Below are 134,529 nucleotides of genomic sequence, written 5' to 3'. Positions count from 1 at the left end.
CCGCCAGTGTAGATGGCGTAGAAATTCGTGCAGAAGGTCGACTGACTGGAGTTTCTGCCTATTTGTGTGGCTTATCATGAAGTAATACTTATGCCTTTGTGCCGTGTGGTAGGTGTTATGAGCTTGCAGGAGAATAGGCGATTTTGTGATTTTAACCGTCATTTGTTATCATTTGCACCAAGTGTTGATCGCTTTCTATTCTGTTGAAAGTTACGCGTAGCTGCAAGGATTCGAGCGTTTGTTGCCGATCCTGAGATTGTAATTATATTTGATTTAATTTATTGTCGTTCGACTCGTAAATGTGTGTATCTACCGTGAATTTACATGTGGACCAAACAGTGTCGTGTTATTTATGTCCTAATTTTATTTCGATTTGAATAAGAAGATAATAAAAAAGGAGCAGATCAGTAAAATTCTTTCCATCCTGTCTCTTCCAATTATTGTCATCGTCATCCACCATCTCGGGGGGGGCATTTCATGAAAAATTTTGTCAGATATTTTTTTTTTTCTGACAAATTGTTATATACTACTGAAATTCTTGCATCTGATTGGCTAAGAGCAAATTTGTCTGACAAATTTGTCTGACAAAACGCTTCATGAAATGCCCACAGAAGAATTCACGTCAAAGGGGTGGGGCTGTTGTTGTGACGTCACGTCAATCTGCAAATAGCAAACATATAGCAGTTTCTTGAGGTAGCTAATTAGCACTTGCTAACAAGAACATATCCCTATAGCTCTATCCTACTCCTCTCCGCATCCTATTACCCAGAAACAATTCACCTGCAATACCACAATCGTCACAAACACCATCAAAAGTACAGTTCTGTATTGACTGCATGCATCGTCACTAACAGTCACCATCGCCACCATAGTAAGCACAAGAAATAAATTATTCATCACAAGCTATGAACATTACCATCGACACCAGCTGCATTCACAACGCTTGTAGTATCATTTTCTAGCAGATGAAATGTACAACATATAAAAATATACCAACACATCCGCCACCAATAAGACTACCACGCCATGAACTGTGGCATCAACACCACAAGAGAAGACTTAAAGGGGAAATTCAGTCCACATATAAGTTAGTCTGATAAGAAAGAGTAAAATATTACGATTTCAACGGTATGATTTTGATCGAAATCGGATGAAAAATAAAGAAGGTAGGACATTTCGAGTTTCGCTATTTTTTTTTTAGGAAACAATTCTTGAACAGTCAATATGAATATATGCAAATGGCAAAGTGAGCATGTCATCCCCTCAAAACTTACCATATAGTTTGTACATGAAATTTTGACATTTCTAGTTTTTCATTCAAACGCAATTATGCCCGAGTCTCAAATCCTCGTAGGCCTATATCTAACTGATCACTATTCTGAAGACTTCAATGACAGAAACACTGAGTTTTCGTCATTTTTTTTTTGTACAAGATCAATGGAAATTGTTAAGGTATGACATGGTTAGCTCATTCATTTGCATATTCATATCCACTGCACAAGAACTGTTTTGCGGAAATTAGCAAAACTTCAAAATATCGTACCTTCAATATTTTACATCCGATTTCAGTCAAATTTTTACTGTTGAACGCGTAAGGTTTTAATCTCTTTTATCACACTAACTTATATTTGGACTGAATTTCCCCTTTATGTGAAATACGTTCTTGCAACCATGCTCGTCACATTACATCACAATTCACGTATTAGCACAGAAAAAGCATATACGACCTTACGCGAACAGAACACAGGTCATGGCAACGTACAATCAGAGGATTGCTACTATATATACACCCATCCGTGGGATACACCAGTGTAGTACTCTGAACATGACACATAACGCCAATTAATACCTCGAATGTATAAATCATCCATAAGTTAATGATAATATAACAATAAGTTCACACAACAATGGCGTCATGTTACGCCCACCCATGGGCAAAAGCAACACCGCAACCACAAAACCACGCCAACATCACTGTAACCACAAAACTACAAAACCACGCCACCAATTAACCATCATCAATGATGCCCATGCCATTTCGAACATGAAAATTTCGAGAAAGACGCCATACAAAAGTCTATCATGATCATTCCTAACTAGATTACGACCTCATACAAACCATCATAACCATAATGACACACAAAACCATGAGACAATATCCATTTTAACTCTTCACAACCTCCAAACGGACTGCGCCCTCACAATCACACTGTTAATATGACAACCAAACCCCAAGATGGATGCCCGCGCACCACCAAACGACCATCGCCATTGCACCACCATCACCACAAAAAAAAAAAAAAAAAAAAAAAAAAAAAAAAAATGTCAAAATCAAAGCGTCATCAAGACACCCACTATGAATACATCCGTTAATTCTATCATATACACTAACCATGACTGCATTAATACGAACCATCGGACCAGCACTATATGAACCACAACTTCACGAATACCATCAAACGACACCATCGTCCACTATTTGCTTAATTACCCAAACAACGCCATGGTATCAGCATAATACAACCCACAGACTTCACGCGCACCACCAAACCATCATCACGACCAACCGAACTCCTATTACTGCACCAGCACCATCATAGTATCAACACCAAGACCCACATATCCATGGTTATTGGTTACACTCGAGGAGGTGAAGGTGCATCCTTTGGCACCACTTAACTGTTACACCACCATAACTCTACAACACCTACGACTGTGTACAATCAAAACAGCACTATGCGTTTAATGTGCGTATATATTTGAACCACCAAACGCTATCATGACCTTCAATATCCACCCTTCACAAAATCAACACCACCAAACTACCACATAATCCATCACTTACATGTCTACCTAAAAAAACCGGAAAACCATTCTGACCACAACACACTTCATTAATAACCTCACCATTACCGTAATCAAACCTTCAACTATTGCCTATAACCACATCCATGATTTCGCACAAGCTTGAAACTTATGACTCATCATAGCCATAATTACTCCTTCACCAGACTATTACCATATCCACCACAAACATCAGAGTACCAGCACCGTCAATTAACTTAGCTCTGAGACTACCAACCCCGAAATTACTCTTATCATAAAGTGACTAATACACCTGCAATGACTGCACCACAAAATAATGTCAAACCATACCATGGCTCATCAAATCAATGGCTCATTTACCCATACTACCAAAACTACACCACCCCCACCATTATACCCTATCATGGCTAATTATGTCCATAAATACCACTACACCATAATACCATCAAGATGACTCCACCATAATCATGACTATAACACCACTAGTCTACACCAAACCATCACCATGACTCATTGACAAATGCATAATTATACACTACATCAAATCTACACCAGAAGACCATCATCACTGTTCATCATACCCATGATTACCACCGCCATACCTCACCATGCCCATAATTATACACCATCAATCTACACCAGTAAAACTTCACCATGTCTTACCATATCCACAACTACAACACCGTCAAGTTACACCATGGAACCAGCACGACTCCCCATGCCCACAATTATACACCATCAATTTACCCCCTAGAACCATCAACATGACTCACCATACTCACAATTATACACCATTAACCTGCACCAGCAGACCATCACTGTCAGATTCAAGTTGTACTGTGCTCAATTAGTTCAGTCAATTGACTTTGTACTTCATTTATGTATGAAAAAGAAATTCAGAAATCTAATCAAATCAATCACCATGACTTACTGGTACTGTATCCACCACTACAACACCATCAATTTACACCATGGAACCAGCATAATGACACACCATATCAACATTTTACACCATCAATCTATACCATCATACCATCTCCATAACACACAATATCAAAATAATATATACACCATTAATCTGCACCATGAAAACATCAGCAAGATCCCCCAAACCCACTACTGCACCCCAACCACCCATCCTACACCACCACCACCACCACAACCCCCAAAAGGCAGCAATAACCCTACCCACACCACCAAACCACAACACCATGACTGTATGACTGATCTCGTGTCTTCATATTAAACCTTCACCACATTCAATCCCAGCTTTTTTTTTTGTATAGCTTTAAGTACTTCAACAGTTATCCATGATGAAAATAGCTAGGAGAAGTCCCTAAAACGGCGCCATTGTTTCCTTCTTAATGAGAAAATGAGGTCACTTTTCTCACTTTCATCATTACCTCCGACCTCATATCCTAATAATTTCTATCCCTCTGTAGTTGCTTCACAATCATCAGTCAGCTCACATTATTTACACACAAACACACAGGGGCGGATCCAGGAATTTCGTAAAAGAGGGGCGCCTTTACAAAATTAAAGGGGGGGGGGGCACATGCGCCGCCCCTCATTTTAGCTTTTTATTTCTTTTATTTTAACAAATATTAAAGGGGGGCATGCGCCTGGTACGCCCCTGCCTGGATCTGCCACTGCAACATACAAATCAAGGCTACTGCCAACACATCAATGCCTGCAGGAAATTATTTTATACACATAAACGAGGGAGTGATTTTTTAAGTGTGAATGGTTCATGACCTGTTTGTTTGTGACTGCGTGTTAAACCGTTGGGCATATGGTTCTAGTATCCTTTTACAGCAAAATATTTTTCCTCATAATTTTTTCTGCTGGCAGAGGCTTGCTGCCACATGTCACTCTACAACTGATGGATCTTGATTCACAAAACATGAATTTGTTCATGGGCATAAGTGTACTTCTGCATTGTTTATTCATACATCTCACAACATTTGACAGAGAATGTGATGCAACATACATATCCACACATTAAAAAAAAAAAGAATCCCTCCAGTACAACTTCTCATCAAGTTATACAATGAATTATCCATAATAATTATGCACATACTCTGACATAACATGATTTCATTTCCAATGTTCTGACATACACAAAATGTACAGAGGTAAATGTACTAGCTACCTCAATACATGAAACCCCCCCCCCAAAAAAAAAAGAGAAACGAATAAAATACTTATTTGTCTAAGTTCCTTGCTTCTTCAAAGGACATGAAATTACAAGCATAAAAACTCTCATAGCATTTGATACAATAATTTCTTCAGTGTCCATAACATTCAAAGTTTGTGACTGTGATGTAATATCACACCAGTGAAAAATTTGCCGACATAACACGCAAGATTCAGGCACGGGCATGTTCACACATGAACACACACTTGTGCAATTGCATTGATTTAATGGTTAGCTCTCAGTCTCACCCAGAATATTGTGCTTACTTTAAAGGGACCGTACACTTTTGGTCGAGACCTAACTTCAGGTTTCTGTCATTTTTCGGTGAGATGATGAGAAATCACTTATAAAATATGAAAGAGCATGTAATTGCAAGAGGAATGGAATGTCTATTTGATGAAAATTGGTTTTGAAATGGCTAAAATATCCAAAAAGAACAATTCTAATAAAAGGTGGGACCCATCTTTTATTACAATAGATTTGTTATACTTTGTTTTTTGGATGTTTCAGCCATTCCAAAACCGATTCCAAACAAATAAACTTTGAAGTCCTCTTAGAATGGTACGTTCTATACTATTTTGTAAGTGGTTTCTTGGTGTCTCACAAAGGGTTAAAGGCCAGATCCTCATCTCCACCATTACTGTACCATCCCTTTAACAACACAGAACTACGATTGGCACGCGATGCGAAAGAGAAAGGAGAGATAGAGAGCAACAGAGAGAGAGAGAGAGGATGATAGATGGATGGATAGATAAGCAGGCAAAGAAGGAGGGCAGAAAAGCGATGTTTAAAAAGGAACATTTACACTTGGTAAACATAGATAAACACACACACACACACACGCAAATATTCTCATGCACCACAACTCCTCTTTCACTGTCTGAAGTGTAAAAACGGGTAACACCTATCCACATTTTAGCATCGAGTCTCTTTAAATGTGGCACAAAAAAAAAAAAAGATACGTATTTCAGAAAAATGTGCCCATAATTGGGAAGATACAAGACCAGGTAACACATTCACACCGAGAAACCATGATGATTTTCATGTCGTGCATTTAAAAACAAATAATTAATTCTACCATTATTACGAGATGATCAATCAATTAGAAGTAACCAGGGCCTTGATGTCCCACCCAGCCCCTCCCCCCTTTGACATAAATCTATCATTCTTCAACACCATTAGCGTCGTCCTCCAACCTTCCTCTACAAATTTAGCACAGATTGACGTATGAAGTGCATTTTTTTTTTTTTGAAGTGTAGAGAGGCTCACGTTCTAGGCACAGATTTTGATAGGAGAAATTGGTGATGGCCTTCTTTTGAGACACTATCACTGCAGCAGTGTAACAACAGTGATCTTGACAATGATGCCTGGTGTTTTCAGCCACTCTAAAATGACAGGGCACTCTCTCTGAGAAAGAAAGGAATAATGGGTTGAAACAAAACAAGAGAAAACATTGTATGAATAAGAATATCAGAATATGTTTGTTTAGAATCTGGCTAATTTGGACGTAGATTTGATTCCAATGTTCAGATTTAGGCTTTGCTTTTTATGCATACTCTCTGAGTGTCTATTACTTTCACACAATCTATTTTCACAGTTCACGTAATAATTACAAGATGCAGTTTCGATTGGAAACTACAATTGTAGGTCAAATACCCTAGATATCAATGTAATTAAAAAAAATGTAATCGGTATTCCCACACATAACACAATATCTCTTTCTATCAGCAAATTCATCTGCCACAAAATGACACGCTATTGATTTGACAAGAACATTTGACACTGCTTGTCATTATACATGTCATACATCTCTGTACATTCATTAAAAAACATAATCTAGAGCATTCAGAATATGTGGTATATACAGTTGGTCACAGATTTGTCTCTATCATCGTGGCTATTAACAAATACAATGTGCTGTACACACTTTGACAGCATTTCACTATGTGAAAACAAGTGCACTGTGGTTGGTAACACACCCTGAAATTCCCTAGGTAGAGTTTTGGATTGTTTTTGCATCATCACTGGTTGCACGAAATGTGTAAGAGTGTTGTGAGCAGACTGCGTGTGTCTGGATTTTCAAATGTGAAATGTCAATGCGTTGTTTTTTTTCCCCCTGTGCGACTCGTGCGGCGCCTCACTCCACTGGGAACAGGTTTCTTCAGATCTCTAGACACACTAGATCGTAACATGGGAGATCAAAGTAAAATTATAACTGTGAGTTGCATCTCACAGAAAGAGTAAGCATGATAGTACATAACAAGTGGAAAATAAAACCCTTGCGCGGCATTATATGACTTGCTCACACTTTTTGACTGCACAGTCCAGAACTTTCACCCGAGGATTGCAATAGAACTACATGTACTCTATATATTCACAAAAAGGTGCTCATGGGAAAGCCCTGATCGGTATGCTTATTAATACATGAATTATTTTTGATACTACCACAGGTATCATCTCCCTACGCAAAACATCCCCACTGCTTGAAACAGAAATCACTACAAGGAGAATTTCAAAGTTATTCTTCATGAGCGAGTGGAAAGGGGAAAGGGAAGGGAAGGTGAAAGTATTGGTGGACTCTGTACATTCAAGCATGCCTGCAATAATTCTGAATGTTCTTCACACATCGTAGCAGAGTTCATGACACAGAAACGGTACCCTCTCAGGAGTTGAGATATCTCACAAGCAGGCAATACACAGGGTCTGATGCACGGGGACGTTCAGTAACATCACATGACAGCAAACTGTTCTCTTTCTTACAAAAATTGCTATATCCAGCATTAGGCAGCTAACCAGGGAGGTGTTTCATCAATGTTTGTCAGCGCTGACAATTTCAGCAAAATCCTTTGTTTTGATTGGATGAGATGCTCTGGTCACTGACTGTTACTATGGTGATTGTCAGCGCTGTCAACATTGATGAAACACCCCCCAGCACTCATTACTATAGCTAAAGACATGGTTTTGGTAGTTTTGGTCACTTTTTCAATGATCTCTAGCCATTTTTTTCCCCATATCGACGTACCAACAAATCTTTCATATTTGATACTGACTTACTGCAAAATATTGAGCCAGCACAAATGTACATGTATGGGGTGGCAACAAAGGTCATCAAGTTGGAATAAACTCTGATGTAGTTATACTGAAATAAATTGAAGACAAAACGTTAACCGAAGGAGAATGAAGAAAAGGATTTGAAAAAAAAAAAAAAATATATATATATATATTGATATTGGGACACCAGCAACGTAAAAGTCACATAAAATGCCATTGTATAGTTACAAGAGTTGTTGAAGGAGCAACGCAGAATATGTGCGTGTACAGCGAAGCAATATTATCACACTGTGGAGGTGATGATTAATGAAAGGACCCGCCAAATCAAATTAATACGCAGACACGTAATTTGCAATAGCTAGTCTTGCACAAAGGAGACAAGCACAGGTACATGATACTAGTTAAGAGCTTTCATGAAACTGCTTCAATTCTCTTAACATCTAAGCCCTAACTTGCGTATCGTCAGAAGTTTGAGGAAAAGTGGGAGTGGTTGTCGTATAGAGGGTCTCTCCTTTTTTTTAGCATAGAATAAGAAGTACAAGAACAGCAATGAATCTTCTCTGTGTGTGTGCCTCAAGTACATGTACATTCTTGTGTGTGTTTGATTGGGAGGTGGGAAGGGGATATACCCACTGGTGCATAAGCATACAATAAACAGGAAAAGACTTTTATGCACCATCACAAAGCAACATACACACAATGAGCTTACCTCCTGAGAAAAGACATGCACAAAGATTTCTTCAAGATACTCTTACATTGACATAAAAACTTAATCCTGCATACTAGGTAGTAATCCTCCCGAGAACCAGTGCATAAATTGAAAATCTCTTCCCTCCCCACCATCCCCCCCACATCCAAAAAAGGAAAGATACTAGGTAATTGAATGATATTGGAGGATTGTTTGCAAACAGTCATATTACCATTTACACTGACACTTTTCCACAGCAATGAACTCACAGAGACGTTGGTACACAAGAGAAAGACAAGGACACTTTTCTTGAGTTGGCAACGATGACGCTGAAGAACGTAGCAAAATGACAACTGAAAACCCCGCCCAAACAGCTGATGGAACTTGAGACCAGGGCACAAGACAAGGTACCGCCCACCATCCAACTTGGGGAAAAGTTAGTTGGGAGGCGGGTGCATGACAAAAATGACGTGCAAAACTCATCGCATTTCATAAAGGAAGACAAGGAATTCAAAGTGCACACAAATTGCGCGGAGGTGACGTCATATTCTGCTCTAGACTGACATAAACAAAAGCTCACTCTTGGAAATATTCATAATACCATCTTTCCAAGTGGAAATCCATACTGTCTACTGTCTCTCCCTCCCCCCCCCCTGCCAATTTTATGTTGCATTTAAGTGCTTGAAGCCCCCTTTCCCCAGTCATTATGTAAGGAATATTCAAATCTACCGGATGCTTGAACAGGTGGCTTTTAACAGACAGACTGCCTGCATGCCCTACTGGTAACACTTGACAGTATGTTGGATATACCTCAGTGCCACAACACATAAGGATCTCTAGACTAGCATGGGAACCGTCTCTTCATGATGCAGCTATGTACAAAAGACAGAAAAGACTGCTGACACAAGAAACTGCCCCCTTCCCTCCTCTCCCTCTCCCCCCCCCCCCCCCACCCCCCACCCCCACAACCATCCCTGGTCACACTGCATCATGGAGTATGCTACCAGCAAAATTACTACAAGCAGCTTTCTCGCCACAATGTACATTTGAAAGTGCAGTCAACCACAAGACCGAGGATTAGGTAATGTTTATTATGGTCAATTATGTAAGCCAGTGTGTGTGTGTGTGTGTGTGTGTGTGTGTGAACATGCACACGTGAGTGTATGTAGACATGTATTTGTGGATTTGGGCATGTGGTGTGTGTCTATCGCATGCATCAACAGAGAATACACACAAAAAAGAACAGAGACTTTGCATGTTACATCATAGTGCATCATTCCCAAAATAGATCTTCCCCAGTGCTATCTGCAAAGGGGACAGCCCCACATTCCTTCCAAGTTTCTCCATACCACCAAATGACATCAACATCACACCCACTGACATTACCAAGAGCGAGCGTGAAAAGATAGACTCAATGAAAAGGTCAAACTATGAAGGATGCACAGTGGATCCTGACCGGTGAGACCAGTTCTTCATCACCTTTCAGAAAAGATCCTAAGAACAAATTGCAGATCCTCATAAGATCATGATAATCTTGATTAAATAGGTGTGCAGATACAATATTACAGGTGATGACTGTAAGACAGACGAATAATGATAATAATAATAATTAAAAAAAATTGGTTCCCTCAATACTGACATACGCTCACAATGTTCAGGTCATCTGCTAGCACACAAGACACATGCAAACCCTGAACTAGTAATAGTCATGAAATAGAGCAGCAACAACTTCATAGACTTTGTACACTGTGAACACCATCTCTGCTTCACCGCCGATATTTCATCTCATCGCAACAAACCCCTTAAGTATTCTCCAGCATTTGTGCATGATCTCGGCGACAAATGCCACGGTATACCGTATTCGCCAGTGATACGGCCGCAACGCCGGATAAGCGGCATCCTGACTTTGGTGATGAAAATCAGAAGAAAAAAAAAATCAGAGGGATTTTGTTCAGATCAAAACTTAATTACATTTTGATGTTATTTTTCTTTTTGTAAGAAACTTTGTTATTTCTATGTGTTTCCACATGTTTCCTAACAATAACAATAACAATCGGCACATTGCATAATCCCATACATGATTATGTGTGTCAGTTAGGAAGGTGATTCTCTGGGTTGGAAAGACAATGCAGTAATTTGCTTGTGCTGGCGTATAGGCCTCACCCCGACTTTACTGCTTAATTTTTGCTAAAAAATAATGCGGCCATTTCTCTGGCGAATACGGTAGAGGATAAAGAACCACAGTCAGGAACAGACGGAACAAGAAGCAAACTTCCACAACCCACATCCAGAGAGAGAGAGAGAGAGTGTGTGTGTGTGCCTTTTGGCCGACATTCACCATTTGGGCACAACTTGTTGATTGATTTGTGACCACCATATGTTCTTTGCAGTTGTTACTGAAATTTAAAGTTGTTACTCTGTTTATCAGAATATCAAGAGCACTTGCTTGTCATGTTATCATGATGCCGTAATGCACTACACTGTCATGTAAATGCAGTGTTTACATTTACGTAAATATTACATCCATGCAAACCATGTGCAGCAATCTTTCACTTGATTGTGATACAATTTGTTGAATAAGAACCATCATTGAACACTGCACTGAATTTTGACTTCAGTTTTGAGTACAACCGTAATATTAAAAGACAATGGTTGGGAGATTTATCATTTCCAGTGCCCTGATAAGACAGGGTATTTTATGTTTTCATTTCAGAAGATTCATAGACAGGACTGAAATTAGAAATCTGGAGGTGGCTAAAGGAAGTATTCACTAGCCGCAAGAACACAGCAAAGTGTGCCTGGGAACAAATCACAGCACTGGGTACATGTAGCCTCACTTCCACCTGAATCAAGAACAAAATTGACTAAATCTCTTGTCATCAACTTGCAAGTTGGTCTCTTTTCGTAAGTAAAAGATCTTAAGTGGACAGATTTGCGCACATATTTTGTTTTCCATTCTACATTCTGTACATGCACATACGGATCCCGAGAACCTTTCCAAGGAAAAGATTGTGATAGTCTACATGCTGCAAAGACTGCATCAAACTCATTTTCACAAGAATAATGCTACACATGGACACAAATAACCTTCTTAGCATCCCCTCCCCACAACCCCTTTTTTCTGTTCCTCTACACTGATGTCTACAAGACTGACTAGTACTATAGACTCAACAGTTGTTTGGTTGCTTCAGATCTTTGGTGCATAAAACATAATCACACAAACATCACAAGAGGTACTCTTCAAACAACGCCAACAAGTGCCACACCTCTGCAGCAATGCCCCTCAAATACCCAGGCTGTGTGCCTCTCACATGGACCAAACGGCTCTCAATATTTCTTGTGCTCCATTAGTATTAGGATTCCACGGCACATGCAGTGCCCAAATTACTGATTTGTCATTGAGAGAGAAGCGTGGGTCTCATTTTCCACATTAAAAAAAAGAAAGATGGATTGTGTGTTATCATAATAACCAACCATATTTTACATAATTGATGAAAAATATAATCATTATGAATAGATAAAAAAAGAAAAAATTAAGCACCACTAAAAAAAGGTAATAATTCAAGTTCACTCATTTATTAATGATGATGTCCATAGAGAATGCACAATCCATAACGATTTAACTTTACACCCAACTCTTTGAGGCACACCTTAAAGGACAAGTCCACCTTCATATACACGTGGATTGAGTGAAGGCAACAATATTAGTAGAGCACATCAGTGAAAGTTTGGGGAAAATCAGACAATCCGTTCAAAAGTTGTGAATTTTTACAGTATCTGCGCAGTCACTGCTGGATGAGAAGACTACTATACGATGTCAGATGCATACAACGATATAAGGAAAATAAAAAGAGAATTTCACAAAACTTTACTTTTTTAATAAAGTGCACATTTCTTCAGCTTTGTCACTGATGTACATGGTATGTTATGCTATGGGTAATATCATTCCCCCTGCCTTCTGAAAGAGATAAGTCAAGTGTTCTTTTGTTATGCAAGAAAAGTGGAAATATATTGAATTTTCTTTATTCTTTCTTTATATTGTTGTACACATGTGACATCACAAGCTATAGTAGTCTTCTCATCCAGCTGTGACTGAGCAGAAACTTCAGAAATTCATAACTTTTGAACGGATTGTCCGATTTTCCTCAAGCTCTCACTGATGTAGCTACATTCACTCAATCCACATGTCTACGAAGGTGAGCTTGTCCTCTAATGGTAGTGCCTCTAAAATTCGCAAGTAATGTGCATGGAAAATCTGGACTGGGCAAACTGCTTGAAACCTTCCCAACTAGGCTCTGTACAGACTGACTACCCTTTCTTTTTTCTTCTTCTTCCTCTTCAAAAGAAAAAAAAAACTTAGCATAGATACAAGGCTACATCAAATTTCGCTGACTCTCCACCCTTAGTGTCCATTCCAGCCAAGTTTTAGAGAGTACAAGGTCTAGCACAAGGTCTTGGCACACTGCGTGCCACGTGTGTGAGTGTGAAGAATGGATGACTCAACTCTCCCAAACCCACAGTCTTCCCTGATGAATTAGGCACTAGTCTCGTAGAAGGACACTGACACTAACCTCTCTCCTTTTGTGCAAACGCTAATGAACGCTGCCACCAAGGGTACTCTCTCTGTTGGAATGGCCTTATATGTACATTACCAACGGCAATGATCCATTATACATGCGATGCACACATCAGACAGAAGCAGCGAAATCTTTGCTCATGGATAACTGGTGCAATGCAACCCTGGCTTGTCCACGCGTTGACTCGAGAATGGCATCACATATGATAGCCTCTGACAAGACAAAGTTGCTAGGAAACTGAAGTCAATGCACTCTTAATTCCTTTTTTGCCTTTGAATCAAGTCAATGCCATCTGAGACAAAGTTCTATTTGTGTCAAATGATGCAACCAAGGTAGTGATGATGCACTTACACGCAACATTGGGATGCCATTTTTTTTTTTTTTTTTTTGTTGGGGGGGGGGGGGGGGTTCTGCTTTGTTTTTCATCAATATAGGGAATCTCTACACTATGCCACCAATACTAATCAACAGCTTCTCGATACATGCACACACCACAAAACTTTTTTGCATAAGCATAGAAGCAGTAGGGCACAATGCATTGATTTTTTTTTTTTGGGGGGGGGCACAAATTTTTTCTGTCAGTATTCAGTCAGAAAATGTATCATCACTTCTCACAAGCACCAAGGTTGATGATTCTTACCCACTTCACACATTTAAAAGTAATCCCCTGAAACTGTCTATATCAGACTGTTCATGCAATATGAAATGCCCCAAGATATGTCCTGACTGCAAGTGAACCCCTCATCTCACCATGTGGAACATACCCTGCCTGATACTTGGCACCCTTCCTGGAAATGAGCCTCCACCTCATGAATGGCATTGATATGTGAACCTGAACCAATTTACTTTATGTGTTTTTATCTGGAGTATATAATCACTCAAAGAAAAAAAAAATCATACTTATGACGTGGTGGGGTAGCGTCTCGATTTCCTGCCTTTTGTTATGAAGCCATTAAAAGCCGAAGAATCCATCAGTGTGTGTGTGTGCAAAGCTGGAAATTGAAATCCCTATGTAAAATGGTGGTGAGGACAATGGGTACTTTGCCATGAACATTAGCATGGAATAATACCTAAACATTCACTGAATAGCCAGAAACACACGTACTGACTTCTTTAATAGTCTATTGACTCAACACAACACAACATGCATTGTGCCAGTGGGGCCTTTCAGATTACATGGATGTTGACCCTACTCTTATCAATCAACCAGGGATGCGTTCACATTGTGAAAACATTTGCTAAATTTCAATCTATATTACACATGACAACTAGTGCACGTTGATGATATTATGACGACATACACAAGGTATCCAGGGGACTACCGTGAGAAGACAGTGCCCAGTGGCACTGGGATGGCTGCAAAATCCTGGGTCGAGATGCTCCCAGGTCCGCATCATGGACGAGGGAGACAGCCCAAATGCATTCACATCCGCTGCGATCGGGATGCAGCTCACCACGCCGGCATGACAATCAAGAAGTCCACAAGACAGGATCTCTCAAATAAATTCCTTGGGGGAATGTAGATTACATTTTCCTCACATATTCACACAGCCGCATCATCTAGTGCCCTGTAAGTCTGCACCTGTCGTGATGGCGATGCCATAAATACACACATAGAGGGAATATCTGCTAATCTTTATGGTCCATGTACCAATCAATGTCTATGGCAAGTCTTGAAATACACATCGAACGACCGGCTTCCGCACAAAGCAGGACATCTACTGAACTTTGGCATTTAAAGCAAAAGATAAAACAATAAAAGAGCGCAAGCAGGAGCAGAGCACCAAATCCTTGCTTGTACAGCTCCCTCGCACAGCGAGATGGATCACAAACTGGGGGGTGACTCCATAACTGCCGTGGGTCTCCCATCCCGACATCTTTTGGCGGCTTCAGGGGTTGGCCGGGTCCACTTTCGACGGCTCGATGCCGATGCTGTCCTCGTCCTCCAGGAGCGGGACGGAGAGGTCGTCGCTGGGCAACTGGAGGTTGACGAGCTGGACCGAGGGGGACTGAGGCAGGGCCGTGGCGTGCTCCTGGATGTTTGGCAGGAAGTAGGCGACGAGGAGCGAGATGATGACGAGGAACGAGCCGAACACGAAGGGCGGACCAGGCATAATGCTCTGAGATAGTGAAAATACACAATACATGTATCATGAATGTACATCAAGTTGGAGAATGCATTGTGCAATATGAGTATAAAAAAAAACAAACAAACACATATCACAATCAAACACAAATAACTATGCAACTATCTAGCAAAAGACAAATATTCAAAGAATCAAAACAAGACACAAATTCCTTAACAAAAGAGAAAAACAAGACATCAGTCATCATTTCCAATATCACTTGAAACTTAGACCACTAAAACAAACAAACAAACAAACATGCACACAAACAAACAAATGAAAACATGCGGAAGTTATGTTCTCATGATTGTCATTCACAAACATTCTTGCTGGTATGACTAACAGGATGACAACCAGATGCTGATATTCACATCTGTGCGTATCAGTTCCTGTTTATCAAAACAAAATTTGATGTCAAGTGTGATGCACAAAATTGTCTTTAGTGAATGCATACAGGTGCATAAATGCTTACATAGTGTGAGCTTGCTTTGTTTGTTGTTGTTGTTGGGTTTTTTAGTGTGTGCGCACTTTTCAGTACAGTATGATATGAAGTTGGCAAGCAGCTGTCGACTGAGTCGGGCATTAAACATGGCACACACAAAATCTAAAAATCCGGCAGCATGGGAATTCGTGCAGGGGGAAGGCTGACCAGATTCATATATATATTTCCATTTGAGAGTCTCAATAATGAAATGTGTGTAGCATTGACACTGATCTCCACCTAAAGTACACACATGGCAAAAAGAGTCTCAACTGAAGTTGAATGTTACCAATGAGCTTACACTTCGATGCTCATATTTGTTGATGGCGACAGTCTTGGTTTTCGAATGTACCGCGGTGGGTAGCAAATGAAGAGCTATTCAATCGGGCCACCCTACTTGGTCTTTGAAGGGATAGTATGGTATTGGGTGAGGTGAGGATTCATCTTTTAACTGTTTGCAAGATACTTTTAGAAACCACTTTATGGAATCTTAAAGAGCATATTATTCTAAGAGGAATTTTAAAAAAATCATTTGATGAAAAATAGTTTTGAAATGGCTGAGATATCCAAAAGCAAAGTAAAACAAAGCGATCCTAATAAAAGGTGGGTCCCATCTTTGATTAGGATTACTTTGTTTTGGACATCTCAGCCCTTTCATATCCAATTTTCATCAAATAAACTTTGAACTCCTCTCAGAATTATATGCTTTTTCAGATTTCATGAGAGGTTTCTCATTATCTTTAAAAAGAAAAATCATCATCAAAAAACATTGAAAACCTTAAGTCCCATCTCAACCGAAACGGTACCATTCCTTTATAGGGGAAATCCAGTCCATATATAAGTTAGTCTGATAAAAAAAAGTAAAATATTACAAGTTCAACGGTATAAATTTGATCAAAATGGATGAAAAATGAGGAAGCTATGATATTTTGAAGTTTCGCTGTTTTGGGAGGAAACAGTTCTTGAACAGTCAATATGAATATGCAAGTAGAAAAGTGAGAATGTCATTCCCTCACAACTTACCATATACGTGTAGTTTGTACATAAGATTTTGAAATTTCCTGTTTTTCATTCAAATGCAATTACGCCCGAGGCTCAAATCCTCATATATCTAACTGATCACTATTCTAAAGTTATTCAATCAGGTATAACGTCATGCTTCAGACTTCAATGACAGAAACATTGAATTTTCAGTTTTTTTTTTTTTTTAACACGATCAATGCAAAATTGTGAGGGTATGACATGGCAAGCTCACTCATTTGCATATTCATATCCACTGTACAAGAACTTTTTTGCAGAAATTATCAAAACTTCAAAATTTCATAACTTCCTTATTTTTCATCTGATTTCAGTCAAATTTTTAACATTGAACTCATGGAATTCTACTCTTTCTTATCAGACAAACTTATATTTGGACTGGCATTCCTCTTTAAGCAGCAGCAATTAAAGGTATAGATCACACAGTCTTTGCTGTATCTTACCTCTGCCATTGGATTCTCCATCACATCCTTCTCTGGTTTCTCCTCCAAATTGGCACTGTCCAGGTCCACGTCAAAGAAGTAGAAGATAACACCGTACAGGGCCGGACCGAGTCCCGTACACAAGCTGCGTATACCCGTTACCATTCCCTGCACAACGCCTGCATGGAGAACATATTTTTTTTTTTTTTTTGGGGGGGGGGGGGAGGGGGATAGGGAAATACAGGAATAAAGATTGGATTCAACTCTTTTCTGTTTTCTTCTCTTCTTTTATTTTACTAATGTTCCATTAATATCAGTAAGTTCTCTTTCCCCTCTTTTGGGGCGCAATTGCACAACATCAGTGAGCGGTAGTGTGCATGCATGTATAAAGAAAGAGCTACTTCAGAGGGGCATTTCATGAAGCACTTTGGCCGGATATTTTTCCGACGAACTGTTACAGGCTACTGAAATCCTTGCATCTGGGGGGTGTTTCATCAACGTTTGTCGGCGCCGACAACTTGAATCACCACAGTAACAGTCAGTGACCAGAGCATCTCAGCCAATCAAAACCAAGGATTCTGCTGAAATTGGTCAGCGCCGACAGTTGTCGGTGCTGACAAGCATTGATGAAACACTCCCCTGATTGGCTAAGAGCAAATTTGTCCGACAACTTTGTCGGACAAAATGTTTCATGAAATGCCCCCCTAGAACAGAGTGAAATGGTGTGTCATCCGTTTGTCTGAGGAGCTGCAAAGCATCAATCACAAAACAGCAAGACAGGCCAAACTGGGGCCAGGGATGCCAACTTGTAGACAGCATTGCAGTATTCTCAGGGCTGAAAAAGTATATCTTTCTTAGGGGGTGGGGGGGGGGGTGGGGGAACAGTACTCTTAGCTCTCCTGAAATAGACATATGTAGTACTACAATGTGAGAAAAACAGTACTGCCAAAGTGGAAATTTTCATGGTGTAGAAAATTTCATGTATTTCGCGGAAAGTGCAACTGACACAAAACACTGAAGCATGCAATAACATTTGCTTCCTATATAGGTAATACATGTACATTACTAATTCATATTCTGATTCCGTGGAATTAAAAACATGCAAAATTCACCTTATCCTGCGAAGCACAAAAAATTACTCACACCAAACTTTCCACTTGTACAGTATTTTCCATGAAACCTGCAGCATCCTTTCTTTTTCTTTTTTTTTTCTTTTTGGGAGGGGGGGGGGGTGGGGGAAAACAAAATCGTCGGCCTTATGCCAAAAGGGCCTTAACACCATAGACTTTGTACACTATCAGTGCCCTTTTGGCATGAGGCCGACGAAATACTGGAAAAAAAAGTTACAGTTGGCATCTCTGTGGGACCCTCACCTTGCTTGTCGGGGTCGGCACTGTGCGACACCATGGCGCTGATGGCGGGGAAGTTGATGCTGCAGACGCTGGCGATGACCCCCGCCGCCCACATCATCCACTGCTGAGAGGCGAAGCCATACCACATCAACTCCAGCATCTCACACGTTAGCCCCACCATGATGGTGTGCTTGTGACCCAGGTTGCGTATTAAGAAGCCTAATAGTAACGTCTGGGGGACATGCAACAAGCAAATGGGTTGAGGACACTGTCTTTGACATTGTGGTGGCCTCATTTCATACATTGTCACACACTACAGATGGAACACTCCAGCATGCAAAAGTTATGAGAATAAGACCCCGTTTACAGTGCGGGGCTGGGCCGAGCCGCGGCCGAGCCCAGCCTCAATTGCGGGTCAGAGCCCCGCAATTTTGTCCATTTACACTGCTGGGCTCGGCCGCGCTTTTAATTCAAACCTTTCAATATTTTGTTGTAGTGGCGCTCTGCTTGTAAACAAACGCGATTTGGTATAGTCTGGTTTTTAGACCCTTTGCCAACTGGATTCCATTGTCGATGTTCGGGCAAAGGCCTTTGCTGAAGGAAAAATCCATTGCAGGACAAAACCATCTTAAACTATACTAGTTTTCGACGTTGAGGGGGTTAATATCCTGAATAACGAAATAGTGCGGGCAGAGGGTTTGGAAGCCAGATTAAAATTGGCCACGCATTTTGCCCAGTTTGCCTTCACACTGAGAAAAGGCCGGGCTCGGCCGCGGCTCGGCGAGACCACCTCCAGAGCGTGGCCAAATGCGCGGCCAATTTTGGCCCCACATTTGGCTTTTTGCCCGTTTACACTGAAATGAAGGCGGGCTCGGCCGCGGCCGAGCCTCACACTGTAAACGGGGTCTTATACTGCCACTATTAGAGATACTTAGTATACAAGAGATCTATGGACAAATATTACAATTTACCAATACAAATGTTATCATCAATACAACCATTAATCTTAAAGGGACTGTACAGTACTGGTTGAGATGAGGATTCAGGTTTATAGCGTTTTTCGGTAAGATAATGAGAAACCTCTTATGAAATATGAAAGAACATGTAATTTCAAGAAGGATTCAACGTTTATTTGATGAAAATTGGTCTTGAAATGGCTGAGATATCCAACACAGCAATCCTAATAAAATTGACAGGCCACAACTTTTATTAGGATCTCTTTGTTTTACTTTGTTTTTAGAATCTCTTAGTCACTTCAAAAGCGACTTTCATCAAATAAAATTTTGATTCCCCTTAGAATTGTATGCTCTTTAACATTTCGTAGAGTGGTTTCTAAATATCTTGCAAAATGTTACAAGCTGAATCCTCACCTCAACCAGTACTGTACAGTTCCTTTTAGGTTAGAGGGAAAATTTCTACTCAGCAAAGTTCCTAGGGTGAATAATCATCTGCCATATATATGAATGTCAAAACTGAGAAACCAGCTTACTGATCTATAACTTTAATTGATGACATGAAATTCACTTGGGAGATCTGATACACTTTTACCTTTACACTTAATTGGTCTATATTTTGTAAGATATATAAGAGATCTATGGGACAAGTAATACCATTTACCAATACCAATACAATCACCAACACAACCATTTATCTTTAGGTTAGGGAAAAAATTTCTACTCAGCAAAGTTCCTAGGGTGAATAATCATCTGCCATATATACGAATGTCAAAACTGAGAAACTTGCTGCCTAATCTATAGCTTTAATTCATGATGTGAAATTCACTAGGGCGAACAGATACCTTAAACTAAATGGCCTTTTTTTAATGTTTCCAATGTGGTAAGTGTGTCTGCCTGTTCTTCAACCTATATGTATGTATACTGCTAAACTGATAATAAACATCTGGTCATTTCACACCTTAGTACAACTGTTAGCGACAGATAGCTGCAAATTGACAGGCAAACAGAAAATGAGATACCATCATACTCACTTGAGCAAATACAGATAATACTCCAACTAAAGCTATATATGCTGGCACCTCCGCAGGGGAGAATTTACCAACCTGAACAAAGCATCAGGGAAGAGAAAGAGAGAGAAAGATAACGGATGAATGGAATTTTATCATGTAGCTTACATAATTTCAAGACCTCTGATTTTGTTACATAACATACATTGTCAAGACCAAATTTAGAAAAGACAGATCCCAGATGGCTACAGCTTTACAAAGCTACATTTACACTGTTCGAGTATTTAACCCGTTGAGGATGGGCTGATTTTGCTACAACACCCATTTCCCATAGACGCTTGCCTGAGTATACTTGGGATTCGTCCTCAATGGATTAAGAGTGGCGAGGTAGCTAAGTCGGTAGCATATCTACCTTTCAGTCGACTGGCTTGGATTTGGGCTTAGGTTAGAATTCAAATGAGACTTACTGAGCAATGTTGTGTGTTATCATGCTGTTCCATCTACTAGTAGTAGCAGAGGCAAAACACTCAGTCCTCGAATAGGACATAAAATGGAGGTCCCGCGTGTGAAAGAGTCACAACCACCGCAGGTAAAAGATCCCGCTTCATTTATTCATCACAATGAGTAGGGTGCATAACCTGGTGAAGTGGTCTCCCCTAACTCCATGTAAGACCAGCTAGTGTAGCTGAATATGGACTATCCAACCATAATGTCTCATGGAAAATGAAAACAAACAAATGATATTGCACTGAAGCACACATCTGGTATGATACTGTTTCAACATTCAGTCCAACCTCAGTTATCCGGCCATGTCGGAACCGGGGTACGTGATATGGCCGGACATTAAGTGAGATATGTTCCAGCACAGCGTTTTCAAGCAAGTTGCGTTGAGGATATTATGTAAAGCATTGTTAATTTACTACTCAATACAGTGGACTCCCTTTATGATGAAGTCCTTGGGACCGGCAGTTTTCTTTTGCTATAGCAAAATTTCGTTATAACCGAATAAATAATAAAAAACATAGAGAGGATAATGTTACAGGGTGAATTCTTATTTCATTGTAACCGAAATTTCATTATAACCTTGTTCGTTATAACGGGAGTGCACTGTACAATGATTTACAGACAATGTCTTTCCCACTCTCAGAATATAGGCCCTTGCGGCATGAATCTGTGCTTGATAGTCAAATATATACAAGCATTGAAGAGATGAATGAGATACGGACTGATGACTACTGTAAAACGAGGAATGTTCGCATGCATTTTAATTTCACGAAATTCGTGAGAGCCAAGATTCGCACGATTAAAATGCACACGAAAGTTCTCGTCTACACTATAAGCATTGAATGCAAGTGGCAATTCGCAAAAGTCTCATGCCGCGAATATATCATGTTTTACAGTACTCTGCAGTCAATACACATAATACTCACCATTCTAAGATACAGGAACATGCATGAATATTGACCGGCCTCAGGCAGGTACGACAAGAACACAGCTATACACAGCATTAATACTGTGTAGTCTTTGCCGACTTTGCGAAGAGACTGCATGGTGGGTAACAATGAAAAGACAAGTTACGTGTGAAGGTGGGGGAAAAAAACGAAAGGGGATCTCTGACATGTAATATCTAACTGCATCATTACTTTCCATGCAGAAGATCAGTGTTAAGATGTAGTTGTAGCCTAATAATGCATAGAAATGGCTAAATCTAGCATGACCAAGTTCAGCTGTTTGGAATTAATAAAACAAGAAAAAAAAAACACTTTCATAAGATCTTAGCATTTCTTCATACCTCTCTTTGCCTTTTAAAGTCATTATCAGGGAAAACAAAACTGGTTCATAAATAGCTCTCTCGCTCACAAAAAAATAAAAAATGATAATAATTCAGTTCTAATATTCTATATTATCTTTTCCAGCCTATTTTGAGATAAGTTCCACAAGAAAGACAATGACAAAAAAACTCTGAAAATTGATCTTGCTAGCACTTACTGCAAAGGGATCTGCCTGCTCCCATGATATCGAGGCGCCCCACGACGCCCTGCGCACTTTCTCTGGCAGCGACTCCGGTACTGCCACCAGGATAAATAGGACGTCACACAGGGCGATCGCCGTGGCAAGAAACACTACAAAACTATCCCCATATATCTGCCCCAGGTAGGTGCCCAGGGCGGGGCTGGTGATGAGACTAGCTGCAAAGGTGGCTGACACCTGTTCAAGCGAAACAGACAAATCAAAGAAATGGAGATAGCATTCTTCATGTCTACATGCACAACAGTTGTCAAGAATAAGACACCATACAAATGTATTACAATCATTGAAAAACAAAACGTTTCAATTTTTTTTATTACAAAGTACCAATCTGCACATATACAGACTTTCCTGGCATTTGAAATGGATCCATCACATCAGGAAATAGACATATCATAATTTAATTTGATGTTAAGTAATTTGATTGCTGTTTTTCCATGGCGAGGGGTGTTTTACGGAAGTTTGAAATCAAATGCCATTTGTAGGAAACTCTGTTCATACAGCCTATGGTACATGTACTAGATAAATAGATGGTTTTAATCTTTCTGTATTGTACACTATCATTATTTGTATAGGATGTTTTAGGGGCGCATTAAAATCACATATTCTTGTCTGCTTGCTTTCACTGTGCAATACAAGAGTGTATTGAACAGAAACACACAGGCCGATGTACTAATTCCCCAAAGGTTGCCATTGTTAGTGGCTGTGCAATAATACACCGTAGGCAGTCTCAAATATCTTGCTACATACACAAGTGCGAGTCACTCCTTACGCAGTGGAGAGTCGATTTTAATAGCAAAGTCTAGTAGAAGTACAGTACCTTCTTTAATACATGCTTCTCCTGATAATGATTATGGCTAATTTTGATTAGAATGGATGGCTTAATTCATGGAATACCAGGGAATATTGCACTTGTTATGACCAATATTGCACTCATCTTCAATTTGTGCAATATTTATATTATATTTGATGGCTATGTATGAGATACCAGGGAATATTGCACGAGTTAGGGTAGTAGTAGCAAGTGTTTGCACACTCAGCAAGCGCTCACGCAACAGACGAGACAGGTACGGTGTATTCTTGAACGGCCAGTAACAACGGTAGTCTATGGGGAATTAATACGTTGGCCTATGCGTTTCGTTCAATATGCTCTCATATTGAACGATAAAAATTGAGCGGACAACAATACGCATTTTTAATGCGCAGCTAAAATGACCTATGTAGATGATGATCCCTGATATCCCATTCATAGCCATCCAATATGATATGAACTTATATTGCAGTTCTGAATGGAAGACTCTATGTCTGATCAATCACACCATTCACATCTATCATCTAACACTTTACATCTTTATGCTGGAATCACAGTTTAGATAATTTTGCATGAAATAATATGAAGCTACTACACTGTACCAGAAAAAGATTAAACAGTTCCTGTATCAGTCAGACTTTTGCATGGGTGGCTCCTGCTGTCTGTATGGATATCGTTAATTTACAAACGGTTCATGATTTATCACCTATCAATCACAGCACTACACTATATGTACTCTGAGTAATCACTGCGAACAGTTCAATGACCTGTTACTTTACACGTCACTGGTACCCTCCCCCCCCCCCCCCCCCTTGTATATCACTTTTATGCTTTTACTTTCAAACTGTTTATTAAGATATATCCTAGATGCTATGAAGATGTATTGCAGAATGATTTTCTGGCAAAGTTAAATTCTTTTTTGATATATCCTTTCTATATCTCTTTTTGTTCACTTTTCTGCAATTTTTACAGTTGATCCATACTTGTGAGACCAGCATTAAATAGGATTTATATATTCCAGAGATGGCACACAATATCACCACTCTACATGCACTAAATATCAATGAAGGCAATGGATCTACAACACAATGCTCGCTGAGCCCGAGACACCCTCAGATATACTGGGGGATTTCTCTGTAAACAGTTATTATTCATCTAATCTGCATTAGTCAGAGCCAAATCTCTGTGCACTGCTCTGCACCTGCTGTGGCACTCAACACAGCTTGCCCTTACCCAAAGAAGTCAGCCATTGAGGAAAAAACAAAGACAAAATCCCATTGAAGTAATTAAGAGCTTCTCAATGGGACAGGGTTGCGAAGAAAGGGGGGTGGACGACTGAAGCTAATAACACGAGTCTATCTCTACTGCGGTTCTACTAAAATGTCAGCAGGTCAGATCAAGTTCATGGAGTGGGATTAAGACAAAGGAAGCAGAAGCACTTCTATCACATTTTTCCCCCTTTGTGTAGTCCTCCAGATATCTTTCAGGCAAGCAAAAAGAAGTTTCCCATGTTCACAAGGGTGGTTCCTTGAGTTTTTAACTACATGTATGAAAGACATGATACGAAGATTATCCATATACACATTGTACATATGTGTACATGCAAACTTTATGAATTTAAAAATCAGTATGTGGTGTTTGACAATATTCACTACAAAAATAAATTATAGGAAACTGTTGCCACTCAAAAAGGCAAGTCAATCTCCCAGCATACATCATGGCATACAAAGTACAAAGGGAAAACTTTCTTAAATACAACTGTAAACTGCTACAAAATGTAACTGTAAATTCATAGCCATTCTGAGCAACTAATCTAAGGGCACATACTTGTATTTTGCTTCTGCTTTCATTAGATTGTTAACCCCTCCCTTGTTCAATTGTGTGTGTGTTTCAAAATATTTTCAGATATTTATCTATTTATATGTTTATTTTTCATGGGGGATGGGGAGGAGGGTGGTGCTTAGTTCAACTTTAGAGAAGCACTCTGAGAGCACAGAACTCCGCCAAGCATGCAGCTCATTTCCATCACTGATCTTGTTCTTCCATAGAGATTTCAGTGATTTCTACCCATACGTACTTATAGCATTGTGTGCTGAAAGTCGCCCGATTTCCCAATATAGAAGCCTTTGTTACGTCATAAACCCTCAGCTGCACGGCGCGCCTCGCCCTAGTAGAAACTAGAGCACGCACTTTAGTGCGCGCATGCAAACCTCAAATACGCGCAGCCTGAACTCCCAAGTTCATTGACCCAACTGCCAAAATATAAAAAATCCCTTATAAATTCCCCGAAAATTCTTGGGTCACTACCAAAATTTAATCATCTGTTACTTGTATCATTCTAAACCTTTCCTGCAAGTTTCATCCAAATCCGTTGACTACTTTTTGAGTTATTTTGCACAAGGCAAACAAACACACAAGCCAACGGTAACGAAAACATAACCTCTTCCCTTGGCGGAGGTAATTAAAACATACATGCAATTGCAGCAATATCATGGTGTCAGATCCAATTCGTTTCATTTGTTAAGGTCTCTCAAATCTACTCACCAGGCCATAGGCTGAACTGCGCTCAGATTCTTGCGTGATGTCGGCCACATACGCGAATATTAGCGAGAACGTTACCGAGAAGACACCCGATACCGAGAGCATGGCAAAGAACCACCTACGATGTGCGACACAATGGAATGGAAAACAAAACAAAGTTTTTATATCACAGACTCAACTGAATTTATTTCATCTCGTTAATCTGACCTGCATGACACCATATCAATCATGAGACTGGAGTGCAGTTTTCGGAAATTGCTACTAAGACAATGATGCAAATTCATCTTTACGGTGTGTATATCGTACATGTTGTAAATAGACTAAAGCCCTGCTAACAGCTGCAGGGAAGCACGCATTAATACAGCAAATACTAAGAGAAAAGCACTTACAGACAATTTTAGTGAATGAATTCCCACAGTTTATTTTTCACATAAACAAATAAAGCAGTAGTTGCAGTGCCACAATTCCAACAGCTTCACTTAACCCATATACCAATAATATTTTCCCATGACATATTTTGATCTTTACAAGAGTATTGTTTTTAATATCTTCATTTTTCATTAGTGTAATTTTACTTGAACCTGTTGAAGACTAGTCCCAAGTATACTTGGGCAGATGTCTATGGGAAATGCGTGTTATAGCAAAATCAGCTCGTCCTCAATGGGTTTAACTTTTGCAAAGTCATATTGTCTTTTATCCATGGAAATTTGCTGAACACATATATACTGGTATTCAGGACAAAATTTGGCTCATTTCTTCAATCTTTGACACTTCAACATACCTATGCATGTCTTGACTTGTATATCATGTCACCATTTCACATTGTAAACTTACAATGTAACGGATTGTAACAATATATTCAGTATGAACAAACTCATGGTGATGCAATAATTCGTTGACATTTTAAAGGTCCAGTTTACCTTTGGGAGTAGTGATGTAAAAAATAGTTATGAGTAGGTCTGTTGTATCACAAAACAACCTAACATATAAAATTTTTGCAATAGAGCCTACAATATGAGAAGATATCAGTATTTTTCTCAATAAACCATAACTGTAAGACGGTTTAGTCTGGAAACATTTTCATTATAACTATTGTTCACATTTTGTGTATTAAACAATACTTAACATCGATAATACAGATTCAAATTTTTAAAGTGGTTGTTTCTATCCCTAACTCACATTTTAGAACAATTTTAAAGCACTAATGCTGGGTTTTTGTTTCATCTGCAAACAGAAATTATGCCTTTAAACATACAGTATATCTAGACATTTCCTGACGAGTGTATGTTTAGTGAACATAGGGAGTGCCCACAGCAATGCATAACAGATGTCACGTAAGTTGTGCACATTTTGTTTCTGATGTCCATCATATTGATATATAAGTGTGTACTTACCAGGCGCTTATTTTCATGAGTGGAATGGGCATACACGTGAAGAACACGGTGAGCAGTAAGAAGGATTTTCTACCCCAGACATCTGACAACGCTCCCAGCATGGGTGCACTAAGAAAGGCCAGAAAGCCCTGTTCACATCGGAGAAATAAGACATTGCAAACACACATGAACAGGAATACACTGTACCACACATATTGTCAAGAATGATACTGAATAGTTTCATTCCCTTGTTTGGGAGTGGAGAATCAAGTGCTTCATGTAAACACTACCGCATCTGATACAGCCCATTCTAAGAAAAACATGATATTTGGAACTCTTTTCTTTGTTTCTTAGGATTGGTTCTGATCTTTCAAGTTTGCCTTGAGGATTACCGGTAGACTATTACAATATGTATCACCACACTTTTTCAAGATAGAGGATCACCCATTCTGAAGTAGCTGAGACAAACAAATGTATTCAAAGGTACTCAGCCCTTTCCTGATAAGTTTTAAGTATGTTTGCTCATTAAAAAACACACACATGGGGTCTACAATGTATATGAACGACACAGGTACACCATGCACACAAAACAACATGCACAATGCCAGTGTCATGTCACACAAACGATGGTAAAACAGTAATTTCTTAGAATCAGTCCCCTAATGACCTTAATGATGTTATCAACAGATTTGCAATTACGGCACGTTGCCACACGACCAATTCAAACGGATCATACAGATAGAGAACTAAGGTGATCTGGGGCAAAGTTGAATATCATAATTACACGTACATAAAAGCACTACAGTAGTACTGGCAAAGAGGAATGCATGGAAGGAATTGCTGGGTTAGAATGTTAACACACAAACCCAAACTCTTATTAACCCGACTGGTAAATTGTATGGATCACCAAAAAAAAACTTTGATCATAAGGTCTGAACAAAGCCATTTATGAAACAGATAAATGAATGACTATGGGTGTACCTGATCACTGAAACTACTTTAACTTTTATGGTACAAACTTTTGCACTTTGCCTTGGACAGGTCCAATGTCCTCTCAGGCATATGACACACAGTACAACTGCTTATTCATGCAGTGCTGATATTGTATTGCTCCACAATGCATGTGTACACATGTACATATTGCATGTGTTTTTCAATACAGTATAGATGGGGAAGCACATTGCCTGTCAACCGGAATGTGACCTACAATAATGTACAGGGTATACACTATACAGACTTCCCAACCTTTCTGATTGCAAAATATGATTGATTTGGCTCAAAAGTGGGAAAGAAAGACAGCAGTTCCCATAGGTGTGCAGTAAAATTATCAAGAAAAACACTAAACTAACTCCTATTGAAACAAGAGCTAGGAATGGACAAAATTCAGATTCTTTCCTCCATATTAAGAATGGTTGGGAGGACTGCAGTATACTGCATATTTATATGCTGTTATTTTCGTGAGGGTTTAATTTTCGTGAATTTTGCAAATCACAGTTGGATCGAGAGTTTAACAACACGTGAAAATGTCACCATGTGCTATGGGAATAGTGCATTTACCATAGCATTGGTGTCAATTCAAGAAAACATGTAATGAAAATGTCTGTGACCTCTTCATGCGCGAAAATATTTCCAGTTGTATCTCCATAGAAACATCTAGTATGTAGTAATGTGTTTACGGCATTACATACAACACACTATCACAGCATTTATAGCAAGGCATTCAATGGCTGGTGGCATCTACATTGCTAAAAACATATCGTAGTAAAGGTTTCATTTTAAACACAATGATTATATATGACCATCAAAACATTGGTAAAGTACAAAGGTCCATTATCTATAAACATTGCATACAAGAAAATGTGAGGAAATTGTGCTTTACAGGTACAATGCACATTGCCAGCCTCTACATTACTTACAACTTGAGTTTCATATAATTTATAATATACTGCCAGGGTTCACTTTAAGCCTAGATTGGGAAAAATAACAAACAGATTTAAAAAGAAGAAAAAAGTAACTTGCATACAATGCATTGCCTGTTTCAGCTAGTCATAATAATTCCCCAATTTGGATTAAAAAATCATTGTCCATAATGTCACAAGTTGCCCTTTAAAGTGCATGGCAAGAGTATCTAATGAATACCTGTATAACTGCCTCACCTCTATGAATTAATTATGGCATTAACCAGGCAGTATTTGTGATGCTATTACACATTACTCTTCAAGAGGCCTCAACTGCGTCACCTTGAGCACAGTATTCACAGTAATAAACATACATGTACATGCATGCCTGTCCTTGCAATACAATGGAAATCAGTTGTATCACTAGCCAGAGTACATGATTAGATAAGAGGCCAAGTCTGTTTTGCATAGCTACTGACAGACATCATACACTGTACTACACATTCACCACATTGAGTATGAAAATAGTAATTTACCACATAATACCACAATCTTCCCATAAAACTTTGGCAATGTATATCTATAGATAAACCCAACCCCCCCCCCCAAAAAAAAAAAAAAAATGCCTTATTTAACTTTTTGTTTAATTTGCTTGAGTTACTTCCTGCAAATTATCTATAGATCTTATCTACATGTATCACCACATATGCTCTTCCCTTTGCCTATTACAATGGGCTTAATTTCGTCCACATCCTGGATAAGTACAGCAAAATTTTTGGTCAGTATAGCGATGAATTACAGTAACACTTTAAATTCCTTCAGATACTTCTATCATACAAAAATCATGCACACTGTACAATGAAAAAAAAAAAAATGTTAATGACTATTCTATGTGAATTACAATATCACACTCTCTTTAATGGGATGGACAGGCCATGTAATTCAGAGTTCTACCCAAGCAGAAGCAGGTATATATCTAATCCCACAAAAGCATACCTCTCCAGCATGCAAATGCCATTAGCAGATTAAAAAAAAAATAACTGAAACAGAACTGGAACAGTACAACAAAGCTATAACACATGATAATCCCCTCTCAACTTCAAAACTCCAAGCTCAAACACCTATGGGCAGACCAACACAAGTGATATCAATCACAAGGCCAAGTAAAAAAAAAAAAATAAATAAATAAAAAATCTTTAGTTTCTTGTTCCCCGCCCGCATAATTATTATCATTTCTTTTAGTCGCAGCATCAGAGAAGTTTTATTTATTTTTTTTTAACTATGAAAGAAAAAAAAATTTCAAATGATTTTCGCTGCTTCCAGCTGTTGAACCTCGAACGAGTACAGCCTACATATCGTACTGTACTTGTAATGATTGGAAATTAGACTACCTGAACAGTACTGTAATGATTGGAAATTAGACTACCTGAACAGTGTTGTGCAGTGGATCTGCCATTAAACAGAAAAAAAAAAAAGTGCCCACATCCTCCTTTTTTTCAAAAAGTTAGGACGAGAAACTAAAACTATTTGTTTTACTTGTCCTAATCATTGATCCCTAGTATCAGTGTTACCTTCACACCAGAGTAATGTTTGTGTGATTGTGCAGGAATTGAGAAATGAACAAGAAATGATTGCACTTGGTTCAAGTCAGACATGAAAAGATGAGCACTGCCACTCATTTAAGATGGGTTAAATGTAGAGGATCAAAGTGCCAGGAATGTCTGAACATCTCCAAAAATACAACAATCTTAACTTTGCTCCCAGGCATAGATTTACAAAAGTGTGGGCAAGTGCTTGTGTAGCGGTTCCTTTCCATGGGCAACTATTGCATTGGCATCTACAATGTATAGGCACCTTAACTGTATGCGTTCCTTTCGAGATCTGGGCCCCATTTCATAAAAGATGTTAGGATGACAACTCTTGCTGGGATGACCACTTTCCACAGCAAACAGCCAATCAGGAAGCTGGATTCTTGTCGCTATCATGACAATAGTCATTCCAGCAAAGAGTTGTCATCAAATAAACTCTTTATGAAATGGGGCCCAGTTTTGTACTGCCTTCAAATGGAACATAATGCACGCATGTACATGTATAAAAGGAGCAACCTCTTGTACTGCTTACTACAACAAATGTGTGAGATGGACAGAACATTACACATAGACATTCACTCGACACATTGATGCATAATATGTTGACAGAATCTATAATTTCAACTTCAAGGCTGCAAAAGTGCAGTGCATCAATTACCTTGACACCCTGGACGAGTCCATTCATTAAAAATGTGTGTTCTGGGAACGTTTCACGTAGAACCTGCCACAAAGAAAGGCACAGGAAGGAAGAAAAAAAGAGAAAGGGGAAAAAAAAAAGAAGTTGGTTGCTGAACAAAGGAATGCCTAGAGTGTTCTACACATCAGGATGTTACACAAATTTTAAAAAAAAAAAATGTTAATGACCGGTCCCTTATCATCAAAGTGAAACTAACAATACAGGCAGAGCAGGTACAGTGACACTATGCATACATATGTACACATGATATACATGTATATGGGGCTAACTTTCAGTTTGGTTCAATGGAAACTTTCCAACATTATATCCCATACCATATTTATGCAAGAGGGAGCAGAGTCTATTCAAAGTGTCACAATCACACTGAGAGACTGAAAATACAGTTGTAGACATATATTTACATAAATTCAAAATTGAATAGTGTTACATGCCAAATATGGATCAAGGTGAGGTCTTTCTAACAATACTGAGAATCGTGAGAGGGTGCTGGGAAAGCCCCTGTCTATGATTGGCTAATGCATCTGAGGTTAAAAGAGGCTTTTTTTTTAAATCTGAGAGAACATCTACATTGACAGTTCTGAGAATATGTTTTATTAATTTATCATTTAAACACACATGTGTCTCAACTTTATCTACTCAGGGAAAAGTTTTCCGGTATTGCATCACAATTTGCTATGTATTCTTTATACCACTGCTTCACAAGCTATTTTTTGTGTTGCAGTTTTCTGGAGAGCATTTGAGATATCATTCATCAGCTAAAATTGTTGATCAAATTTGAGTTTGAAAATGATCCCCTGTATACTTATAAATTTATATCAAATGAATCAATATTTCTGGTAGATGATTTTCACAGTATGACTGTTCTACAGTTTCTTGATGGAAAGGGGCACACTATCAAAAGGAAACTGCGAGCTGGAAGCTACTGTCACAACAAAATAAATTAGTACTCACAGTGGTATTAAAGAGACATACTGCTAACTGCGATCCCCTGATTCATATCAATGAAAATGTCTATAATGAGAGCTATGCGTCATTTTTGTATGTCTGTGCTGGCATGTGATCACACACTGAAGACAAGATAAATATTGTTTTGGTTTCTGTATCTTGACTAAATGAGACTTCGTTTACATGCACAAACTCTTTTGGAGGAGTAACCACAGCCATTATTGATCATCTTCTTTTTTTTTTCCTTCTTTAAAAACAAAGATTCCTGTACACTGCAATGGATGTGTGGTACATGTATCACGCCATATGTGAACTTTGACATAATGGTGCTATTAGCAGGTACTTTGAAGCTTGCAAATGGTTCACTGTCATTAGGTGAATTGCCCAAAATCATATTGGCCCTTCCATTCCCAATATAAATGGTTCTCACAACTCTTGGAGTTGACTGTTCTTGCTTACCGATAACATGGGATTCGTAAGGAGACCCCAAGAGAAGAACTCCAGGAATATGACCACCAGAGCATGGTAGACACTAGGCTCCCCTATGCCCTGAAAGATACAAATAAACAAAAAACAAACAAACAAAGAGTTAAATGATTCTAAGATATTCTAGACACAACATGCAAAATGAAAGATGGCAAACGGTTTCATAAGCATCACATGAGCACAAGGGTGATTACATTGTACATTTCATTAACGTTAATGCAAATTAACGTTATGCAAAAACTGTCACAGAATTAAAGAGCTCTGTCAATTTGTTGAGTATTTTGTACACACATGGACCTGAATTCAATAAGGTAGATCAAAGTAATGATGTAAATTGAGTTCAATGACTAAAACAAGTGCAGAATAGGTGCACCTTGTACACACATGCATGTGATTATGCATTCAGTATTGAATGTCTGTTGACACATCAAATAAGTAGAGAGTAATTGAAATTTGCTTAATCCAAGGACTAGATTAAAGCTACAACATGTACCTTTTTGAATTCTGGGCATGGAGTACATCAGGAGACGGTTTCTTTTCATACATTGTAGTAGGCACTTTGGGTGCGTTCAAGCGCTCTAAAGCGATGAGTTATATTTAGAGAGGGTCGTGCATTTTGCAGCAAGAGGGTCATTCACCTACTGTGTAGCGTGCTTAAATCATTCACAGTTGTCCGGAACAAAGAGAATGAACTCTTTGCATTATAATGTATGCATGATACGAGCATTCTCAAATGTGAACTTTTGGTACGCTTTTGGTACCCTTTTGGAGCACATTGCGAAGTGGTCCACTTTTGGCTCGGTTTAGTACGCTACATGTATGGTACACTTGAGGATCGTTTGAGCACTCCCCTGGCGCGGGTACGGTAAGGTACAGTTTGCTTTAGGAGAGCGCTCGAACGCACCCTATGACTGCACCTAATCAAGGCTATAAGTTGGGTACATAGTGTAAGAGCAGACATTTCAACAGGAATGGTTCCTCTAAGATCTACTATTTAAATCAATGGTAAAATGGTTTAATTCCAATGGGCAAGCACACTGGTTATAAATCACAAAACGTGGCACATTCCTAACACCGTTATACTGTTTACTGGTACAACTGTACATTGTAGCTAATCAATGTCTAGGCTAAAGGCAATGACTTTTGTTCCATTTCTACTTTCACTGATTTCCGTAAAAGCTTACAAACATTCCCGTATGATGCCCTCTCAACAAAATATCATGCAAGTGACAATGTACACAAACTACCTCTAGAGGACTGAATCCTTCGGGTGCGATTATTAAATTTTCTTCTACACATGTGTTCACATTTACTGGCAGCTGACTGACAAGGTAATCGAGTGGTAGCATCCATCAATAATCTACAAGTAAACAGAACCTTCTAAAACACTTTACATAGTGCAGGCATCAGAAAGGCTTCATCATATTATAAGTGTTCTGTGTAATATAAATTCTCTGTAACAAAAGTTTGATTGCTCAGATGTCAGTCTTCTTATTGACTTTAGATTTTAATCTCCAGTATAGTATTCAGTCATGATCATTCATTATCATTTTGCATTTCATGCAGTGTTATAAAGCAAGATAAAACTGTCATTCTCCAAAAGTCTTGAGTAACAGATACACAGCTTAGATATTACAGTGAAAAGGGTCAAAGTGTACACATGTAAGCTTTCTTTTTTTGTAAAGAAAATAATAAACTTGAATTTGAAGGCACTTCTTAGAAATATAATGTAACATGGCATTTGCCTATGAAATACACCGTAGCATTCAATGAAGCTATTGTGATTACAGAGAACAAAGGGAAACAAAGAAAGGTGATTATTGGCTAGACCTGTACTACAAATATTATACACAAATGTACTGATAGACTATATTTGTACAAAAATACCTCATTTGCTCACACACAAGCACCCAAAGGACCCAACACATCACTGAAAATGCCTTATCTGTAAATGAACACTCACACAATAAATCAATATCTATGGGCACTGTGGCTATAGATAATAATTATTTGGTATATTGTGTGATCGAAAAAATTACTCAGGAGGTTGTGACATACAAAATTTTATGTGTGTAGGTAAGAGGCAAGTGCAGCAGCACAACTCTTTTTTTTTTTTTTTGGTTTCCTCTCTCGATTACATTCTTCTTTTTTGTCATTCTTTCTTGCTACAAAAAAATCCAGTCAAAGATTGTCGGCTTCTCAAAGCCTACTGAGTTTGAGACCTGGGAAACCTCCCAACAATGCATTCTCCATCTGCATTCTCCATCTGCTCTCCATTCATGCAATAAACACACAGGGCATCATCGCTAATGAAATAATGTCCACTGTTGAGGTCACTTACGGGCTGTACAATACAGGCATCTCATAAAATCCTAAGAGCCAGATACATACAATGTACATCCTGTACATCATGTACAATGTATGTTGTACTTGTTCTGTGGTTTAAATCCAAACTGTGCTTGACATTGATTATGTACAGAGTATGAGTTCAGTACAATACTGTAATTAACATACTACTGTAAAACCAGGAATGTTCGCGTGCATTTTAATTTCACGAATTTCGCGAGAGCCAAGATTCGCAAAGTTAAAATGCATATGAAAGTTCTTGTTTTAAACACTATATATATGCATTGAATGTTAAGAGGCAACTCACGAACGTTTCATGCCGCGAAAAAGGCCTTCGGCTCCAATTTACAAAAATTTCATGCCGCGAAAATATGTGTTTTATGCCAAATTCTGAATGAATAGTAAAGAGTCTACAAACAGTTCTCTTCAAAGTCCTGATTAATTTAAAAGATGAGACCTGTGAACATAAATTAGTGACTTACAATATTGTACAATATATTACACAGTATCTCTGTTTAAAAAAAAAACCCAAAACAATAATTTCGATCAAATAAACATTGTTAAAAATATTTACAGATGCCAGTGATATTCTTGTGAAGTGCCCTTTCAACCAAAACTGCACTGACCCCATGTGTTACATTCAGGATATGGTCTGGCATTTTCTCCAGATTTTCCTTCTTCTTCCCATAGAATCCTGGCAAATGTAGTAAGTGACTGCAGTCAACTACAAGGAAGTCTTGCTGACTATTATGTCACTTTTAATGGAGGTCTGTGTACAATGTATGTATGCAGCATACTGCAGTGATTTTTCTTGATATACGTGTACATTGTAGGTAAATCTCAGCCTGACTTCTTCAAAAACAGAAAGCGGACAGTGATAACCTCCAAACGGCTTTACCTCCAGTTGTACTTCTGTAGTACTCCATTTGTGAGCATTTTTATTGTAAGTCCTGAAGTCTTTAAGGCACAACAAATCCTAACCCCAACCCAAATCGTAATCCCAGGACTCGGGAGTATGCCTGTGCATGCAGGGAGTACGAAACTGTCAACTAGTCTAGTCTACATCAGAAAATGAATGTGGCACAGCATGTTAGAGCGAAGGCAGTGTACTGTAAAAGTGGTTTCTTTCGCGTACAGAAACTTTCGCGGTTTCCATCGGTGCCAACTTTTTCGCGTGTGTTTAAATTCGCGGTCGGTAATGATACAGTAGCATTGTAACAAGCGACGAGTTCAAAACATTTATTTTTCGCGTGATGTTAAATTCGCGGTTCAACCTCAAAGCGCGAAAAGCGTGAAAATAAAACCACCGCGAAAGAAACCACTTTTACAGTATACGGCCACCAGTGTGTGACTGTTGTACATATACTGTTTAGGGGTCGCACTTAACTTTTTTTTTAACTAGCCAGGCGGACTACTTAGAATCAATTTTGACACTGAAGCAATATTTTGGCTAGCCAGACGGACTAGTTACTTCAGAATTTTATGATTTTTAGCTAGTCCGACATGATTTTGGGTGGCCAATGGGCAGCGGACCATCGCCAATTTCGAACCCTGCTGGCGAAGTGGCGGGGACTGTATCAATAGCCTTTGGATTTGTGGCCGGCGAGATACAGCCACATGAACATATGAGGCTGTGTACATCATTGTTACGACTTAGTTTTCTGTCATTCTCGACAAATTTTTGTTTTCTTAATATAGATTCTACTTCATAAAAATAACATCGCCTTATCTCTTTGCTTTTTTGGTCTTGTCACAGACGTTTGTCTGTTTACTGCAAGTTCTTCCCCACAGACCCCTGGTTTGGTCCATTCTAAATTTCGTGATCGACATCTGGCCGGCTGGCTCAGCAGCAGCAGATGCCCCTACCCCAACGGCGGCAGCAGCCACACTGTATCTACAATGTATGCGCAATTTAACAGGAATGTATTGTATGCACATACACATTCATGCCTTAACGTGTTGTATGTGTACCGACAGCCGAAGTCCTAACAAAATTCCCCATGTAAAGACTCAACTCTGTTGTACTTACATGTACATTGTATTGCGATGATCCCTAGCAATTGCAAGCCCCGCTATCGATTACAACTTTGCTAGAAGTCTACTGATTTTAAATTCATAGTATACAACAGATGGTGAGAAAGGAGTGAAAAACATTGTAGGATAATGAATTTATCTACAACGCAAGAAAATTTGTCTTTTTTACTCTGCAAAGTGTGACAGACATTTTGTGATGTATCTGCACCCGTACAAAAATTTTACCTCCTGTGCCAAGGTTTGACCATACTGCAATTTAAGCAATGTAGCCTGTTTCTACATGTAGCTGGGGGTCAAAATTTGGACAGCGTTGTGGTCAAATTATGGCCGGCTTGTGTTTACACTGAGTGTTGTCCACTGCTGATGCAGACAGCAAAAATCTGTCTGTTCGGAGGAGGCCAAGTTTTGATCTTTTTTTTTTTGTTGCTTAATGCCAGTTCTCCCCTGAGAGGAATTCCATTAAGCCAGATCATGTAGCCTCCACAGAACATAAACAAATTGATCTTTGTGATTCTGTAAACTGTTCAGAGTCCGACCAGTAGACGGCATGTGAATGAAGCACAGTGTCTAATTGGGCTATGCAACTGCAAGATTCATTCATGTTTCAGAATTCTACAGACAGCTTGGCCTTGGGATTTTTTTTTTCTTCTTTAAAAAAAAAACAAAAAAAAACCTCCTAAACAAATGTTTCATCTGAAACCAATTTGTCCAAACGAGGAGGAAGGGGGAGTCGCAATATTGCTCTGTTAGTGTTAGTCCTTTGTAATAGCAAACTACATTGTAACGTTAGCTTGACTGGAGTCTTGGTTAGTTAAGCTGCATCTGTCAGTGTCATTGATAACTTTCATGTTTAACACACAACAGTCAAGTTGTGACAAAAACGTCTACGAGGTCTATGACAATGTATGGTAGACTCGTCCTACATGATGTATGGCACTGGGCAATAGTTTTGTATTCGGATATTCAGCATTTCATTCACTCAGAAAGAATGTCAATTTTAAAATGCGTTCTCCAGGCCATGTCCACATGATGACCAGTGATGACTGTCCTGTAACAGAGTGTACCCTGTTAAATATAGACCCTAGCTAGTCGATACCGGCATCCTGTCGTAGATTTACATTCCGTCATTAATCTAATTTTACTACAGTCAGTACAGAGTAATTTACAGCGTACAGCATTTAGGCCTACAATGTATGTAATGGTTAAACGGACAGTAAATTTAGACTACCGGGTACGTAAATTTACAACACAGCAGACAACTAGCTAAACTAGTCTATCTAACGTTACTCTAGTTCTAGTATCAAAATTCATGTGAATCGTGGGCGATCGTAACATGGATTTGTACAGTCTAACGTTAATTCATATGTTTTAGTCTTTTACTTTTAGTTAGACTCTGACTGATTTTTACACTGAATTCACTGTGTAAAATAGTGCGAGGTCTAACGTTAACGTTTAAATACAGTCGACACGAAACATACCGTTCTTCCTCCATCCTTTCTCTGCTTTGACGGCTGCCGAAGGGTGGTCAGCCTTTTCCGTTTCTTCGGCATTGCTGATTTTGTTTCTATCATTGAGACGGTATATTTCTTTCACTTCTTGAAAAGGAACTGCACAGGCCATAATCGGTCGTCATCTGGACGACATTGTCATCTTGTCGTCTGTTTCGTCACTCATGTAATAGTTAACACACGTTGATTTGATCCGATGTGTTGCGTTGAGTCAGCTTGGGATCCCGGACTGTACGATGTACGACTGAGCACTGTGTAATTTTCACTCGGGACGAGCTCACGCCATACATACAACACACAGTGCAATCACAGAAGAGTTCTGTGAGTGCAATCCGTGAGTGGTCCGTGTTGCAGACTTTGACCTTTGATACGCACTTACTTCCGGTTCCAGAGCAGTGCGCAAAAATGCTAGCCACACGTCATCTTGGACAACATGACAACTAGCATAAGGACAGAGAAATATCAAAATGCTACAAACGTAGCCCATAAAATGTATTTTCTTTTGATAAGTCCAAAATTATTTAAGTTAAACAGGTACTAACGATCAAATCACACTTATGCAGAGTCAGAGAGAACACAAATCTCCTTTAAATGAAGTTTAATTTTAGTTGATTGTGTATTGATATATTTTGTCTAATGTACGAATGGAGGAGAGAGGTCCGATGATGCATCTTATACCAAAAACAAAAAAATAGCAAGAAAAATAAACACTTACATTATGATAGATAACTGAAATGAGAAAACTCAAACTAAACTGATATGACATGCCTTGTTGGTCGTTGGAGAGATCCGGCCTGATGGTTCAAAACTTCTTTTGTTTTTACAAATATATAAATATTATATATTACTTATATGCATGTGCATATATATATATATATATATATATATATATATATATATATATATATATATATATATTTGTCTGATTTGTCCTCAGTCTTGATAAAGGGCAGAGCCCGAAAGGGGTTGGCAAGATAACATGTTCATATTAATCATGATAATCTCAGATTATGTAAAGATTATCTGTACACTAGAATTAAAGTTAATTTATGTGTATGTTGAATTTTGAAAGGAATAATGTACTGCTTTTACATCACCACCGCGGCTGCGTCTTCAGAGGAATTACTTCTGTATCAGTCGTGCCAAGTTTTTTTATGTATGCTTTATACTCATTGTCATTTCATTATGACGTAACATTGCACTGTTGCCAGGATGCACGCTGGGTGTTAGGATTCCTAGCATTGATGCGTTAAAGCGCACATCCTAGGTAACACGGTTGCAATATTGTTATGGCTTAATTTTGTTATTGTTCTTTCAGTATCAACACTTCAGAAAGGGCGGCAAGACGCTCGAAAATTTGTGTGCAGAAACAAACCGTTGGTGAAGACAGCATGAACTTTGTTCCAGTTTTGTTTCTTATATATATATATATATATATATATATATATATATATAGATATATATGTATTATTCGGAGGTAGTGTAGCTTTCTCTAGAAGAAACTTTAAAAACCTATAAACGAAATGTCATGTGATGTCAGCATCTGGTAGGAGAATGAGGCAAATTGTTTCGAAAATTATAATGTTTGATTGACCTCTCAACTTCCAGTTTGAGAATCAAATTCATATCTTCAATTTTCCTCTTCTTGAGGGGCTTTGAAATTTAGATAAATTACAAACATATCATCTTACCTTTTTTTGTTTGACAATTTTACAACTACTTTACCATAGCTAAAAAAAAAAAATTGCAACAGTTCCCTTACCCGGAGGGGGTAACCCCCCCCCCCCCCCACCTTCACACACTCACATCCTTCCCCTGCTTGCTTGCTGCACTTAGACATTAGATATCAAAATAATTTGATCTGTGAATGAAAGTATACATAATTTAGTTTGTTTGTTGTTTGCTTATTTTTTTTCTACAATTTCAATAGATAACCAACATTTCATTTTACTTTCTTAATTGCCAATGACAATTTCCATTCCACCAAAAGGGTGCTCCAAATTGTCAAATTTCACTTCTAAAAACCCAAAAGCTCCCCAACATATTCCCACTGCTCCATTGCTGCACTATGATATTAGATTTCCAAATGATTTGATCAATAAAACTAATATAATGAGAAAATCATGCAACAATTAAATTATTTTGAAGCATTTTCTTTTTAAAATCTAGATGCCTTACTTTTTTCAGATAAAAATATCTTAAATATTCCACTTAAAGTGTGCAAAAAAATCAGTGCATTTCAATAATAAAAATACAAAAGCTCCTTATATAATATGGGATCAGGGGAATACCACAACCCACACTCTCCTATTCCCTTCCCATGATTCTGCCTTGCTTAGTCGCTGGCTGCTCTCAGATATTAGATTTTCAAATAATTTGATAAGTAAATGACAAAATCAAGCAACAATGCAAGCATTTACTTTTTAAATAAAATCAAATAACCAACATATATTGTCAAAAAAAAAAATCCAAATATTCCACACAAAGTGTGCATGAGATTGTTTAATTACAATTCTAAAAGTGCAAAAGCTCTCTCTTGTGGGAGGGAGGCTACATTTCTCTTATACACCGGTCTCCCCCATTGATTTGCTATACACTCTTGCTTGCATGTTGGATCCCCCCCCCCCCGAAAAAAAAATCACAGGATGTGAAGAATCTACGAATGATATTCAAATTGATTGAAATTAATTGATTGAATTTGTTAGAAATATTTGTTTGAAGTGCAGTCTATTCCACAGTGCAGCCAAGCTATTTAATAAATCATCCCAAAATACTGGTGTCGTCTGCAATAGATTGTAAAAAAAATGTAGGGATATTTTATAAATTGCGATTTCTGTCAAGAAAGGTGTTGCTTCTTCTTTATAATACTCTCGTATTACCTCATTTAGACTACTGTGCAATAGCTTGGGCAAATTCAGGTATGACCAATGCCAGGAGATTGTTTTTATTGCAGAAAAAGCTGGTCCATATTATTCATCACTGTGATTTTCTTGCCCATACATCGCTTATATTTTTTAATCTGAAGATTTTAAAATCTAATGATATATTTTATTTTCAAAGTGCAATTTTTATGTACTTATGTTTTAGGAAGATGCTTCCAAAATGTTTGATTAACTATTCTCAAATGAGTGATAACAGAAGATATGATATGAGAATCAAAGATAAATTTACACTGCCTTTTGCCAGAACCATGCCATCATACAATTATATATTTTTTAATGGACCCAAAATTTGGAATGCTATTCCGGTTGAAATAAGACAGAGTTCATCGATGAATGTGTTTAAAAGCAAATTAAGATTGCATGTTTTAAATCAGTATGCTGAAATTGTGTGATAAATTGTTCTCTTATGAAATATGTCAGTGTGTGTGTGTGTGCGTATGTATGTGTGTATCTATTCATAAAGAAATGTATTCAATCAATATCTTGATATCTTATGAATGAAATAGTATGGGGACAGGACTTTTAAATAAGGCATAGCCTTTCTGTCTGTCTCCGAACACTTTCAAATGTACATTCGTAATGTCATAATGATGCATATTGTGATCATTCTTTTCTTTGTTATAATATGGTGTTGTCAATTTTCTGTATTTTTCCTGTTTTCACTGAAAGTGTTGAATAAATTGAAATCTGAAATCTGAAATCAAAATATTTGAATCATTAATAACTTAGGCTCTTTTAAGACAATCAAGAAAGGAAATTTCAAGATACTCTACAGTAATCTTTTCTTGCCACTCATTTGTGACACCTTTATTATATTATGTTTTTGTTTTGACAATAATTTTATTCACTCTAAATGACTTTACTTCTGTTGTCATCAAAATGTTCTCTTTGCTATTTCCACCTATTTTGTGCTTTGTATGTTTGTTCGAATGTTTACTTTTGCTCACTTGTATGTCATTTATGTCATGTTTAATCGGTTATGTTTCTTATCTTTGTTCTTGTTCTGTTGTTCATTCATGATTCAGTCTTGATAATTCTTATGCATGGCCTCACTGAAAAGCAGCTTTAGAGCTGATAGCAGGCTTTTTACAGTGTTGAAATGAATTAAAATAAAATTAGGTCAAATCAATTATTGCAAGTATTGTTAAATCAATTGATATCACACCTAAACACACAAATGCCTCTTGTCCCAGATCTCCCTCTCTCTCTCTCTCTGTAACACAGAACCACATGTAACATACAAAACTACATATTAAAGGGACAGTATTGTATTGGTTGAGAGGGAGCTTCAGAAGATGATTTTCTGTGACATAGTCTGAAACCACATATAAAATCTTAAAAAGGCTAATAATGTTAGATGCATACTTAGTTTATTTGATGAAGAAAGTGTTTTTGAAATGACTGAGATATCCACAGAACCATGTGACTGTAATATAAATATTTGATTGTAACAAATGTAAATGCACATACCATGGTGTAATATATGTATGTATATATATATATATATATATATATATATATATATATATATATATATATATATTCAATTTGATTAGCACCAGTGGACAGATATAGTTTCCTATCAGATATGGTACATGATCTGTCAGCACTACACCAGAGTTTAAGATCTAAAAGTGAATAATCGGCTCTCATACATTTCTTTTTCACTTTGGAAGTGGGCAACGGTATAATTGAAACTGCACTTGGGGTGATTATGGAGTAGTTGTGGATGCAACTTTATAGAAAGAAGCACTCCAGATCATGCACTACTGACTAGTGATACAATACAAGCAATGTGTGAATGTGTTTGCGTGTTTGTGTGCATGTTTTGCTCCCTTCAAAATTGCAGTACAAAGACAGCGAACACAACATTTTTGTAAATTTTCATAAATTTCATCCCCTTTAATCATTCAATACATGTTAATGACAAAAATAATAATTTTACATCATTACAGCTCTCATCTGCACTCGACATGAATTGTCACATTGCATAGTGACTGACCACAACATCTCAGCGATCATCATGTCATTTCTGTATTGGTGGCTTCACCTTAGATAACTCATGTAAACTTACACTACTTCCTATTTTTTTCGTTTCTAAATCAGTTGTGTTTGCGTGAGCATGGGATATAAAGTACAGTTCTGTGTAAAAGATAAGTGCATGTTGTGCTGCTACATAAAATTTGCATTTTTTTATCTTAAGCTTTGGGATGTCATACACAGTCTTATAAACTGCTCCCTGAAATAAAAGAGAAACTCCCTGAAAATACAGTTTATCCAATCACTTGATTACAAATTATCATCTAAAACTCCCCTGCAGAACTAATTTGACTTGTCCAGCATGAATGAAACAAGAACGCAATTGATTCTTGTTTGTTATTTCGCAAAACAGTTTCATGCATCATAATCTATCAATTTACTATAAAGTTTCTTTGATGTGATCACCTTGATGACAAAATAATAGGATGGTTAATATACATTGGGTGGAAGGAGTACACTTCTTCTTGATCACAAAGCTTGTACAGACATATATTCCTCATTGATGTATCACACATATGTGGGGCCTTGACTCATGTGCAGACGGGCGTTTTCAGCGCAAAAAAGACGTGCAAGCCCAAACATTTTGGAAGACATTCTGACGTGTGCTCATTCACAGGGTATCATGTACATGTACTTAAAAAGGCTCTTTGAAAGGATAGTACTTACATTGCTCAATAGTCAATAGCCTTCTGAAATGGGGGGTAACTTCACGAGATATATGGAGCAAGAGATTTTATGTACATGCCGTTTCAATGACGTGGGCTTCTTTAACGGAAGAGAGACTTCGTTTCAGTTCATATTTCAGTCTACAACATTGTGGCGACAACTGAACATCCTTGCAACACACGATTCAATAATACTTTCCCTGCTTTGGTATTTCCAAACTTCTGGATTCCATTCACAATAACTTTCAAATTGATAAAATATAACAACGTAAAACTACCTACAGAACAATCAAACACAATGATGTCGACAATATCAAAGGGATTACAGAACACTAGAATGTTCAGACATAGTACAAAATAAAATTGGAAGGTAGTATAGTATACTGAGATGAAACAATTGTAAAAATCAGAGAAACATAAAAAAACCAAATATGTTGCATATGCATTTCTTGCTGTTACTCTTTGATGAAATCATGATCGAGATCAAAATTTAGAAAGGAATAAAATCAAATACTGTATTTCCTACTAAAAAATGTCCCCTTCATACAAACCATGTCAAGGTTTGATGTGACAAAACGGACAGAATCATAATCGTTTCTAAGAATGAAAAAATTGAATGATATCAGGAGTAGCCATCACCCAATCCATTAAACCTCTTTTATGCCACTGTCAACAAAATGCTATTGATATTACAGAATAACAGGTTGCTGATGGTGATACCAGAGTTATGAGATAGTGGAGCAGGTTCAAACATACATTTGTCATAAGTGTATTGAAATAAAATTGAACACTTCTGCAATCCCTCCTTGACATATTTCATGTAAGGATAGTAGAATAATTACCATATTATCTACTCATATATATTATAATTATCAGTTTTGAAAATAAAATATCTATATCATACAAACAGAACTACAGAACAAAGGTTAAATTTGAATCTGTCATAAATTTACTGATATTGTAATCTCTAGCTTCAGGTAACCTTTAAACATAGATATGGTCTTAATTGGAAAAGTGTAGGTTTTATGTATTCACGAAGTAAAAGAATAGGAGTTAACAGTTTGTGCACAATAACTAGGATATTAAGGGGTAAGAAATATAAGTAATGTTTAGCTGCACAGCTACTAAAAAAAAATTGTACAGAGACATTAGCAAAAATCCTTTGTATCTGTTTGAAATATGTCTTACATGGACACTAAATTTATAATCTTGTACAAGTCTAAGCATCAACTATCCAATCCACTCAGTGTATTACACATTTTCAATGTGTATTAAACATTTAAGTAGAGTGTGCAAAGAAGGTTGGGCAACCATGGGTAGAGATGTTTAATATATGACTTTACCACAAGATTTGAGCCAGTGGCACAAAATTTGCACTACATACAGTAAAGTTCCGTGTACACAGTGCACATTTTTTCATTAAAAATAATAAAGATAGATTTAAAAATATCAAAAATTTGGAAATGCACCTCATAAATGTGTAAAAGAAAATCTTGGTTGTGGTAGCTGAGCCTTTTGTTATGTGAACCCCACCTTAGGAAGCCGATGCAATAATAGCGTCATATGTGCGAGTATGATTGCAAGAAAAGTGAAAGATATTGATGTATGGAGTTTGCTTACTTATGTCATGTGTGCAAACACACACAAGACTTCGGTGGAAATTGTATTATAATTTTTTTCACTACTAGCACAGTCAGGATGCACCATATAAACAAGTACGCTGTATACACGGAACTTTACAGTATCAGATTGGAATTGCGCATACTGAACTTTCAATATTCTGTGTTATGGAAGAAACCTGAAATGACTAAATATGAACATGATACCGTACATTTCAATTTTCCTGTTTGTGATTTTTACATTATTAGGTCAAGGCCTTCGCATTAGTTTCTTAGGATTCAAGTAAAAAAGATGCTTTGGTTTACATAACAGTGTACACATAACACAAATCTGCCTGATGCAGAAGAAAAATAAAAGAAAATGAGACTTAAAAGTTACTTACAACAAACCTGAAAGTACTTTCAACATACTTGTTTGGATCCTCGTAATGTTTGGTCATCAAAACATGCTGAAATCATCTGGAGATTCAAAACATTCACTCATTCTATTCAAAATATCTCTTTGCTGAATGATCATAGACTTTGCATGGAATTTGCATGGAATGACAACTTACTGTAATACTTCCTACACATATAAAGCACATACTTCATTATTCTTGTGCACTTTTTACATAACACAATATATCATTATGTGACTTCAACGTTACTAGTGACTTAAAAATGGAGTGATTACCAAACCGCATGATATTCCTGGAGCCACTGGAGACGAATGGCTTTAATCCTACAAACACAATAGTACTCTTAATGTGCTTACTAGTACTATCATAGTGATTTATAAATCCACGGGTATACAGAGATACATGAATGTGAACGTACAGACTTGAATGGAGTTACACTTAACGACAAAACTAGAGTCATTTCCACGACCCTCACACATTCGACATACCGGTACAAAAAAATAATCTCTGAAAAGTGTAACATACATTGTACTCCTCTGCACAGTATCTCATAGCATCTTGCATCAATCTTAGTACAGGTAAGAATGGTAAATTTTGTGATCCAAGCATGCCATATCCTTACTCCCACAATAATATTTCAAAACATGTACCATTATTTACATATTGTGGAGTTATCATAAGTTACATTATACATGTGTGTCATATAAAAAGAACGCACTCGGTACAAATAGTATACAGTGGTGCAATTACATATACATATAGAAAGAGTACATACATATTTATATAAAACAAAGAGCGAGGATGGAGTACTATAATATGCTGCATACATAATTCCAAATTCATTGTATAGTCACAAAATATTTCTGTGTGGAATTTTTTCCACACTGACATTCGTGCCATTTGTGGTGGAGGCTGCCTACAAGTATATGTATATCTACAGCCACCACAAGAAGGTATAACATTGCAATAGTGGAACACGAGGTGCATGAAATTGCTGTGATATCGACACACACTTGTCAACACAATACAACCACCAACCACACACACACACACACACACACACACACACACACACACACACACACACACACACACTCTCCATCTCTCTCTCTCTCTTTCTCTCTCACAGACACCCTTACACACATAATTTAGTGCAATGTACACTCCTACTTATCAATTCCTTTAGTCTTGCACATTGTATTCACCTCTTGATATAAATCAAAATATAGTTCTATCCAAAAACATTACTCATTAAATTTTGGTAACCTTCATAGGTAGTCCTACCAAAGTTAAAACTAAACAAAACACATCTCTCTGGTTGACAACAAGCATCTATGGAGGCATGTTCCAGAAAAAAGGTTTAGAATCACTAAAGTCATGAATATTTGGTTACCATGACAACTAATATGCTCTATTTAATTTGTTACTGCCTTGTTGCTGTCACAAGAACTGGTTGGAGCAACAAGACTTCAGGTTGGATGCTCTGGTTTAAAGGTTTCTATTCTATTCATGTAAGCAGGGCCTGAAACAGCACATATTGTGTGGCTTGTCGGTCTTGAAATTGGCCTGCGAGCAACAGCCTTCTGAAAGATTATTCTCGTACTTCCTTTTCTTTTTTTAAAAGTAAAACAGCTCAATTTTCTACTCTTGATGGATTGCAGTGACTGCAGTCAATGTTCACAATGTGACAATCAATCATACAAGCCTTCTGTTCCTCTTTGTAGTAAAATCCCGTTCTGCTTTTGATAGGGAGATCATCGTCATTAGCCCTAATTAGTCCTGCAACCAGTTTCATTCCAATCAGCACATCATCTGGTCTGTATCAGCACAATTACCCCCCCCCCCCCCCCCCCCCCCCCCCCCGGCTAAATACTGGTTAGTGACAAGGTTAGGGTTAGGTTTATGGTTAGGAGTTTAGGTTAGGGTTAGGAGGTAATTGCCCTAGACCCCATCTGGCCCTGCACTGCAGCCATCATAGCGTTATAATGATAATAATAATAATAATAATAATAATAATAATAATAATAATAATAACAATAATAATAATAATACATTGTAATACTGTTTCTTGCACAAACAAGATTTTGGTGACAAGCCATTCTATAGCTGGTGATGCTGTCTCAACGACAACAGATACATCTTGCCGGCAACGGAAATTGTGAGACTGCAGACCGGTATTACTCATAATGTGTTGTTTTCTGGCTCTTTGAACACTGGAAACATGGCTGTGTGCTATTAAAGCAGTTTGGAGTTCATCAACCAGAGAGAAGACTTTACCTCACATTTTGGTGGATTGATATAAACCTGAAGTGACCTTTAACCTTTGTAGATCATGATGTTTGTTTGAGTGCTGCACTGACCATACAGAAGGAGATGATTTACCAATATTTCTCTGATAATTATTATTATTATTTTTTGGGGGAACTCAGGGGATGAAGCCACAGACTCTAAATCTTGATGTTCTTGTGCGTGCTCTTTCTCAGTGGGGGGGTAACTACCCCTCGGCGAGGCACTTTATTCTCGTTGCTCATGACCTACAATCACCTTTCCTATGACTGATGGCTGAGAAGCACTTAACTGCCTCTTTTGTGGCCACATTGAATATGAATTCAAACTTAACCTAAAGACGTCGCAGCACAAGCTCATTTCCTCACTGTGAAATATCAATGGGTGAAGAAGCCTTTCACAACAAACAGGGACCTAAAGTAAGTTTCTTTATGTTCAAGAAAGGGAGGGTGTAACAATAACAATTCATCTTTGCATGATGCAAGCACTACATGTACAATGTATGTGCGTTTCCGAGGACTTCAAATCAAACTCCTTATAAAGCGAGAAACTGCAGGATTTTTTTACATGATCGATACGTAGATGTTCAGTTGTGGGCTTTGCAAATGAAAATTCTCAACCTATCATTACTTCCTTACAAGCTTTGATAGAATGGTCACACATTCAATCTAAAGCTTAAGCAACACATGCCATCAATCAAAGTTCAATGTTCAATTCCACGCTTACATGCTTCAGCAATATTTTTCATATTCCCATGGTACACTACTGGCATAGCACTGAGTTGTGAATTTTTCAGATACTTGATTATTGAGCATCCTGATTTTAATAAAGAAAGAAGAAAAAGAAATGAGTTTATAGAAACAATGCCAGATAGTACTTGTATCTTAAAGGGGCATTGGATTCAAATACTGAAAATCAAATTACAAAACAAAACACATAATTATACTCATTTAAATAAGAAATAATCTATCCATGTTCAATAAAATGCAGACTATGTCTGCCCATATCTCTTGTGCTGTTGCCGGAAAATATTATCAGCATTACACATACATGTGTAGAGTCACAGGAATATATATATACATATACACTTTTTTTGTGTGTTATGACAATGATTCTGATCAAACATGCAACTCTTATTTTTTCCTTTTTTTTTATTAAGTACAGTAAAATTCTTCATGTGAATTACAAAACTAAGGAATGCTCAAGACACTTGTCTCACTCCAGTCTGGTCGACAGGAGCAGGGAATGTTATTTTTCAATGGAAGATTTCTAATCAACAAAATTATCATTTTGACACTATTATGCAAAAAAAGAAACACACATACAAAAAACAACAACAACCTGACATTACCATTCTTGGGTAATTTAACGGCTTTAACCAGAAATTAAATTGCTGTAAAAGTGGTCAGAGTAATTGTTTTTTTTTTTTCCTTTAATAAGCTCCCCCTGCAGAGGTAATGCACAGATTTTGATGTTCCAAGGTCGGTAACGATAGTACTGAGTCCTTTAACAGTTTATCAAAAGCAACACCCTAGCCAGCATTTGACTGTAAACTCTTCACCTTCTGCGACAGAAGAAATAGATGAACTTATGATCCATAAAATATGACAGAAATTAACACTGAAGGAAGACAGGCATATTTCTTTCATTTAAAAAAAAATACTCATGCTGTATCATTCTATTTTTTGACATCTAAAATCTACAGGAGAAGTTCTCTCTTCTCACTTGACAAGAGGGGCAGGGATTTGGTGAAAAAAACACTTACAAGACCAGGGGATGTGAAACAAATTATTTGGCACATTATCGGCATATGCATTATTCTGGCCGAAGTCTGTCTGATCGTCAGTCACTTTCTTCGTGGAATTTGCTGTCATGCCCACTTTTCAAACAGCAATCATCGGCTTTTTCTTCTCCTGACACAATTCATTTAACCCATTAGAGACTAGTCCCCAGTATACTCAGGCAGGTGTCTATGGGAAATGTGTGTTATAGCAAACTAAGCTTGTCCTCAATGGGTTAATTTCTGTGAGCATTTCCTGATACTAAAGACTCTTGGTGATGGGGAAAAATAGAAAACTATTGTGTTTTACTTTGTACTCTACGATATCTACAGTACTATATGCGAATGTGTATCTTACGATAAATACATTTGATGTTTGTGTTACCATACTTTTCTCAATGTCATGACGTCAATGTTCAGTATGAGAAAATATACCTAGTGCTAAATATCGTACAAATGCAATGTTCATGTTGTTGGATGTTGCACCATTCATAAAGCTAATGTCATAACCTGTCATCAGCAGAAAAAATAAAAAAATATGTTCACTTTGTGACAATTATAAAAACAAAAATGTAATTCATATTTCCTGGTTGATCATGCCAAGTTCTAATAAATAAATTTGAGATCTTCACTAGCACTGTTTGATTACCGGTATACAGGTAGCTCCTTTGTGTGACATTTCAAGATGGCGGGCAAAACAGATCACATTTCTTGCACTGGCCATTTCACTTCTGATTTAAAACTCATGATTATACAGGAGAAGTGTGGCTGACCAAGACTGACATAGGACTTGAGTATTACACAAAAAAAAAAAAACTTGAATAAATACCTGTCTGACAAAATGTAGTTTCATTCATTTGGTCAAAATTTGATTAATCATGCCAGGTATTTACCGTTCCCTGTTGCACCATTTCAAACAATCAAGCGTGTCAGCATTAGGCTTGCACGATACAAGAAGACTATCAATCTTACAAAATCACCCAGTGTACAATGTACATGTATATTGTGATGATGATAGCTGCAAAGAAGATAAAAGTATAAATCCTCATTCTGTACACACACAAAAACAATATATCTTGATATAAAAGTGCTAATTTGTAACGGTTTGGATAAGAGAACAGAACTCATATCCATGAGCCTCTGTGGAGTCTCCATTCAAAGGGCACAAGATTGTCGCATCAAACTGGTACACCGCGAGGCATCTTGTTCCAAGATTACAGGGGTGATGACCGGGAAGGATCTAGGGGTACACGTCACACCTCTTGGGGTACACGTCACACCTCACGGGGTACAAAGTTTTGGTATTCGGTGCTCTGATCCTGGATGTACTCAGTGAGTGCAGAGTAGCAGAATTTGTACTGTGCCTGCATGGGGGGAATCAAAGAGGAAAAAGGGGGAAATAAAAGAAATGACATTAATGACAGTACAAGTATAAATACAAGTGAAGCATTTTGTTTTGTTAATATCACTTTACTCTATCAGTTTAAATTGCATGAAATACAGAAGTGCAGTACTCTACCTGATGACCATTCCCTATCTACACTTTGTATCTCTCTCTCTCTATCTCTCTCTATCTATCTATCTATCTATCTATCATAGAGATGTATACTAAGAACACTAGAGGGCGGACTCCGTAAAATCCCTGTGACCGATAGAAGGAGGCGTTCGCCATTTTGGTCCGGGCAAATTTCGACTAGCGACCGTACCGATAACGTGTAGCGCTAGCGGAGCATGCAGGGAGATCGACGACGGGATGCAACGGCAGTAGGCTAGCATCTATGCCAAGGTCTCCATCGGAGTTTGGAAATCGAAAAATGTTCTTAAATTCGCAAATTCTACTTAAAGTAGCATAGATCTATGTAGCAAAATGCCTGGTTCATGTGCTGCTTTTGGATGTAGAAACAGGAGAAAAGAAGGGGAGCGGAGTTTCCTTTCACAAGTAACTAAAATTACATTTATAGTGTGTGTTAAACAGATTGATTCAAGGCAAAAAAAAAGAAGGAAAAAGAAAAGAAAAGGTCTTGCAAAATTCGTCAGGGGCACTCCGCCCTCCCTCAGCTATTCTCGATCTATTGCTACTATAATATAGATAGCTAATACAGTACATAACTATATACAAGGTCGGCGGAACGGGGGAGGGGGCATTTGCCCCATTTCAAAAAACAAAAACAAAAACAAAAACAAAAACTCCCCTTTTTAAGTTAAAAAAGTGCTCATTTCTAAGTGCCCTATTTGGCCCTTGAGCCCCCCCCCCCCCCCTCAAAAAAAAAAAAAAAAATCATTCCTCCACCCTTTGCTATACCAGCAGTTAATTTCACTAAGATAGTGTGAGAAAAGCTCAGAATACGTAATATATGCCTGGTGACAGGACATATGCTCCGGCATTGATATCTTTCTGAAAATAGAATTACCATCATGGGTCTGATTGGGCTTTTGGTTCTTGTAAGAAAGGCAGGGTGAGGATTAGGATTAGGGTCACCGTGGGTGTTATGATTTGGGTTAGGGTTTATGTAAGCTTCAACATTAGCATTTCGAGCTTGAACATCAATATGTCATGTAACCAATATGCCTACACGTACTTATAAAAATGATTTATTTCATTTCCACCACCACCAGAAAAAATAAAAGAAATACAATGAAACACTCGTATACACAGATAGGACTATAGAATGCAGTCCCCTCATACAGAAAAAAAAAATATATAACTGCAAAAAAAAAAATACAAAAATTGACGCAGTATACTGTATCACAAGGGGCATCCGGCAGTCTAGAGACCAAGAGAACCCTTTGTATTGCATGGACCATGGTCGTGTTGGTCGGCTTGAAAGTATTACCTCGTTGAGAATAAAGTAAATTTTTTTTTATTTTCATTTTCTTTACCACTCATAATAAGAGATTGCTAGCAACTTAAATTTTTGAGTTGTTTCCTTCTCTCATCTCCGACCCCCTCATCTTTTTGCTGAAAGGCAATACGTGTTTGAGCGCTTGTTGTATACGTGTTCACGTGTCCACCACTACTGCGCTGCCCGGACGCGATGCTTGTTTTTGCCCGGACAAAGATGGCGCGCGGCCTCTTCATCTCGGCACACGAGCACTGCGTACGCGCCACACGCAGTCCGCGCTCTAGTATATTATTAGTATACATCTCTATGCTATCTATCTATCTATCTATCTATCTATCTATCTATCTATCTATCTATCTATCTATCTATCTATCTACAGTATCTATCTATCTATCCAGCTAGCTGAAGTTGTAGACAGCCATCTATTTTAATATCCATCCTATCTGAAATTGTACATGTATGTATCGTATATACATCTATCTGTATGAATATATATGAACATAAACATAAGTGATTTTTCTTCAGTGACAGTGAAATGCTACTCTACATAGTATATTTTGCAGTGTTTATTTATGCACATTTTTTTTTTAGTTGAATGATATTTGCAAAACCAACAACTTGCATATTGTCTCCTGTGACGAATGTGCTGTGTATCATAATGCACAAAGGGAAAATCACAAAGATTTCAATTCGCGAAATATTATACTCTGTCTCTTAGAACATGGCGTATGGATACAGTACTTCAGGACAGCGTCTTCGCTTTTGGGAGAGTAGGGGAGCCTACTCGTTCCAAGGTTCAGGAAAGCAGTACACAATAAATACTTCAGACACCGGTAGATGCATAAGAATGATGTCACATGTATGTATATGCAAAATCACATCCCTTTGTATCATGGACGAAATTAACTTCCCTCACCTCGCCAGTTGACACAAACTGTACTGTTTGTTTCAGGCTATGTTAAATGTACAATACCTATGGAAAAGGCTTGTCACTTAATATTTTTCCTCAGGTGGCCTGTCTTAGGCCACTAAAATCTTTATATGTGAAAATTTGGTGGCTCAAATAAAGAAGTGTATTGGCAAAAAAAAAAAAAAACCAACAACAACACATACATTGTACGAATCCATTTTGAATCTTTAATACAATTGTAGTTTTCCAATCGGGCCACCAAAAGATAATGTTTGTCTAAATGATGAGCCCTGCCAGAGCTTCTGTAGATTGAAATGGCAAACTTTTTCTTTGTTTAAATGGAGAGAGAATGTTCCTTCCGTGAGGATAAGTGCAGAGTGGGGAGAGCAAAAACCATTACTGCATAGGCCAAATATTTCACGAATTTTTATTTTCGTGAAATTCGCAAGTCAGGTTCTATTCCCGAATTTAAAAACATGCGAAAATATTAACTCTGACCCCGATATGAATGTGACGCGCATGCATTCATTTCGCCGTTCAACGCTGTACTCCACAATCACGAATTTAACCACTCGCTATTAAAATTGCTTGGAGGTCCCGATTTGCGAAAAATTAGACTCGGTGAATATATGGCATGTACAGTAATTTACACTCACCAGGTCCTGGACCATGTGAGGGCGCTGTTGCCTGAGGCTCCTGACGGTCTGGAAGACATCTACCATGGTCTCCTTCTCCATGCGCTCCATCAAGATGCTGAGGGCGAGGAACACGCCCGTCCGCCCCGCCCCTGCGCTGCAGTGCACCACGATGGGGTGGGGCCCGTGCTCGCTCTGGTGCAGGTGCGCCTTGTTCACCAGCTTGATCAGGTCCAGGCCCGACTCCGGCACCCCGACCTCGGGCCAGTCCCGATAGTGGAACTGCCGGATGTACCGCACATCCTTCGTCTGTAGGGACAGCGTCGGGGAGGGAGAGCACAATGCCCATGTAGGCAGTCAAAGAGTGAGGGGGAAAAAATGAATGACAATTTTAATGAGACAAAATTCATAATATTTTTCTTTGTCTTTAAAATGTAGCACATCTATGATATTTTTCAGGAAAATGATATTCAATTATTAGCTGAAAGACTGGAAAAAATGGATGACAATACAAAGGTATAAGACATATTTCATTTTGTGCAGTTTTTTTTTTTCAGCTAATAGTTCATAGTAAATAGTGTTAAAAAGCGGTTACATGTGGTGTCAAGTTTTACACAGATATAAACATATTTGTTCTTCAACTAGGTCATTATACGAGAATAACGAACACTGAATTTAAATCTCCTTCATAATATCGTCATCCTGGATGGTTTATTGTTCACTTGAATGCACTTGAATGCACTTGAACAGCCCTGTTAATATTCTTCTTGTATGCAACTCATGTGATAGCTCATACAGGTGTACATACATGTACAGGTATATCAATATTCCCCAATAGCCAGTTGCAATAACATGCACTGGAGTTTGATGCAAAGGAGGCAGAGAGACATATTTAGATAGATACATGTAGATAGATGAATAGATAGATAGACAGATAGATAGATAGATGAATAGATAGATAGATAGAAAGGTAGATAGATAGATAGATAGATAGATAGATAAATAGATAGATAGATAGATAAGATAGAGAGATAGATAAGATAGAGAGATAGATAGATAGATATAAATAGATAGATAGATAGATAGATAAATAGATAGATAGATAGATAGATAGATAGATAGATAGATAGATAGATAGATAGATGGATAGATAGATAGATAAATAGATAGATAGATAGATAGATAGATAAATAGATAGATAGATAGATATATAGGTAGATAGATAGATAGATAGATAGATGGATAGATAGATAGATAAATAGATAAATAGATAGATGGATAGATAGATAAAGAGAAAGAGAGATAAGAAAATGGAATATCAGTAATGGAAGGTCACACGAACATCAGCCCCACTGGTTTTGTCAAGGGCAGCACACCTCACCACTCAGAATCACTGCAAAGCATTTGAGATTGAAAAAGAGGGTATAGATTGCAGGTTGATATAAATGGAAGTCTGCCATAAAGATGCAGCACAAAAAAAGAGAAGAAATCCAGCCACACTTTACTATGCATGGGGATGGTACGCAATGATGTCAATGCTACACCAGCATCAGAGCAATCACAAACTGCCCCACAAGGCAAGAGAAGAAGGAAAGAGGAATCATTTTCTTTTCTTGCATGATGTCTTTAGTGGGGCAGATATGTGAAAAGAATGCTCATATCCGGCGGAAAGTATGAAATTTTGCACATAGGGGTATTTTGGGGTGCTGATTTCAAAAATTGCCGGATCCAAGAGATCTGGCCTCGGGGTCGGCCGCCATTTTGAATTCCAATATGGCCGCCGTCAAAGAGCCCTATCTTCAGTTCTGAATGACATGAGCCATTGGAATTTGATACGCAAAAGCATGGTGATACGGTAACTTCAATAACAGACTTATTTGACATGTATGACAAGCTGCACGGCAGCTAATTTGAATTTTCCTACATAGTTACCATGTTGGAATGCTGAAAATCTCTATCTTGGCTTTGTAAATTACGCTTTCTGATTGAGTGCGCGCTGCTGTTTTTACATTGTGATGTCAGTGAAAGGTGCATTATGCTTCATTTTTGCGGCACTTTTTGGCATGCCGGTGAATGTTAGTCGTGATGTTTGTCTTCGCAACCATACTGGAATTCAAAATAGCGGGCATTGCATTTGTCAGACACATCACATTAGTCAATTCTTAAACTCAGTATGTTGATATACTTATTTGCACCTAATTTCAGCGCCACTCACCACTTAGAACTCGAGATAATGATTTTGAACATTTCATCGAGGCGGCCATATTGGAATTCAAAATGGCGGCTATTCGATGTTTGTCAGACATTTCAAATTAATCTGTCATCAAATTCAATATGTCAAAACGCTCTTGTGTATCAAGTTTTGGTACCACAGGTCATTCAGAACTGAAGATATCTTCAAATTTGTTTTGTGATGGCGGCCATATTGGAATTCAAAATGGCGGCCGACCCCGTGGTCAGATCCCTTGGATCCGGCAATTTTTTAAATCAGCACCCCAAAATACCCGTATATGGCAAATTTCATACTTTCCGCCGGATGTGAGCATCTCGACCAATTTTTGTTACATATCTGCCCTAGTACATTTTTTATATGACAAAGGAAGAGAGGCAGTATACACTGACATTAACGTCTACACTACTTGCCAACACTTTACATTGACAGGTGAGAAGCAGGAAGCCACAAAGTCTTCATTCACCATCAAGGCCATTCAGATTTTTCAACTGATGATGTAAACTAAAGTGTAGCATAATCAGAGAATGATTTGTACATGTACATAGTTCTCGTCTGCAGCATGGAAATTTTCACTTGCTAAAAAGTGCACAGGCTGATGTTGCCAGTTAGAAAGGGGTCATCTTACAAGACCGACACCAACGAGTCGTACGGCCCACAAGTTCAACTTTCAAAAAAGGTCCATGAGTCATACTGCCCACGACACTAAGCTAATAAGGCTCATGAGTCCGACATTAGGCAAACAAGGCCTGCGAGTTCTACATTAGGCACACCAGGCTCACGAATTCAAGCCTAAGCAAAAAAGGCCCAAGAATTTGACACTGTGTAAAAATGACCCACATCCAGTGGCATGATTTGGACATTACATCACAGGGTTTTAATGATATGTCGGTCTTGTGGGCCTTGTTTGCTTAGTGTTGAATTCCTGGGCCTTGTTTGCCTTGTGTCGGACTCATGGGCCTTATTTGCTTTTTAATTGTGTAGAACTCATGGGCTGCACGACTCATGGGCTGTATGACTTGTGGGTGTCGAACTCGTCATGTGCACCTGTTAGAAAAATGGAGTGGGAGTGGGAAAGCACACAGGAGGAGCATCTGTCTCTCATAGAATATTAAAATCCTAGACCGTTCAATCAAAAGACATTCGGCCACTACTGGATCTGTAACAGTCAGCACGCTTCTGCGATCTATATTAAAGACCAATCGCATATGAATGCGTTTGTGAGTCCATGGTCCTTTCATTGATGGCTGTTTAGCACACAACTGTGGTGTTGTAGATTTTGCACACTGACTACATCTGTTCACAGCTATTGTAGGAGTTTATTTCTCAAATTCTGTGGGTGATTTGCTGGTAGATTTAGGGTTATCAAAATTCCAGCACCATACATTTTTCCAGAGTGGAATTGATTAATGTAGATGTGCAGATTAGTGGATGGGTAAGCAGATACCAATAGACAGAGATCTAAGCTGTACCTAGTAGCTAGCTAGCTACCAAAATAGATAGATAGATAGATAGATAGATAGATAGATAGATAGATAGATAGATAGATAGATAGATAGATAGATAGAAGATAGATACCCAGAGATTGATAGATAGATAGACTGATAGAGAGATAGATAAATAGATAGATAGATAGATAGATAGATAGATAGATAGATAATAGATAGATAGATAGATAGCTAGATAGATAGAAAAATAGATAGATACATGGATAGATAAATAGATAGAAAAATAGATAGATAGATGGATAGATAAATAGATAAATAGATAGAGAGATATATAGATAGATAGATAGATAGATAGATAGATAGATAGATAGATAGATAGATAGATAGATAGAAAGATAGACTGAGATTGATAGCTAGGCAGATGGAAGGAAAGATAGATGGATGGATGAATGAATTCATTGATCAACAGATGGATACACACACAAATATATGCTTTGTAAAATAGAGTTTCAGACAGAGGGAGAAAGAGAAATAGAAACAGATGAGAGGAGGGCTTTAAATTGAAGCACTGCAATTTTAGCCACGTAATCCACAGCACTAGTCATGTAATGCCTTGTTATTCACTGTTTTCTTTGAAATAGCAATGCTATGCAAAACCTGATAAATCACTATAAATTATCCTGATCCACACAGCAATGCCCCCCCCCCCCCAAAAAAAAAAAAAAAAAAATCAGTTTATCTTGATTTTTCTTGCCCAATGATCATGAAGAACACAAAACATGAAAAAAAATATATATTTGTTTTTAAACCCCATGATTCAACTTGCTGCACTAGGCTTTAAGTGTGGGAGCTTGGGGTCATGCTCTTTGCAGTTCAGAGATTTATAATATGATAGTTAAGGAATATCAATTCATTAAGTGTAAAATCTATCCACTTATGTTCTCCTGCACTGATATAAAGTGCTGTGCTTGCAGCTCAGTGGGTTTTGTTGGCCCAAGGTTGAACAATGGCAAGTAAAACTGATTTTTGCATTGTGATTCAAAAAAGGTGTGTGTGAAATGAGCCTAATGAAACCATGGCAACAGATTGCACTTGAGGAAAGGAACTCAAAACCCTGAATTGAAGAACCAGGGAAGGGGGGGGGGGGGTGTATCACTGCTCTGCATGAAGGACATACATAGAATCATTTTCACTGTAAAGCCTGTCCATTCAGCATCAACTGAAGACAGCTGTCAGATTTTGACATCACAGTTTTTTTAAAAAGGCAACTGATTCACTCATTCATGATGACCAAAATCTCTGCTTCATCTTGTATGTTCTGTTTACTGAAAGTTGAGCAAATTGCCCAATTATTACAAGGTACACGTAATTTCTACTCAGACAATATTTCATTGTGAGCAATGCTTTTTTGTGCAAAGCTTGATGACAAACATTACAATTTCAACAAGTCTCTAAATTCTTTTTTGGAAAAGTATTGCTCTACTTAAAAAAAAAGTATTTTGTGCCAAGTGGTGTAAATCATTGTGCATTATGGTTGCAGTTGAAGAGTTATTTATTTGTGAAAATGATGAATTTTGAGTGTTGGGAAAACAATGAATTTTTAATCTAAGACTTTATACTTTGCAAGAAAGAAAATGCAGTTGCTCTGTCCAGGTTCTTTTGAAACAAAAATAAATCATTATATAGATGTCTAGGACTCTCCAGCCGTTCACAGCACCAGAACTTTCTTGTTTAATATTCCCCCTCCCCCGACATGATTTCTTTCCAAATCTCATAGTTATCCCTAAAAGTTCATTAAAAATTCATAACATTAATTCATATGCTTGCTCGATGCATAGATAGGTAATGACACACAAATAACTCGCTCACCACTGTAACACCCTGTATGTACTTTGGTCTGGGGCTGTATGGGTTAAGGAAAGTAAACCTTCTTTGCAAAGCTGAAGGATTCTACTGTCTATATAAAAATGAGGGTCCATGTGTAGAACACATCATTAGCTTATGTTACAGCATGAAACCTGAGAGAGAAAAGGACTGTGTGGATATTTGGAGAAATGAAAGACTTTTCACAGAAACCCGTCAGCAAGTAAGGAGATTGAAAGTACCATTGCCAAATCAGGGATTCAATAATGGCCATTAGGAGAGATTAGAAGAAGTACAAAAATTGCTACTTTGGGTAGAATAATTCACTGGCACCCTCCCATTCACCACAGGGAATATCAATTAGTGGCCAACTTTAGCTCGTAACAATTTATGATTCTGATACGATAATGTGCATTTGGTGGCAGAAAATACTTTCGCATGATGCAGTTATAGATGACCGACGTGGAAGGAGCTGTGTTTTGCATGGTTTCATACAGAAGAATTTTCTCGCCAAGCACAAGCAGAACATGAACAAGAATATGCGACAGATGATGAACGTGACCGAGCAGTAGAAATCACTCGTGTTAGTCGGCGACACACTGCCGTGCTCGCTCACGACGTTTTTCTCTGGCTTACAGTGGTTTTCGGTACGTTCCCGTACAGCGCCTCAGTCTCTTCACTCTCCTCATTATCTACGTTGTCGTAGATTAACTGCGAAACCTAGGGTTGGTTAATAGTCAAACCGGTGGAAGAAAAGGCAGCGTCAAAAATGAACTAGCTACTACTCGCAACTGAGCAGGGTGTGTAACTCTACTGCTACAGCTATGATATGAAATAACGGTACAATGTACGTGTTATGCTTATTATTCTCGAGAATAAGTTTCTCAAACAGACAAAAAAAGTAGAACCAAAATGTCGTGCCAGCATTAACCTCTGACCTACTAGATTCTCAAGCAACTATCCATACTAAGTTTGCCAACATATTAAAACTTTGTGCATACCATTACAACAAAGCTTGTTCTTAGAAACAAGACAACTTCAACCTTCAAGCAAAACAAGACAACTTCAGGGAGGCTAACAGTACACTGTGCATGCAAAAAAGGGCTCCAAGAATCAAAATGTATGCAGCACAACCAATCCATTTACATTAATTGTGTTGATTGTAACTAAAAAAATAATAATCATAATGACATAACCATACATTTGCAGCTAAAAGCAAGCCAGTCTCTTCTGTAATCTACCATATTATGTGGAAGATCTAAGTTGCAAAGTTAAATACACATACAAAGCACCTGTAAAAAATTAGCTAACATGAACACAAACTATGCACAAGGTTTAAAGATTCAGAAGTATTAAAGGAAGTACAAATTTACAGTTCTACAAAATTTCCATGTGCTCTCACGCTTGCAAGGGTAGACAATGCATGCATAAATAGTGATATATTATTTCTCTATACCAAAATCAGCAAAATGATATTGGAACAAGAGAACACGGCCATTACTAGATGTGTTAGCACATATCAAAAGGATAATCTAAAGGAAAAAAAATATCCAGGCATTTCATCACTATTTCATAACAACACATACCACTTTGCTCATGCATGTACATGTGTACATCTAACAAAAACAAATGAATCACCTGCTAGAAAAAGCATACATGATCTATTTGCATGCAATGTTACAGCATTAAATGCTTTTTCTAGTCATGGAAAACAGTTTATTCAACAACATTTTAAAACGTATGCCTTTAATGTTGAAATCAGGGAAAAATACTGCAGTGCAATTGTGTACCTTATTCTACTATCAAGAGCAACATTGCATATCAACAGATAAAGACTCATACCATTAGCTAGATGTTGGTTTATAAATTCTGATCATTTTTCCTCCCTCCCCTCCCCCCCCCCAAAAAAAAAACAACAACAAAATAAACAAACCATACCTACAAAATACATTCATTTTGTCATTGTTGTTGTTGCTTTGAGAAGTCATTCTGTTGGATTACACTATTTTCTTTTAACGCATGACAGAATATGATAACATCGGAAGTATTGAATGGTCACCTGTTCTGGGTGGATATCCTCATGCAGGACATATACTACTATGTGTACATCAAGTGAGGGACATGGTCAGTGAGTTTGATAAATAACTGCTAAAAATACAAACAGGAGTGCGGGAGTTTGGTAAAAAATATATATGTCATGGGGAAAGTTGGGGAGGGGAGGGACGGCATAGCAGAGTAGAGGGGAAAATAGAGGAGTTGGTGGAGGAGGAGGAGGGGGAAGGGATGGGGGTTGGGGGTTGGGGGATGGGGGATGGGGATGGGGGATGGGGGATGGGGGATGGGGGATGGGGGATGGGGGATGGGGGATGGGGGATGGGGGATGGGGGATGGGGGATGGGGGTTGAGGATGGGGGATGGGCGATGGTGGATGGGCGATGGGAGATGGGAGATGGGGGATGGGAGATGGGAGATGGGGGATGGGGGATGGGCGATGGGGGATGGGGGATGGGGGATGGGGGATGGGGGATGGGGGTTGGGGGATGGGGGGGTGGGGATGGGAGATTGGGGATGGGGAATGGGGGATTGGGGATTGGGGATTGGGGATGGGGGATGGGGGTTGGGGGTTGGGGCCAAGGGCTCACCTGTGACTGCGAGATGGAGATATTCCTGATGGTGAATACATCCTCCTCCTCCTCCCCCTCCAGCTTGACGGCGATGTCACCATGCTGCACCTCCTCCCCATCTTCCACTGGCCAGTACTGGGCACACATCTCCTGCAAAAATCCAGGCCAAATGAACAAGGAAGAGTAAATATTACAATAAAGTACTAAAAATAGATATATAAAAACATAACATAGCATACCATTTAAAATGATACCACAATTAACTACATATACTATGCTGTATCACACCATACCATCACATGTGATAACAATACAACCATATCATACCATAATTTACTATACTATAGGCTGTACTACATTACAGCAAATGTGATCGTACCACACCATTCAAAGTGTATGATTACTTTCCCGCAGCATGTCATACAACACATAATATCACAGTGAAATCGTACCACACCATATGGTTACTTTGCTGCATCATATCTTACCATACCATGTACCATATCATACCATATAATACCTTTCTGCGCCAGGAGTGCCACTGTGTGACAGACATGGCGCATTACAAGACTCCATTATTATTATCATTATTATTATTATTATTTATTATTATTATTATTATGATTAAGATGATTATGATTATGGTGATTATGATTATGATTATAATTATGATGATTATGATTATAATTATGATGATTATTATTGTTATTGTTATTATTATTATTATTATTATTATTATTATTATTATTATTATTATTATAATTATATACAATACGTAATACATCATTTCATATCATACCAAAAAATTTCACATCTAGATTCGCATCAAATCATATCAGATAATTGTAAGGCACCCCCCACCAGCCCCCTGACTTGTATCTCTGTATGTATACCATACCAAACCACATATACCATACCACACCATACAATCACATACAGTTGTACAATATCATGCCATTACTTTACCATACTATACGATTCCATACCATACCATTACATAATATTGTGTCAACCATGCTTTCATTTTACCGTATCATACTATACCATACTATACCATTCCATACCATACCATCACATACATGTAATATTGTGTCAACCATACTTTCATTTTACTGTATCATGATACTATACCGTATCACACCATACCTTACCATAACATAACATGTCACGTCACGTCACATCACATCACATCACATCACATCATACCATACCATATCATATCATATCATAAATCATATCATGTCAGATCTAATTTTAAGTTAAATCAAATCAGCCACACTTGTCTGCCGCACCCACCTGCCCCCTTTGGCTGATCTCCGTGAGCATGACGATGGTGGACGTTTCGCTGGCCCACACCATGCGCCAGAAGTCCCCTATTGTGTTGGTCAGCGGGCCCTGCGTTGCTATGTACATTTCCTTCCTCTGGTACCCCTGCAGAGGCAGCGTATGAAAATACAAACAGATGTTTATACATGTATAAGGACAATAGCTTCATGTCAACACTGGTCCTTAAATTTCATTGCAAGACTGACGTGGGGCGCCATTCCACATGGGTCGTGAAGCAGCGGTGCACTAGCAAGCAATCGGCACATTTGTATCGAAGCCCATGGACACTGCACAGAAGCTATATCTGGGCAATTACCCCCGAGGGCAATTAAGCCGCGGCTAAATACTGGTTAGTGGTAAGGTTAGAGTAAAGATTAGGGTTAGGGTTAGGTTTAGGGTTTGGGTTAGGGTTAGGATTAGGTTCAGGATTAGGATTAGGGGCCAGGGTCAGGGGAAGGGTCCAGGGTAATTGCCCAGGGGGTAACTGCCCTAGACCCCACAGAAGCACGATGTGTTACGAATCCCCAGCAGAGAGTTGTAAAAGGATGGAACCAAGACAACGAAGACAAAAAGGTCTGCCCACCCATTATTTTCCCTTGCCTGTGCTCTCTCGGTGAAGGGCAGCCCTGTGGAGAAGAATGTAACATGTGTACATCTGTCGCAGCTGCTGGTGAGGATAGCCAACTGCACTATCTTTGTTTTACTGTTTATCGGTACTCCTAACATTTATTCAGAAGTCTTCATACAACGAATTTTAAAATCGTAAATCTTTACACATTGATAAGTATTGTTTGATACCATAAAATAGAAAGTATGGACAGAGAGTAACCTCATTTATAATGACAGTATATCTACTTGCAGACCTCTACAAGCTGTTCTATCTGCCCCTAATGTGAGAAACATTCACAGCAGTAGTAGCTGCCACGTATCAGCTCCACACCAAAACCGCCTAACGGGCAAATAAGTTTTAGACAGGACTGGTGCAAGACGTGACTGCATCCCCCGAGATTGAGACTGGGTGCCAGTATTCATACTGACAGCCGTTGGGCTGTCAAGTTGCACATCACGCAGTGTGCTCAATATGACTAAGGCATATATATAGGACTGAAGTTCATGGCAACAATAGAAGTAATAAGAATAAATACAAATTTAACAGTTGTGATTATGACAACAATAATGACAATAAGGTCCCATGTATCAAGGGAAACCAATTCAGTATTGACATTGCTCTACAAGAGAGCCCTGCATATGTTCTTGGGTATTAAAACCTGATATTTGCACAGTAATTTTGTTTCTACTGCACAGGCTGATGGCAAGATGTCATTACATGAAGCGAACTCATATGTCCAAGCTCTAGAATTTTTGTCCCTTATACAACTGTATACTAATACATAACCATTTTTTTTTTCTCATTTGGCCTGTAAAAGGACCTGTACCGTACAACAAGCATCCTTAACATTCTGATCTCTCATGTGGCAATGTCAAAAAACCAGTTTTCTTTTCGTCTATCATTTGGGGTGGTAAAGAGTTATAGGATCTTATAGCTAGTAGCTCAGAAGCCCTGCTTGTAAATACTCTTGAAGCTACCCAAGTATGCTAAAGTTGTCGAAATTGATTGTGTGGAACCGTCGCATGGAACCCTCTGCATGTACTTATATGGAAAAGTTTCGCGCATCTGCTCCGCACGCCCCGTGCGAACTCGTTTAACACGGGAAGTGGACATCGAAATTAGCGCTTTTTGATGAATTGACTGTAATTATGAGAAGCAAGTCACTTTTTTCGAAAACCTTCAGGCGGATTTTGAAACTTTAAAATGTTTTGAGTACAATGATGCCAGATTTGCAATTATTTGATGAGAGGAAAGGGTAGACTTTTTGGCATTTAAATATCCATGTTTTCATCTTCCCTATGGAGATTTTGCTAAATTTCCCGATTTTGAGGGCTCGGTGTACAATCGAAGGCTTGTCAAATTTTACTGGAGTGTGGTATAAATTTTCTTCGGGCGGATTCTGAAACTAGAAGATTTTAGCTTGAGATTCGTGTTACGATGGTTCCTACTCGTCAATGGGAAACGGTACACTTTTTTTGATCTTTCTAGACATAGTTTTATCACAAATTGCGGTTTGCTAAGATATTACAGTGCTGGGTCTTTACGTACTTTGCACCAAGTGCATATCTTCCTATCCCTGTTAACGCCGCAGCGCGCCAGTGCTCACAGTTCGCTGCATAGTTGTGTGCTGAGCGACAATCCACCGATTCCGCGAGAGGGAATTCAACGACAGGCCTACTGGAGGGAGCTCATCAAGTTAGATAGCTTGTGTAGTTGTTTCGTCAGTATGAGTAAGATAGACGTATGACTAACGAAATGATACTATAGTATCAAAATGTTCCGTGTTAGAGTACCTACTAATTATCAACAAAACGTGTTTTTCCAAGCAGTCATCACGTAGCCGTCTCGGCGTCTGCTGCGTTGCTACCATATATACTGTGTATGCTACTAGCTGTAGGCACATATAGCCGTCATAGCCCAGTCTAGTCGCTGCCGCCTGGCGTCTGGTAGGGCTAGCAGCTAGACGCGACGTACTCTAGGCGCTGCCTGTGTGTGTAGCGTATGGATGGATCGGGGAAAATGTATCATTTTGATCTGAGCACGCACGAACGCACTTAGCCTACGCGTAATACTTTCTGCGCGTTTTAGGGTGAAACTTTTTCATATGCAAGCGAACCACGTGAGGGCGCACTTACCGTGATGAAGGAAGCATTGATGTAATCTGAGTACTCCACACCGATCAGTCTCTCCAGTTTTACTACATTTTTGTCATCTGCAAATATATAGACGAGGATAAAAGAAATAATCAATGAATGCATGATCTTAAAGGGGAAGGCTAGTAACTGATCAGTGGGAATCAGTGGAAATGCTGGGAGATGATTGTTCCAATCCTTATGGGATTCATTCAAGAGTTCATTGTATATCTATTGTTGTGTGAAAATGATTTGCTTCAGAATGGTCTCATATTCAAGTAATGTGCAGATTAATGCTCCGTCACTGACCAGGGACGCTCACCTGGAAGCATTAAACTGCACATTACTTGAATATGAGACCATTCTGAAGCAAATCATTTTCACACAACAATAGATATACAATGAACTCTTGAATGAATCCCATAAGGATTGGAACAATCATCTCCCAGCATTTCCACTGATTCCCACTGATCAGTTACTAGCCTTCCCCTTTAACCCATTGAAGACGAGTCCCGAGTATACTCGAGCAAGTGTTTATGGGAAATGCGTGTTGTAGCAAAATTAAACCGTCCTCAGCACGCTAAGGTGATAGGATATAGAATTGGAGTATCAGAGACAATTGTTGCAGGGCAGGAAACAAAAAACATATTCATAAAACAAGCACACATTTGATGGCAGCTTTCTTTAAAAAGTCTCAAATGTTGAAACCAATGTTGAAAACAGACTAGAGTACCTGTGTTTGCGTAACATGAATCAGATGCCAATATTGGAGATGAAGCTGCTATCTTGAGAACTTGACAACAAAGTAAGTGCAAAGAGATACACTATTAGACCCTGAACATACATATGTGTACATGGAGTAAAGTGAAGCACATGTTACTCATACTCATATTCATACATGGAGTAAAGTGAAGCACATGTTACTCATACTCATATCTCAACGAAACAGCAACAACAAAAATTACTGTGCAACTGTGCAGAGAAAAATTCTGAGACACTCCATTTTCTACAGCTAATAACCCCTTTTATAGGTGGGCACTGATTATACAGAGGTACTAGACGGTACAACAATATTCTTCGGTCTACAGTCTGCGGGATGAAAGAGTGCTGTTCAACTCACATGGAAGAATATGTCCGATGCGGTTCTTTTCCTTGTTCGCCTCAACGTTGGCAAATTTCTGCTCGACCTTGTTGACAGGAAGTCGGGCTGCTCTCTGTGGACCAAAGCAGCAAGAAACTGCTGAAAAAAAATGTTGGACTGCGGCAGAAACCAGGTCGGAAAGACATGACATCATCTCAACAATGAGATATTACCCCTACCAGTTTCTGTGTTTGGTATTTCAATTCAATTTCTGCAGTGCCTGAATGAAACTAAAGATGAGTTGCTTGATTCATTTTATTTACACAGTTTGTATATTACAGAATTCATTTATGTATCTATCTATTTTTCTTTTTTTTGGGGGGGGGGAGGGTGGGGGAGGATTTAATTTGATAAATGTTACTTGATTTTGACTAGAATAGGTTACAGAGCATTGTGATGTATGCATACAAGATAAAATACATGTACGTGGTAATAAAAGTGACAGAGAGCAAGATAATAAGAGATAGACAGACAGCTAAATGGATGGATAAATACCTTGGGTAGATAGACAGATGACAAATAGACAGATATATAGACAGATATAGACAGATAAATAGATAGGCAGATAGATAGATAGATAGATAGATAGATAGATAGATAGATAGATAGATAGATAGATAGATAGATAGACAGACAGATAGATAGATAGATATTATATAGATAGATAGACAGAAAGAAAGATAGATAGATAGACAGAAAGATAGATAGACAGAAAGATAGATAGAAACATACATGCATACATACATACATACATAAATACACACAGGTGTAGATGTCATGTAACACTGAGCCCTCTTCTTTCACTCACCCTGAATTCCAGCTCTAGGTTGGAGAGATGCTCGTCCACCTGCGATGCCTTGCCGAGGTTTGCGTAGTACTCGGGGACAGCTTGGACACTGATGTCTGTGTGACCAAACATGTACTCCTCCAGCAGAGCCATATGGATGAAGAAGTACTGAATCTAGATTGGAGAATGGAAGGATGGTGGGAGGAGGGAAAGGAACATAGCAAAGGCTTATTAATACTCTACACACTACTAGTCCCTCACACAGAGTCCTTTTTTGTTTTTTTAGATGGTCTTTAACCCATTTTGATGGACTGATTTTGCTACAAGACACATTTCCCATAGACACCTGCCCGAGCATACTCGGGACTCGTCCTCAACGGGTTAAAGAATGACAATTCTTGCTGAAAGACATCTTCTAACATTGAAAATCACAGTTAGAAACCACAAAGAAACATTTTTCTATAAAAACCTCCTAATCTCTGGCATCAGAAACACGTTAAGCATTAAAAAGAAGAAAAATAGAAATATATATAGCATGCATTTTGCAGACAGAATTCAGAACTTGTACGATAGTTTAACACTAGTACTGGTTATTGGTACAAATCTATTTTGAGTTACTGGTACGCTGTAACAACATGTAGGTTGGCCAACATTTATGCATCAAAATGAGGGAGATTCTGCAAAGTAGAAAGGGAAAAAAGTTTTGTGTAACATGTATCTCAACAAGAAAAATTATTTCTACAATCCCTTCTGACTTGATAGTGCTGGTTATTGGGTTAATGCAACTGGACAAATCATTTCATGTAAGGGATAGAATTTATGCTCTTAAAAATTTCAGAGAAGGAAATTAAATGAAGTATTTTGTATCTGGTTCAGCTAAATGGGAGATTTGATAGTTGATAATATCATATTCACAGCTTACTATCTCTGACAAAACCCATATTATTGATTTGTGAAAATGAGATAAAATCTTTAAAATGCCATAACTTCTGTTTTCTTTGTTTGCCATTTCTCTGAATTTAGTTCATTCATCAAAGTCAACTGAGACATGATGTGGCATTGTCCTTCTGATGCTGTCCTATCCGAAAGCAGAGAGTTTTATCTCCAGACCAGAGGGGAGCCCTCACTGCAACTGAACGAGCCACCCATGAAAACTTACAAATGATTGGACGAGAGTGTTGCGCTGCTGCCTGATCTCGTAGATGAAGTTGTAGATGTCGACCTTTTTCTCCCGCTTCATCATGTCCATCATGGCGTCGATGACGATGTACGTGCCCGTGCGACCGACGCCGGCACTGAACATTGGAGGGAGGAGAGTGTTGAAGAGAGTTAATTCTTTCTCTTTGTGCTGGTGGATTGACTTGAATTCAGATTGGGCTTAACTTGATTCAGGTAGATAGGCGGGGAGTGATACTTTGACTTTTCATAATAACCCATTCCGTACGGGAACCTCGTGGCCTGCGTATTAAGTCTATGGGCATTTCAGAATTCAGTATGGAACAGGTTAATGCATCGTTGCATCAATTTTTGTTTTAATGCAACTGATTGACAAATTGTCCTTTATGACTACTCCAAACACACTGAAAACATCAGTGCTCATTTACATTCATTGAAGGGCAACTTTTTTAATCAGCTGTCGTAAAAAAAAATAGACTTTTCTTTCCCATCCCTTTGTATGCTACACCTTTTGACAGCAAATGCAATTCATATAGTCCCACGCATTAGAATTTGCGATGGCGATAAACATAGGGGAGGTTAACCAACCAATCCATACCTGCAATGTACGACAATGTTTGCGCGCTTGTTGATCTTGGATGTGAGGTGACGGACCCTCTTTATGAGACAGAGCATCGGGGAGGGGTAGTCTGGCTGGCCGTGGTCGGGCCAACCCAGGAAGTGGAACTGCGTGATGCTACGTTGATTGTCTTTCCCATCCTGAGGTGAAAGAAATCCAACAAGGACACAATAACAATTACTGCTAGTGTAAATATTGAAACCACTTTACGGATCTCTTTGCCGAGTACCTGTTCCTGTATCACAAAGGGCCATGGTATTTTTAATTAGCAGATCAATTACAATGTACAGTGTAATTCAGTTTGATTGGAAGCTTTAGAAGACTGTCAAGGGCTGAGGATTCTCTAACCTAAATACTTCATTCCAAATCCATAGTACAGTTTGGGGGGAAACTAATTTAAGAAAAAAATATAGAGGAAAAGTACTGAGATGTAAATTGCTTGCATACTTATTATTACTATATGATATGTGTGAAACGAATTGCCTACAACCAACACTGGTGCAAAGGCTGTTTTTACCCAACTTTCATTTCTGTGGAGGAATGTTGTGTGGCACATAAAAGGCTTTAAACTATTAAAGAGGAGCTCTTCATGTGTAAAGACATGACACAAACATTCAGTAATCCATTGAGGACAGGCTGATTTTGCTATAACATGCATCTTCCATAGATAGCTGTCCAAGTATACTCAGGACTAGCCTTCAAGGGAATAATACAAGGGGGAAAAATGTGTTTGTCTTTGACAACTTTAGCTTATAATGTCTCAAAAATAAACAGAGCACATACAGTAGCATCTTCATAGCGCGGGCCAAGACACCTTTTACCAATGCACAGAATAAGATCAGAATTGGTGTGTGTGTGCATGTACAGTGTACCTGCAAACAATTGTAAGACTAGCATGAATTTGTACTTCAGAATGCCTTTGCTGCTACACCAGGGAGCATTGCCAACTATCTGGACAGGTCAAAGGTCATGGCACTGGTGTGTGTCTATAGATAAGGTGAATATCTATACATTTGTGCTTCAGAACCACTATGGTGCTACACTAGTGAATGTTGCCAACCATCCCGAGGGGTCAAAGGTCAGGGCACTGCTTACCTCCTGCAGGACGAGCGACCTGATCACGTACTCGGCCGTTTGCTGGACGTTGTCCATCGTCACGAGCAATTTGCCGCACTTCATGGTCCCCTTGCTTGGCCAGTACTGGTAGCATTTGTCCTGCATCACCGACAATGAATCGATGAGTCAGATAGAAATTCCACAGAGCATATTTGTTTTTTCTTTTTTTTTTCTCTCCCAGACATACTCCAAAACAAAGAGATCGATAACACAGCAACAGATTATAGATATGCGCATATGAATTTCACTCACAGTGATTTACTGTTCCAGGGTCCTCTCTCATAGGATATTATTAATGAAGTCATACGGTAATTCTGATGATGGTGTAGAATATAGACGCCTGCGTATCTCCCCTATTCCTGACATGGTTTAGTCTGATAAGTACACAAGACTCCACTAGTTTACATCAAGACAGCAGGAAGCCCCACTGTACAAACGGGTAGGATGCTCTCACTCACTCTTCCATTCTTCACACCCCCATCCCCGACATGGTTCAGTCTCGTAAGTGCATACAACTCCACTAGTCTACATCAAGAGAGAGGAAGGTTCCATTACACAAAACGGGTAGGATTCTGCTACTCACCCTCCCATCCTCCACACACTTGGTCAGCATGACAATGGTGGAGCAGTTCTGCTCCCAAATCATCCTCCAGAAGTCATCCACAGTGTTCTCCTTTGGTCCTAAAAAGAAATAAAGAGAACAAAAACAAACAAAATCAAGAAAATTGTCAAAAATTTTACATCATTGCACCCAGATGTTTCTGCCGCTCACACACAAGTTAAAATACACCATTCAGTGGCATGACAGGGCTGTGCCTATGTATCATGAAGGGTATCAAAACATAAGAGATGTTAACGAAATACAATTTTCCAAATGTTAATAAACATAAACAAATGTTTATAAAAACAACAGCCCTGAGTCATTTCTATTTGGTGATCGTTGGAATATTTCAGGTCAGACAAGTTGCCCTTTAATGGAATCTGAAGAATCAATTTATGGTTTCATCCATTTCTCTACCATACAATGGTGATCCTCATGCTATCTGATGTCTACTCTTTGATTGTTCAGGAACTATAATTTTATGCATGGACAAATCAAAATGTCAATCTATGCTCTCGTTTTAGTCAGGTATAAGCCTGAAGCACACCTTGGCTTGTGTGTATAAGATTTTAATATCTCAATAATGATAATCATAATGATAAAGGACAATTACAATCTGTATATTGTGCAGCTACTATAATGATATCATGGTCTGCGTATCACAAAATAGTTGTCATGACATGATAAACTGGTCCACTGAAAGCAAAGTTGCTTATTTTTCTTTTCTTTCTTGCAAAAGTTCATTTCAAATACAAACCTTGTGCAGCGATGAATTTATCTGGAGATTCATAACCCTGTAAAGAGAAAATGATAATCATAAAAAATGTGGGATAAAAATGTGTAAGAGAACACTTGCATAAAGAGTAAAAAGTTGCAATATCATTCTGACTGACATTATGACCCTAGAACTCTTGTGACATTGTCTAGTAGAATTCAAGGCTTAAAAACAAGATTTGAAATAAAATAGACACCAATTATGCAAGGCATTTTTGTTGCAGGTAAGATTTGATAAAGGTATAACTATTTTTAGGGTTTTGTTTGAGCATTTTATTACGCACCAGAACTTAAAGTTACAAATAACAAAATCTGCACGAGAACATGCAATGTAGACAAAAGCTTGTTGTTTTGTTTTCCAGAAAATTTCACCCTATCTGCAAACTTTCCTAATGAATCAAGGTTTTTATTCAAAAAGTACAATCATCTTAACTTGGAAATCTTGGGGTCACTTTTTTACAGCAAACTCATACTCAAGGATTTTTTATCCACACAAAGACCAGAGGATGATGTAAAACATATTGCAATGAAATACAGCGCAATCCAGTTTATAACGAACACAGTTATGATGAAATTCCGGTTACAACAAAGTAAAAATTCAGGCCGCAACATCATCTGCTCCATTTTTGTTGTTGTTCATTTGTTGGGTTATAACGAAATTTTGATAAAACGAAAGAAAACTGCCGGTCCTGAGGACTTCGCTATAACGGGAGTCCACTGTAGAATCTTGATGGTATAATGGTACTCACGTTTACGTAGGAGGCGTTGATGTAGTCTGAACCTTCGATGCTGTCAATCGTCCTCAGTTTCACTCTCGTGTGATCATCTACAAGGAATAGTTTGCATTATATGTGAAACCAAAACAAATGAATCATAGACAGACTGTTTGGGGGGGATGGCTGCTTTACACATATATTCATATCACAAACTGCGATAGCTCCAAGAAGTTTTCTACTCTTGTCAGATATCTCTTGAACACACTCACACACACACTCTCTCTCTCTCCCCTTTTCCTCTTCAATCTCTAGAGAAATTTTATGAGCAAGCCAGCAAAGATGCATGACAATAGCAGATGCCAGATTAAGGCTTGAACTGCTGGAAGAATAAAGGAGTGACGGACAAGATAATCCTCTTTTATCTCCTTTCACAACATCTTGGCATGCTTTAGAATCGTCTCGTCACAAGTCACTTTAATTTCGCAAATGTCAGTCAACATTTCGCAAATTTTGCAAAATCAAAGCCCAGAGGTGTCCATTGACTCACAAGCTATGATGTTGATGTATCGGTTCTTCTCTTTGTTGGCTGGGTGGTTGCTAGCATGCACGGTTACCATAGCAGGGGTCTTGTTAGGTAATGCCTTTAAAAAGAAAAAAGGAGAAAAAAAAGATAAATGGGACAGAAACAGGATTAATCTCAACGTACATGTACATCAAATAACTCTCCTAAGCTGTCCAGAAACTTCTCATTCCTACTAGGAATAGTTGAGGATATTGTTTAAAAAATGTTGAATATACTAAAATGATAACAATCACATCAATTTGTAATACACTATCCAATATTTTCTGGAAAAGATATCAAGTTGAATTGATCTACCAACATCTGCGCTGCCCCTGTCCAGTAGGTCCCTACACAGGGGCATTGGACAGTACCCAAGAAGAAGAGACAGAAGAAGAGAAAGTCCATAGTACTGGATGAAAGCTAGCTAGTCTAAGAGAAAGGTTTAATGATGCTTGAATTCTTCTTGTGATATATCTTTCTCAAACTGATGGAAGTTTTCAGCATCACTGCAGATACTACAACTGTATCAAACTTTGTAGTCCCATAACAGAAGATCAGAATGCACCAACCTTGTACTCGGCCCAAAATATTTTCCTTTCTTCCTGGCTCTTGCGGCGAATCTCCTTCTCCAAGTTCTGCAGGGGGATGGGCTTGACGATCATTTCATCAACTGCACAGCGGGAGGACAGAGTAGAAACAGAATTGCGCAAAGCTCGTTGGCAGAAATGCTTAAAAAAAAGAGGCAGTGCAGATGCATATATCTCCGTGTTAACCTTTGTAAGGGTAATTTCTTGGTGCATTCTATGGATTGTCCTAATAAAATGCAATAAAAAATGTGTCATTACCCAGTGTATGGTCTCTGCTGAATGAAGCTTAAAACCACCAGTATGGGCCAACTTTTGCTCTGGAATATTTCTCTATTTTTAGTAGTCTCCTCATTGTCGATTCTATTTTTTCCTACATTTTTGTATCATTACTTTCATCCCCAAGGACACTGCCCCTGAAATTTACTTTCTTGCTCTTGTACATTTGAGTCACTATGCAACAGAAACATTTGTGACACAGTTTGTTACATAATGATATGTGCTTGTCTTATTCATTTGATGTGTGAATTTGTACCATGTTCATTTTTTTTTTTGCCTCTGACGAAGATTCTGCTAGGATCGAAAGCTCAGGCCCCTTTTGACTCCATTTTACTTCATTGGCTCGCCTTCATTGGATAAGCAGTTTTCAGCAGCTTTTTTTGCTACATTATGTTCATTTTTTACTAAAAAGATCAACAAATTTATCAAAACAATTATAAGGAAAGAAAACACATAAACACTATGAAAATAAACATTAAACTAATCAGTTGATAATGTGGGAGTCAATGCATATATTCATGTGACAGAGCAAGGGACACTTGCAAAATTAAATAAGGGAAGGATATCATGGTTTGCTTTTTCAAGATCAACTCTTAATATCCAACTTTCCAAATACTGTAATATGTTACAGCCTGCTCTGAAATTTTGACCAATTCTTTTTGATAATGGAAAACATACTTCAATCAACCCAACAAAGCATGACATGATATCAACAGAAAGAAAAAGTTTTTTGAAAGGATTAATCATGAAACAAAACAATAACAACAACATTACACAATAAAAGAATCAATAAACTTAAATGAACAAAAATACAAGTACTGCTACTGGAGATTGAATTCTACTACATGAACATGCAAGTGAATATAATCTGATATCTGACAAACCCAAATGTTAATGGAAGACCTGGTGATATGACACACACATAGTGATAACGAGTACATTGTCTTGCTACTTGTATTGTGGACACTTTGAACAGAAGTCACAGAGATGGCTACTGATGAGTGTGATAACGCAGGAAGTTGAGGTGGAGCATCCCCCCATAGCAAGAAGAGGGGTGCAGAAAGTGCACCCCTGTCATACCCCTGCCTTGTTAAACTGGTAGAAGTTATTCAAATTTGAGGGAGAGAGATTGGAATATTTTCGCATCTTTTGTCCAAAACCTTCAGTTCTCTCAAATCTTCATATCTTTTGGGTCTTGAAAAGCTGGGGGAGGGCAACAAATACAGAATCTGATCATCTACACTAATGATTTGAAACTTTCTTTGCAAACTTGTTGGTGTCTTCACCGAAAATACGATATCATGGATTACAAATTTCTAAAGAACTGTCATCTGGTCACCAGAGTAGTGGCTGCACTGAATTGTGTGGAGAGTTGAATGTGTTGATGATATTTGACAATGTCCAAGTGAAATGGCAAGAGACTCAATTCCTGAATAACAAGGGGAAAAAAAACAATAACTAAAAAACCTCCCCTGTAGTGCAAGTGTCATTCTCCATTGATGTATACAAATGAAATGATTATATGTGTATATGTGATTATATGTTCGATTTTACGCGTGCATTACTTTACTGTAGGTGAAATCTAACTCAACATTTCCTTTAATACTTTCTACGATCTCATATCAAAGTGTAAATGTGGCAAGAACTTTACAAAATACATTTAACGTTGCCTAAGTCAAATCTATTTGAACTGAAGAAATAGCTTTGATTTCGAGAAAATTTGACTTGTGAGGGGTCAAAAATAGAATATGAGAAGAGGGCTTGAAAAAACCTTCGACTTAAGCGATTATTCGACGTATGCAAGGTTGATGTAAGCACGGCTGACTGTACATGTAGATATTACCCTCATAAAGAACAAATTACTGGAGAAGTCTTAAAAATCTGTCACATTGCTGTATGTATGTGATGAGGGGACACAAAATTAAAGGGGTACTCCACTACCCAACTTTATACTCCTACATGATGTTCAGGATGACTTTAAAGCTTGTAACCATGACTACACCAATCTCCACTATCATCCCCCTGGGCTACACCAGTGCGCTAGACGGTACATTACGAGGGGGGAAAAAAACCCAACATGAACACCAAACAAAAAACCCCAGTGCCACACAAAGCCAACACTGCAATGGACGAATGTGGGTGAGGGTTACATTTACAGGGGGTGGATGAGATGCGAACCGGGTGGCGAGACTACTACACACGTCTATGTTCCGCCAGGAACCCACAATATCTAGTCTTACCCTCGTCAATACCTAGATTCACCATGGGCACGGAGCCGTTGGTCTGGTCCCGCCCGTTGGGCATCAACTGGCCGTGGCTCTCTGTCTCTGAGTCTCTCCTAGCAACCAAGAACACATCATTATGAATTTTATCATTATCATTACACTATAATTTTTTTCTTATTCTTATTATCATTATCACCATAACTATATTATTATCATCATCGTCATCATCATTATCATCATAATCATTATCATTACTTGCATTATCACCTTCACGACCATCATTATCACCATTTTTTTCCACAACATTCTCGTACACAGCAGCCTCTTGAAGAGGACACTACAATTGTCCAAATATAAGAGAACAAACTTCGAGAAAACGAGGTCCATAAACCAATGCATAGCATAAGGCTGCTTTATCATAAAAAAGAACGACTGTGATTTGAAGACCTTCGGCCATCATCAGATATTAAGACAAACTAATTCTGATTGCTCGTGCACAGGAAATAAGACGAATAGATACTCACTGCAACGAAAGCCAGATGGTTGGAAACAACTTTTAGATGTTATATCAGGAAGCATTTTATTTCCAAGACCAAAGAAAGGAATCATAAAAATGTTTTGTTTGCACAAAAGATAAAAATACTTAATTCATACCACTGCTTCCATAGCAATCTTGTATCAGTATCTATCTAACTACATGTGTATCTAGCAACCGGTATCTATCTATCCATCTTATCTATCTATCTATCTATCTATCTATCTATCTATCTATCTATCTATCTATCTATCTATCTATATACTATGTATCTATCTATCCATCTATCTATTTATCTATCTATCAATCAATCTACCAATCAATCTTTTCATGTATCTACCTATCTACAATGTATCTATTAAATATTTATCTATCTATCCATCCATCCATCGATCTATCCATCTAAGGATATATGTGCATATCTGTAAAACCGCTGATGCATGTTGTCCAACTATATGACAGACAACAAAACTCCACAATCTAGAACACTACTGATTACAAACATAAACCATGTTGTGTGTTCTACCTTTCTAACATCCTGTGGTGCATCAACTAGATTATGTGTGTACTTCAATGATTAGTTTGAGACTTCATACATTATACCCATCACTAAAGGCAGAAAAAAAAAACCCACAATAAAACTGTAGGCAATTGATGTGGGCTTGCTGGAATATCATTAGGGTTGTGTGGTAAAAATCTACAGCATGGGTCAATTGATTCATTATTAAGCACAACCAGAAGACACCATCTATGCCGTGCTGATGGAACAACTTCAGTTACCACCACTAATCTGGCCAATCTTCATTTGAACTCCTCTGCATATAGTATCAAGAAATATTGGAAAAAACCGGGACAGATGACGAAAACTTACTTTCTTAGGTACAGAAAAGCAACAGCGACCAAGGCGACGATGATGATTGCAGCGAAAATGCCGCCCACAATAGCCCCGACGTTTGGACCTGTATGATCATAAAGAACAAATATAGCAACAAAGATTTAATAGCAAATTCTTCCCTTATAGGAATATGAACCCCCCCCCCCCAGTTCTTTAAGGCAATGGATCACATTAAGAGTTCAAATTTGCTGCAGTGATTTTGTACCAGAATATTCACTGTGAAAAATTTGCACTTCATCTTTTTTTTTTCTTCTTCTTTTTTTTTACAATTGATTTTAATCACTTGTGACATCTAACACATCATTCAACACAAATCTTGTTTAAGAAATGCTGTCACAGGGAGGTAATACTTGTAAGTCCATTGCCTTCATCTCTGGACTCATTCCAAACCCTTTGCATGTCTCATGACCAATGCCTGCTATCATGTATATCCACGCTTATGAACCTTTTCAACTTGTTTTTTGGCTCCTTCAACTTGTTTTTAGGGCCAGTAAAACTGTATACATACATGTATCTCTTTTTATTTCATATTTGGCCGACATCGGGGTCCACCTGTGAGAGCATTGCACCCACTTGTGAGAAGTAGGGATCTATATAAATGATAAACCCAAACAGCCCCCCTCCCCTTAATTATAACCCCCATATCATTTGTCCTTTGCCAATTTGAATATATCTGGACTCATTTACTCACCTTCGGGGGCTGTTGGTGCCAAGAATAGTGACATCCGCAGTGGATTGGAAGAATTAGAGGAAAACAAGAATTGAATGTTAGACCATAATCAAAACTTGTATCCATATATAACTTTAATTATTAACGATATCTTGCAACTTGTGAAGCAATGGATATTTAGAAAATAAAAGATATTGTACCAACTACATACAATAAAAGATCTATGGAATAAAGAACTGAGTTTTTAAACAAATCAGCAAAAGAAATAAAGTCAAATGCTTTCTTTTCAGATGAGTATGGACTCATCATAATGTGCCTTGGAAAAAGATAACAGAGTGTGTCTTCATCATCTGTACTGTCATTAAAATTTTGCTCGTAAAAATGCACCAGATTTGTACAACTGATTGTTTACTTGTCGATGTACATTTAATCTTCAAATCCAGCCCCCCAAATCACTTTTTTTTTCACAAGTTCTCAGTAAAGACCGATATCAGTCACACCTACTTATATTTACTTATACATAATTAAAGTGATGATGTCAACCCCACACAAGTCTCCCATTGGTCAGCAGAGAAATCTCCAATAAACATGTATTCTTCCTTCCATTTTTTTAGAATATGAAATCATGAAGATAATGCAGTATCTTTTGCATCATGCTATTTTTGTGTTCTATCAATCCAGCAAATGATGACTTGTAAGGCAGAAAGGGGTTGCAACTACTAAATTATGGAACAAAAAAAAAAAGGTAAAATACTTATTAGAGTATCCACCAATGAGGAAGTTGTATGCTGATGACATCATCACCTCATCTAATTTGAATATGCGGTTGCCAATGACATATGTGTATATACAGTATATGGTGGTATTTATTCTATTTAGGTAGTCAAACATTCAAACTAAGCAAAGATACCTTATCAGAATGATAGCATAACTGCATCATGCATGAATATTACTCCACAATTCAAAAAAAAAATTGTGATATTCCTTGTATACTGTTTCCCTTTAATTTTCATCTTGTCACCATACTAGTACATAACATATTAATCTATTTATAAACGATCAGACAGATAGAAATACTACATAGACATTTGGAAAGATAGTTAGATATTAGATAGATAAATAGATAGAGAGAGAGATAGATATATAGATTGATAGATATATACTCTAGATGGATATATAGAAAGATAGAGAGAGAGATAGATAAAAATAGATGAATTAATAATCATCTGCAGGTAGAAAAGTAGGTAGGTAAAAGTTGTCGATAGACAGAAATATTTATACATTTTGCCTACTTTAAAAAAGAATTCACACCAAACGGATAGTATGTAGTATGTGTGGATTTGGTGAATACATGGTATTTAGTAGAAAACATGAGTGAAGTTTGAGGTAAAAGGGATAATCCACCAAAAGGTTATACATTTTCAGAGTTTTGAACCAAAACAAAACTTGAACAATTCATTTACGTTTGAATGCATTGTCCGATTCTTCTTTCACTTCACTAATGTGTTCTACTATTAAAAGAACTCTGCATTTATTGAGCCCACTTGCATTATTTGGGGTAAATTCCCCTTGAGAATGCACAATGATTAGGATTTAAATCTTAGTTTCTTACTTGTGCTCACAACAGGCGAGAAGGCACCAGTCTCGTAGTACACCAGCTGTGGGTAGATAATCCAGTAACAAAACATTTACTGAAATCAGAAGGTTGCCAGATCTTTGAAATTACTCAAACTACTTGTATTAGTCAGCATAACTATATAAACGGGACATACCTCAAGCTGGAGACAATAAAGCTGAAGAAAACCAATCTCCTGCTCTCCAGCAGGTATTATGCCACATCCCTTTATAAATATTTGTCAAAATTATATACACTCAGCAAAAAAATAAAAAAATAAATAAAATAAACACTTTTGAAAGTTTATACTTCTCATAGAATTTTTAGCTAAAAGTTAATGGATTATATACCACACGAAAGGCAATGCAATTCAATGTAGGTGAGGAAAACTTAACATATCAGTGAACACCTTCGTTTTTCTCCTCAAAGGCACAAAAGTGAAAAATTGCAAAAAAGAACAAGTTGTCATTCATGTGTGCACTTAATACATGCTCTGCCATGCAACAAAGAGAATGAAAGACAAATTTAACACAATAAAAAACATGAAATAAGTTGCAAAAATAAATCTATGATCTCTATAGCCCTTTTTACACTTGTGTTTCTTAACCTCGTACTTTCTCTGACCCAGGACTATCGTTAGTCCCGTACCAATTTTTAAAGCTTTTTACACTCACCAATAAATCCCGTACTAAGAAAACTGACCTTTTTACACTCATATTTCTTGGCCCCGTACTTTCCAAACCTCATGAATATTCATGATTAGGCTGTGCACTGTACAAGTACACGCACGCACCGGCAGCAGTTGATTACCTTGTTTCTGATTGGTCAGTGGGGGTCGGACTTCGTCTCCGTTGCTTAGCCCCGGATTATTTTTTCATTCTGTTTACACTCGCTTGCTTGGCACCGCAGGTTAGCACCGCAATTGCAGTGCTAACCCTGCTATTTTGCAGGGCCAGATAGTACGGGATTATCGGTGGGGCTAGCCCACTTTCGCAAAAACAAGTGTAAACAGAAAGTGGACTAAGGAAATCGGTCCCAACGGTGGGGCTAAGCCCCCCCCCCCCCCCCCCCCCCCCTTAGCCCTATCGGTGGTTTGGGACTAAGCAAGAGTAAAAAGCCCTTATAAAGTCTATGAAGCCCAAATAATCAATAGAGGCTAAAAAAATTGAGGAAAATGAAGAATCTTCAGTTAAATCCAAATTCAAATTAAATGAGAGAAGTAATATAAAAAAAATGGTAGGAATTTGAATTGCTTTCTCAAATTAAGAAAATTGTGAATAATATTTGTTTCTTGAATTTTTCTCATGAATTCTTAGATTACTAAATTAAATGAATTAAATAGAGATATTCTGTTCATTTAATCATCTTTGTGCCCTTACTCACTACATCATTTGAAGTTTGAGTTGACAGAAAATTCTTATTCCTCCCCCCCTTTTAGTTTCCCACTTTCATTTTTGAGGTTATAAAGAGATAAAGAGAACACAAACTTATTTTTGCTATTTTATTCATGTATCTCATTGTGTTAAACTGGTCTTTTGCTATCATTGCTATCTTGAAGGGCATTTCCAAATGAATGACAACATGCCAATTTTTGCAATTTTTACTTTTGTGCCTTACAGGACAAAAACGAATGAGTTCACTCATGCATAAAGTTTTCCTTCATATTGACTTACTGGTTTGATAGCTAATCAAATCACCTTTGACATGGCATATAATACTTTGTACATTGACTTTCATCAAAATCTTTCATGAAAAACATTAACTTAAAAAGTGTTTACTTTCTTTCTTTTTTTTTTTTGGTTGAGTGCATATACATACATGTATGTAGATAGATATACATACATATACAATTTAATCTTTATTTTCTGAAAATCAACAAAGGCACAAAAACTGCAACTTCCCAACTCTGCTACTGACAATCACAAATCTCTTTATCATATTTGAATATGCTTGTATTTGAAAGTTTGTCACAAAAGTCAAATCATCATCACCATTATCATCATCGTGGTCATCAAGATCAACAAGAAAAAAATCAATATAAACAGAAAATGTGAGGCTCCTGGTGAATGGCCAGCTGCTTTTCCTGAACAAAAGTTGTTTTGTTTTATGATTCACTTTCATACATTCATGAGAATCAGCTAATGCAAGCCTACCGATGGATTGGCAGAATCCGGTGAGTAAACTCTCACAAGTGTGGAGTAGTATGACCCTGCTCGCAGCGGACCGTTGACTGCAGTGAGGTCGTCAGCATTCGTGGTCGAACGCTTTCTTCTGGCCTGCGGACCGGGGTTTCGGCCAGTGTAACATCGTGTCTCTTTCTTCATCTGGTCACCGATTGTCACCATCCTATTTGGTGGAATTCTGACAGGCATACATGTGATGAACATGTTTTATTAATGCTCTATAAAACACTTCTTCACATAGCGCTTCAAATATCTTGAAAATGATTGTGACCTCTATGCTGCATACTTATTGTGTAGATTTTTATTTAAACGTACACTGTATGTATTGCTATACTGTGCATGATTTCCATGGAAAAAATGCAGAAATTGAATCAAACTGGCAGTGAAAATGATTTTCATTGCATAGCACATTTTGAGACCAGTGTGAACGCTTTGATGTACATAAACAAAGTCAGTCCGCATTGGGTAGTTTTAAGAAAGACAATTTTCTACGTCACAACTCAATCATATGGCAGCTCCATGCTAGTACATGTACCTTATTGTACGTGTGATGGATTGCGTGTATGCATACTTCTATGCCTAGCCTAAAGCACTGTAGTACTGTAAAAGTGGACATTTGCACAGAGTTGGAATTTTTGCGCATTTCGTGCAACCAAAATCTAGCACGAAAATAAAAGCATGCGAACATTTTTGCTTGCCATGTGTTCCAGTAGTTGATGTCTTGATTTCGTGGAATTAAAAACATGCGAAACTCTTCTCACCCTGCCAAGTGCAAAAAATTAGTTGCCCAGAAATATCCACTTTTACAGTAGTTGATTATGCAAACATGCTGTGGATGACGTCACTGCTTGTATGCACTGTCTCATCTGTCATTATGTGCTGGGGTCCCATTGGATGTGAGGCAGGACCACTTCAGGGGTTTGAACACCCTGCTTTTTATGATGAATAAAATAAAGCAAGATCTTCTCACACACGGGACCTCCATTTATGTCCTATCCGAGGGACAGAGTGTTTTGCCTCTTACTACAGGGGACAGTATGATTACAGACAACATCGCTCGGTCGGACTCTAAGATCGTACTGGGGTCCTTTAGATTGTGAAGCAGATGCGCTACCAACTGAGCTAACTCACCACACTTTTTATTTTTATGAGACAGCTTCGAGCATCACTTTAAAGGACTTCTAGTCGTTGTTACTCCATCTCTGTAGTAGCTCCATGACACACTCGAACTGTTACAATTTACTACTGGCTAGAGCACTGACTGTTCAGGAGTTAGTTTATATGAATGAACGACAAGAAAGCACATGGGCTGGGTAGAGCAAATTTTCTACAATATGAATTAGGGTTTTAAAGCTTTCATCAAAAAATTTACAATTGAGATGATACTACAGGACAAAATCAAAACTAAGGCTACTCCGAACTCAGACTAGTTCTACACGTACGTGATCTTCTGGGTTGGACAATGGGAATGAAGAGAGGATTGCTGCAGAATATAATCGGTGCTTCTGTCATGCACAAGGTCTACGGGGAAGACAAATTGTACTAGTAGCCCTACTTACTCTTCAAGCATCACAGCCCTGTATGGAATTCCTGGAGCAATGTTGTCACTGTAGTTTTCAGTGTCTTCTAGTGAGGGTGTAGGTAGTTTTGCTTCTGGGTCGGCAAGTTGAATGACGATCACCTCATAACAACTGTCCCCAGTCAGAACAAGAAACAAAAGAAACAAGAATCCTATGAATGTATGCACAGATGTCCAGAATGCTTGGTCTTATTCACAGACACATAACGCTGCATATTTTCATGAAATGCACCCTTCACTAGCCAGCTATCTGCTATAAACATTGTGCTTGCCAGTCATTTTGTTTTTGTTTTTCAGTAATCTTTATTTGATTTCTATTATTTCACATAACAAAAAAAAATCATCCTGAATGCATGAACACAATATACAATCAGCACGGTACAAATTACAAAAAAAAATAAATCGGTGTGTTACCCAAAATACATACAACTTACATTCAACACATAGACTGACACGTGGCTCCCCAACCACAAAAAAAAAGGAAAAAAAAAAGAGAAACCTACCTGCCCTCTAATTACCTGCCCTCTACTTAACCGCCCCATCCCCCATGCAGTACCACCCCCCTTCCATCATGCACACACACACACACACACACACACACACAAATATAACACAACCACACACACAAACAGACACATCAAAAGTACTTTTTACAGACCTATGAGCACGTGTCAAGGCATGTGAAGTGGCTTACAGCCTTTACGCTCTAGCCCCAGAGGCCCATGTCTTACATCAAGAGTCTGTCAATACTAACATACATGTATACAAATGTAGGTTCCTAACTTGTTACATGTATTCAAATTGAGGGGATGGAGCAATATTAGTACAAATCACTGTGAAGTTTGAGGGGGAAAAATGGATAATCCATTCAAAATTTAGGGATTCTTTAAGTTTTGTTGCACTCATTTTCTTTCACTGGATAGGGCGATGATCACTGAAATTTGAAATTTGAAGCGTTTTCATCTTCACTAGCATCATACCCCAATTTGACAATGGGTTCAGCAGAAGACACAACAACAACTAAAAAGTATGAATTATAAATAAAATAAGAATGAATAATAATAATAATAATGAAATAAAGCACACACAGAGGCCTTGTGTAACATCCTGGAAACTGGGATGAAAATTAAAAAGTGGAAATGAAATGACATCCATGTAGCTTCTATGCTTACCTGTGTGGACCGTTGCTCTCATCAAATTCAGGCATGGTGATGGCAAAGCTAATTTTTGTGATATCTTCAGGACTAGGTGTGGGCAGAGCAGGGGGTTCCACTGGCTCTGTTCAAGGAAGGCAAAGGTACCATAAACATCAAAAACAACAATACAACAACAACAACACCGACACCAACACCAACAACAACACCAACAACAACACCAACACCAACATCAACACCAACACCATCAACACCAACATCAACAACAAACCCAACCAACCAACCAGTCGAGTGATCAATCAATCAATCAATCAATCAATCAATCAATCAATCAATCAATCAATCAATCAATCAATTAATCAATCAATCAAACAATCAATCAACCAACCAATCAATCAAAAAGACCTGAAAAATGAGATTGTCAAAAATCTCTTGATTTGCACAAAAATCATTCTGTAAAGAAAAGCTACTTAACAGGAGCTGTAGCAGCTACTAGCAAAATGAGCAACAGCATTTCTGCACATAGCTTGTGGTAGCAGCATTGCAACTGGAGTCTAGCTTCAATCATCGTGACAAAAGGAATGTGGAAGACAAATTAGGATTTGCCAATTTGAAGAGCAAATTAGGGATTAATTCCAAACAATACTCATCAAGAATGCATCAACAGTTATCCATAGGCCTACGCATACTGTAAGTTTTTACCTACATTTCTACAGGTAATGAAAATACTTACACTTCAATGGTGCATACAAGCATCTACATCCCTAAGCCTACACCATATATGAAGGTAAAAAGTTTACAAATTTTCAGTATAAAGTAATTTTTCAAATTCATGAAATTCTTCCGCTGAGACGTTTTCATTGCAATTGTTTGACAAATTGCCCTACATCGATGTAAATAAGCACTGAATTGATCAGCGTATTAGTAGTAGCCATGATGAAAAAAAAAAATCACGGGCCAACATATATCATGGCTACTACTAAACCCCCTTTCAAACAAGAGAGTTCTCGTTTGGATTTACGACATATGGATATACGATGTATAGATATAGGATATTTCTATGTGTCTGAATGCTCTCATATTGAAACGTCATATCAATATACGTCGTATATCGAAACGATGGTTTGAGCACCATTCCAAATCATTATCCTATATCCATACGACGTATATTTGTGTTTGAATGCTCTCATATCCATACGTTGTATGAGTAGGCGGGGCTTATTTGCAGTGCGCGCCCAGCTCACTTATCTCTGGTGCGGACTTAAAATGGACAGATTGGTTTTGACGTAATATGAATCGTATGAATCATATGAATATACAATATCTTGGTGTGTCTGAAAGCACCATAAAACACTGATCAATTCAGTGCTTATTTATGTTGATATACAATTTGTCAATCGATTGTAATAAAGTAATTTATTGTTAAATAGGCTCTTCTTTACTCACCACCAACTTCAGTCTGGCAGGTTTCTTCGCTGGTGGCATTTTCGAGCCCCATCCCTACAGACGTCTTGGCTACCACAGCAAAGCGAAAATTTGAGTAATCGTGCAGTTGTGACTTCTGTCGCTCCCACTCATGAACAGTGCCTTCCTCATCAAAACGTTCTTCGATGTTCAGAACTCCACTGGATCTCCCGATGGCCTGGTAGTACAACTGAAATTGCAAAACGAACTTATGGATCACTTCTGCTCCGCAACATTCCAGGTATACTGAATACAGTAAGAGCAACATCCCTATTAACTATACTTGAAAGAGTGTGGGGCCAGTTGCCCAACATTACTACACTGCAAAATAATGCCATAACACTGTCAATGTTGTTATCTTCATGGAATTAACTTTTTGAATTGAGGGGCTTAAAAACATATTTGCGGGTTCTTGAATTGGCACAGTGCAACTGCTTACTACTTGTACATTTTCATCCAATTCACAAATGAGAGAATACATGCTTGTATGTTATTCATGAAAAATTGATGTACTAGTTCACACAAATGATCGATTTGGATGTATGGCCTGCACAGAAGGCTACAGCTTCAGTAGCATTAACACACACATGCTTTAATATGTTTACAAAACATACATACACACAGAGTTGTATTATCAGCTGACGCAGTGCACAGTTTAGCCCGCATCGAAAATCATGAAGGTAGTCATGCAGGCTTCAGAATTTGAGCTGTCTAAAAGGAGCATGAAATCTGTGAAAATTACAGTACCTCAAATATTTCAGCATTTACAGTACCAGCTGACACGATTTTAAACTATTATTGTATTATTTTGGGCAGTGTAACACCACCTTCAGTCTCAGTACCAACATCTGAAATTTGACATTTTTCACCAGCTGCAGAAAAGCTGGCTACCTTGGGTAGTCAGCTGGTCAAGTCAATCAAAAAATTCTAGACTGAACTAGAAAAACCCATCAGCTGCCAAACACAGGAAGACAAAAATGGTGAGAACATTCAATACCACTGATGTACTGTTACATGATACAGTGAAACATGTTGTACACGTTGTGAAAGTTTTCGTGACTGCAGCTTGATTTTAGCAACAGTTTGGGTCAATGGATAGGGCAACACGTGGATGGGAGCAAGTGGTAAAGGAACACATTGACACACACAAACACACAGACAAACAAGTTGTAGCCTGTATGTGGGATAGGATCAGACAGTTTTGGTATTAACGGGATCATATACTTGACTATGATTCCCAGAATAGTGGACAAAATTGTGACTAGACTGGATAGTAGTGATATTCCTGACAGTTAAATTCCGGGGGTAAAGTGTCCAATACATTAGGGGGTAAAAAAATCAAATCTAGAATTTTCGAATTAAGACTGTTACAGTGGTGTTGATACTCTCAAAATGCCATCTGCAGTTTTTTGCACCAAAGCCCGGCTTCAATTCCACCTACAAATATACATTGTACTCTCTTGGGCACAGTGTGACATATATCCCTGTCCATCTTGACCCCATGACCAGCACAATATATTTTCCTTACCTTTGCCGCTCAGGCTCTTTAATCACTCCCCAGGGAGTCTGGGCTAACCAGCTCTCTCTCTCTCTCTCTCCATCTCTTGACCAGACTTTCCACACTCACTACTGCTGAACACATGCACCACACAATTACAGGCATGCACTGCACTGTACACAACCATACGTGACCCGCTACAACAAAATGATCCTAAAGTCGGGTGAGGTCGATTATTTGAAAATTGCATGACATAATCCCCTAATCTTTCTGCTTTAAATTGATATATAACACATTTTATAAAAATAATCGGCTGCAGAGATATCGATGTTTAAAAGAGAGCATGTCGAGACGTCAGGAAAATCACTGTTTCGAGAAAAGCGCCCTAAAAGTCTTCCTTTCGACACAATCGCAATCAAGGGACACGCAAGTCAGTTTTCACCTCTGGACAATAGAAGGTAAGCCCTAGCAACCCCCGAAGAGTTCATTCAAGCACATCAGCGTCGGCGGTCTCCTCACCAACCAATCAGTGACCAGGATGTGAGAAGCGGCTGAGCATAGCGCACCCCGCCGGCACGCACCAGTCGACTTAGAAGTGTGCGAGCTTCACGCTTCGGTTAGCAGCATGCAGCAAACTGACCAATGAGATCACTCTGGTCGTTGTTAAGGGTGGAACCTATCTGTGGCGCTCAATCCAAATTTTCGAACCAGTCTCTGCTTCGTTGAAACGCCAAAAAACATGGCTCAGAAAAACGCTATTTTTCTATCTTTCCTTTGATCATTTTGCTTCAAAATTTCGACAGATGAAAGAAGACATGTTAGACTCCAGTAATATATCAAAATCAGAAAATCGTAAGTTTTGACCAATTTTAATGCTCTGACTTCAAACTCGATTTTCACGGCTTCGACCGTGCGCGACTTTAGGACCTTTTTGTTGCAGCAGGTCACATACAATCTGCAGTACACTATGTGACTGCCTCCCTAAACAAGCCTTGTGGTAGACATATATTGCATGTGAGGAATGCATGACAAAGCCCAATTCCATATAAACCTGACTCAAACTGGATTCAAAAAGTTGAGGGGACTATTGTGATTGGGCCCCAACACTGATTACGATGCCACTTGTGTGGATATCTCAACCTTCTTCAAACAAATTTTTCTCACATACACAGTTGTACAAAAATTCTGTTTTACATGTAGAATCATAAGGCTTTTCAAATTTTCATATGCGGTTTCTAACTATCTCCACAAAATCACAAATTTTTGAAGCACCCTGTACACTAGAGCTGCACTGTATCTTTTATCCAGCAAGACCTGAAAGACAAATAAAGGTTAGAAAATCAGACAACTTACTGTGTATCCTGTAATAACGCCATTCGGTTCCCTCGGAACTTCCCACCTGACAACACAGTTGTCAGGATTATCCACTATTTGGAGATTAAATGGTGGACCAGGCCCTAGCAAAGGAGACAAAATTGCATGAAAAACAGACTGCATCATTGCACCTTGCTTACCATCCCCAATGTTCAAGAATGAAATTAGACAAAAATTTGAACCCTTAGATTTCTGAACAGAGGTCTAGATTACACATATCAAACGTCAATCAAATAAAATGTGTCTGAAACATGAATTAAACACTTCTCAGGTCCAAGCTCCAGGCAAATATGGGTATCAAACACAAATCATGAGCATTTTATGCCCCCTTCTCCATTAGTGAGATGAATTTTCATGAATAACCACGCCTGAAAAAATTCTGAACTGATACAACTGTACATACATTGTATCTGTCATTTCAACTTTGCATGATCAAAAATCTGCATCTGTAAAAGGCTTTTCAGAGGGGTGTGAGAAGAGAGAGAGAGCATTGTCACAACTATATGGTGTTGTGTAGCGCCATCTTGTTTCCATTATCATATAGCTGTGCAATGTTGTCATGGTGACTATTTTCTCATCATCAGCGCTAGCATAAATCGATGCGGTGATAATGATCCCGATGCTGATTTTCCTTCCATGTCAACATGTATTCTAACCACAATGATAATAAAAATTTCACGAAGTAACTACTCAAGAATTTATTATCATTTTTTTTTTCACAATAGTGTTATTACACAATCATTAGATAACCAAGAACTTGCCCGGTTGCCATCTCACTCATTCTCATTAGTACATGTAGTTCCTGTAATGTAAGCAAAGTTGTACCTGTGCATGAATACCTGTCTGTGTGCTACTCGAGACAGTGAAGATTACAAGAGCATGAAAATGAGAAAAAAATATATATATTCTTTGCATGCATTGATTGCTGCAAAAATCACAAAGAAAACATTTTTATGCGTAATAATAATAAAAATCGTTTTTACACATTCTTTGGCAAAAAATGGTGAATTCTTATTTAGTACTCAAGGGTACCAAATATTGTATTGGTACATGCACAAGACAGGCCATACTTACTGGCATCGAGAGTTTTGATAGTCCCACTCGGCGGTGACTTAGCTCCCACTTCCACTCCATTGGTTCCTTCGATGTTGTAGGCTTGGACGACGATGATGTAAAGACTTCCTGGAGTTAGGCCCTCAAGGGTGTGGTTTAGGGCTCTTGAAGTAACTGAATATAGAACAGGTTTGGATCAAGAGCATCATTATTTATCCTTGGTGGTTAATTTTGTGCTAAATAATAATAATAATAATGATAAATATCATTTATAAAGCGCTTATTACAATGCTTCTAAGCGCTGAAGAAAAATTAGGAAAGATAGATTCAATTATGGAATATACATGCGTACAAATTGAGATACGATGAAACACAATACAAGATACAAAATACATAAAATAAACATTGTAAGTTATAACTTATAGAACAAACTTAACATATATACAGACTGCATACTAGTATGTACATGGCATGAGAGAACAGATGAGTTTTCAGTGATGATTTGAAGGAGTCTACTACTAAAGAACATAATATCAAGATTTGTCGGGGGATGGAAAGGGTGGTAGTCAGATACATGTAGAAAGAAATGGAGAAGCTCATCAACAAAAAGGTATACATTTAATCCTGTCGAAAATTTCCTGTAGTGCCCTTTTACAGTATACTGTTCGACCTCAATTAACTGGCCAGCTTGGGGCCAGCCAGCGTCCAGATAAGCGATTTGGCTGGATAAGAGAGATATTCTCAAATACAGCACTATATAGCATATCATACTAGGGGTAAACACATGCTATTGATTTATCACTCCCTTGATACTTTGTAGCATCTGTCCACATTTATGATAACACTGATCACAAAGGTGTCTCAAATACTGGTGGCACCTTTAAATCTCTGCTTTGAAAGCAAAGTGTTTTATGTCCATTTCCATAGGTCTATTTCACTCCCTGGTAGGTCTTAAAACACATGATCATCATTCTATTAAATCTTTCTGCAACAGCGTTGTAGCCAGATTAAGTTACAGTCCATTCCCATGACTGGAATATGACCTGCCATGTATTCACACGATAATGGTTGAATGTGTGTTTGCTTTGAGTGAGATTTGGTACTGAAAATACATGAAAACATTAAAATTGTCAGCCAGTAGACATCCGGATAAGAGAGAGATCCGGTTAATCAATGGCTGTATGATGAAGGCTTGACTGTATCATCTTCTGCTAGTAACAATGATTTCTAAAATATTTGCTTAAAATCTAATCATATACTGACCAAGAAAAGATGAAAACGTCAAAAATATTATCCTTTGTGCACCACATTACATGCACCATTTGATAATAATGCAAGTGTTCAATCTGGCTACCACTGCTGCTATCATGAGCAACATATATTCTTCCCATTAAAAGAGTCCCTCTCTCAACTTATACCCCTCAGGTAAACCTATCATGAGTCTTCCAAAAAAGATCAGGTGAAATTTTAGTTTGGACATTTGGGTCCACCCACCTTCCCTTATGAAGGTCACCTAAACCATTTGTACATAGATTTTAATTTGTGAAATGCCCCCTTTCCAAACTCTCAAGAAGGATACCTGTCGTTTTTAGCTCAAATCAGATTACTGATGTATGGAAGTATATAAAAAAAAATGCAGAGTGTTCACAGACGATGGGTGATAGACAACAGACAATGTACAACAAATGATGCACAATGCACAACACACAGAGGCAGTCACAAGAGCTGAGCTAAATATTGGAATCAGGAGCATTTAATTTTTATTTCATTCTTTTATTAAAACTAGAGCTTGAATTCAATCAAATGGTAATCCAGGCATCTTAAGTTCACTTTGTTGTAGCTGATTGAGATGAAGAAATCCTTATGCTTGCTTTCTTTGCTCTTATGGCTACTTAAGGAGAAATTTGGAAGTGCATGAGGTGGTAAGGAGATGGGGGGGGGGGCGCGGAGAAGGGGTTTAAGAAGAGGTTTTTACACACTCGTGCTGTGCCATGACAAAATCGGTGGCTGGAGTTGATAGTTGAAAGAATACAGTTTGAGATGATAGGGCTTTGCCTACCTGTATATATATGTCAAACTTGGAAGACGTTGGGTAGAAAATTGCTATTCATTATGGCATTCTTACCACAAAATAATTAACATGAGTAATCTTGACTTCTGACCCTAATGACTGCCCTTCAATCACAATGAAAGTCTATGTATGGATGCTGCTAACTTACAGTTGAAGGGGTCACCACCCGGTGTTGCAGTGATTAAATATCCATTGATGGGTCCTCGCGGTTCTGCTGGTTCTGTCCATGAGACATCGATAGTGGTCTGTGTTGGGTTTTGCACAATGACATTCCCAGGTGCACTTGGTGCTGAGGAAGAAATACAAAGCAAAGGTTTGCTAGACGTCTTCAGAACCATTTGTAGGGGGCGTTTTCATGCCAGGGACTTCCCCTGGTGCATCTATTTCCAGGAAAACGAGTCACGCGCTACATTTTTTGGAGTCTATCAATGTGTAGTGTGTAGAGGAAATCTTGAAGTGACAAACTTACGCAAATGGCAATTTTGTTATGCTCTTTGTAAACATAGACAAAGGTAACGAGAAATGTGCCACATTAAACATACACACATTTAGTTTTCAGGAATATTTATTTGATTTCACTCTGTATATAATAACTGCATAAATCATAACACTCATGTGGAATTCAAATTTAATGATTCATGTGTTGAGATGCTTTCATTGCAACTTTTTGTCAAATTTCTCCTCATTGACGCAAACAAGCACACCACAAACACACATACATGTACATGCACCTTAACCCCACCACACCACAATGAACACACAAATACACACACACGCGCACACACACACACACATACACACACACACACACACACACACACACACTTACATACTCCTCTATGTAAAGCACATACACATATGAACACAAACATGAATATTTACAAATGCACATACGTAAAACAAAGTTAGAAAAGCACTCGGGGAGAGCACAGATTTCCGCCAAGGAGCTCATTTCCACCCATACACACATGATGAAAATCGCCCCCAATGTAGAAACCGTTTGTTTACATCATCAACTTCAAGCTATGAGGGGCAAGATGGCAGGCATCTTACCTCCAGCAAATGTCCTCTGCTCAGGATAATCCAGGGGTAGACTATCTCCAACATTGTTGCGGCACATGAGAGTAAAGTTGTACTCCGTGTACTCCGTCAGATTAACCACAGTTTGAGGGGAAGTGGCCCCGAGCATCACCACCTGCTCACCGCCAGGCGAGCTCGAGTAAGTTGCAGTACAACTGGTAATGTCCAGATTCCCATAAAACATCACATCCCATTCAAGATCTAGCTGCGTTGACTGGATATTGCTGTATCTGCTGTTGGCCAGTTCAGGAGCCTCTGTGGAAACCAAAGACATTATGGTATGGATAAGAACTTCAGTCGAGTACGTTGTCTCACTTGCATGTCCCAGGCTGTGGTTGTTTTGCATGCTGGGTGATAAAGCCACCTGTGATACCTCCCATCTTTTTCTTTTTCTAGAGCAGGTTTTGCTTGGTTGCATGTATCGGTTCTCGCAATAAACTCCCTATCTTATGCTGGAAAAGACTTTGACGATTCAAAAATGGCCCACAATCAACAAAATTGTCACGATTGACCTCAAGATATTATATAATCTGATATGATCACCACAATTACTCAACAATATCAGATTACAATTTCAATTGTGACGAAAATTGTGATAGACATGTAAACAAGTACTCCATGATCAGTTACTAATGGCCAATTGCAGTGTGCACAGCAAATCACATGGCAGCAGGAACCCAGCATTTGGTAGCCTTTGGGTTGTCACTGAAAAACCTACAGCAGCTCATCAAGTCAACCAGCGTTACATCTTAAATGTCTGAGGTAAATCTAACTTCTCAGTTTTTAGCTTTGGCAATGTCTCCTGATTTTTAATCTTTTACTGGATGAAACTGTCTCTCAAAAATACGAAAGATTTCAATGCCATTCCATGTTGGAGTGAACTATGATGAAATTCATAAAAATAAACAAATACAACAGCAGAAGTTTTAGACAGAAAAAGAAAATAATTCAATTTTTTCATCTCCCATGCCATGACCTAAAAAAGATACTCATGCAAACCATACACATTAAATTACCAAGAGGCAATGATGTCATTCCCTCACAACTTTCCAAAGCAGAGCTGGACAAGAAACCAACATTCCCTGCAATGACCACACCACTGAGACTTACTGTAAGGTGGTATAGAATTGATAAATGAATTTGGTGAGCTACTGTAAAAGTGGAAATTTTTGCAGTGTTGAAATTTTTGCATATTTTGCGAAACTAGGAATTAGTGCGAAAATAAATGTCCGCAAATATTCTTAGTTTGCTTACCATATGTTCAAGTAGTTGATGTCTTCATTCCATGGAATTAAAAACATGCGAAACTCATCTTACCCGTCTGAGCGGGAAAAATTAGTCACGGGAAAATATAAACTTTTACAGTACGGTATGACGGGATGGGGTGGTGGGGGGGATCATCCATCAGGGACGCCCCTAATGGCCTACCATCACGTTCTTACTGTACCTTCAACAATGATATGGAAGTCATCACTATCCGTCTCATTCCCATCAGCACCCATGGCGACGCACACATAAGTTCCGTTATCTTCCCGGACGATATTCATCACAGAAAGTTGACTGGAGAAGTAGGCGCCCCCAGGCTGGGGGCGTGTGTTGGTTGTTATAGTGTACTCATCCCCGTCCTGGAGTGCATCTCCGTTTCGTCTCCAGCCAACAGAGGCCATATCGCTGGAAAACACTGTGCAGTTGAGCACTGCAGTATCGTTGAGTCGCACTCTGCTTTCCCTCGTACTTAGTTCGTCGACGATCCGACCAGTAACTGGGGTAAGACAGTAGGGGGACAGGATGGGAGAACAGAGAGAAAAATGTTAAATGGTGAAGAAACTCATTGTCAGCATTTCTAATTTGAATAATACAATGAATAAAGAATATCATTGATATGGTGTGTATAATTTGAGTGTGTGAACATCTGAGTGTGCACATTCTTATCTTACATCAGAGCTTGATGAAGCTTCTGCCATTTTGCTGTCCTGGTTTACTGTATCATTAGAGTCAACTTGACGTGATGCAAAATTTCCTAACATTTTCTAGTTTTGCTGGACGCAGGTTCTACTCGACTCTCGGCACAAAATGGAAATGTGTGCAAATTTGCTTTGTCCACATCCAAACTGTACAGCAGTGCCATCTATAACGTAAATAGACTGTGATAGGATATTTGTTCATGAACTGCACCATCGCAAATGCTGTATTGCTCTGAGTAAGAAGGCTCCTGCCATTGATACAGAGGCCAGATGTTTATGCAGGGAAGCATTTGACTTTGGAAACCTACCGAGGACGTCGACTGTTGCGGTGCTGTTCTTAACCACACGATCTCCCGATAGCAGCATTGTGGTAGCCCGGCACACGTAGTCTCCCGAGTCCTGCGCCTGTGCATTCAAGACCACGACAACATACATGCCCCCAGAAGATTCGCTCACTTGGTACTTGGTCGATTCGTTTGCTACCAAGAGATTCTTTCCCATAAAGAGCAATTCCACTGATACATCTTCGTCAGGTAGATTGATGGTACAATTCAGTGTAAAGTTCTGTGCCTCAGAGATATCGGACTCCTCTACCTTGGCTTCAACAGCAAGTTCAGCTAGAGTGCAAGATCAAACCAAAGAGAGATGTCAAGGCTTCGCCTGAAATAGATGATCTTTGAACTCAGACACAAATAGCAGGATCATCATTATATATGATTGACATGTACAAAACACTTTTGGCTTTTTGGAGATGAAGAGGGAATTTCTCAAAAGAATGCAGTTGGCATGGCAATGTTTGATGAGATGAATATGAAATTAATATCTCACACATCTTCATGCCAAGAGCTGTCAAGATTGCAAAAAATCCCTGAAATCACATGGAGACAGTGGAAGTACTGTAGCTCTCTCCAACTTGTTCGTTTTTCTTTCTTTTTTTTCTGAAGAAAATATGGTTGCAATGGCAATGGTGCACTGGACATGGTTGAAGATAACATACTAGCAGCTCCCTCATATTTTCATTCATATTTCCTTTTCTACATCTTTATTAATGAAAAAAAAAAGAAGAGAACTGAAATATAAATATCTGCTTCCCTCATTTGCCCCCCCCCCCCCCCAACTCATATTCAGCCCCTGAGTTGCACAGGATCCTGCAGTTGTGCAAAAATATGATAAAATACAGCATTCGTAGCTTTCATTTGGGCTCATTTGTACCATAACTAGAGAATCACTCTGAGAGCGCAGACCTCCGCCGAGCATGAAGCTCATTTCCATCACTGATCTTGTTCTTCCATAGAGATATCAGTGACTTCCACCCATACGTACTTATACTAAAACATGCTGAAAGTGTAGTGCGCTGAAAGTCTCCCGATTTCCCAATATAGAAGCCTTTGTTACATCATAAACCCTCAGCTGCACAGTGCGCCTCACCCTAGCAGAAACTAGAGCACGCACTTTAGTGCGCGCATGCAAACCTCAAATACGCGCAGCCTGAACTCCCAAGTTCATTGACCCTACCTGCCAAAATATCAAAAATCCTTCATAAATTCCCCAAAAATTCTCGGATCACTACCAAAAGTTAATTGTTTGTTACTTGTGTCATTCTCGACCTTTCCTGCAAGTTTCATCCCAATCCATTATCTACTTTTTGAGTTATTTTGCGCACAGACAACCGAATGAACGAACGAACGAACGAACAAACCAACAGTAACGAAAAAATAACCTCCTCCCTTGGCGGAGGTAATAAGCTCTGCAACACAGGCACACTACATACAATGTACATGTAGTTCAGCCCACTCTGCAGTACATGTACACTGTACACAGCATGCATGCACATATATGCCCACTGTCTCTGCGAGTGATCAGCTGGGTGAGAAAGAGGGATGAACGGAAGCTTGCCTCCTCCCCTTCAACCCTCCCCATCCCCCCCCCCCCCCCAAAGAAAATCACTCACTCTTGTCGCACACTGCCCCCAGAAAGGCTGGCACACAGTCGCAAGTGCCGTTGATGCTATTGCAGGTGGCACTCTTCACGCAGGTACAGTTCTGCAGACAGTCTTGACCGAACTTGACGTTCTGCTCACACGCTGGAATGATGCAAGTGAAAGCAGGTTTAATGAAAGGAGCGTGATACAACAACAAGTTCTATGCCATAACACCTCAGTAAAGTACACCTGACCAATGGAAATAGAAAGATTAAATGACAAAAATTCAATGCTGCACGGTTTACTGTACACTTCACTCACTAGAACAGTTAAGAGCAAATAATCCAAACAGAATTTCAATGGTGAGTCCATTTTCTCAGTTTCACACACAGCACACATGAAGAAAAGACAATCTCATCTTTTCAAGTACATGCATATCTTTGCATATCATTTAACTATAGTGCCTACACACTAAAATGGGAAGTGAAAATAAAACAGCATTGTCTGCCTATCTAACCGCTAAGAAACTTCTCGCATATCAGACAAGGTAGCACTTAGTGAGAGTGTGTGAGTGTGCATGTGTTGGATGTAGTATCATGTGCCATTCTAAGCATTCACAAATAGACATTCTATCTAACAAAAACAAATATATACCCTTTACGGCAGTATTTGAAAACATGCTCTTCCTCCGTTGTTATTTATATGTATTGTGTCAATAGTTGTTATGGACTTGCTACTGCTTACCAAGTAAAAGAGAGAAAAAAAAAGAAGAAATGTCTAAATACAGCCTGTCTAGGAGGATTTCTAAGTCATTTCTGTTGGTTGTAGTGCAGCAGTCAAGAGTTACTAAACATTACAGTATGCAAATTAAGGTACCTACAGGCTTTTGATCTCCAAATTGGCAAAGATGAACATTAAAAAACATTCTTGTTTCAACATTCCAAAACAGTCTTTTAATATAGAACATACAGCTGAAAAGTTTCTATCTCCAGTCCCCCTCTCCTCCCTCATATATAAAAAGGAGAGAGAGAGAGAGAGAGAAAGCAACAACTAACAAGTTTGACTTATCAAGGACACAAACTTTAATAACTTAATGTCCTAAGATCATTTGTGGATTTGTGATATCTCAACATTCTTACAGCCAGCCTAGCAAAGCTGGATGGAGCAATTCAGTATACACTACCTCTCATGGTGAAAAAAAAAAACAATTTCAGCAACAACAAAACAGATTACTGAAATCATAGTGTGAACTGTTAGTACTGACTGGGTGCCATCTACAAATGCCTAGTGTTACCGGTGCTGCAATTGAATCCTATGAATCCTGGTGCACATGTGCAGCTGTATGCATCGATGAGATCGTTGCAGGTTCCACCGTTTTGGCAGGGGTTCGGATCACACTCATCGATTTCTGGTGAAGGTAAGAATAAAGTCATTCTATATTTACAGGATTTATCAAAATACAAAAGACTATTGCAGGAAACTTCAGCAAAGAAGGCTAGGTACACTTACACTGTAGGTACACAATTACACTTTAAGCATTCATTTGACACTATGAATGGTATTATCTCTTTGTGGTTCTTTGTTAGTACATGCATTTTGTGCCATCTATGAAATGCTACTTTTGTATTGCATGGTAACTCTACAACTTGGCTCATTTTGACAAAAAAACAAAACAATCATCATGTCATTGACTATTAGGAGGTCACAGGTAATAGTGATTGCAGATTAACTAATGTACAGTGAAATCTATGTTAGATCAAGAATCATTTTGACAAAAATTACTCATCTGGATTCAGGGGTCCCAGGTACTTATGTACTTATTGCAGGTAAACACATTTGGACAATGACTTGGATTGACAAATGCATATTGGACAACACTGTAATGATTTTTACACGGCTTCTGGATGTTACTTTTGGAAATGGGATTAGTTAGCAGTTGATCCAATTTCATGGTTTTTATTACATTTTCTACATTCATTTGCACTGTATATTTCAATAAATCATCTGAAAGTACTGCATGAAAATATTTTTCTCCAGTGGTATAGACAAGCTCTAAAAGAGCAGACAAAATCTGTAGTGGAGGAAAAGGACTAAGCCATTGTTTCAAAAATCTATAGGTAAACATGGAAAAATATAGGCCTCCCAGAGTACAGATTTTCTGCTTGAACAGTGCAACCAATGTATTAAGTAGTTTCTAACATATTTGCATACTTTCTAAACAAAATTAACCACAAAGCAAAGAAAAGTTGAGCATGGTAAAGATTCTGTTGCAATAAGCTATTATCACAATGCAGAGAGCTCATGCATACTTATGGAATTTTATAATATATGAATGCTATGAATGATAGTACATAGAAAAACTAAGAGTGCCAGCAAAGAGTAACAGTGTTTACAGGTTGTTTTAAGGTAGATTGTAGTAGGCAGAGAGAAAAAGAAAGACTGGAAGACATACATACATACAGACAGACAGACATATAGACAGACAGACAGACAGACAGAACAAAAGCGAACAAAATATATTGCAAATACTTATAACACAAATGCTAGCAACTAAACTACTGTATGCAGTGCTTTTTGTATTTAAGTTAGAATAGTGGGTTCTCCAGGGTGGATTTTTCACTTTATCTTCCCATTCATCAACAACCTCACAAATTTGCATTGGAAAACACAATACACACCAAAGCATGATGTAAACAGAGAACAAGGCACAAGAAAACCAATGATAGGGCACCATAATTTGTGACAATGCAGGAGTAAACATTTTGTTGGTTTTTTTTTTGCTCATTTGATCACATCGAAGAGCTGCCAATGAAATTCTGAAACACATTCAGAACAAATTTTTAAGACAAAGTCATAATTGAATTTAAAAATGGGAATATTGCACATATACAGTAACATATATGCACATTAAATCAAAGTTCAGAAAAAGAAAGTTTTCTCTTTCAACTGAAGAATGCACCTTATATTCTTGATGAAGAAAACACAGAATGAATATTGCAGACAGACAATTGTTGGCAGATCTTCTTTTGTAATTTGATATTGCTTGTTTGTTTGTATGTTTGTCTGTCTGTTTGTTCGCATCATGAGTTGATTGGCTGGTTGGCTACTAATCTACTGGTATTGTCACCCCAACTGTACTTTTGTGTGTATTTTGGTTCCTTTGTTGGGCTTCAAGCGCAGGTGTGATGAACTAGACAACCTTTAATAAATGGGTGAAGAATGTAAGCATTATGATGTCACAAATAGAAGAACAAGGAGAAGAATAGCAGCTTGCTGTGTATACAAATGATACACCCTGCTGCTGGAAGGTAGTAGAAGCAATTAAAAAAGAGAGACACCATCAAACAAATCATGATTAAAAGGTGAAGAAAGAATGAGTTACACATTTGGTTACCATGGAAACAGGAACAAAGAAGAAACACACATGTTAATAAACATTCAAAGATCAATCATTCTTGGTGTAAACAGTACACAACATTGATAGTTTTTTTGAAAAACTTAAATTTTCATTTCGTAATGAAAGATAAAGAAATATATAACAAACTTCCGAGAGCCCTACAAATGGAATGAAAAGAGAGACAAGACAATGAGGGCAGCAGACTTCAAGAATGTATTTGAAAATGGGAGGAAAGAAATTGTGAACACATTGTATACCAGACAATAACAATGAGAAACAACGAGGGCAGCAGACTTCAAGAATGTGTTTGAAAATGGGAGGAAAGAAATTGTGAACACATTGTATACCAGACAATAACAATGAGAAACATTAAGACAAAGTAAAAGACAAAAAGAAGGGAAAAAAAAGATTAAAGATTATGGGAGATAAGAAGATGGTACAAAGAGAACACAGCTGCCTGCTGGTTAGAGGAATTTCCAAAGACAGGAGGAACAACATGAAATATAAAGATCACAGTCATGATTGGATGATATTCCGTCATGATAAAAGCTGTCCTTGTACATTTCAGTAGATCAAAGCATGAAGGTGTTATGACAAGGATCAAGATGTAAAGGTACGTAGATAGTGTCGATCACTGGTGAATACAACACGAAACACGAATAGAAGGTAGCCTGCACGGAGTCGGGATCTCATAATGATGTGAATTTCCTGCTCCCATGATTATCTTACCGCCGAGTCTTACATTTTGTGCACATCAAACAGATCATACAATTTATGTTCATATATATGTATATATCTATACAAATACATAAATGCATCTTGTGAATATTTCTGCCCATGATATATGTGAATATATATCTTTTTTTTAATGCAAAGAAATGTAGGCATGATCTTTTTTTTTTTATTTTTTAGATAAAGCATGTTGCTGTTTAATGCCAAAGTACATGTCTACATGCAGTGGATGGCAGTGGCGCATCCTCCCTTTAATTTTTCTTAAAACAAGAGATAAATCGAAAAGAAAATGAAGGGGGGCGCATGTGTCCCCTTTCCTTTATTTTTTTTTTTATTGTAGTAGCACCAGAAAATTGCACTGAAGCCTTTTTATTTGCTTGTCAGCCAATGACACCACAAAGTGGCAAGAAAATGGCATGGGAGGCCACATGATGTAGAAACATCATGCGCTTTCCTCGCCAGGATAAAGCGTTTTTTTTTTTTGTCCGCTGATTAAACCCACAAGTAGTACAAGACAATTTTGTTTTTGCATTCCCCCCCCCCCCCCCACCCCCTCCCCCTTTATGAAATTCTTGGATCATCCACTCCTGACATTTATAAATATGCCTCTTTGATGCACCGGGGGAAAGAATGATGATGAACTAAAGGTCAGGAAAAAAAAAAAAGGTTTTCAAATAGTTTTTGGTGGATTCATGATCCATGTTTCCTACACACAATAAGCAATGAAGACGGACAATTTCTGCTTTGAATTAATGCATACATGTACTTTCTGCATTCATTTTGGCAATATGGACAGGTTGTCATAGAGTTAATGTCTCATTGAATCATGAGTAAATAATTGCCTTTTTAAAAGAATTTACTGCAAAATCTATCCATCACTGGACATTTCTAGTTGGAATCGTGGTTGAATATTGACATTTGCAGTCCAAGCACAGTGACCTTTAAACCTGAGCTTTTCCTTTTCAACTCTATCATTTTAGGGAAATAATCGTCTTGGTCAGGTACTGTTAGAGAAGACATTTTTGTGAGCATTATCTTGTTGCTTCTCTTTGACTATCAAGTTTGCTTATTCTCAGATGTATTATCACTTGGAAATACGGCAGCATTAGAATTTTGTGATGCCTGACCTTGCCATTCACACTGCAATGAAAAATTTCTGGGTTTTTGCCACAGTAGTGCACATGCATGATTGACTCAGCAATCTGCTACACGCAACTTACGGCTATGACGTGCGCAACAGCTTGACTACCTCTTGGCATATTTTGTGTGTGGCCACAGGGAGTAATCCAAGCATCAGAACAAATGACAAATGACAAAAATCACAGGTTTCTACAGTGAGGGTTTATACCACAATTCACGACAGCAAAATTCATGCAAATCTGGAAAATGAATATCCCACCTTGTACAATTTTCTGGCTATACTCTGGTGGTTTTTGGCACATTTTGTATAATCTCTCCATTTTTTGAGTGCATAGGAACATTATCCCTATGTGTTATGCGCTATATATGCATTGTCAATATTGTTATTATTACTATGGGCCTAGCAACTTTCATCGTAATTCCACATTCTTATAATGTCACAATTTTTTCTGTTACAGAGCGAACAGCCTTTATTATCATTGTCAAAAAAAACTTTTTTTGTTTTGTTAAATTTTGCTTGACAAAGCTTTATTTTCAAGTTAAAGGCATAATTTCATATGAATATCATTACTGGAATGGCATTATATGCATTCAATATTCAATCTTAACAGATTGTTCTTTCAGGACCACTTGTGGTGTCACTTAGAATTCCTTGGTTGATTCACAAATAAAAAAGTGAAGCCTGAAGCAAGCTTTCTTTCTACCTGTATACCATGTATGGTGTTACATCAATACCATTTCCACAAGTCAATTGCACTAGAATACTGTTAGCAATCCCCATACCCATTATGGTTAACAATAGAAAAATATCACAAATTGATGAGCTAGACATCATACTTTAGTGAAGTAGCAAAGTGGTTGTCATTCTGCCTTCAACGGCTAAGCTTTGATTCCCGTATTCACACTGCAATGAGATGTTTTAGGTAAATGACATTTCAGCTGATACTGCGGTGTACAACTGTAGTTCGTGTGCTAACAAAACAAAGCTCCCAACTTAAAAATATCTTGTGTGATTCATTTCTGCTCGAGTCTTGTTGTTCAGCTAAGGTTAGGGGCTTCTTGAGGATGGAGCCAATGCAAAGGAGGGCCTCCATAAACCATAATGGGCTTTATACGAACAGCAATGTTTATGATTTATGCCTATTAAAGGCACTGTGGTGAGGGTTATTGAACAAAACACACCACCATTTTACAGTAAATCCAGTTGACAATTCAAATGGTGAAAGTTTAACAGACCTGTAATTGTTATTGCTCTGCATGAAACGACCTCAGTTGTTTTACTTGTCCTCTGAAATTTCATTAAAAAAAAGCAAGAAAGCACTACAAAAATGGAATAAAAAACATATAATGTACTGTAAAAGTGGAAATTTACATGTAATTTTCACCCTCGATCGGGTAAGATAATTCCGCATGTTATGGATTCCGCAGAATCAAAATATGAACAAGTATTCCAACAAGTAAAATACTTGTGTGCTTCTATTTTTGTGCCAGTTTGAATAAAGCAACAGTTTTGTCTATCTTGCATACGATATACACTACGTCTAGAGTATAAAACACAATGTTCAATAGAATTTTTTGAGCTATTACTATCTTCTCTGATCAATATTAGGCCATTCAGTTGAAAAACAATTTGATCTGTAGATGTTTTTCCATCGTTGCATGCATTACCCCAAGATGTTTCATTTGGCAAAAATTCTAATAGATTGTGTCTATTTTGGGGCAAAGTTAATCTCTCATATAGTATTCTAAAAGATGGTAATGTATGGGGGGGGGGTAATTCACACTGGAAACAGAAAATAAAGTGAAATCCCTAAAATGTACCCTTTTACTGTGGAAATGCCCATATGTGATTACCGTATAAGCTCTGCCCATGCCTGCTGCACAATAACTCTGCATTTACAACCAAAGCGCACAAGTGAACCCCAAAAGTGTGACCTCTCTTGACCTCCAGGTGTGCGCGCGGGATGCGTAATTGAATTCATTGCACACAGTGTATAGTCAGCATACATACCCAACTGTTACTGACAAAATGTTTACATTTATATGCGATGGGGAGAATTCTAAACTCTGCATGAGCAAAACCGAACAAACAATTACAGTATTTCCTATTCCTCACAGAAACATGACTTGTGTGTACAACAAACAGTGATGCTGCATGCTGTTGAACAGCACAACATAGCGTATTACTTTACATGTCATGCATTATCACAAACCTTTGCTTGGGTCATGCAAAAACTACTGAAACAGTGGACATTTTTGCAGCCTGGGTATCTTTTTGCTCTCGGCAGGGTAAGATGAATTTTGCATGTTTTAATTCTATGGAATCAAAATATTGAATAGAGTTACATGAAAAAAAAAAAATAAAATTCATGAGCATTCATTTTTGCACTTTAGTTTCTGGTTGTGCGAAATGTGCAATAATTTCCGCATTTACAGTAGACACTCAAGTTTAATATTTGCTATTAATTCTGGCACTCTTGCACATTTCACAGCACTGCTGTGTATGTATCATACCGACAGCTGCGCGCTACCAACTGCTTGCGAAGATCGAGTACAGCACAGAGCATTCCAGGCGATCAAGTTATTCCAAAATGTACCAAAGTGTACCCGTCTTCTACCAGACTTTATAAAAGACTCAGCAGGAAAAATGTTAGAGTTTGAAATATTTACAATGAATTTATACATGTTTGAAAATTATTTATGACGTGGTATGAAACTGCACTAGCATCTTAGCTAGCCCGGTATAGCGGGCACGAGTGCATACGTAACCTTTGAAATCAAGCCCGGTTCATTATATGTTAAGCATACACAATGTGCATATGAAGACATGTGCATTCACGATGTACAAACATACACATGCTGTGATGATTTCTTGATAGCATGCTGCACGCAGACCCGTAAATGGTGATTGGTTTGTAGATCATTCTTTGCCTAGAACCTAGCTGTATGAGGTACTAGGTAGTGGATTATATGCGCTTTATCAATATTGCTGGGGGATATTCTCAGGGATGCCAAGTTCAAAAAAATTTTATGAGTGAGATTTTCATGACTCGGCATCTCGGCATGCGAATGTGCGTGCGAGCGAGGGTGTGGGAGGGGGTTTTTTCCCCCCTGTGGACTCCCACGGCAGGGAGCTTTTTCAATTTTTAGCTCTTAATGGTGCGATCAGGTGCATACTTAAGTGACTATTTTTTACTTATTTAGAAAGGCAAAAGGGAAATATACCTTTCATTGCAACTATCGCTTTAATCTTTTGAGCTACGCTCATTATTATAGGCCCAAGTAGCAGACTTCGCCCGATGCGTGAGAAAAATGGGTATCATGCGTGAGATCGTGAGATGGCCCCTAAATGCTTGAGTCTCACGCAGAATGCGTGAGACTTGGTAGCTCTGTATTCTCATGGCATGCAATGTGCGCATGACATCACGATCAGTACAGTATGTGAATTTCCAATGCTTTTTTTTTTGGCCGCCCCAGAATAGCCTTGATCAGCTTTCTATCCAAAAAAAAAAAAAAAAAAAAAAGTTGTGGCAATTTGATAGAGGGCAAGGACTTAATTCTACATTTCTAGGAACAAAAGTTTTAGATATTTCAATGGAATCAATCACCATTTTCAAAAACAGTAGACAAATGGATCTAACATTAGATCTGGTTTAGTTTTAGTATTAAAAAAAAAAATCAATTGTATTTGTAATGGAACACTAAAATCAGATGCATGTGAGGATCAGAAATTACTTTCTCATTTTAACCGTTAGATCCTGGTTGGCCTAATAACAATATAATTATGAGTGCTCTGCTCCAAAAAGGAAATTTTCCACTGCTGATAAAAATAGAATTCCATCTTCTTTTTGATAAAGTGTAAAACATCGATGACTCGTAACTCGAATGCCCACATTGGGGCCCATGTATCGTACCAAACTTAGTTCTCTTTCTGTATCACTCCAATGCATCCACATGGCATGCCATGGAATTAAAAAAAAAGTGTCTGATAAATCTAGATGTCAAGCTTGCTTGAACAGTCTAGTTAGCACATAGATGTCCAGACCTTCTTGTGGCACCCTTCTTGTACAGGTCTAACGTTAGAAAAGTCTATCCTAACGTTTATACTTGGAGTGATGTTTATAATCCATCCGCATCAGAAAGGCAGCCTTTATCATAAACTCAGCTTAAACAACTGCCACAGAGGTTTTGAATTTAAATCTGACACAGAAAAATGGCCAGGGAATTGATGACTTACTGCCACACAAATGTGCCAAAATGTGTGAAAGGACAATCTAACATTTACCTCAATTTCAGTAATTAGTCTAGCTAGCGTAAAATTCGACCCTCAGGTCCGGTCCCCTGTTGTTACGCACAACATGCACACATAGTCATAGAAAATACAGACAACAGAACTGAGCACAGAACTTGACGATTGCCCCTCCTCCTCCCTCCCTGCACAGGCACGCTCAGCTAGCTACACACGCGTGTGCGCGTTTACAGCTGCTAGCAAGCCTGGGTTTCTGTAAAAGGCCAATCCATTACACACGTTGCTTTATCACATTCACACACACACACACACACAACACACATACACACACACACACACTCACTCAATACATGGCCGATGTACAAATCGTGAAACCGAACGGAGTACGGAATCGCATGTCCACTAACAACCACTTCCTCGTTTTGACGCCTAGACAGCAATGACACCCTGCAAAAATCTCAAAAATAATAGCATAAATTTCTAAGATTCATATGCACTATGCACACAGCTGAAATGACAATGCTTACCGATGCTACTATGTGAAATTCCTCGCCTTTTCAAAGACTTCGTCATGCATCTAAAGCACGGAAATCAGACGTACCGTGTGTTTTTCATGCGTGTGGCTCAACTCATTACTATGCAACAAATGGCCTTTCGATATGCTAAACATATATCCTTCCGCGACTCGTGTGAGTGGAGTAAAATAGTTCTATAGTCTCTACATTCGAAGCGTAAATAAACTAACTGGTGGTAAATCCTATGTCAGCTGTATAAGATATGCCAATTATTGTAGGTGATTCTACAAATGTGAAGTGAATCTATTATCCTTTCAGCCACATTCGATCTGATCTGCAATTAGAAAGCTGTGATGCGTCCGAGCCTGTTAACTCCGTGAGGCCCGCTCGCTGTATGCAAATTGCCGATAGTGATATGACGTCATGATTGATTATGCTTATGATGTACAACATGCGTTTTCTATAAAAATTCGAGATAAAAATTCTGGATGATATTATTGCATCACAAACAGGCGTCTAACAAACTTACACCCCATCGTTCGACAAACCATATAAATGCGGAACTGATCAAATATGTCTGTCGGGTGGAACATCTCACCGTCACTACTAGTGGTCGTCACAGTTATATTGAAATACTAAGTAACTAGCAGTGTAGCATGTTTGTTCCCGGAAGACGGAGTTAACGGGAACAAAGTAAACATCGACGGATCTTCCGGTTACCGAGACTGGAGTTATTTCTGCTGAATGTTCTAATCGCGAGGTCTTGGAGAGGGTCGTTCGTTAAATTCCCCGAAAGTAATAAAGGCATTGCGCCGTACTTCCGATTTTCCGGGAAGTAAATACCGATATGTCCTCTGTGAATACAATCTTACCCCGCGGTGCACATGCAGAAGTCGAGCCTTTGAATTGGCGCTGTTGCCTCCAAACCACCCACGCATTGCTTGCTTTCATTCATGCGATCGCACGTGGGCAAGAACCTCCGCTGATGTTTTGGGTAGCAGGCGTTCGCGAAATACAATTAAATGTCTGCTGATTTGAACGCGAAAAACAACATCCACTTATCGATATCATATAAGCCTGTTAACTCCGGCAAAAATATTGAAGGAAAATTCCACTCATGTTGAAACTGAATTCAATCAGCTGAGTGAAAGCAACGACAGAACAATAACAGTTTCTCTAAATACGACGAAAATAATCATAATAATAAAGTTATGGATTTTTTTTTTCAATCACATAGGGCCTATTGGTCGAGGCAATGACAAGGCAATGATGTGAAGTGTCATAAACTTCCCCGTTGCTTTTTTTGTTTTTCAACATGAAATACGAAATCACTAATAGGCCCTATCTCGATCGTCATTCATTCGGCGACTGTAGGATAATCTGGCAGAGAATGTGAGGCGTGTGACACTTTCTATAGTCCTCATATACTTTCTTCAATCTTCAGTCCTCATCCTCTTTTCTTTTTTTGACGATATTCGGTATATTTTAAGCAGGGAGGTGAAGGAAGTGGTATAGGAGTATATTATAGGCAGGTGATGTATTCATGAATTCCCATTTTGTTCCCTAATATGCCTATACTCCTTTCCTAAACACTACTCTAATTAGATTTCAATGTATAGTAAGTTTATATGGTTTTTGTACTGTAAAGATACAACCAACTAAGACAACTATAAAAATGAAGTTTATCTTTCATGGAATATTTTTCCTTGTTTGTTTTATGTGTGATATCTTGATCTATTATATACAGTTTTTGTTTTTGTTTTTGTTTTTGTTTTTGTTTTGTTTTGTTTTTATTTTGTTTTTGTTGCAAATTATCCACCGAGGCAGGGCTTCGTTTAAACATCAACAATAATATCGCATCTATAATTTACTAACTATGACAGCCCTGTCGCTGTACACTTATTTACAAAACTATTCAGTTGTGACTGCCTGGAAAGAAAAGGTGAAATTTCATCAATTCATACATTTAAAAACTAGCTTTTTTTACCCTAAGTGAATGAAATTTCCGCTATCTCTGTTGTGTTCTTCACATACAGTCAACATGTACATTCACTTATACATAGTTGCCTGTCATTGTCTGTCGCGTTCTACTTTATAATGATATAGGGAAAAATCATGAAAGAGAAATAACGTAAATATAAGCTCTTTACTATAAATTGATGAGATAAAACTTGCTAATTACTCTCTAAAAAAAGAAAGAGTGAAAATGTTCACTCTTGAAGGAGTGAATTACAGAAAAGAGTGAGTTTTGAGTGAAATTGGAGTGAATTTTGAGTGAAAACCTCTATTTTCACTCATTTTGGAGTGACCTCAGGGATCACTCGAAAATCTTGGAGTGATCCCTGAGGTCACTCCAAAATGAGTGAAAATGAACATTTTCACTCCAAAATCACTCCAATTTCACTCGAAACTCACTCTTTTCTGTTATTCACTCGTTCAAGAGTGAACATTTTCACTCTTTCTTTTTTAGAGAGTACAGTGCCGGCAATCACGATAAATCTATTTCGTAATCGGAGAGAAAGAATGAGACAGCTCATACATTTTTTAAAGGGAATTAAAAACAATCATGAGCAGCCTTTCGATATCATCTGTATATATATATATATAAGTGCACTGTCCCGCCTCCTCCCCCCCCCCCCCCCCGTCTTTCCTAGCTCTTGTTTCTTTCAAACTTCCCTTCCGTCGTCAATTCAAAGTTCAATTTTTGGTGGGATTGAGCTAAATGTCCGTATCTTAAATCGAAAGCTAAATTCCACTATCTATATCATGGTAGGCCTATACGGTGCAGGGCCTATATAGTTGTTTTGAAGTACAAGCGAACTTCAATGTATTATTATGTGCTGTTATCGGCTGTGGCGCAATAGCGTGCTGTATAATGAAATAACTCTTCTCACGTTACGCGAACTGACTCTCATGAAAATGTATGATTAACAGACAGTGTGCGTTTTAAGATATATCCACAGTCAGCATTACGGGATTAATATGTAATGCAAATGCGTGTTGACCTGTGTTGATTCATGATACCAACATCCCCTATGTGGCCAAAATGAATATCTAAATTAAGCCTCTTATAGTTGTCATTATATGTATTCTGTAATATTTTTTCACTATTCTTCAGATTACTTGGATACGCCCACAAATGAGAAAAATCCTTCCAAACCAGTATTCTACCAGTGACATCATCTTTTGATTCACTGCTATATAATGACATGATTAGCAAAAGATATTGTATTGCACCTAACCCTAGATTGAGCATAACTTACATTGTGTCTCCATGCAAATATGATTTTTATAAAGACATTCAAGAAACACGCTAGTTAAGCTCGGTATATCTTACAAATCAAGGGGAAGGTGTATTACAAAATTAAAAACAAATTGTCCATTGTCTATCGTCCATGGTCAATCTACGTCAAAAAAAAAATGAAGATGTTTTTTCCAGCCGATAAGAGGTGCATAGAGCAGTTGAATACACACTGCCCATGCATATCTTATAAACCAAAAGTCCGCAACGAATCTTTATCAAATGCACTGAATAATGAAGACATGGGCACTGGACAGGTCTACAGTGTCTCAGCGTGACACCTTTTATCCTTGGATTTATACCTGCTCCAAAGATGTATCCAAGAAAAAAGAAAAAAAATAAGGAAAATATATTTCATTCATCAGTCGTACATAGTCATAGTGTCAGTATATAGGAACACGGTCTGCCTCGAGCCAGTTAACTCTGCAATGATTGCGACATCTTCACAATTTGATTGCAACTGCCAACGCCACGCCCACTATTTTGCTACTGTTGCCATGACAGTTTCAGGCACTGTTCTTATACAAGTTCATGAATCAGGACCGTATCCGGGCAATTACCCCCAGAGGGCAATTACCCCCCGGCTAAATGCTGGTTAGTGGTAAGGTTAGAGTAAGGATTAGGATTAGGGTTAGGTTTAGGGTTAGGAGTTTAGGTTAGGGTTGGGATTAGATTTAGGATTAGGACTAGGATTAGGGCCAGGGGAAGGGTCCGGGGTAATTGCCCAGGGGGTAATTGCCCTAGACCCGTCAGACCACGGGCGGAGCCAAGTTTTGTTGAACCATTTCCAGGAATATTGAAGGACCAACGTCCAAATATATGTACTCCGTCAAAAACCCAACAACAAACAAACAAACAAACAAACAAATAGGCCTACACGTACCAAAACAGTGCGTTAAAGCAGTGTCCTGATACGGTCCTGATGCCCTAGACCCATCAGGACCGTATCAGGACACTGCTTTAACGCACTGTTTTGGTACGTGTAGGCCTATTTGTTTGTTTGTTTGTTTGTTTGTTGTTGGGTTTTTGACGGAGTACATATATTTGGACGTTGGTCCTTCAATATTCCTGGAAATGGTTCAACAAAACTTGGCTCCGCCCGTGGTCTGACTGAAATCTGGCTGGCAAGATGACAGCCATCGGCATACGCGAGATTACTGAAACACCGTGGTGTCAGTCACAGAGGTGAAGCAGCTACTAATATGTAAAAAATCAAAGAAAATATTTGTTGCTCGTTATATCTGCATTTCATAGGTGATTGTCAACAAAATGGCATTCCTTATGTTCGTATGGGTATATGATTTTAGTGACGAGGGTAATACCGCATGTATGACAGATATATGTGCAGGTAAATAGATGAATGACATATTTCCACACCATGCTAACAATAAACCTTTCAAACTTTACAAGTGACTACAAGACGACAGGAAACCATAATGTAGGATTACACATATTAAGGGAAATATAGTAGATACACTTTGTAGAACCCGAAAGCACACGGACCGTGAAAACGGGAGTAGGTTCTATTGGTCAAAAGTTGTTGCTACTGCTGTGTTGTTGTTGTTGTTTGTTTTTTTCATTCTTCTATCTGATTTATAATTCTTCTTCTTTTTTTTTAAATAGATATAGGGTCCTAATAGGTATCCTATTAAAGTCCAGTGTTTCCGGGAAGAAGACAGTATGAGGATGGTTGCGTAACAAAATGAATGGAAAGCGTGCAGGTCTCCTCTTGACTGTACAAGAGGCGTATAATCCTTTCGAATTTGGTTCTGACGCCATGTGTCAATTTTCCTTCTATCACATCAGCTATCTCTCTCACCTGCATGCGTGGCCGATGTGCAATCTTCGACACTAGCACACAATGATCACATCGCGTATTATTTGCCTCTCCGGGTCAAACTTCACAGTCCGTGACCACGAATCCTCCTCCTGCAATGCGCTGCATGCACCGGAGCCGGAAGTGAAACGGATCGACAAACAGGAAAAAGCGGACATGCAAATGGGGCTCCCCATGACACACCGCCACGAACTTTGCACTCACTTCAAACATAAATCTCCTTTCGCAAAGGAACTGCTTCACCCAGCTAAGTCATGTTTTAACAATAGCTGAGCTCGTTGACTTCGGAAAGTCCTTTGTGCAAATAATGTTCACACTTGCTCGAAACAGTTCAAATTCCAGAAATGGTGCTGTCACTGGCTCGTGAACTATAACGTATGAAAAAGCGGGTGCTTTCTTGTCTTGTTTTGTTTTTGTAGAGGTTTCTGCCCATAAGGTTCATTATGATGATAGACCCACAACCCCATACAGATGACATCAACAGAATACCGACGACCATTATCGGCCAACAACCAGAGCGCAGAGGGCATGTTTAAGGGAATGTTGCGAAATTTGGCCTGATATTTCATTACATTATATCCACTTATCGGCGGTTGTCACCAAAAATGAAAGTTGATAAAGATGTTACATAATATACATAACTATATGCTACTACTAATGATAATGATGACAGCAGTAGTATGCAGTAGTGGTGGCATAGTAGTAAAGTAGCATAGTAATGCTAATAATAATGGGATAGTATAGAAGTAGTAGTAGTACAACTTAGTACGAGTAGTAGTAGTAGTAGTAGTAGTACTCTCTAAAAAAAAATTGAGTGAAAATATTCACTCTTAAAGGAGCGAATACAAAAAAGAGTGAATTTAGAGTATAATTGGAATGATTTTTTTGTGAAAACGTTCATTTTCACTCATTTTGGAGTGACCTCAGAGATCACTCCTAAATCTTCGAGTGATCCCTGAGGTCACTCCAAAATGAGTGAAAATGAACATATTCACTCAAAATTCACTCCAATTTCACTTTAAATTCACTCTTTTTTTGTATTCACTCCTTTAAGAGGGAATATTTTCACTCGATTTTTTAGAGAGCTATGGAAGTAGTAGTAGTAGTAGTAGTACGATGATAATAACGATGATAATAGTACCAGCAACATCATAATTTTTAACGGTAATAACGATTATGCGTTGTGGCTGATCAAAATAACATGCAACCGTAATAATTTTTATCACCATTCCATCAAGTCTGAACTATATCAGCTTGCCCGGTTACATCAGGGATATACGCCAGGGAGTATAGGATAATGCTCGTTTTCACATTTCTGGCATTCACTATCATCTTGTTACGGCGTTGATGGTGACAATGGGGATGACCCTGAGAAAAGAATTTTTTTTCATTATCATCTAATTTTCTAGTGAACTTCCCCCATCTGAAACACACATCAAAGTCAAAGTTAAGCCTCAAATGGGGCATAATGACAATATAATGATAACAATAATAATAATAATATAGACTGAAATGAAAATAACGATAAACATTGAATCGCGCTGCATGCTGATAAGCAAGTGCAATCATCCATGCCATCTCGCCCAAAGGGATCTTGCCCCATTCTTCAAAATTATCCCGTTGCTATGTATCCCCATTGTCACTCACTCTACTATCTAGTAGAGAAATATTTACCCGCCATTATTACCTTTTCTCTCTCTTCTTTCTTTCTATAAAACAACAACAACATTATTACCTTCCGCCAATCCTATAAATATCAACATTATACAAATATTGCCTTTTTAGATGTGTGTGACAGAACACCTGACATCCCCGCAGAAGTCATGTCTCAACAGCAAAATAAAATTCTCAAGGGACTGTCAATCACGTGATATATATTATAATAATACCACAACAATAATAAAGGCAATATTTGTTATATGATAATGGTCTACATGAATACACTTGTTTCATTCATTTTAGCCCCATCTGTAGCCGGTCAAAGTCTGAAAATATATTTCCTGACTGGACGTGACGTCACTGCTCTCAATATAACGATTTCAATCCCGGCTGTTTTAGTCACGTGATTACATTATGACCAATCAACGACCAGTATTTGCGAAGACCATAAGGTGTATTATCAGTTATCATGTCAGACATGGTCCTTCTCAGATAGCACAAGAGAGAGAGAGAGAGAGCCTCCCAACACTGAAATCGGACGCGAGATGCAAACAGAACAGCACGAAGCATCAGGAAGAAAAAAAAAATGAAGCTATAGATGATACTGGCGGACCTGTAGATAATCAGGTCTGAACAACATCCACTTCCCATCATATCACTATGCATAGATGACGTACGCCCAGGGAAGTGGGATCCACCTCCCAGGTCCCCCTGGCCAGCAATGACGTTGTCACCTCGCAAATCTTAAAGGTGAGATACAGTTTTGGTTTAAATGGGGATATATAGTTTAGGTGAGATATTCAGTTTTTATTTTTTTGTGAGATATTTAGAAATCATTTGATGAAATTCTAACAGGTCTACAATTATTAGAGGAATTCAACGTTTATTTGATAAAAATCGGTTTAAGTTAAGCAAAGCGATCCTAATAAAAGATGGGCCTCACCTTTTATTAGGATTGCATTTTTTTTTTGGGGGGGGGGGATATCTCGGCCCGTTTAAAACCAATTTTCATCAAACAAACTTGGAAGTCATATTACAATTACATGTTTTTTCATATTTCACAAGAGGTTTCTCATTATCTCAATAATCATCATAAAAAAAACGTTGGAAACCTCAAACCTTGTCGCTACCGAAACTGTACTATCCTTCTACCTTATTGCGAGATCATCTAAAACCAATTACATGAAATATTAAGTTGAAGTGCATTTAATTTTAAGATAAATTAAAAGTTTAATAGATGAAAATCGGTTTTGAAATGGCCGAGTTATCCAAAAATAAAGTAGTCGTGATCGAGACCCACCTTTCATCGGTTACAGCTCGTTATTCCGAAGATTCGTTATTCCGAAGGCTCTTTATTCCTAAGATTCGTTATTCCGAAGGTTCATTGTTCCGAATTTCATTTTCGGATTAACGAATCTTCGGAATAACGAACCTTCGGAATAAATCTGCAAATTTTCGGATTAACGAACCCTTTTTCGTTTTCGGATTAACGAACCTCTAGGTATAGGGAATTCGCGTGATTCGGATTAACGACCCTTCGGTATAACGAACGTTCGGAACAGCGAACCTTCGGAATAACGAACAGCACCCCCTTTCATCATAGGACCACTTTGCTTATTGTATATCTCGGCCATTTCAAACCGATTTTCTTGTATACTCTTAAATATTTCATATAAAGGGTTTCTCGCAACAAGGTAAAGCCTGAATCCCCATCTCAACCAAAACTATACAATCCCTTGAAAAGGCACGTTTACCAAAATATTTGTATGGACTGGGTAGACGCAGCAATATTAGTTGGAACACATCAGTGAAAGTTTGAAGAAAATCGGACAATCCGTTCAAGATTATGAATTTATACATAAAGCAAAATGGGAATTCCACAAAATATTTTCTTTTAAATGACATATTTTCTCGACTTGTTACTCTTCCTACTTTCTGAAAGATATAAGTCCAGTGCTCTTTCATTTTGCTATAAACGTAAAAACATATTGAATTCTGTCTACATTTTCTATTTATCGCTGTCCCGCAGTGACTTACATGGCTGTTGAAATCGTTTCATCCAGCAATGGCGGCACTAAAACTTTGTAAACTCATAACTTTTGAACGGATTGTTCAATTTCCTCAAACTTCCACGAATGTGTTCTATAATGCTGCATTCACTCACTTGTGTTATTGGATATGACGCAGTCATAAAAAAAAACATATCAAAACAAGACAAAAACTTGGATTAAAGGCCAATCCTGCAGCATAAAAATGTAACACGCGATGGGACGTGATTATAAAGCATAATATTCATTTCAATCAAGGAGAGCCTGATCAAGGAAATTCATTTCATGAATTCAATCTTATGATTTCCTTTTTTTCTTTACCAATACAGTTATAAGTGCAGAAATGTTTTGCGATATTCATAACTTCGCGAATTGTCCTACAGCACACATTAATATACCAGCCTCCATGGGGTCAGTTACATGTTTATTTCTCAATGACTCCGAATCCACGTACACATATTTCTTCACCTTTTGGGTGTAAAATTATTCATCTTATTAATCGAATCTCCAGCTCAGAGTGTTAATTGCAATATCTGACTTTTTGAGACATTTTGGAGATTATTATTTTGTTATAGAGGTGGTAATATGTGAAATGTTCTTAGGCTTGTTTCTTAGTTTGTTTTGCTTTTGTTTTGTTTTGTTCTGGGGGTAATCTTTGGTTAATAGTCTGCAGGGATGTCCATTAGATCAGTCACTACGCTCAAAAATGAAATGATAAATCAACATTAAAATTGTCTCCTCCGATCGTTCTGAACATGTTAAAATTAACACTCAAAATATTTGATTTACCTTTTCTGAAATGGTAGTTCAACATTTCGAGTGCTAAATTTAGCAAAATGTTGGAGGAGTGACATCATTTAAAATGTTGATTTACCATTTCATTTAGAGTGTACACTAGAGTGACTGACTGATCCGGTGGCAGACATTTTGAAAGCACACAATCCACTGATGACAACCCAGGACTCTTCTTGTTGCATTATAAAACACCTGCTTCTTCCCACGATATCACACAGGACTGACAAACGATTTAGTAAAGATGTAAACATTAGTGCTATAGGTTCAAAGTTTAGGTATATGCCATGACATGATATTGTGGACAGTGATCATAATAAATGAATCTCCATGAAGTTTGTCCTATTGTATTTTCATTCTCTGATGAGGGGCATTTATACTTTTTCCTTTTCTGCTATCAGAATATGCCTGTTACTTACGCGCGTGTGTGTGTGTGGTTATGTGAATCCATTCTATTTTGCTGTAAAACTGCATTTTCATTTCACTTGTTATCTATTCAGCAAATGAGATATGCTCCGTGTTACCAATTTAGCTCACTGTCCATATATTATTTGAATGAAAACAAGAACATACCATTTTTTTAAGTGTTGTTGTTGTTGTTGTTTTTTTTTTTGGTGTGTGTTTGTGTGCTCGTCCATTCGAGCAAGCTATCCGTCAGTCAAGACCGAATGACGTCATGAATGTCTAGGAAGTGTTTTGCACATCAAGTCCTTTCTAAAAATAATTCCATGATATTTTCTAGAGCATAATATATTTCTCTAGATATAAATCATAGGCTCTCCAAAATGAAGCGGTTATCATGGAATAATCAGCTCGTTGACGGAGAAAGAGAAGGCTAACCATTTTTGTTTTCTATTTAGATGTATAGATATAAAAACATATTGCAAGCATGTTTTTCTTCCAAACTGGAGCTTGCACAAACAACAACACCGCAATCTGTATATATGAGTAACCTGCAGATGAAGTAAATCAGTTTTGAAAACTAGATCACAAGATTGCCTGTTTTTGTATGTGAATTGAAGATAAGCATATATCCATGAATTATAATGCATACTAAAAACGGCTTATATTATTCATGGACGAGAAGAATTTGCTCGATCTTTTCCTCCTCTGTACGTATATAATGAACAATAGTCACATTTTTTTTTGTACAAACAAACACATCGATCGCAGTCAGATTCAAATTGGATGAGATGATGTCGTGACCTTTTGAAAAAGGAAGGAAAATCATGTTTTGCTCGGTCGATAATTCAGCAAACAACAACCAACCTTTTCCCTTCAAAGGTCATCATTGCCGAGTCATTTCAACTCTAAGATTTATTTGATGGCATAATAATCATTATAGTCTTTGAGATGTTTTCCATTAAAAAAACGATCACATTTCGTGAAGATGTATGTGTGTGTATATTAATGAAAGACGCGTGAGACGCTTAGGACAGAATCATCTTAAATCATCTCATTTTAATCATATTGTGTTCTCATGATTGAGAAGGGTGATTTTCGTTATTTCGAAGGTTCATTAATTCGAAAATGAAATAAGGATCGTTATTCGGATGGTTCATTATTTTGAAATACACATATTCCCTATATAGATGTTTGCGAATTTGAAAATGACGGAGAGGATTCGTGAATCCGTACATTATTTTGTGGCGTTGCGTTCAGAACGTTAGTTATTCCAATGGTCTGTTAATCGGAAGATAAAATATAAGGTTTGTTATTCCGAAGGTTCGTTCATTCGAAAAAATGGGGGGGGGGGGGGGGGGAGAGGAAAAGGTGCGTAATTTTGTTTAACGAATCTTTGAATTACAACCTTTATTTCGTTTTTTGATTAACGAATCGTCGGGGACCTCTTTTTACACGTCCGGAATAACTGACCTTCGGAATGACGAACTGTATAATAACCGACGAGACAATGAACGTGAAGGTGGAGTGCAATTCCTTTGAAACTTTATGCAGGTTTTGCATGTTTGCGCTATTTCTCAAACAGCGCATCAGTTTGTTTCCATCAATCGTTCTAGTACAGCATATGTAATTTTTTTTTTCATCTCATCTCAATTAATCTATATATGAGAGACTTTTCACTCATCACGAAGACACACATAAGAGAGACTTCATGAAATGGAGCGACTTTGGCCATTCTGAGATTTATGTAAAGCCTTTTATGTAATGAAACCATGAAACAGTTTATAGAAAATATTATTAAAAGCCGACATGAGATATCAAGCTGAGGCAATCTTAAAGATTTTCATATGTTTGCACGAAGAAGTGATGCTATAGATCGCATGCAGGCAAACGAGAGAATGTGATGATATTTGTGACTAGCATTAGCTGAAGGTCCTCTGATTATTTCGTATTAGTAGATAATGCTGTGTAAATCCTTGTTATTGTGAATAATTTAGCAGCCACATTAACGCCTTTCGTAAATGAAATTTTTGCCGAGGTGTTATACAACGCCAGTGATACCTGACGCGAATGATAATTTATCTATTCATGTGTTACCTCCACCAAGGAGATTAAATATATGTTTTTGCTGGGTTGGCTTGTAGGCCTTTGTTTGTTTGTGTGTTAACATAATAACTATAAAAAAAGTTACGGACGGATTTGGATTAAGTTTGTAGGAAAAGTTGATTATGATACAAGGAATAGGTGATTAGATTTTGATAGTTATCCGGATGACCGTCTGGATTCAGAATTATCATATGATTTTTTTTTTATTCATTTACTTATTTTTTTATGTGTTTTGAGATATCAATGTGGTACCAAATACTAAGAGTATATATGTTCTGACGGTCAAGGACTAAAATAATGGATATGATATGAATGAGAGATTACAGGGTGGAAATCACAATTATAGGTGGAAATGAGCCGCTCGGCAGAGGTCCGCACTCTCCGAGTGTCTTCCTAGCTATTCAAGTTTACAAAGATATCTTGCGAAGACTTCTGTGCAGGTCATTACTGGAGACTTCTGAGGCGATCGGACATACATCATCACATTGTAAATCTTCTATCAAATGTCTCCACCATCATGGTTTGATGAACACGTGCGAAGCGAGAAATTTCACATTTCTGTTGTAAATTCCTTACCTTATGCCCCATTTTAAGTGAAGTTTAAATGATTGCCTTCGTCAGACTCATTTACAAATTCAACTGGCACATTGAGTGGTATTTCAGGTTTTTTTTTTCTTAAAATTTTACCAAAGCGAGCACGACAGTTCACCCGTGTTGTGAGGTGAAAATACTGTCATAAAAAGTGTATAGATGGATATAGAAATAGATAAAATAGATAAATGAATAAATAAGTTAAATGTCACATTACATCGTCTTCGGGTAGAGAACTAAGATTTCACATTGTCTCTCTGGTTTGTCTTCACTGTCTATTTTAAGAGGAGAATCTCACACATACATCGGAAGAAGTTTCTATATAACAAAACCACAGAACGATTAGATTCTCGAAGCTAACCAGTTCTGCCACATCACCTGCAGTATTGTAACCTTCAGATTTCCGCGTAATGATGAAGAGTTGTGCCAATATTGTGATGTCTGAAAACGTTATTGAGACTATGATGTGCTTATGAATTAAATAATACTGGAATTAGATGCACACTGATACGTTTATTAAAAAAGAGAAAGAAAGAATACAATCACGAAAAGATTGCTCATTAGTAGGACCTAAATCTCAACTGCAAAATATAAAGGAATTAGGGGTCCTTTTATTTCAATGTTCACCCTCTTTTATGAAAAAAAGTAAAAGGGAACTATGAAGAGGGTTATCCACACTTATCTTTTAAAAATCCCATATTTACAAAATAATGATGGAAATAAGCTAGGTTAAGCATTGTCATCGGCAAAATGTAAATGATATGCATGTTTTATGATGTTCTCCCATTAAATTGACATAATTCTGAATCTTGTTTTGCATTGCTTCGTTTTGTTTTTCGTAAGGTCTGTTCAAACTGAGGTAGTGCTGATTCGAATAGAACATCCTGTTTAGTAATAAGTTCGTCTGTCAAATACTCTACTACTGCACGTCTGTTTTCACAATGCCCATCCGATCTGCTCTATTTTTACATGACGATTCCTGCGCTTTGTTCTATGTCAAGTTCTTTCTATGGCTAGCCAGCTGGCTCGCTGTAGCTTTACAGTCCAAGGTCTTGCCTGCGGCGGGCGAGCCGTGCGAACGACTGTACGTGGCAGGGGTCTCGACACCGCGACCTGTTTGCTCGCTCTCTTTTCCCCACACCTCGCTGTGATTCGCTCGTGCCTAATTGCGTCAAGTTTCACACGGTAATAGTTGACGCTTTTTCCCCCTTTTTTGATACCCATGTGTCACAATCTGGAAGAGTTAGGTCCTCTTACAGTTTCCCTGCATGACCTCAAGTAAAATTAGTAGGCAGAAAAGGAAAAAGATATTGAGAATGAAAGAAGTGAATGAATGAATAGGAAGATGAAGAAAAATAACCGCCCCAATGAGGAGGAAGAAGTAGAAGTAGCAAGACTAGTTAAGTATGAGACTTCTAGTGGTAGGAAGAGACGGAGGGGGAGGAGGAGGAGGAAAAGGATATAAAAGTCATGAAGATGGTTGTGATAATGAAGAAAGTGACGAATGGAAAAGACAAATAAGACCATTTACTGAATCAAGCATAGCATACCAGTTTCCTTTGGGAACATCAGTGATGTTGATATGTATTTAATATTGTTGGATTTAGATAGGGGCACGTCTTGCAGCATGATAAAGTAGGCAAAAGAGGAAGAAGAAATTAGAAAACTCAGATGAAGGAGTCATGCCTCAAGATTATCAGTTTGTCAAGACAATGGCATCATTAATTACCTGCTCTTTGACGAAATAATCCACTTCAGATGACAATTAAGTGTATGCTCTTCGGCTATACTCGACACAAGATGGCGCTATTGACGTTTATATTACGCGACCTCGGGTCTCGCACATCTGCTTGCGCTGTTCAGGAATGGAATTTTGTTATCCCTCTAGACTACACGTGCCTTCACTAAAAATTTCTAGATGTTATAGACTTTGTATATCTAAATCAACCACAGCTAACCTAATGTCAAACTGGCATTCTTTCCTTTTTTTTTAATTATTTGATACCTTTGACACAAGAACTTTTGACAATATATATGTATTGTATTTCAGGCTCAACAAATGTACGACGTATGTATATCAACTAAAAGTTGGGTGTTGAGCCACCCAATCTATCTTTTGGTGGCCTGACCAGGCAACTTTCATTAAAAATGGATTGCTACTTTTGCTTTTGTCTCGGGCCACTACATATCTTTAATTTTGGGCCAAAAGATTTCAGTGCCCTGAACAGACAAGTGGTAAGCCCCGATATAATCATATACTTGTATATATTCTATCTATCTATCTATCTACCCATCTATCTATCTATCTATCTACCCATCTATCTATCTGTCTATCTATCTATCTATCTATCTATCTATATATCTATCTATCTATCTATCTGTCTACACACACACACACACACACACACACACACACACACACACACATATATTGAAACAAAGAGAGGGAAAACTGACCAGAAACAAATAATAACATAATGACCAAAAATGTTCATATCTATTTTTATCAACTTGAGAAATTTGCAATTGAATCTGCAGAAAAACAAAGAAAAAAATGAATATATATGTATATTTTTGATATCTTCAAAAACATTTGTCATTTAATGAGTCAGGTACAATTGGAAAGATTTTTAATTTTCTCCATTGATGATGACCTTACTTTAATAATGGTGAATATAAATTTTTGCATTCAAATTCTTCATATAATAGCATACATACACGCAAACCCCCACACATACACCCTCGCACAAATACAGTCAGACATATCGAGACGATCAAGGCAGAAAACTCTCGCATAAATATGCCACACACACACACACACACACACACACACACACACACACACACACACACACACACACACACACACACACACACACACACACACACAGACTGACTGCATTAATCTAGTTTCTCGTGTGGCTCATGAGCAATATGGATGTGAATGCAAATCCTGGCAGTACTGTACCTCCCACACATATACTACCCTTTGTAAATACCAGATCGGACGGCTCGGCAACTGAGATCTATTTTGTCTGTATGGTTGATGAGAAGTGCTCAGATATTCATGAGAGAAATAATCATTACATCTTTTCTTCCTACTAGTCTCCTTCTTAGCACGTACCACACATGGTGTCTGACTGAGACAGTAAGGACTACATTGTACATGTATTCTATCCGCCAAGACTGCCATCTTAGAATCCTTTTGACATTGTACATACATGTGATGCAACATTTGGTACCAGGAGGTACCATCTCAGAATTGGCCATTTCGCTGAATTTTATTGTAAGCATTCTTATTCTATTATATGTACTATTATTATTACTTTTTTTTTTTCACTGCACCCTGGATTACAGGACAGAATGGATAAAAGTAATTCTCACAAGCACAATGCAAGATTTTGTTGTGTTAGTGGTCTTAAAGGGTGTGTACAGTTCTGGTCGAGGTGAAGATTTAGCTTTTAACGTTTTGTGAGATATTCAAAAACCACTCTATGAGATGTCAAAGAGCATGCGGTTCTAAGGGGTATCAAAAGTTTATTCGATGAAAATCGGTTTTGAAATGGCTGAGATATCCAAAAACAAGGTGAAACAAAGAGATGCTAATAAAGTTGGGGCATATCGCCTTTTATTATTAGCACTTTTTTGGATATCTCAGCCATTTGAAAACCAATTTTCATCAAATAAACGTTGAATCCTTCTTAAAATTACATGCTCTTTCATATTTCATAAGAGGCTTTTCATTATCTCACTTAGGAATGTTCAAAACATGAATCCCTACCTCAACCAGTACTGTACAGTCCCTTTAACCCGTTGAGGACAGGCTGATTTTCCTCTAACATGCATTTCCCATAGACACTTGCCGGAGTATGTTCGGGACTCATCCTCGACGGGTTAACACCACAATACATTAAATAAATCCTGCAATTTATTTCATTTTTTTTTGGTTCTCTATCTGATTATGGTACCAGGTATTATAACCCTACACAGTTGCGGGACCGGGGAAAATAAAAAGGAAATAAATAGAAAAAAAAAATGACAGGGGCGCGTGCCTCCCCCCCCCCCCCCCCCCCCCCCCCTAATTTTTTTTTAAAGAGAAAATTGTGCTGATGCCTTCGTTGTTGTTGTTGTTGCTTGTCAGCTGATTAAACCCGGAAGTGGTCCCAGAAATAAATAAATAAATAAATATATATATATATATATATATATATATATATATATATATATATATATATATATGTATATATAATTTTTTTCCCCTTCCTCTCCCTTATGGAATTCCTGGATCTGCCACCTTGTCACTATGATGGCGGCAGTGTGGCAATGTGATGGGTCCACACATGAAAATTTGCAATCTTGGGCAGAGAGTATGTGGATTAAAATGATCTCTTTCTGAGTGACTGTCCAAAATTACACTTAAAAAAAAAAAAAATTACACAAAATTTATTATCATCAGATCGTTATTGCTTATATCTCCAAAATCTGGCCACTATGATAGCACGTGTTGATCTGTAGATCTTGGGTACGGGGGGTATAAAGGTATATTGGCTTATGACATATGATCATAATATGCTACCCAAAGAGATCGAAGGAATTAATGTAATGGCTGGTAACAAACCACTACAATATTTCACCTAGATCCCAAATCAAGGCTTTCCTCCAGATGAAACAAATTGAAAGAAAAGAGACAACCAAGATATGAAGTAATCAACCCTGTTTGCGGCAGGGTGCCTATTTCTGGCAGGGGCATTTTCATTCATAGATAAAGCAGCTAATGAACATCACGAGTGCTTAGTCTCACTTTAGAGCATAAGCAGGAGTTACTCCCAAGCGTTATAGGAAGCGACACCTGATTGGGCCTTTTCATCAATGAATGAAATGGCCCTTGCCGCAAATGGGCACCCTGTACAAAGCCTGCCGCAAAAAGGGTTGTATACTCTACATGTCTGTAACTCACTGTCATGATTGTGTGCTCTAAGTGTCAGACTTTCTAACATTATTCACTTACACTAGCCCCTCTGCTGTTCAGCACAAATATATCTGCTTTTCAGAGAATGAAACGGATGACATATAACCGAGCCACAAACTGGTCTCTCTTTTCACAGGGCTTTATCGACACTGTATTCCCATTTTAGAACCAGGGGCACTATCCTTCGACTTGCATGATATGTTCACAAGTTTGTTGTTTGCTTTCAAGTTGCCCTTTCCATCATGTTTTGCCTGGGATTAAAAATAAATATTGAAAGATGACTGGGATACTAGATGGTCCCACTCCTCTCTAAATGTTCGCATAAATTCTATTCTACGAAACTCAGAGCACCATATTTTAACTTATGCAATATGTTATTTGCAATAGTAGAGGTAAACCTCGTAATAATGAGCTTGCCAAGAACCAGGCACCACTTTAAATAATGTGAGTTTGGCAGTCCGTACTTTCCATCAAATGTATCTGGGCCCTGTTTAATGAAGAGTTATATTTGATTATACATGTACAATGTACATGTATAGTTGATTTCTATGGTAAGTCTATGGCAGCCTGTATGGTAAGGAAATTTATAATCAATTACATGTATATCCTTTGATAAAACGGGGCCCTTGTTTCTTTTCAGCATGTTTCCAAGGAGGTACTCGTTACAACAAGGAAAAACCTGCAGTTCCTACGACCTCATTATAACGTGGCTCCATTGTACCTCTAATTATTGTCCCTTGTGGGTACTAGACAGTATCTTGCATTTTCTTTCAAAACACAGTGGAATAAAAAAACCCCCAAAACCCACAAAGTTAAAGATACACTAGATAAGACACCAGACAACAAGTGTACATTGTTTGACAAATTTTGTCATTTTAATTGTCATCATTTTTAGGCCTTTACATACGAGGACAAAATGAGGGATTTGCACTGCTACATGTCTTCAGTCAACCACGTCTCCATAAGTTACCGATACAAACAAAATAAGATAGAAACACTGCCTGCAAAACAACAATGGAAAAAAAGAGGAGAAAAATAAACTCAATAAATAGAAATTGTACAAATGACTTATCTAGTAATTGGCAGCGATTTGTTAATATCATAGGTATGTGCAATATTCCTACCAGAAATGTACAGACTCAACCCGACTCGATCGTGAGAAAGCAACAACACCACCGAAGCCAAACGATTTCAAGTATTCGCACAGGTTTTGAAGCCAATGGAAAGTTTGACGAAAAAAATCACACGTGGTGCACCTTTAAATGACAGTAATCTCACTATCTCCATAGTCGGGATAATATCCATGCACAGAAAAATGCTGTGTTGTACAAAGTCCACTTTAACACTATAATGTAACTCCAAAGTTCCTCTCTTGGTAACCATAAACACATGCAAACACACACTCGCGCACACACACACACATAAACACATTTTCAAGTTGTAAATAATAATTAAATACTGGGCAACACAAATGAAAATGCAATCACAGACACGAGCGGAGAAGAAAAAAAAAAGAAAAGTCGAGACGATCACCGAGAGAGGAATACTTGAAACAGAATGGCTTCCCACGGACGTTGCACCAACCACGTCCATGGCTCGGCTATCAAAGTGGCCAGCAGGACTGCAAGTTCAATATAGCTACAAACTGTCGATACAAACAAACAACCCTGCCTGTCTTGCACGCATCATGTAAACAGCAAATGCAAGCAACAAGATTCATTCCCATATTATGCCGTCTGTGGTGTCCACTGACTGATCCTCAAGGAAGTTGAGAGCCATACACACACACAAACCAAGAGTTTCTCTTTTTTCCCTTAAATTTTAAATGTACATGTTTCCACTTTGGTACTAGTTTTTGTCCGTGGCCATCTCACACTGCTTGCCCCTCCCATCTCCTCTCACGGCCATTTTGTACAGCCATGTCCAAAGAATAGGTTGTTTGCCACGTAGATCTTACTACCTTTGACCAGTTTTACAGCTAGACCACGTACAGTGGGTGATGGGGGTAACATACAACTTAAAAAAAAAAAAAGAGAGGGAGAAATAAAGGCTAGAGAGTGACAGAAAAAAAGAAGCCAGGATACAAAGGTTATCTGTGTCTCTGTCAAAAAAAAATAACAAGGAAAAAAAAATAATTGCCTTCCATCAGAACATGATAACATGCTTAGTCCAATAACAAGGGGACTTACACAGTTTTGTACCACTATGATGCACATTTCCATGGCAAGCGAGTGGAATATTTTTTCTCTACAGCACTACAGTGGAAATGCCAAATGTAAACAATAACATTACTCCCTTGAAGGTAACACTGATTATGCTTTTACAGACACTACAATATGCACATGTACAACACCACAAAACATGGGCATGATGTGGCTATTTTCTTCTTTTTTACACCGTGTCAAAAATAGAAGGAAAAAAACCCCAACACGCAACATTTATTGTGAAATAAAATGTACATGCATGGTGGAAAAAAAAAAGATGAAATGTGAATTGTTGGGGGCCATCAAAGAGCCATCAAAGTATGAAACATCCCCCCCCCCAAACAAACAAGGGGTGGGGGTACCATAAAACTGCCATAATAGTCGGGGCATACTGTGCACAACTGTGGGCACACATATATCATGTCACAGTCCTACTCCTGCAACACATTAATTGCAGAGTGAGATGGGACAGCATTTGGACAGGATAGGTAGATACAAAGCCCTTTTTTTTTTCTTGCTACGCTTCCCAACCAACAGCACAAACTTCCCCAGTGTCTTCCTGTGAATTCAAGAGTTCTCCTCTACAGTCATTCAAAAAGAACACAAAGACCTCGGACCAGAACGCACTGGTCAACACAAGAGATTATTAAACAGTTCACACACCTAGAACAAAGTGTTACATGGCATTGCCCGTATTATACATGAAAAAAAAAAAAAAACCACACAAAACTATCTCTTGCTTTCACCATCAAGAAAGGGATATACTCTATAAGCTGTTATTTTCGCAAGGGTTTAATTTTTGCGAATCACAGTTGGATCGCGAATTTAACAACATGCGAAAATGTCACCATGTGCTAGGTTAATAGTGCATTTTATAATAGCGTCGGTGTCAATACGCGAAATCAACATCTCACGAAAATGTCTGTGACTTCCTCATTCACGAAAATACCTGGGCACGAAAATAACAGCATATACAGTATACTATAACATGTATATTATAACATGTATATGCCAATCCCGGGGATGTTGTGTGCTCTTGAATTCTTATTTAAAAAATCAAGAACCAAAATTCTGGATTCCGATTAACATTTTGCAGTTTCCTCAGAACGATATATAGACAACATCGGAATATTCCTTGAAATTCAACAGAATGGATCTCCTACAGTTAGATAACCAGTTTCTTGTTCTACAGGAGTGTTCACATGAAAATATGTAGCACATAATATAGAATGTCACACCACAAGTCGCAGTCTGTACATCAATACTACATGGAAAAGTACAAAAGCCGAAATATCGTTTTTGACATATTTCATTTTCACATTAAACTTACAGAATTTGTCATTACAAAAAGTAGAGTGGGGAAATTTCCTTATGTTCTTGACAGTGTGGGCTATCAAAATAAACAGAAATTCTAAGACCTAGCTACAAGGTACCACTGGAATAAACATAGGTTTGAGGGATTTTTTTTCATTTATATTCTCCTGCAATTCAATAAAGTATTGGTCACTTGGTTATAAAAGTCTTTTTGTTTTCTTTACACAGCTCTCAAAAATGTTTGCAATACCTCATGTCAAGATCACACATAAAAAATAGTGATTTTTTCAGCATGTTGGTAATTTGTTTTGTTTTGCTTGTTTTTTATGTCGTTTCACTAAAACTTTACTTGGGCTTTGACTCACCATCAGACACTTCACAAAAAAAAAACAAAAAAAACTGTAGTCGTAGAGCAGATGACAGCCGTAGGTCTTGCAGATCACTTTATACCAGACTGCGACAAGTATTCAGCAGAAAATGTTCTAAATTCATTTCAAAACTTCTGATACACTTTGGTCCCCACATGAAAGAAGAATATTTACCTCACACAATCCTCAGTACAAGTGTGCCTGCTCCAGCAGAGTCAAGTAAACAGTGGACAAAATACTGAACATTTCATCTCATGCCACACAATTCATAAATGTTTCCACCCTATCATAAAAAAAAAAAAAAACAGTTTTCAAACATTTACCCTAGCTCCACTGCTAAATTCCCTTCCAAAATATTATTGCTCCACATCATCAGCAAATACTGCAATATCCAAGATGTCAGGATTTGACCAAATTCTAGTTTTGTTCATATCAACCTGCACCTACGAAGAAGTTTCGCACAGTGCTTAAACACTTCATGTGTTTTTATGTGTTTTACTGTTTTTTGCTTCGTTTTGAGAAAAACAAATCATTACATGCTTGATACTATGGGTGACCCTGAAAAAATTCTGAGAGAAATGGACAATGGAAAAAAAAAAAAACATCAGTTAATGATTATGAGTGGATTAAATTTGGTGCAAGAGTCCTGTGGCACATTTTCATTGTGTGTGTATAATGTATGAAGAGTTTGAATGCAAAACAGATACAGTAGGATCTCGATTATCCGGCCATCAATTATCCTGATTCTCTGTTATCCGGACGTCAACTCGCTGACATTTTCTTTTAAACGTTTTCACATATTTTCAGTGCCATATCTCACTCAAAATGAACACACGTTCAACAATTATCGTGTGATTACACAACGGGACATATTCCAGTCTTAGCAGCGGACTGTTATTTTACGTCAGTTCGTGAGAAGATTTTAGAGACTGATGCCACGCTTGTCACTGGCATCGAGTGCACAGCAGTAGCTACAGTACAATGCAGTGGCAGTAATTCCATAAGTTGCAATATCGACCTCATTGTCGGTCGCTATCAATCAAACAGTATATGAAGGGATATTTTACTTATATTTCCATTTATTTCCACATCAATTCCTGAAGTACGAAACATGATGTGTATACTCCTATAGCATGACATGCTAGAAAATGCTGTATTCGAGCATACATTGCATCTCTCTAATCTGGTCAAGTCTATTATCTGGACGCCCAACGATCCCAACATGGCCAGATAATCGAGGTCCTACTGTAAATGCCATTTTCAACTATTTTTTCTTTTCTAAGTGAGGTCTTCATCAAATAGAGAAAAATCAAATTTTTTCAATGATACTGCACTCGTTACATCACAAGAATTGCTTTTGAAGATAATAACATTATCACATATACTTCAATCATTTTTTGTTTTGTTTTGTTTTGTTTTGTTTTGCAGCAGCTTCAAGCTCAAATACCTCAACTTGAGCAAAATGGATGTATCGGTTTTGCTTTTAAACTCTTCATGTGTACACTGGTTCACCTAATACATTATATCAAAAGTCCTCCAGCTTTTCACCATTCATGGAATAGCAGCATCAAAGCTGTGGCAGAGGAAGGCAACCAGTCTTGCTGATGCAAGATAAGCACGAGTCATGGGGGGGGGGGGGGGGGGGGAGGGTTGGTGGGAAGGAAGAGGACCCAGGACCTGCCCTGAACAGAACATAGGAGCATGTAGGTGAACACTCTCACTGGAACAATGTGAGGTGTCTGGGTTTCTTTCAAGGGAATTCAATCTGGCCTCACAAATACACATGTACTGCAATCCGACAATCTCAATCCTGGTAGCCATAAATAGTCTTAAGAAATAAACAAACAAACAAATAATACAACAAACCATTACAGGGTAAGTACAAAGTAGCATACATATGTGCTTAATATCATGATCCTTCTTTAATACAGCAAAAATATTGTAAAAAAAAAGAAAGAAAGATGGCTCTCAGTGACAGAATTTGCAGTTTTTCTTCTTTGTGACATGGAATGCCGACTATCAACACCTTAAACATCGAGATAAAAATGAAGTCTACACAATAGGAACGGGTGAAGTTTACACAGCTATATGCTGCAGCAAATTCCAAAATACCAATCACGTATAGAGTCGAGCTGTCTTGGGAACTATTGATGGTATAATAAAGCTACTGCAGTGGAAGGAGGCGAGACACACAATTCGGGAACTGTCTGTGAGCCGTGGGCCGGCAGGACAAGACTTCAAGCTTACTTCGTTACTTCAGTAACACTACTTGTGTTTGGGAAGATTGGTATGTGCCAAGGACTCTAGCTTGTACAAACCATAAGGCATGCGTATCAATTGCACTATCTTGTTGATGAGAGTCTCAACACGTTTCTCACAGGGTCCTCGGAAACAGAGCAGAGGAAACCACATGGGAAAAAAAAAGTCTTGGGTTTGGACGAGTCCAATTCCTAGCAGCGGGAAGATGCTTAGACTCACAGGCATTATAAATCTGACATAATATTGACACACTTCTTTTGGAAGGAGCTGACGTCTACAACTGAAAAAAAAAAATAATAAAAAACACCTAAAAACAGGAAGGCAAGGACAAGTCCTTCAAGTGCAGTACAGTCATAGCTAATGAAGGTCGTAAGCCTTGAGCACTAAACAAAGCCACACATAACTGAAAGAAAGTGTATGGAAAAAAAAAAAGAACAAAAATAGAGACATTCAAGGTGCCAGATGAAGACAGTTTACTGAACCAAAACAAAGAGAAAACGACTCTAGGAATTGTTTCTCATGTACAGTGCAACCCTTTTCTTTGTTTCTACCATCTTCATAATGACTTTTTTTTTTCTGTAATATTGTACAAGAACATATTCCACATATTTTTTGTTTTATTTTCTTCTACTTTACAGTTTATATACAGATAAGTTCATTCTTTTTTTCTTAAATTCAATCCTCTCGTATTATGTGTAAATCGTAAATGGCTGAACACAGGCATTTTCAACACCAGCAAAGACTAAACATCCCATTCTGTTAAAAAAAAAAAAGAGAGAAAAAAAAGTGCTGTATGTTGATCATGGCTACCGAACTGCATCACAATTACACATGGACATGTAGTGGTGGTATCTGCCACTTCTGAAAGCAAGATGGGTCGTAGGTGGCGCTCTGCTGTCCTCACGCTGTCAAATATTCAGGTGTGGCACGGGCTGTCTGCTCCGGGAATCATCTCCCACGTCTTTGTGCCGCTGACTTTTGGAGCCTTGTCGGAGCGACAAGGTCTCAATCTGCAGATGTACTACGACGGAGCAGATCCTTACGGTACGTACATAGCTTCCACATTTCCAAGGAACCAATACATCCGGTTTCATTTACAAGAAATCTGTTCTGCTTGAGTTACTTAAAATAAAACAAGATCAAAACGTTTATAAAGACTGATCAGTAACCACAGAGGAATAACTATCTATTTGTCTTTGCTAACTAGGAATATTCTGGGTCTTTTTTTCTTTTTCTTTTTTGAGTCCACACACATTGTCTTCTGACCGTACATGGATTGTTGTAAACACGAGAGGTGAACTTGCTCATGCTGGCCCACAAGACAAAATGTCTAGTTTACCTCTATGCTTTTGAAGTCAGAGGGACCAAGTAGTATGGCGCTATTCAAGTATGTCTGAATCATTCAATCAAATTGAAAAGAATTTTTCAGAGTAAGCAAAACTTTTTTTTTCTTTGGTGTATGTGTGTGTGTAAGAGAAAGCACAAACAGTCTCCCTAGCTAGTAAAAACCAAATAGGGACTCTACATAATCATGCTCTTCCAACACAAAATCCGTCTGTTTGGTGAACTCGTGTGCAAGAAATCCTTGAATGGTGATCATGCCTTCAAAGAGGCTCTCCTCTCACTAATCATATAGTAAAAATATTGCAAAGTTTGACAGTGATAAAAGATCTGATATTTTC

General features: G+C 38.2%; 4 protein-coding genes across 6 annotated transcripts; all 4 read right to left on the bottom strand.

Moving 5' to 3' along the window:
* Positions 1-13,927: 13,927 nt before the first annotated feature.
* On the bottom strand, positions 13,928-39,165 carry LOC139745349 (hippocampus abundant transcript 1 protein-like). Its single transcript, XM_071655748.1, has 11 exons — positions 38,948-39,165; positions 33,063-33,152; positions 31,620-31,682; positions 27,496-27,623; positions 26,105-26,219; positions 22,711-22,929; positions 22,152-22,265; positions 20,746-20,817; positions 18,780-18,990; positions 17,428-17,585; positions 13,928-15,459 (listed from the first exon to the last, which is right to left on the bottom strand). The coding sequence occupies exons 1-11, from the start codon at positions 39,038-39,040 to the stop codon at positions 15,229-15,231; spliced, it is 1,494 nt and encodes a 497-aa protein (XP_071511849.1). The 5' UTR covers positions 39,041-39,165; the 3' UTR covers positions 13,928-15,228.
* Positions 39,166-51,651: 12,486 nt separating this feature from the next.
* LOC139708593 (receptor-type tyrosine-protein phosphatase alpha-like) lies at positions 51,652-79,398 on the bottom strand. 3 transcript variants are annotated; one of them, XM_071620533.1, is made up of 18 exons: positions 79,315-79,398; positions 77,924-78,021; positions 75,390-75,490; positions 74,806-74,899; positions 74,292-74,368; positions 73,526-73,562; positions 72,751-72,848; positions 72,147-72,266; positions 71,031-71,191; positions 70,416-70,551; positions 69,278-69,430; positions 68,449-68,542; positions 67,332-67,408; positions 64,557-64,691; positions 63,279-63,410; positions 61,273-61,356; positions 55,117-55,404; positions 51,652-52,071 (listed from the first exon to the last, which is right to left on the bottom strand). In XM_071620533.1, the coding sequence occupies exons 2-18, from the start codon at positions 77,985-77,987 to the stop codon at positions 51,982-51,984; spliced, it is 1,941 nt and encodes a 646-aa protein (XP_071476634.1). In that variant the 5' UTR covers positions 77,988-78,021; positions 79,315-79,398; the 3' UTR covers positions 51,652-51,981. The 3 variants fall into 3 exon arrangements, with proteins under 3 accessions (XP_071476634.1, XP_071476641.1, XP_071476650.1); XM_071620540.1 differs by having other exon boundaries at positions 77,936-78,021; XM_071620549.1 differs by lacking the exon at positions 61,273-61,356.
* A 1,989-nt stretch (positions 79,399-81,387) lies between these two features.
* On the bottom strand, positions 81,388-95,755 carry LOC139708613 (receptor-type tyrosine-protein phosphatase F-like). Its single transcript, XM_071620557.1, has 9 exons — positions 95,053-95,755; positions 94,148-94,288; positions 91,950-92,102; positions 90,855-90,958; positions 87,986-88,193; positions 86,558-86,663; positions 85,366-85,497; positions 83,777-83,984; positions 81,388-81,666 (listed from the first exon to the last, which is right to left on the bottom strand). The coding sequence occupies exons 1-9, from the start codon at positions 95,495-95,497 to the stop codon at positions 81,595-81,597; spliced, it is 1,569 nt and encodes a 522-aa protein (XP_071476658.1). The 5' UTR covers positions 95,498-95,755; the 3' UTR covers positions 81,388-81,594.
* A 754-nt stretch (positions 95,756-96,509) lies between these two features.
* On the bottom strand, positions 96,510-100,624 carry LOC139708318 (hemicentin-2-like). The gene is made up of 4 exons (XM_071620276.1): positions 100,259-100,624; positions 98,995-99,126; positions 97,352-97,660; positions 96,510-96,841 (listed from the first exon to the last, which is right to left on the bottom strand). Exons 1-4 carry the CDS (start codon positions 100,395-100,397, stop codon positions 96,510-96,512), a joined length of 912 nt encoding a protein of 303 aa, XP_071476377.1. The 5' UTR covers positions 100,398-100,624.
* Positions 100,625-134,529: the final 33,905 nt, after the last annotated feature.

This window comes from Diadema antillarum, unplaced genomic scaffold (genome assembly GCF_040938485.1).
Source record: "Diadema antillarum isolate AM-2024a unplaced genomic scaffold, OU_Dant_1.0 scf00000036, whole genome shotgun sequence".
NCBI lineage: Eukaryota > Metazoa > Echinodermata > Echinoidea > Diadematoida > Diadematidae > Diadema > Diadema antillarum.
Note: the sequence above shows the minus strand (reverse complement) of the source record. Positions and strands in the feature narration are given on the sequence as shown.

Coding starts and splice junctions, on each gene's coding strand:
- LOC139745349 (XM_071655748.1), bottom strand. CDS start 39,040: ATGATAGAAACAAAATCAGCAATGCCGAAGAAACGGAAAAGGCTGACC. Junction 33,153..38,947: donor GAAAGGATGGAGGAAGAACG/GTATGTTTCGTG, acceptor TGTATCTTTCAG/GGCATAGGGGAGCCTAGTGT. Junction 17,586..18,779: donor TGCCGACCCCGACAAGCAAG/GTGAGGGTCCCA, acceptor TTCTCCATGCAG/GCGTTGTGCAGGGAATGGTA.
- LOC139708613 (XM_071620557.1), bottom strand. CDS start 95,497: ATGCAACCAAGCAAAACCTGCTCTAGAAAAAGAAAAAGATGGGAGGTA. Junction 88,194..90,854: donor GCGTTATTACAGGATACACA/GTAAGTTGTCTG, acceptor TTGCAATTTCAG/TTGTACTACCAGGCCATCGG. Junction 81,667..83,776: donor CGGATTCTGCCAATCCATCG/GTAGGCTTGCAT, acceptor ATCTACCCACAG/CTGGTGTACTACGAGACTGG.
- LOC139708593 (XM_071620533.1), bottom strand. CDS start 77,987: ATGCCCAACGGGCGGGACCAGACCAACGGCTCCGTGCCCATGGTGAAT. Junction 73,563..74,291: donor TCAACGCCTCCTACGTAAAC/GTGAGTACCATT, acceptor TTCTCTTTACAG/GGTTATGAATCTCCAGATAA. Junction 61,357..63,278: donor TCTCCATCTCGCAGTCACAG/GTGAGCCCTTGG, acceptor AACCAACCCTAG/GTTTCGCAGTTAATCTACGA.
- LOC139708318 (XM_071620276.1), bottom strand. CDS start 100,397: ATGACTTTATTCTTACCTTCACCAGAAATCGATGAGTGTGATCCGAAC. Junction 97,661..98,994: donor GGGGGCAGTGTGCGACAAGA/GTGAGTGATTTT, acceptor CTTGCACTCTAG/CTGAACTTGCTGTTGAAGCC. Junction 96,842..97,351: donor CGCAACAGTCGACGTCCTCG/GTAGGTTTCCAA, acceptor GTCTTACCCCAG/TTACTGGTCGGATCGTCGAC.